Source organism: Lynx rufus, unplaced genomic scaffold (genome assembly GCF_022079265.1).
Source record: "Lynx rufus isolate CCGP_SWC_20201006 ecotype Redwood Valley unplaced genomic scaffold, mLynRuf1.p SCAF_5, whole genome shotgun sequence".
NCBI classification, from domain to species: domain Eukaryota; kingdom Metazoa; phylum Chordata; class Mammalia; order Carnivora; family Felidae; genus Lynx; species Lynx rufus.
This window is the reverse complement of record NW_025814867.1, coordinates 8132535-8274264: the sequence shown is the minus strand read 5'-3', so window position 1 is coordinate 8274264 and position 141730 is coordinate 8132535. Positions and strand designations below refer to the sequence as shown.

The 141730-nt window shown below is 47.2% G+C and overlaps 5 protein-coding genes and 1 long non-coding RNA gene across 10 annotated transcripts; 1 reads left to right on the top strand and 5 right to left on the bottom strand.

Moving 5' to 3' along the window:
• Positions 1 to 11277: 11277 nt before the first annotated feature.
• On the bottom strand, positions 11278 to 25082 carry LOC124526661 (zinc finger protein 621). 4 transcript variants are annotated; one of them, XM_047099772.1, is made up of 5 exons: positions 24428 to 25082; positions 24210 to 24295; positions 15235 to 15361; positions 14558 to 14662; positions 11278 to 13078 (listed from the first exon to the last, which is right to left on the bottom strand). In XM_047099772.1, exons 2-5 carry the CDS (start codon positions 24231 to 24233, stop codon positions 12018 to 12020), a joined length of 1317 nt encoding a protein of 438 aa, XP_046955728.1. In that variant the 5' UTR covers positions 24234 to 24295; positions 24428 to 25082; the 3' UTR covers positions 11278 to 12017. The 4 variants fall into 4 exon arrangements, with proteins under 4 accessions (XP_046955728.1, XP_046955726.1, XP_046955729.1 ...); XM_047099770.1 differs by having other exon boundaries at positions 24565 to 25082; XM_047099773.1 differs by having other exon boundaries at positions 24998 to 25028.
• Positions 25083 to 30755: 5673 nt separating this feature from the next.
• Positions 30756 to 42715, bottom strand: ZNF620 (zinc finger protein 620). Its single transcript, XM_047099783.1, has 4 exons — positions 42309 to 42715; positions 36099 to 36252; positions 35369 to 35482; positions 30756 to 33208 (listed from the first exon to the last, which is right to left on the bottom strand). The coding sequence occupies exons 1-4, from the start codon at positions 42330 to 42332 to the stop codon at positions 32202 to 32204; spliced, it is 1299 nt and encodes a 432-aa protein (XP_046955739.1). The 5' UTR covers positions 42333 to 42715; the 3' UTR covers positions 30756 to 32201.
• A 17455-nt stretch (positions 42716 to 60170) lies between these two features.
• Positions 60171 to 71400, bottom strand: ZNF619 (zinc finger protein 619). Its single transcript, XM_047099607.1, has 5 exons — positions 70805 to 71400; positions 70598 to 70675; positions 65698 to 65824; positions 64999 to 65115; positions 60171 to 61546 (listed from the first exon to the last, which is right to left on the bottom strand). The coding sequence occupies exons 2-5, from the start codon at positions 70619 to 70621 to the stop codon at positions 60171 to 60173; spliced, it is 1644 nt and encodes a 547-aa protein (XP_046955563.1). The 5' UTR covers positions 70622 to 70675; positions 70805 to 71400.
• A 4150-nt stretch (positions 71401 to 75550) lies between these two features.
• Positions 75551 to 79255, bottom strand: RPL14 (ribosomal protein L14). Its single transcript, XM_047099778.1, has 6 exons — positions 78955 to 79255; positions 78338 to 78439; positions 77808 to 77902; positions 76462 to 76561; positions 76314 to 76367; positions 75551 to 75881 (listed from the first exon to the last, which is right to left on the bottom strand). The coding sequence occupies exons 1-6, from the start codon at positions 78955 to 78957 to the stop codon at positions 75603 to 75605; spliced, it is 633 nt and encodes a 210-aa protein (XP_046955734.1). The 5' UTR covers positions 78958 to 79255; the 3' UTR covers positions 75551 to 75602.
• Positions 79256 to 80582: 1327 nt separating this feature from the next.
• LOC124526666 (uncharacterized) lies at positions 80583 to 84154 on the top strand. Its single transcript, XR_006965717.1, has 3 exons — positions 80583 to 81305; positions 82180 to 83197; positions 83541 to 84154. It is a non-coding gene; the product is annotated as an uncharacterized LOC124526666 (long non-coding RNA).
• Positions 84155 to 94605: 10451 nt separating this feature from the next.
• ENTPD3 (ectonucleoside triphosphate diphosphohydrolase 3) lies at positions 94606 to 132386 on the bottom strand. 2 transcript variants are annotated; one of them, XM_047099318.1, is made up of 11 exons: positions 132338 to 132386; positions 131339 to 131390; positions 125736 to 125863; positions 117945 to 118062; positions 111199 to 111349; positions 108449 to 108608; positions 107237 to 107470; positions 100541 to 100813; positions 100257 to 100367; positions 98486 to 98623; positions 94606 to 95912 (listed from the first exon to the last, which is right to left on the bottom strand). In XM_047099318.1, the coding sequence occupies exons 2-11, from the start codon at positions 131376 to 131378 to the stop codon at positions 95676 to 95678; spliced, it is 1590 nt and encodes a 529-aa protein (XP_046955274.1). In that variant the 5' UTR covers positions 131379 to 131390; positions 132338 to 132386; the 3' UTR covers positions 94606 to 95675. The 2 variants fall into 2 exon arrangements, with proteins under 2 accessions (XP_046955274.1, XP_046955275.1); XM_047099319.1 differs by lacking the exons at positions 117945 to 118062; positions 131339 to 131390; positions 132338 to 132386 and adding an exon at positions 127025 to 127207.
• Positions 132387 to 141730: the final 9344 nt, after the last annotated feature.

Sequence of the window (141730 nt, the reverse complement as noted above, 5' to 3'; positions counted from 1 at the left end):
AGCTGTTACACTAAACCCCGCCCAACTGGGCCAACCTCGCTCTTCAGGAACACAAATCTCTCCGCCTGCTTAGTTTATGGACTATAAAGCGCTTCCTAGTTTGACTTCTAGGGGAAAATGAAGTAAATTCAATCGTATTTCAGTCCGTTTGCTGGTCCATCTATTCAATTTTCTTTTATTTTCCTTTTTTTCTCTTTTTCATTTCTTTTCTCTTTCTTGAATACAGAAAAAATTTATTTTTATTTTCAATTTTTATTACAAACATTTTTCTATAATTTTTTTCTACCATATTTTTTACGCTTGTGTCAATTTTTTTTAATTCTATTTTACTTCCATCATTTCATTTTATTCTACTTGAGTGTATCCCTTCTTTCAAATTTTCAAATGATTTCTTTTTTTTCTTTCCCCTTTTTTCTCTAATCTATCAAACACCTTTCAACACCCAGGCCAAAACACACCTAGGATCTAGCATCATTTATTTCATTTTGTCTGTGTGTGTGTGTTTGTTTTTAATTTTTTAATTTTGATTTTTTAAATTATGATTTTTAATTTTAATTTGAATTTTTTGACCTCAATAATTCCTATTATCCCTTCAACATGACAAAACGAAGGAATTCACCCCAAAAGAAAGAGCAGGAAGAAACAACAGCCAGGGACTTAACCAACACAGATACAAGCAAGATGTCTGAACCACAATTTAGAATCATAATAAGAATACTAGCTAGAGTCGAAAATAGATTAGAATCCCTTTCTGTGCAGATAAAAGAAGTAAAAGCCAGTCAGGATGAAATAAAAAATGCTATAACTGAGCTGCAATCTCAAATGGATGCTGCAGCGACAAGGATGGATGAGGCAGACCAGAGAATGAGCGATATAGAGGACAAACTTATGGAGAATAATGAAGCAGAAAAATAGAGGGAAACTAAGGCAAAAGAGCACAATTTAAGAATTATAGAAATCGGTAACTCATTAAAAAGGAACAACATCAGAATGAAAGGGGTCCCAGAAGAGGAAGAGACAGAAAAAGGGGTGGAAGGGTTACATGAGCAAATCATAGTGGAAAACTTTCCTAACCTGGGGAAAGACACAGACATCAAAATCCAGGAAGCACGGAGAACTCCCATTAGATTCAACAAAAACCGACCATGAACAAGGCATATCATAGTCAAATTCACAAAATACTCAGGCAAGGAAAGAATCATGAAAGCAGCAAGGGGAAAAAGTCCTTAACATATAAGGATGTCTTACCATATAAGGATGGAGAACCATCTATCATGCTAATGGTCAACAAAAGAAAGCCAGAGTAGCCATACTTATTTCAGACAATCTAGACTTTAAAATAAAGACTCTAATAAGAAATGAAGAAGGGGTCATAATTAAGGGGTCTATCCACCAAGAAGACCTAACAATTGTAAACATTTATGTGCCAAATGTGAGAGCACCTAAATATATAAATCAATCACAAACATAAAGAAACTCATTGATAATAATACCATAATAGTAGGGGACTTCAACACTCCACTTACAGCAATAGACAGATCATCTAATCAAAAAATCAACCAGGAAACAATGGCTTTGATTGACACACTGGACCAGATGGACTTAACAGATATATTCAGAACATTTCATCCTAAAGCATCAGAATACACTTTCTTCTCCAGTGCACATGGAACATTCTCCAGAATAGACCACATACTGGGACACAAATCAGCCCTAAGAAGTACAAAAAGATCGAGATCATACTTGCGTATTTTCAGACCACAACACTATGAAACTCAAAATCAACCACAAGAAAACATTTGGAAAGGTAACAAAACTTGGAGACTAAAGAACAGCCTACTAAAGAATGAATGGGCTAACCAAGAAGTTAAAGAGGAAATTAAAAAGTACATGGAAGCCAATGAAAATGGTAACTCCACAGCCCTTTTAGGCCTTCCTAAAGAAGGAAGAGAGATCTCAGATACACAACCTAACCTTACACCTTAAAGATCTTGGAAAAGAACAGTAAATAAAACCCAATACCAGCAGAAGACAGGAAACAATAAAGATTAGAGCAGAAATCAATGGTATTGAAACCAAAAAGCAGTAGAACAGATCAATAAAACCAGAAGCTGGTTCTTTGAAAGAATTAACAAAATTGATAAACCACAAGCCAGTTTGATCAAAAAGAAAAAGGAAAAGACCCAAATAAATAAAATCAAGAATGAAAGAGGAGAGATCACAACCAACACAGCAGAAATACAAACAAGAAGAAGATATTATGAGCAATTATACACCAATAAGATGGGTAATCTGGAAGAAATGGAAAAATTCCTAGAAACGTATACACTACCAAAACTGAAATAGGAAGAAATAGAAAATTTGAACAGACCCATAACCAGTAAAGAAATCGAATTAGTAATCAAAAATCTGCCAAAAAACAAGAGTCCAGGGCCAGATGGCTTTCCAGGGGAATTCTACCAAACATTTAAGGAAGCATTAACACCCATTCTCTTGAAGCTGTTCCAAAAAATAGCAATGGAAGGAAAACTTCCAAACTCTTTCTGTGAAGCCAGCATTACCTTGATTCCAAAACCATACAGAGACCCCACTAAAAAGGAGAACTATAGGCCAATATCCCTGATGAACATGAATGCAAAAATCCTCAACAAGATATTAGCCAACCGGATCCAAAAATACATTAAAAAATTATTCACCACAACCAAGTGGGATTTATATCTGGGATGCAGGGCTGGTTCAATATCCACAAAACAATCAGTGTGATTCATCACATCAATAAAATAAAGGATGAAAACCATATGATCCTCTCAATAGATGCAGAGAAAGCATTTGACAAAATACAGCATCCTTTCTTGATAAAAGCCCTCAAGAAAATAGGGATAGAAGGCTCACACCTCGAGATCATAAAAGCCATATATGAAACACCCAACGCTAATCTCATCATCAATGGGGAAACACTGAGAGCTTTTCCCCTAAGGTCAGGAACAAGACAGGGATATCCACTTTCACCACTGTTATTCAACATAGTATTGGAAGTCTTATAGCTTCTGCAATCAAACGCAAAGAAATAAAAGGCATCCAAACCAGCCAGGAGGACATCAAACTTTCACTCTTCTCAGATGATATGATATTCTATATAGAAAGCCCAAAAGATTCCACCAAAAAACTGCTAGAACTGATTCATGAGTTCAGCAAAGTCACAGGATATAAAGTCAATGCACAGAAATCGGTTGCATTCCTATACACCAACAATGAAGCAACAGAAAGAAAAATCAAGGAATCAGTCCCATTTATAATTGCACCAAAAACCATACAATGCCTAGGAATAAATGTAACCAAAGAGGTGAAAAATCGATACACTGAAGACTATAGAAAACTTATGAAATAAAGTGAAGAAGACACAAAAAAAATGGAAAAAGATTCCATGCTCCTGAATAGGAAGAACAAATGTTAAAATGTCAATACTACCCAAAGCAATCTACATATTCAATGCAATCCCTATCAAAATAACACCAGCAGTCTTCACAGAGCTAGAATAAACAATCCTAAAATTTGTATAGAACCAGAAAAGACCCCGAATAGCCAAAGCAATCTTGAAAAAGACAAAGCAGGAAGCATCACAATCCCTGACTTCAAGCTGTACTACAAAGCTGTAATCATCAAGACAGAATGGTACTGGCACAAAAACAGACACTCAGATCAATGGAACAGAATAGAGAACCCGGAAATGGACCCACAAACGTATGGCCAACTAATCTTTGACAAAGCAGGAAAGAATATCCAATGAAATAAAGATAGTCTTTTCAGCAAGTGGTGCTGGGAAAACTGGACAGAGACATGCAGAGGAATGAACCTGGACCACTTTCTTACACCATACACAAAAATAAACTCAAAACGGATGAAAGACCTAAATGTAAGACAGGAAGCCATCAAAATCCTTGAGGAGAAAGCAGGCAAAAACCTCTTTGATCTTGGCCGCAGCAACTTCTTACTCAACATGTCTCCAGAGGCAAGGGAAACAAAAGCAAAAATGAACTACTGGGACCTCATCAAAATAAAAAGCTTCTGCACAGCAAAGGAAACAATCAGCAAAACTAAAACTCAACTGACAGAATGGGAGAGGATATTTGCAAATGACATATCAGATAAAGGGTTAGTATCCAAAATCTATAAAGAACTTATCAAACTCAACACCCAAAAAACAAATAATCCAGTGAAGAAATGGGCGAAAGACATGAATAGACACTTCTCCAAGGAAGACATCCAGATGGCCAACCAACACATGCTCAACATCACTCATCATCAGGGAAAAATGCTCATCAGGGAAAAAATCACTCATCATCAGGGAAATACAAATCAAAACCACAATGAGATACCACCTCACACCCGTCAGAATGGCTAACATTAACGAGTCAGGCAACAACAGATGTTGGCAAGGATGCAGAGAAAGAGGATCTCTTTTGCATTGTTGGTGGCAATGCAAACTGGTGCAGCCACTCTGGAAAACAGTATGGAGGTTCCTCAAAAAACTAAAAATAGAACTACACTACGAACCAGCAATTGCACTGCTGGGTATTTATCCAAGGGATACAGGTGTGCTGTTTTGAAGGGACATATGCACCCCCATGTTTATAGCAGCACTATCAATAATAGCCAAAGTATGGAAAGAGCCCAAATGTCCATCGATGGATGAATGGATAAAGAAGATGTATATATATAGATATACACACACACAATGGAGTATTACTCAGCAATCAAAAAGAATGAAATCTTGCCATTTGCAACTACGTGGATGGAACTGGAGGGGATTATGCTAAGCAAAGTTAGAGCAAGACAAAAATCATATGACTTCACTCATATGAGGACTTTAAGACACAGAACAGATGAACATGAGGGAAGGGAAGCAAAAATAATCTAAAAACAGGGAGGGGGACAAAACAGAGGAGACTCTTCAATATGGAGAACAAACAGAGGGTTACTGGAGGGGTTGTGGGAGGGGGGAATGGGCTAAATGGGTAAGGGGCACTAAGGAATCTACTCCTGAAATCATTGTTGCACTATATGCTAACTATATGGATGTAAATTTAAAAAAATAATAAATTAAAATTAAAAAATAAATTAACTAATTTTAAAATAAAGTGGACAATCTATTCAAATGATGGAGACACCTCAGTGTTTACAAAAAAACTAGGCATCTCGTTTATGGGGAGATAAGAAGACCTGAGAAGTACAAGGAAATTGCCCTATTCCCAGAACACAGCGCCTGTAAAGAGAATCGCCCTTCTCAGAAAAAGGCACAGTGTGGCTTCATATTTCTGCTGCCTATACTGTTAAGATTCATTATTTACACTTTTACAGTCTAATGGACATCACTCCTGCCATAATTAACCAATATGCTAGTAGTCACTGAAGAATAAATTATAATAAAACTTCTAAGACTGCCTGCAAAATGAGGGCAAGTAAAAAAAAAAAAAAATCTCTGCCACACCAGTAATTATTTGATACACTGAAATCTGCTACACTTGCGGCTGTTTTTCTTAGAAAGTTAACGTCAAGAGCTGAAACCGTGCATCAAAACATTTCATTTCTGTCCCCAACCACTGTGACCTTGAGAAAGGTCGTTTACCATCTCTGGAGTTTCCTGGTATACAAACCAGAGATAGGAAGTCTCTCATGCAATGTACTGTGCTTAAATATTAAGTGGCAAACCAGAAAAGTATCTATTTTTATCATTATTAACCTCCAAGGTATCCTTGTGGAGGCAGCAAAACGAAGTAGACTGAAACTTTTAGGCCAATTAAAATTTCCTGGAGCACCATAAATTCATTGTAATTAGCAAGTGGATCAGCAGAAATAAAATTGTACCACTGATTACGGATTCCTTTAAGGGTAAGACATGAGCCAATCTTGTAATTGGGCTCCATGTAATAAAACTGGCAATGCTTTCTTTAAGCAGTACATTCAAGCACCTAGCTTTTAACATTATGATTTTTAGATTAAAGCAAGTTACGTAACTTCTGGACAGTCACGAAGACACTGGTACTGGTCTACTTACAGGGAGATTGAGAGACCACCTTTTCTACGCTAAGAATCATTAAGTCAAGATATTCTAGAAAATATCGAACTTGTTTTGAGAAAAGAAAGAGGTGGCAACAGTGAAGGGTGGTGGGCAACTGGCGAGCAACATTTGGGATTGGGTTCCTGGAGTTTGGGACAAAACGAGAAAAGTAGTAAGAGAGAAATGAAGAAGGCAGGCGAGAGACGGAAATGTCTTGTATATTTTCTCAGCCTATGCCACTGATGCTTGCTCTCATTTGTCTATGATTTTATATTTTGCATGTGTATAATTTTGTATACGATGTGTATATTATAAAATAGTATATTGTTGGTTTAGATTTTTAATTTATGCAAATCATATCACAGTGTATCTATTTTTATACGATTTTTTGGGTTTTGCTTTGTTCTGTTTTCAATGATCGTTATATTTAATATCTAGAACAAAATCTCCCACTTTGCTCTTCAAAGTTGTCGGAACTATCCTTTGTTCTTTGGTCGCCTAAATATAAATTTTAGCATCAGTTTGTCAGGCACCGTACACAATCTTCCTTTGCAATTCTGGTTGAAATTGCTTTTAACTTTATAAATTCATTCGGCAAAAGTTGAAATCTTGACGGTACTGATCCTCCCCAGCCACGACTATGGTGACCCTTCAGTCATTTTGGCCGTCTTCTGGGCCTCTAGTGGGGGTATCTGATATTTTATGGCTGCCCCAAAATATTTTGAAAACCCTTTCCCCATTTTAGGACTTCTCCCCCTTGTAAACCTCACTTTCCCAGGTAGAATCCAAAAGGTATTTCCTGGAAGCCCTTGCTCCTCCGATGTACACATATAATCGACCTCAGTGGCAGGTACGCCCTTGAAGACAGAAGATGACGGTGCCCTGCAGTCTCCTACCAAAACGGTCGTGCGGGTACTTGCTTTTCTCCACCTCCTGGTGGTCCCGCTCTCCAGTGGGGTTAGGTGACATCCAGTCACAGACACCAGCAGCGGCTGGGTTCCCGCTGAACCACTGGGTGCTGCCATTGTCAGTTACTCTTCTCGGCTTCTGCCACTGTGGCATCCTCCCTTGGCTCCCTCTTGGAAATCCTGCACGTTAACCACTAATAGGTTAACAAATCTCTTTTCGCTTAACGCTAGTTGAGGGGGATCTGCAGTCAGCACCTGGACACAAGAGTTAGGAACCAGAAGCGGACTGCTGTGCGGGTGAACCTTAGAGGTGGACGTGCCTTAGCGGAAGTGATTGCGAATACGGTGGTGGAAGACCAGATGCCCCAAGCTGGAAAGGTGGCGCGCCAAGGTGGCCCCACGTGTCCTCGCGGGTCACCCAGGCTCCCTGGAGCTCACTGTTCTCCCGGCGGAGGGCAGAGATGACCAGCAGCTGGGCCCAAGGACGGAGAGGGACGCACCGCAGAATCCAGAAGACAGAAGCTCCAGAATAGTGGTCGAGGGAAGTGGGGGAGGGACGTGGACCCCAGAAATACCGTATGACGGTCAGGAAGCATCAAGGGCCTACTTGCAGTTACTGGCCACGAACTTTCGCGAAAACGATTGAGCATGGCAGTTTGCCCCGCTCACTTCTGGTAGTGAACGTGCAGGCACCAGGAAGGCAAACAAGCTGCGTTTGGTCACGGGTGGGGTTTTACCAAGTGCACACGGCTAAGCAAGAGGACGGGGAGTTCAGGGAGACTGTGAAGGAATGTCCTAACAGGTGAGCATGGAATTCAAGCTGGGCGAAGGAGAAAGGACAGGCACGAAGGAAGTGAAGGACAGTCCGCATCAGGATTCTTAAGGGAATACACCGGAAGGAGGTGGCACCGGCAGGGTATTTAAAGTGCTGAGGGCACCGTAAGATGTGCGTGTTCGGTAGCAACAAGGTCTAGGATCTGATCAGGGGAGGGGCTGAGGTAAAATGGAGGACCAGAAAGGAAAGGAGAGGGTGAGGTACTGGAAAGATCAGCTATTGCAATCACCGGGAATTAAGAATAATGTTGAACAGGGGCGCCTGGGTGGCTCAGTTAAGCGTCTGCCTCTTGATTTCGGCTCAGGCCGTGGTCTCACAGTTCATGCGATTGAGCCCCCACACCCCACACCAGGCTCCAAGCTGAGAACGAAGAGCCTGCTTGGGATTCTCTACCTCTCCCTCCCTCTCTCAAAATAAACTTGAAGAAAAAAAAGAAGAACATTGAAGAGAACGACAGCAGGCCAGCAGCTAAAAGCTTCCAGGAATAATGGCATGGGACCCAGAAGCCCAGCAGTACAGCCTGATGACATGAGATTCAAAGGTGGTTTTTAGGAGAGCAGAGGGGCGAAGAATGGCCTGGAACGGGCAAAGAGAAACAAAGAGGACCCAGGGTATCCGGTAGCAGCAGCGTCAAAGAAAAGGGGCCACCCTGTCGGGTTGGGGAAGCAGAATCCTCAAGGAACAGGCAGGTTTGGACCAGAGCACAAAGATACAAACAATGTTCTGAGATGCTGAGCGTACGGGACATTTTGCTACCAGTGGATGGGCCATTTCAGGGAACAGAGCAAAGGAAGGTTTTCAGGAGTTGAAGTAAGAGATGAAGACAACAGGGGGATGCACAGAGGCCTAGAGGACTAAATTTGCAAGACGCTGCGCTATCCTGGGAGTTCAGGGCTCCCAGCGGCGACTGAGGGAAGCCTGTGGTGCGTGCGGAGACAGCCCCCGGGCTCAGGACTAGAAGGCTGGGGAACCGGAGGTTGGGGTATGGGTCTGGAGTCCTTCCTCGTTCCTGCCAGGAGAGGCATGGAGGCCTGAGGCTGGGTAACCTTACTCCAAGTACCTGGTGCTCCCCCTTAACATGTGCTGATGAAGGCATGGAACCCTAGGCTTCAGTTCTGGGAAATCTTCCAGAAGCATTTCTTGTAGCATTTGTTTCTCTCTTCCTCTCTCTCTTAGCGCCTGTCAGGTCACCTACACCGCACCCCTCTTTGTGCTGCTTTCACCTCTTTTTGGCTATGCTTCCCTGGGTGATTTCCTTGACTGTATTTTCCAGTGCTTATTCTCAGTCTCATTTCTGGTATCAACGGTTAGTTTTCAAGAGGTCTTTTTCCATTCTCTGAATTTCCCTTTTTTGGAGCAAAAAGGTTTGCATCTGTTTCATAGATGCAAACCTCTTCTCCAAGCTTAGAATAAATTTGCTTCTTCCCACACAGTCTGTTCCAAGTGGGCTTTCTTTTTCCTTGCCCCGGCCTCTTTCACATCCTTGGCTATTTGTTTATATCTAAGAACGGAGCGATAAAAAGCTGGCTGGGGGGGCTGGGCACGGGGAACCTGGCTACGAAGCTCTATGTGTACAGCTGGAATGTCTAAAGAGCCCTTTCACTGAGGAATCGGATATGTCAGGATCATCGCTCTTTCCTCTCCCAAAGAAAGTTCTTCTGATTTCCAGCTGAGAAGGTACACAAGTCCAGTGGGCAGCATTCTGGATGGAAGCGGGGGCAGAAGGCTAGAAGGGAGGGAGAAGCATTTGACATTCGGCATCGTACCCATGACCTCCAAAACTGTTTTACTGCTCCAGAGAATAGAGGGATAGGGGCGACCTGAGAATCTTAGTGCTTTGTAAAGACTTAGCAAATTCTCCTGTTCTTGTAGCCCCACCAGCACCCTCCACCTCCACAGAAACGTGAATCTTCAATTCCCAAGTCGCCGTGGGAAATCTGCCACATAGGACGGCTGCTCGGCATCCCCCAGTGCGGCTGTTCAAAGTCACAACTCTTCACCCGCCTTCCAGCCTCCAAACTGTTGGCATCATATTTTCAACGTCCTTGTAAGTTTGTGCCTTTCCATTGTTAACCATTTACCGTTTTACTGGGGTTTCAGGAGGCCATGGATGCTAACACGTCCAGCTACCATTTTCACTAAAAACTCTGCTGTGGATTTGATCTTTGCCAACTTTGATTTGGGTTTTCTGGGTCTGTTTTTCTTGTCTTTAGTTTTTGCTTAATTTATTTCCCACCACCAAACACCATCCCCAGCTTTCTGAATTCAAGGCCTCAAACTCGTTTGCTAAAGAACGCATCCAAGCCTGCAAACACTGCTCTGAGCACCACCTTTTGTCACATCCCAGACCCTGTTGTATGCTGTTCTTACCATCGTTCAGTTCCTGATCGTTCCCAGCAGCCAGTCTGTGCTACCTTGAACCCAAGAGCTCCTTGGAGGGGAATTAACTTATAATACGAACATATTTCTTCATTACTTCAGCCAAGAAGCAAACAGCAAAAGGTAGCCAATGTCAACCCCTGCAAGCCTCTGGCAGGGGAGACTTCTAGAACGCCTCAGAGCCACCTCAGACATCTTTGCCTCTTTCTTTCTTTTTCTTTCTTTCTCTCTTTCTCTTTCTTTCTCTCTTTCTCTCCCTCTTTCTCTATTTCTCTTTCTTTCTTTCCCTCTTTCTCTCTCTCTCTCTTTCTTTCTCTCCCTACTGGCCACATTTCAGTTGCTTTTCTCTCTTCTTCTAAACCAACACCACCTGCCCTGCTTTTAGAGGTCTCTCTGTCTCTCTCTCGCAGATCCACTGTGAAATCAGGCAGTCTCCCCCAAACCCTGTATCAACATATCAACCTCCAAACAGCCCACAGCCATTTTCTGCTTAGAGCGTCTCTCTCAATGTATGTCTAGGCATCAGCTCAGATATCCAAAATTAGAACTTCTGGGAGTTAGGCTAGAAAATTACTCTTTTTACACCAGGTTATTCAGACACACGGTGAAGTTCAACAGCCACTAATTTAAAGGTTTTTCTGTTAACTGCTGTGGAGAAACATCTAGGTAGCAAGAGCAACAGAAAAGAATAAAATGTATGACTGCTTCCATCAATGTTTAAGGAGTTACTTTAAATTAATGCTGATAATGCAGGACTCAAATTCTTTCTCCAGAAATTGCTTCATACAGGCCTTTGCAGCGTTGTAAAAGATCGCCATCAAGGCCCAAACTAAGAGCAATCCAAAATCCTGCTTCACTGACCTATCACATAAGCCTAGCCACTGACCCATCACACAGCTCCCTCTATGTCTAAAAAATAGCTTTAGAGGCTTATTCAGATTTCCCCCAAGTTGGCTTTACACTGATGCTACTGCTTTCGTAATTCGTCAAATTCACATTTACAATTCATGCTATCTGGAGCACACAGAACGCAGGAGCCAAAGCCTGCAAACAGAAAACCAGAATGCCCACCAGGAAAAATGGACACAACACATGGAACGAAGACGAATACCTTGGTGTATATTTACTTAGGAAAAGTTAAAAAAAAAACATCTAGATCTCCAGAGCAAAACTACAGGGAAAAAAAACAAAACCGATTTGTGTTTAAAGACATGATTGCTCTCAGTCACATAAATGATCGCTATTACTGCATACACACTGTTGTTTTCCACTGGTTATTTCACATGACCTTTTGCACAGACACAGGAGACGCTCAATGACCCGCGCCGAGGGCAACATAACCTCGGTTCTGTTAATGGACCACCTTAGCCCGCTGAGCAATCTGCATTAATTTCTGAGTCCGCTGCTGGAAGCAGATCCCAGCGCTCTTCCCAGCCTGCCCCAAGTTCCTGGCAGCCTCCTGGCTTCCCCGGAGCTGCCTGGCTCCAATCACAATGACCTTGCCGGAGTCGGGGTCGGGGGCGGGGGCGGGGAAGGGGCTCTCTCCCAGATACTCTAATGCAACAAAGTGTCCTACCAGCACTTCCAACATCAGCACCCCCACAGTGCAGATCCAGCCATTACTGTGAAAGCCTGAGAGACCAGTGCAAAAGCCAAGCGGTTACACTTTCTACCGGAGGAAAAATCTACAAACATAGTCTTTCAATATATGTAGATTATAATGGAGTTTATGCCGAAACAACTGTAATGCATGTAAGCGGAGAAAAAAAATACAAACAAAACAAGCGAGGCTGAAGATGTGCTGGGCCTAAGAGCCTCAAGGGTGCCGAGATAAAGCTCAGGAGGGGTGTGGGGAAGGGGTCAGAATAACTGGGGAAGGCTTCACAGGGGGAGGAAGGCCCTGGAAGACACGCACTATTTGGACAGGTGAGGAAGGCATTCCGGATGCGGGCAGTAGCATGAACAAAGGCCCAGAGGTAGGGACGAGCACAGCATGTGGAAAGGTCAGTGAAGGCACGGCCACGGCTGGAGCAGAGCATGGGCCCTGGAGAGGAACAGCAGATAGGGCTGAAGAGGGGCACTGGGGACTCCTCAGGGATGGCCCAAGAACCTTGACGGCCTTCTTCTCCACAGGGTGCAATTTCTGGTGCTGAACAAAACTGCCATACCATTTGAACGCTTTCCCACACACCTTGCATGCATAGGGCTTCTCTCCGGTGTGGACCCTCTGATGCTGGATGGAAGCTATCTTCTGAGTGAAGGCCTTGCCACACTCCTTACACTGGTAGGGCTTCTCCCCTGTGTGAATCCTCTGGTGGACGATAAAGAGTGACCTGCAGCCGAAAGCTTTCCAACACTCTTTGCATTTATAGAGTTTCTCCCCAGTGTGCAATCTCTGATGCTGGAGATAGGCTGCGCTCCTGCGGAAGGCCTTTCCACACTCCTTGCACTCGTACGGCTTCTCTCCAGTGTGGATCCTCTGATGCTGTGTCAAGGCCGTGTTGGAACTCAAACCTTTGCCGCACTCCTTGCATTCGTAGGGCCCCTCTCCGATGTGGTTTTTCTCATGGACAATACAGTCATAGCTGGACTTAAAGGCTTTGCCGCATTCCTTACATTTGAAGGGCTTCTCCCCGGTGTGACTCATCTGGTGCCGAATCAGCTTTGAGTTGTACCTGAAGAGTTTCCCACATTCTTTACACTCATAGAACTTCATCCCCCCCCGAAGTATCAGATTCGGATTCAGGCTGAAAGTCTGCCATGTCGCCTTGCTTTTAAAGTCAAAGTGCTGGGAAACGTTTCTGAGAAGCCCTCCTCCTGGCATTCTGTGCCACTCCGCCTCTTCAGCGGCTTCCCGCTTTCCAGCCGGCTCTTCGTTCCTGATCCGGGACTCACCACCTGCCCAAAGAAACCACAGGTGTCCCTGGTTACCACACCGGAAGGGGAACAGGACGCAGGGCTCCCCGTGTTCTCTTGTGGAACGTGATTTTAAAAAATATTCTCACGAAATGGCTACAAGCACCCACACGGGAGGACAAGAGAGAAAAAGGAAAACAACAGTGTATGGCTGGAGAAGCGATGACCCTGGAAACGGACCAGGAAGTGCCTCCTGTGAGGAAGGCTGGAAAGTGGACTGAGGCAGGTGAAAGGGGCACGATGAGGGCTTCCAGAATGGACAGGAAGAAGGCAGCAGGTGGGAAAAGAGAGGAAACAGAATGGGAGAGGTAAGAGAGATCAGCAAGAAATGGAAATGTTTCAAAAGAGAAGGGGAGAGAGGGAGAGATGCCGAAGAGAGAAGGAAGTCAGGGCTCCCAGGGAGACACGACAGCAGCTCCCGCACGACCAGAGGGCCAGCAGGCTGCAAACCAAACTCAAAAACACTGGAGCTCAACGTCCCACCTGGAAGCCAGGAAGCCACCCTAAATTCCAAATACTGGCCCAGTGATTTTTAGATATTCCACATAATATTCTGGGACAAAAGACTCTTTCAGAAAGTGCACTGGGACACAAATTGAACTGGAGAGCTGTAGGCCACAGGGGCATTTCTGCTAGAAGAACCACTGTTTACAAAATCACAGCATAGATGAGAGAAGTGAGGCCTGGAAACTTCCTTCCAAAACACAGAAAATCCAAGTAATCGAGAACTCCCAGGACCAGCCAGCGGACTCAGGTAAATTTTAGTCTGTATGTGTTGGGTGGGGGTGTGTGGGTGTGGGTGTGGGTGTGTGTTGGGTGCAGTGGTTGGGAGAAGTCCTTGCCTTTCCCTCTACAGCTGTATGTGAGACAAATATAATGCAGACCTAACGATCATGACCTACACAAATTACAGGTGATTTAAATACTAAAAAGGAAAGTTAAGGCATTTTTTTTATCATTGCTGAAGGCCTAAAAACAGAAGTCACGGCTGTGGCACAAATAATTCAGTTTGACCCACAGAATCATACTTTCCTTAAAGTATGGCTGAAATCTACTTCTTGGCATAAAATTGGCATACAATTAAGTATTTCCATTGGTAAGTGAGAAAAGAAGTGGTTTAGGAGCTACTGGGTCACGGATTTTCGGTGGCAGGTCAGTGGCCATGCATTCCCAGGGACTGGTTTTCCCAGGTTGGGGCTGGAAACTGGGCAGAGGTCAGAGAGTGCGTGGAGTAGTGCCTTATAAAGAACAGGGAGCCATGTTCTCTGCTGCAGAAGAACCATCTCCAATAAACTGGGAAGGCAGGGGTGCCTGGTTGGCTCAGTCCGTGGAGCCTCTGACTCTTGATCCTAGGGTCATGAGTTTAAGTCCCATGCTGGGTGTGGAGCCTACTTAAAACAAATAAAAAATGTAAAATAAACTGGGAAGGCAAAACCCAAACTGCTAGGTTCTCTTACTCACCTGGACAGATGCCTCTCAAAACCTCTGCTTCCCAGGGATCTGGGCCCCATGGCGCTTCCCCTCTCTCCAGGTGGGAGACCAGAACAGGTTTGGGGAATGGAAATGCTACTCCAGCAAGAAAAAGGACAAACAAGTTGAGAGTCGAAGGGAGACTTCCAGAGTTTTCCTGAGATCTCTCTTGGCCCACCCTACAACAGGTTGGGGGGGGTGGGGGCAGGGGGAGGAAGAATGAAATGCCCAGTGAGCTACCCAGGGGTTCTGCGGAAGGGCTCCACACTGTGCTCCAAGGTAAGGCCGAGGAGACAGCAATTCTCCTCATGGAGAAACTGCAATCTCGCCCTGACCTAAACAAAGAGATGCCTTCAGGAAGAACACAGGTGCTGATATCCTGGGAGACTCCCCCATAGGCAGAAAACCAACATCCCCAGAACACCGGCAGCATGGAGGAACCAAGGGCTCACCTGGGACACAAGAGTCCCTTCGCTCAGGGCCCAGAACCACACCCTGCCCTGGGACATATAGGGAAGTCTGATTTCAACACGTGAGGGGACCAGGGATTTCTTCACCCGACATCTGCAGAAGCTCGTGACTGCAGAATTAACCTCAGGAGTTCAAAGCCCCAAAACATCAGAGGAAGATGTTGAAATATCACAAAGGACCACGGAGAGGGGCCTTACCCAGGGAAGCCATGTTCGTATAATTCTCCAGCATCACCTCCCGGTACAGGGCCCTCTGCATGGGGTCCAGGCTGGCCCACTGATTCTGGGTGAAGTACACGGCCACGTCCTCAAAGGTCACCGGCTCCTGAAACAACATGTCCCCGGTCAAGCTCTAAGTGGCAGAAGAGGGACCTGGGCTGCAGGGAGGCGGTGGACCTCCCAGGATCTGCAACTCTGAGCCGCATGGGAGGTCTGCTCCACCGAGAACAGCACCCGGCACCCCACAGGGGCAAGCCCTCAGCCACCGCTCCACTTCCAAAGGGAGCACCCCAACACTCTCCCCTCCGCACGGCTCTGGGGTCCAAACTGTCCTCCCAATCTCGCAGCCTAGCAGTGGGGGCTCCCCGCCTGCTTAGGGCATCAACCCCCACGTTCCTGACTCCGTCCCTCTGTACCTCCCACCCTCTTGTATCCACAATCCTGCCACCGGCTTCTGTACACACCGGCCCCTGCCGGCCGCTGCCACTCACCCTGTCTCCACCCACCCAAACAAGCTCAGCCCACTTTTGTTCCCTGCACCCAGCGTCTCCTCAGCCTTCCCTGCTGTCCCGACTAGTGCAGAGAAGAGGCACACCTTAAAGCTATTTCCAGCATGTTATATACCCCCTTGGCTGGTCAGAAAGCTCTCTCCAAGGCAACCTGCAGCCTGCCTGTTCCGGCCTCTTCTCTGAACCCCCCCCCCCCGACTCCAGAGAAGGTCGGCAGTGCCCCGTCTCTGAGAAAGATTCATCCCCCAGTCTCGAGCTCCGTCCCCATCTGCCAAGACGGCCGCTCTCTGCCTCCCCCTGCAGCCCCCGCCATCTCCCCAAGGATGAGGGGCATCAATTCTTGTTGATGAAGACCCTAGGCACCAGGCTCTTAGGTGGGTATTTTCAAAACATGTATTTCACTTCATCTGAAAACATCTATGTGAGGCAGGATTTATTAAGCCCATTTTCACATGATGAGACGAAGGCTGAGAAAGATTAATGACTCTACCCAACACCACACAGCCAGGAACTGGTTGAGCTGGGATTTCAGCCCAGATCGGACGGGGACGGTCAAACAGCAAACCTGGGCTCTTCCCACACACCGAGCTGCCTCCCGTACTGGGCTCACGAGCCTCCCCTAAAACACGGCTCACCCCCGCTCCTCAGCATTACTGGGTGCTGCCCCATCTTTGGAGAACAGCTTCTCAAACTCCTCACTCCCAACAGCGCCTGTCTACCCATCTCTACCATGCTCCCACCAAGCCACGGGGACTCCCTCCCCCAGTGTGGACGGAAGGGTCGGCTATTTCCAAACCCCGCACGCCACCCTGCGAGCCAGAGCCTCTGAATCTCCCATAGAGCCCGAGGGCCGTCCCTGATGGTGGCCACTGGCTCCTTTCTCTGCTTCCACAGTCGGGGTGTAGGGACCACAGAAACCAGACTCCCACGTTGGAGGAGGTTTCGTGACTTCTGTGCCCTCTCGCCTCGAATCCGCCTCCAGGGAGACACGCGGGACCCTATGCAGTCAGCTTTGCTCTTTCAGCCACCAAAAACAGGAACGCCTCCCCCGGGCGGCTCAGCGAAGCCCCTCTCTGTGCACCACCGTCTCTCCGGGCAGCAGCCTTGCACTGGCATCAGGGCCAGGGCCAGGGCGAAGGGAAGGAGCCCTCTTGGAGGAAGCGGGAGGAAACGCATCCCAAGGATGAATGCTGGCCCTCTTGCTTTGGTGGCCACTCTACGCTGGGTCCTTATGAGGGTGTCCTTTTAAAACAACCAGAAGGAGGGAACCTGGTTCAAAAGGAGACACTGAAAGAACAACAAATGTGGACATTCTTCAAAGCAAGAGCTGGCCTTTAAACTGGGCGAGGACGAGGTCCGAAGGGCCCCCCAAATCCAAGCCCCAAATCCCCCCACTAGGCAGAACCATGATGGCCTGAAGTAGTCACGCTCACCGAGGCGGGAAGGCCTCTGAGGACAGCAAGCACAGGCTCGCAGGTGAACCGAAGTTCACCTCCGCTTACGGCAAGTCAAACCTCACCTCCTAACGCCTCCAGGGCTGGTCCCACAACTTCCTCCTTCCAGCCTGGCACCACCAATCTCTTCCTCCCCCACTGTCCTCTCCAGCTCCTACCACATAATCTCAGGGTTCCAGAATATGGGGGGGGGGGGGAACCTGCCTAGAATTAGAGGAAAACATACTGCTTTAAGGTAGTTGGGTTACATATACGTTTTTTCTTCCTCCTGTGGATGGCCCCTATGTACCTCACCTTATTTTTCTCCACAGCCTTTCTCATCACCCAACAAACTATATTGTTCATGATCGATCCCTCTCCAGCAGAACGGAGGTCCATGAGGCAAGGACTCTGTTTTGCTCGTCACCGGCTCGCTAATACACAGCACAGTGCCTGCCTGGCAGATACTGGATGCTTAATATGAATTTGCTAAAAGAATTTCAAAAATGGTTTGACCGTAAATAAAATTTTTTAAACTTATGAAGAGGGTCAGGAAACAGCAGCAAATACCACCATAAGGAAAGTGCCAGAGCATTTCCTGTAAAGTGGACGGATACCTTACCATGAGCTGCCCACAAACTGCGAGATCGTGACCTGAGCCCAAGTTGGAGGCTTAAGCGACGGAGCCAACCAGGTGCCCCACAAATGGTAAATATTTAGAACTGACAAAATAACTCATTAAGTTATCTAGGGATAGGATAAGTAAACCAGAATCACTGGTTTTCCTAAATACCTTAGCAATTAGAAGATAAAATGGTGGGCAGCTGGCTGGCTCAGTCAGCGGAGCATGCAACTCTTGATCTCAGGGCTGTGAGTTCAAGCCCCGTGATGGATATACAGATTATTTAAAAATAAAATCCTTAGGAAAAAAAAAAAAAAGAAGATAAAACGGAAGAACATAAGATGCCACTCATATACAAATGGCTAAGATTAGACCTAACAAAAATGTGCAAGACCAAGATAAAGAGAACTGAAAGTAAATAAAGCAGAAACACTGTTTCCAAAGGGGAAGAATCAAATTTATGAACAAGTCAACTATGTCCAATAATTAATTAATTGGACAATTATGTCCAATTGTGCCTAGGAATTCAATAACATCCACTCCCCCACCAAAAAAAATCAATGACATCTGTGCAGAGAAAAGAGGTCATTTAAAGTCATCTGAGGGACACCTATCTGGCACAGTTCACAGAGCGTGTGACTCTTGACCTCAGGGCTATGAGTTCAAGCCCCATGCTGGGTGTAGAGCCTAATTTTAAAAATAATAAGAATAGGGGCACCTGGGTGGCTTGGTGAGTTGGGCATCCAACTTCGGCTCAGGTCATGATCTCCCGGTCCGTGGGTTCGGGCCCCGCATTGGGCTCTGTGCTGACAGCACGGAGCCTGGAGCCTGCTTCGGATTCTGTGTCTCCCTCTCTCTCTGCCCCTCCTCCTGTTCATTCTCTGTCTCTCTCTGTCTCTCAAAAATAAATAAATGTTAAAAAAAAATTTTTTTAATAATAATAAGAAGAATAAAGTCATCTGGAAAAGTAAATGTAGAAGACTACCCAAAACATTTTGAAGAAAAGAAGTTTCAAAAGAAAAGATGAGCAGGAATTAAACCTTACGTTAAAAAGCCAATACCTCAGATTTATGCTTCCTCTTTCGAAGCCAAACATTCATCAAAGAACAATTGAGTTAAACTATCACTGGTAAACAATTTTCAGCTTTTCTCAGTTGCACTGTAGGATGTACATAAGCAGTAAGTGTATTTAGGTTAATACAGTCAAATTCTATTCAATGTTGCTTTTTTACCACATTACACTGAACACTGGATACACATTTAAAGACGTGGTTTTTTCGGTAAAACTCAATAACTCAGAGCTGTGTCTACAGTTAAAAGGGAAGCATTTGGCATGTTTGTTAATTCTAGTTTCATTTAATGACTTCTCAGGCATGTAAATTTAAGTTTTTAAATTAATGGGGAAAATCTGAGATGCAGTACCGATACTTTTGGATTTCTGTCTTAGTGTTTATACGAAATTCTGAGACCTTGATTTAGATCTTTTATTGTACTGTGATTTCCTTTTCTTTTTTTTTCAAGTTTGTTTATTTATTTCGAGAGAGACAGCATGAGTGGGGGAGCGGGGGGCGTGGAGAGAGAGAGAGAGAGAGAGAGAGAGAGAGAGAGAGAGAGAGAATGAATCCCAAGCAGGCTCCACACTGTTAGTGCAGAGCCTGACACGGGGCTTGAACTCACAAAACTTTAAGATCATGACCTGAGCCCAAACCGAGAGTCGGACGCTTAACCAACTGAGCCACCCAGGCACCCAAATCTTCCTTTCAAACACTGAAAGAAAGGGGAACCTGAGTGGCTCAGTCGGTTAAGCGTCCGACTCTTGATTTCAGCTCAGGTCATGATCTCACGGTTCTTGGATTGAGCAGCGTGTCAGGCTCTGCCTTGACAAGTGTGAGCCTACTTGGGATTATCTCGCTCTCCCTCTGCCCCTCCCCAACTCACACACTCTCTCCTTCTCCCTCCCAAAATAGATAAACTTCAGAAAGATAAAAAAATGAAAGAAAAAATAGGGTAATACTATAAGAAAGTGAGGAAATAGGCCGACAGGAAGAAAACCGTTGAAAAGGCCAAAAGTATACAAACAGCTCTTAAATCTCAAAGGTTAACAAACAATCCCGTTACAAAATGTGCAAGAGACCAGAAGAGACACCTCGCAGAGATATACAGATGGCACAGAGGTATATGAAGAGATGCTCTACCTCATATGTCAACAGGAAAATGTGCATTAAAACACTGAGATACATTAGACACCTATAGCAACGGCCAAAATCTAGAACACTGAAAACACCAAATGCTGGAGAGGACGGGGAGCAAAAGGAACTCTCATCACGGCTGGTGGGAGTGCAAAATGGTGCAGACGCTTTGGAAGGCAGTTTGGCAGTTTCTTACAAAACTAAACATGCTCTTGCCATATGATCCAGCAATCATGGTCCTGGGGATCTTCCCAAATGAGTTGAAAGCTTCTATCTGCACACAGACATTTACAGCAGCTTTAGTCACAACTGTCAAAACTTGGAAGCAATCAAGATGTCCTTCAGTAAGCGAATGGATAAAACGTAGTACATCCAGACTATGGGATGTTATTCAGCACTAAAAAGAATAGTGCTATCAAGCCATGAAAAGTCATAGAAGAAACTTAAATGCATATAACGAAGTGAAAGAAACCAATCTGTGAAAGCTACATACTGTAGGATTCCAACTACATAACATTCTGGCAAAGACAAAACTATGGAGACAGTGAAAAGATCAATGGTTGCCAGGGAGATAGGGATGAACACGTACAGCACAGAGGATTCTTAGAACCTTGAAACTGCCCTGTATGATACTATAATGATGGATACATGTCATACATTTTTAACCCATGGCATGTTCTGCACCAAGAGTGAACCCTAATGTAAACTGTGGGCTTTGGGTGACTGTGATGTGTCAAGGTATGTTCATCATTGTAGCAGAAGTACCACTCTGGTGGGGCAATGTTGATTATGAGGAGGCTAAGAATAGCCAAAGCAATCCTGAGAAAGAAAAACAAAGCTGAAGTTATCACAATTCCAGATTTCAAGATACACTACAAAGTTGTAGTAATCAACACAGTATGGCACTGGCACAAAACAGACACACAGACCAATGGAGAATAGAGTCCAGAAATAAATCCACAGTTACATTAATTAATCTGTAACAAAGGAGGCAAGAGTATACAATGGTGAAAAGACAGTATCTTCAATGAATTCAGGCTGGATTAAAGACCTAAATGAGAGACCTGAAACCATAAAAGCCCTAGAAGAGAACACAGGCAGTAATTTCTCTGACATCAGCCACAGCAACATTTTTCTAGATGTGTCTTCTAAGGGAAACAAAAGCAAAAATAAACTACTGGGACTACACCAAAATAAAAAGCTTTTGCACAGCAAAGAAAACCATCAACAAAACAAAAAGACGACCTATTGAACGGGAGAAGATATTTACAAATGATATATCCATTAAAAGGTTAATATCCAAAATATATAAAGAACTTATACAACTCAACACCAAAAAAGAACAAAAAAAAAAAAAAATCTGATTAAAAAATGGGCAGAGGACCTGAATAGACATTTCTCCAAAGACCACCTACAGAGAGCCAACAGACACATGAAAAGATGCTCAACATTACTCATCAGGGGCGCCTGGTTGGCTCCCTCGGTTGAGCATCCAACTTCAGCTCAGGCCATGATCTCATGGTTCACGGGTTCAAGCCCCGCGTTGGGGTCTGTGCTGACAGTTCAGAGCCTGGAGCCTGCTTTGGATTCTGTGTCTCCCTCTCTCTCTGCCCCTCCCCTGTTCGTGCTTTGTCTCTCTCTCAAAAATAAATAAAAATTAAAAATTAAAAAACAAAAAACAAAAAACAAAAACATTACTCATCATCAGGATCTGCAAATCGAAACCACAATGAGATATCACCTTACATGTGTGAGAATGGCTAAAACCAAAAGGATAGGAAATAACAAGTGTTGGCGAGGATATGGAGAAAAAGGAACTCTTGTGCACTGGGTGCAGCCACTGTGGAAAACAATATGGAAGTTCCTCAAAAAATAAAAATAGAATACCATATGATCCAATAATTTCAGTACTGGGTATTTACCCAAAGGAAACAGTAACACTAATTCAAAAAAAAATTGGGGAACCCCTATGTTACGGCAGCATTATTTAAATAGCCACAATATGGAAGCAACCTAAGTGTCCATCAATAGACAAACAGATAAGGAAGATGTGAGAGACACACACACACGTACGCACACTGAAATATTATGCAGACATAAAAACAGATGAGATCGTGCCATCTGAAACAACATGAATGGAGACAGAGGGTATTATGCTAAGTGAAATAAATCAGACTGAGAAAGACAAATGCTATACGATTTCACTCATATGTGGAATCTAAAAAAATGATAAACAAAAAGAATCAGATCTATAAATACAGAGAACTAATGGTTGCAGAGGTGGGGAGTTGGACAAAATGGGTGAGGGGAGAGTGGGAGACACAGTCTTGCATTTATGGAATGAATAAGTCACAGGAATAAGAGATACAGCATAATGAATATAGTGAATGACATTGTAACAATGTTACATGGTGACAGATGGTAATTATGCTTGTGGTGGGGATAGCATAATGTATCAACTTGTCAAATCACTATGTTGTACACTTCAATTAAGGTGACACTGTGTGTCAATTTACACTCAAAAAAATTTCTTAAGGGAGCCTGGCTGGCTCAGTCAGTAGAGCATGCAACTCTTGATCTTGAGGTCACGAGTTTGAGCCCCACATTGGGGGCAGAGTTTACTTAAGCAATCAATCAATCTATCTATCGATCGATCTATATACATATTTAAAGATAACGAGCTATCCTATGCATCTATGGAGGCAAGGGGTATATAGAAACTCTCTGTGCTTTCCAGTCCATTTTACTATAAACCCAAAACTTCTCTAAAAATAAAGTCTATTTAAAAAAAAAAGACAATATTTATCTCTTATCTGGACTACAATATGTTGTTTTGTTTTTTTTTTTTTTAATTTTGAAAGAGAGAGAGACAGAGCATGAGCAGGGGAGGGGCAGAGAGAGAAAGGGAGAGAGAGAATCCCAAGCAGGCTCTGCACTATCAGGGCAGAGCCCGATGCAGGCTTGATCTCACAAACCAGGGGATCATGAGCTAAGCAGAAAACAAGAGTCGAATGCTTAACTGACCGAGCCACCCAGGCGTCCCAGACTACGGTATGCTTCTAACTGATTCATACCCTTCTACAACCAACTCACCAATAGTACTGGGGAAAAAAAAAAATTTTTTTAAATAATCAACATGGGGTTTTGAACTCACAACCCTGAAAATCAAGGGTTGCATGCTCAACCGACTGAGCCAGCCAACTGCCCCTGGAAAATCTTTTTAATAAATAAATCCAACCATCTCACCTACCCTGCTTAAAATCCTTTAGTGCCTTCCCACTGAACTCAGAATAAAAACCAAAGTCTTTACAGATGAGCCTACCTCTCCAGCCTCAGTGAACTACTTTCTCTGATCTCTCCCTGTTTCTAGAGTACACCCGGCTTTCTCCCGGACTTCAGGGCCTTTGCCATTCTTTTCTCCAGAAAGCTCCTCTTCAGCTGTCTCCTCAGTAGTTTCCAAAACTGTTTCCATCTCATCCTTGAGATCTCAACCTCATGTTACCTCCTCCATGAGGGCTTCCCTATTACCTTGAGAGGGAGCTTCTTTGGGGTTCCTCAAATTAGAAAAGGTAATTGCATAGGAATCACATGAAGAGCTTGTTACAACAGATTCCTGGCCCCACTCACCCTCCTCCCCAGTCTGATCCTGGGTCTAGGGCAGGGGCGTGAGAATTTGCGATTCTAATGACTTCCCAGGTGATGTAGACTACACTTTCGAAGCACCGTACTTTAGCAACATGTAATTACTGATTTAAAGACTGTCTATTTTGCCAGCAGTATCTTCTGAGAAAAGGAAACTTGTCTGTGTTATCCAATATTGTGCCCCTAGCATTTATAAAGTGCCTATGGAAGGAACAATGCTGGTTTCTCTGGGATACCTCTACGGTCTGTGGGACAATCTTTTCAATAGAGAATTTCTTGGATGTCAGCAGGCAAGTTTTACGTGCACCACATGACCTGGATTTCCACCTTCAGAGAGAACTTCTTAGCTTGGGTGCCTCTTTTCCCACTTAACCCTACACAATCCAAACTCATCACTCATACACAAAACTCTGATTTCCTCCACCACTATTTACAGCCAGAGCGGTGGAGATAAATTTAAGGAGGAAATCATAGCGTGGCCAAGTCGGACCTTCTCGGTCCCTTCCTGATTACCGGACAGCTAATGTGATTTCAAAAGACTGAAAGAAGGTCAGCTCACCTGAGGCCAAGTTGTTTGGTGCATGGCTGATGTCCCCTGGTTTCGAGCACTGTCTTCTTGATTTGGAAAAGCAAGAACCTTAGGAGCTAAGAGAAGAGCCATGAGTGCAATGGACCCTGTCCTGCAACACCCACAGCGGCCTATAGCCTTCCCAGTCTCATTTCCAGCACTGGTAGGAGACTCTATCAGACCCCCTTGTGGCCGATGGCCTCAACAACCTCATGAATTGCTCTGGTCCTCAGGACAATTCTCCATCTGCCTGCTCAGTCCATGAACGTTCCTGAGACCATTCACACGAAATGGACTGAGGGATCCAAGACGAATCCTATCCCTACGGTGTTCGGTCTGAACAAACCTAAAAGCGCGCTTACAGGAACCATGACGTTGCCCCTAAAGCGGAGCCGATGGAGAGGAGAAGGGACAGAGATGGCAAGATGCGGATTAACAGTAAAATAAATACTCGGTGTTCCAGTGGCTGATGATGACCGGAGACCCGACCGGGATCTCCGCCCAGGGAATCAGAGACCCCCAAACAGAAACGTCAGTAGAGGGCGCGGGAGGCTGTTGGGCCAAATTCTTTGGGACAGAAAAGAGGATCACGCTTCGGTGGGCAGGGGGCTGGACCAGGGCTCTAGAAGGCCGCGCAGCCACCTCGGGCGGCTTCTGCGAGGCCCGGACGCCGGAGTTCCGCATCAGGGAGCGGGGTGAGCCGACACCGGGCCCGACTTTAGGGGAGGGGGACGCTGACGAGCCGCCAGGAAAAGCGATTAAGCCGGGGCCGGGCGGACCTGGCACGTAGAACTCGCCGGAGCCCACGCTCTCCCCCTCGGAACACCGAAAAGCTGGCAGCTGCGAGCCGACGCGGAAGTGGGCGCGAGCTCCCAGGGCCGCTCTAGGCCTCGCGGAGGCAGCCCATCTCGGTGGTCTCCGCGGCCCGGCCCACGTGACTCGCCCCGCCCCGCCCCGCGGAAGAGGCGGAGCTGCGGGCTGGCAGCGGCCGGAGCGTTCTTTGCCTGGGTCTTATTCCCGCCGCAACTGCATTAACGTCCTCCTCGCTCGTGGGCCGCGCGGCTCCGGTGCCGCCTCTAGGCCCACGTGGGGTCCCAGTTAACGGAATGCCCGGCAGTTGTCGGCCGGCTTTACTCCGAGGCTCACCTGGGCTGTGATGGTATGGGGAGGCTGGCTCCGGGTGTCCCCTCTTAAAGGCCCAAGCTGGGCCGCCCTTAGGGAGACTGTGGTTTCCATCCGCCCGTTTAAAGCCCTCTCTCTTCCTGGGCCTGCACGTGTGGGGGTGCCTTTTAGGACAGACTCATTTAACTACCAAAATAATGGTGACTAAGGTTGCCAGGCATCCTCTGTATACAGGGCATGTCCTATATTAAATGATGTTCTTCTGTGTTGGCTTAAATGCCTTCTGCTTAGCTTCTCCAAATTTACCAACAAATCTGGAGTTTAGAGCTATTTTTATCACCCAGTAACTGGCACTTACATAATTTCAATGTAAACATTGGCTGAAAAAAAAAAAATCATACCTTCCACAAATAGTCTCTCCTGCAGGTTTGGCTTAGTGAAGTTAAAAGAATTGAGAATTAACAGATTAAAATTACGTTTTTCATATTCAAGTAATTACCGTTAATCTGCATAACTTTGGTTCAGTGCACATGCTCTGCAAATCATCCAATGACCGCCTCGCTTGGGTGGTTCCCTGTTGCTGCTGAAAGTTAGCAAATCAATGGCAGCCCAAGCTTCTAACCGTGAGCCAATCGGTGGCAAACACCCGTGAACGTTGGCCAATCAGTGCCCTTAATACAATGACCAAGCTTTTGAAGTCACTGGGTAGCCATACTCCGGTGACCCCTACGATTCCCAAAGTCAACAGACCTTTACTTTGATGTTTCTGTTGAACACATTTTCTGACACGCGCCGCCTCCCACTGCTAGGAAATAGAAGGATCCTGGATGTCTGGCTCTATCACAGGACCTTCCGCTCCTTTTGTTACCAAACCCAAGTTGGGCTGCCTGTTGTCTGGAGGAAAGGAATGTGAGCTTTTTTTCAGAAGGCCCGCAATCTGGGAAGAAGGCAGGCTTTTGTCCCCAAACCCAGGTTTCTGCCTGGCCCGGGGGGTCTTTAAGAGGTTTGGGGTAGTTAATCAGCGAAGGGAGTGCAGTGGCCTCTAGCATTTCTTGATCACGTGCTGACTTGAAGATGCCTGCTACAAACATTTTCAGTGCTCAAGGGTTGTGCGTGGGGGTCTGGTTCTTGTTTCACGATGCGCTGGAGTGCTCTATTCTTTCCGCAAAGGAGGGCAAGGTCTACAGATACAAAGGGAGGTTGGTAAAATCATTTGTGTGACCTAAAAAAAAATTGCTGGACTCCTCAGAAAGCCGAGGTGGCTTCAAACAGAGTTGCTGGCCTCTGGGGCCTGGGCACGTTTGGTTCTTCACTCCTCAGGGCCAGTGGTCTGCAAATCTCAAAGTAAATTAGCTCTGTTACAGGCCAAGGGCCTGAGGTCAGCAAGGAAGGAGTGTTAACTTGAAGCAAGTTAACCCTTAAGGCCGGCTGAGTGCTGTCACACTTCCACAGGAATTAGGCTGTTACTGACCAACTATAGCATCAGGAAGTGCCGTCCCGGAGAGTACAATAGGTATCTACCCCCCAAAACTCTGTGGCTGGAAGCCATACACAGTATTTCTCAAAGTCTCTGTGCACCAGGAATTCAGGAGTGGTTTGGCTGGAAGGTAACAGCTTGGGATCTCTCATAAAGTTCCATTCTGGGGTCACTTGGGGCTGCACTCACCTGAAAGCTTGACTGAGCCTGGAGGCTCTGCCTCCAAGATGACTCCCTTACGTGACTGGCAGATTCATACCGGCTCTTGGTATGAAGCTTCAGTCCCTTCCCACATAGGCTTCTGCACTCAGCTGGGTGTCCTCACCACATGGCTACAAGGTTCCACCTAAGGTACACAGTCCAAAAGGCCAAGGCCAGAGGCACCTGGCCAGCTCAGTCGGTGGATGGAGCACGCAACTCTTGATCTCAGGGTCGTAAGTTTGAGCCCCAACACTAGGTGTAGTGTTTGCTTAAAAATATATATATATAGTTTTAAATAAAATTAAAAATAAACAAGGCCAAGGCCAGCTAGTGTTATGACCTCACTTTGGAAGTCATCACCTCAATATACTACCAATACAGGCCAGTCATAATACATTATTAGATGAGATGCACAAGGGCATGGACGCAAGGATTAGAATCACTGGGGACCACATGGAGGCTGCCTAACCCTGAGATTTGGCCCATCAAAGAAACCACGTAGTTTACAAAACTTACGGTATTTTTATTGTAAAGCTTATGTACAACTGTTTTAAATTAATTAGGTTTCCAGGAACAATAGCACGAGGACTTCTATTTTCACACTGTCCCTTCTCTAAACCTACCAAAATGAACATCGACCATGAATCTAGAGATGGGTACACATATATAGGTGCATACACACGCGCGCGCGCACACACACACACACACACCCTACATCACAGACCCTTAAAAAGCATTAGCCAGTTACTACAATTGGATCTAGCTTGGGGCACTTGGGTGGCTCAGCCAGTTAGGCATCCAACTTCGGCTCAGGTCATGATCTCATGGTTCATGGGTTCGAGCCCTGCGTCAGGTTCTTTGCTGACAGCTCAGAGCCTGGATCCTGCTTTGGATTCTGTGTCTCCCTCTCTCAAAAATAAACATTAAAAAATTTAAAAAAAAATTAGATCTAGCTTGAACGGGGACAATATTGGACATGGAGTTCCTCTATCTGGTATTACAGTGTAGGGAGAATAATGAGGAAGCTTCGGTAGACCCAAATAAAAATCCCCAAGTTGTGAGAATAACTGGAATCCTGGGCAACCAGAGAAGAAAACTGGGAGCGAGCAACAGGGGTCCCATTCTTTCCCAGAACAGCCTTCCCAGAGGGACGGAGTACAGGCAGTGCTGACATGCCGGCAGCTAGGCAGCAAGGTGAACCCGGAGAGATGGGACACTTGGGCCCTTACAGCTACCAGGGAGTCTGCTCATGCCTCAGCAAAGTTAAAAGTCTGGAGCTGGATGTCCCTCCCCTGGCCAATGCCACAGGGACTGGTTCTACCTAAACACACTATCCCCAGCCACTAGCCAGAGCAATAAGGCAAGAAACAAAAGAAACCCAGAATTGGAAAAAAGCAAAATGGTTATTTATGAACATGATTTTCAATGTTAGAAAATCCTACAGAATTTTTTTTAAAAATGTTATCAGAATAACTGAGTCGTGCAGGGTGGCATGATACAAGGTCAAAACACAAAAATCAGTTACATCTCTCTATATCATCAATGAACATTTGGAAATTTACTATCGTAATAGCATCAAAAACTGATAGACAAATCTGAAAAAGGTGTGAAAACCTATATAGTAAAAATTACAAAACACTGCTGAAATAAAGATCCAAATAAATGGAGAGATTTACCACATTTTTGAGTCAAAAGACTATATAAAGATGAGAATTCTCCCCCACAATTGATTTATAGATTCCATACAATCTCAATCAAAATCCCAGGATATGTTTTGTAGAAACTGACAAACATTCTAAAATCCACGAAATGCAAAGGACCTAGAATGGCCAAAACAACTTTGGCAAAATACAAATAGGACTGACACTGTATGACTCTGACACTTAGAAAACCTACAGTAATAGGGGCACTTGGGTGGCTCAGTTAAGCATCCAACTCTTGATTTAGGCTTAGATTGTGATCCCAGGGTCATGAGATTGAGCCCTGCTTAAGGTTCTCTCCCTCTGCTCTCTCTCCCCTGCTCGTGCCACTGTCTTTCTAGAAAAAAAAATTTTTTTTTAATAAAAAAAATTTTTAAAGATAGAACTAAACATAAAACCTATGATGTTTCTATAAGGAAGGGCACCTGGGTGGCTCAGTTAAGCATCCAACTCTCGATTTCGGCTCATGTCAGGATCGCACAGTTTGCGGGATCAAGCCCTGCCCTGCACCATGCTCCATGATGACAGGAAGGAGCCTGCTTGGGATTATCTGTCTGTCTCTCTCTGCCCTTCACACACATACAGACACACACACACACGTTCTTTCCAAATAAATATATAAAACTTCTAGAAGGAAAATGGGGGGGGGAATCTTTGTAAACTTGGGTAAGGCAAAGATTTTTTAAATATGACACTAAAAGCATAATCCATAAAAGAACAAACTAATATATTGGACCTCATCAATATTAAACTCTTCTGCTCTTCAAAAGATTTAAGAGAATCAAAAGATAAGCCACATGCTGGGAGAAAACGTTTAGAAATCACATATCTGAAAAAGGACTTGTATCCACAATCTGTAAAGACCTTTCCTCTCCAAAAAAGATCTTCCAAAAATCAATAAAAACAACCCAGGGGTGCATGGGTGGCTCAGTCAGTTAAGCCTCTGACTCTTGATTTCGACTCAGGTCATGATCTCACATTCATGGGATTGAGCTCCAAGGCAGGCTCTGCACTGAGTGAGGAACCTGCCTGGGATTCTCTCTCTCCCTTTCTCTGCCCTTCCCCTGCTAACACTTTTTCTCTCCATCAAAATAAACAAACAAAAAAACAAAGAATTTTTGAGGGGCATCTGGATTAAGCGATTAAGCAATTAAGCATCCGACTCTTGATTTCAGCTCAGGTCATGATCTCAGGATTCGTGAGATTGAGCTCCACGTCAGGGTCTGTGTTGATAGCACAGAGCCTGCTTGGGATTCTCTCTCTTCCTCTCTGCTCCTCCCCTGCTTGGGTGCTCATTCTCTCTCAAAATAAATAAACGAAGAAAGAAAGAAAGGAAAGAAAGGAAAGAAAGGAAAGAAGGAAGGAAGGAAGGAAGGAAGGAAGGAAGGGAGAGAGGAAGGAAAGAAAAAAGAAAAGAAAAGAAAAGAAAAGAAAAAGAAAAGAAAAGAAAAGAAAAGAAAAGAAAAGAAAAGAAAAGAAAAGAAAAAGAAAACAACCCAATAATAAAAACACAAGCAAAAGATATGGACACTGGACCTAAGACATAATGGAAGGCAAATAAGCACATGTAAATATTAGAATAGCTAAATTATAGTTATATTAGAATAGCAAAATTAAAAAAAAAAAGGCACTACTGAGCATAGCCAAAGATGGACTGGAAATATAAGTCTCATACAATGCTGGCAGGGATATAAAATGATACATCTTCTTTGCACAACAGTTCTGAAGATGCTTAAAATGTAAATATATACTTACCTTATGACCCAGGCATTCCACTACTCTTACTTACCCAAGAGAAATAAAAGCATATGTCATTACAAAGACTTAAAACACAAATGTTCATAGCAGCTTTATTTATAATAACCCAAAACTGGAAACAGCCCAAATGGTGATCAAGAGATAAATGGACAAATTTTTGTATATCTATAGTGTAATACTGCCAGGAAGGAAGGAAGGAAGGAAGGAAGGAAGGAAGGAAGGGGGAGGGAGGGAGAGGGGGAGAGATAAAGAGGGAAAGAGAGAGGGAAAGAGAGACAGAAAAAGACAGAAAAGGAAAGAAAGAAAGAAAGAAAGAAAGAAAGAAAGAAAGAAAGAAAGAAAATAACCACTGATACAACACATATGCAACATGGGTGACTCAAGATAATTATGCTGAGTGAAAGACACCAGGCCAAAAGTAAGAGTACATACAATACGTTGTTTATATAAAATCCTAGAGAAGCAAAACTCATCCAAAGTGACAGCGGATCAGCAACTGCTGTGGAAGCTAGGAGAGGGGCATCAGCAATGTTTGGGGGGTTATGGCTGTTTATTATCCTGACTATGGTGACGGCTTCACTGGTGCACACGGACGGCAAAGCTCGGCAATGATATCATGATAATAAATAACACTTTTGTTCATTACGTTCAAGTCCTTGTTCTAAGCACTCCGACATGTATTAATGCAGTGAATCCTCAACACAAACCTCTGAGGTAGACTGTCAGCAGATTTTACTAAGGAAACTAGTTGGGTCTGTAACTTCACCAAGACTCCGAACAAAGCCGGCCCGTCTCGGTGTTGTTACCCACTACTCTGCTTCCCGCATCGGGTAAAGTCAAGCGGCTTGCAAAAGAGGGATGCTACAACAGAACACATGGACACCTCACCTTGTTTCCACACGTAACACAAAACAATGGTCACTTTTTCCATGATACAGAACAGCGATGAGATAGATGAGTTTATGATAAATAGGGCCTTGCATCTGACTCAAAGGGTACATACACCCCAACTTTTGCAAAGGCACAGGCTGCAACTGAGTAGTGACAAGTAACTGACGAGTAAGCAGTGTGGGTGGGCCTGCACCCGAGGTAGGTCTCTGAAAATGTGCACCCTACTAGGAATGTCCTCCACCGTGCACATGGTTCCACGGGGACAAGGGCCCTCTGTTTCTGAGTTTAGGGGACTCCTAATATAAAGACACTGACAGGGTGTCCATTTCTTTTCTGAGTGACCCCTTGTTTGCTGTCGCACACCTGAGAAGGGATGCATGGGACATAAACGTTCCAAATCTAAAAGGTCTGAAATACCTTATACCAAACTCACACTTGGGGATACTGAATTCTGGGTGGAAGTTATTTTCCCTTTGAATTTTGAAGGCCTACTCCGTGGTCCTCTAACTTTCAAGACTGCTGTTATGAAATCCAATGCATTCACATTCCCGGTCTTTTGTTTTCTCTAGAAACTTTTTGCCGTCTCCTCTTTAAGCCTGGACTCTTGATAATTCACAGTGGTGTTCTCTGATGGAGGTCCTCCCACACCTCCCTCATCCATCTCGCGGGACACTCAGTGACACCACTAACCCCGCGAGGTATCAGCCAGTTACCCGTCCTCGTACACTCGTGACTTAGCGGTTTGTTTCTTTTCTCGCTGTCAAGAGCGTACTGACGAAGAGCATGAGAGTGGGGAGAAACAAGGAGGCACGGCGCCCACAGCTGCGGACAGCCCTACTCTTGCACGGGTACCTTCTGCGTGTGTAGTTTCCGATGCAGGGTGAATCGCCCACACCAGCTGAAGGTTTTCCCACACACCTCGCACTCGTACGGTTTCTCACCAGTGTGAACCCGCTCATGCTGGACCAGGGTGATTTTCTGACTGAAGGCCTTCCCACACTCCTTACATTCGAAAGGCTTCTCCCCGGTGTGAATGCGCTGATGCTGAGTCAAGGCTGTGGGGGAACTCAATCGTTTCCCACACTCTTTACATTCGTAGTGTCTCTCCCCGGTGTGCACTCGCTGGTGGACGATAAAGCTGGAGCTACAACTGAAAGTCTTCCAACATTCATGACATTCATAGAGCTTCTCCCCCGTGTGGAACCTCTGGTGCTGGAGGAAGACGGAGCTGCTGATGAAGGCCTTGCCGCACTCCTTACATTCATAGGGCTTTTCTCCAGTGTGGATTCTCTGATGCTGAATCAAGGCCGTGTCCGAACTTAAGCCCTTCCCACATTCTTTACATTTAAATGGTTTCTTTCCAGTGTGAATTACCTGATGCCGAATAAGTAATGAGTTATATCTGAAGGCTTTTCCACATTCTTTGCATTTAAAAGACCTTTCGTCGGCGTGACATCCCTGAAAATCCGCCACTCGACTGAAATATCTGCCACATCTTCTACATTCGTATGATACCTGACCACCGGGAACAGTCTGATCTGTAGAGACTCGTGTGCTGACACTAACGTTTTCCCCAGACTTCTCACACTTCTCCCCGCTCTCCACGGCGTAGGCCTCGCGACAGCTGGTTGGCCCATCTGTGAAAGCTCTCCTCTTGGACTTTGTCTTCTTGGCTATGCAGTGACCAGGCTGCTGCTCTAGGCTGCAACCCAAGTCCAGGTGCTGGGGAACGTTCCCTGGTAGCCCTCCTAACGTCAGTCTGTGGGACTCCGTTTCTTCGGGAATGTGTTCCTTTGGGCTCGACTCTTCCTTCTCAGCTCTGGTCTCAGAGCTACAGAGCTCTGTATCACAAAACAAAAACAAAAACAAAAACACACAAGTGTCAGCCTCCGATACCGCAAAAAGAAACTACTTGTGCCGAAGGGGAAACGGGCCAAGTGGTTCTAATCTACCCTGTGTGGCCATTTTCTAACCTGCACACAAAATGGCTACCGAACATCAGCACACAGTGGAGTGCCACAGGCGAAACGAAGACTCCACGGGCGGAGGCAAGCGAGGCCGGGAGGCACTCCCATAAAGAGGACAAAGACTAGAGAACGGCAAAGACTGTGACCTAGCGGGCCAGGAAGACCAGTGGTGTTCTCCCAAGTGAACAGGTTAGGTCAGAGGGCAGACACAGAGAAGGGATGCCTAGAGACCCCGAGGTCAGAGGAAATTCAGCAGATCAAAGAAAGGACAGGCCAAGCACCTCAAACTGCAAAGGGTCCCGCAACGGAAATTCCTGAAGGGCTGCTCATCTTTTACAACACTGTCCATGTCCTAATCTTTGAGAAGAGAGTGGTCTCTGTCACCAAGTTGGCCCTAGCAAAGCAGCAGGCTCCCACGGTGCGACTGAGGGGACCGGGTCCGGCTAACCCCACGGCAGCTGGGAGGACGGGAGAGGTGGAGCCTTGCCTTTAAAACGGGCGAGTGCTGCGCATGTGAAGAACCCTTCTAAGGATGGACAGGACCTGGTGATGACTCTTGCGCTCTCCCTAAAATGCTGCATGGGCCGTATGTAGGGTTTAATACGACAGTAGGAACGTGAAATCCTAAAACCAACCAGACGGAGAAAACCAAAGGCTACTTTCCCTCTGCCGCCAAGGCCTTCTGCAGGCTAACATGGCCTTCAGCACTGGGCCAGGGCAAACTCGCGCGTCAAGAAGCCAACAGTTTAGAAAACACTGTTTACCCAGAGAGCCTGAAGTCCTGGGATCACACCCAAAGGGCACAACCTTAACACAAGGCTGAGGGCAGCTGGGGAGCTGGGCATTATTAATGGTCACTCCCTGTGAAGTCTGAAGAGCCCCCCAATGTTAATAGGCGGAGGAGGGGTGAAACGGAGTATCAGAGGCCAAAATATACGGTGTGTTGTTACTTTTAATTCCTGGGTCAACACCTTTCGAAATGAGGAAGTCGTCCACCGTTCTTCTGTAACAAGTTTTGCTTCGAGAGTTCAGCTATTAAAATAAAAGTCTTTCTAAGTGTAGGGAAGGTGACGTACTTCGGGTGGCCGCTGACGCAAGGGAAACGGGGGGGGGGGGAGTGTTGTGCTGATGTCCGCGTTCTTCCATTAGGAAAACGAATTCCCATTCCCATTAGGAAAACGAATTTTTCTTTATCTTCCAATAACTTTTTCAATTATACAATTCTGTTTTTTCTTTTTACTTACGTCGGTGTTTGGGAACCCGTAATTTCATTTTCCATAGAGGAGTGCCTGCTTGGCTCAGTCGGCGGAGCACACAACTGTTGCTCTTGGGGTCGCGAGTCTGAGCCCCAAGCTGGGTGCGGAGTTTACTTTAAAAACATGTGGGGCGCCTGGGTGGCTCAGTCCATTGAGCGCCTACCTCTTGGTTTCGGCTCAGGTCATGATCTCGCGGTTTGTGGCTTCAAGCCCCACACTGGGCTCTGTGCTGACAGTGCAAAGCCTGCTTGGGATTCTCTCTCCCTCTCTTCCGCCCCTCCCCTGCTGGCTCTCTCTCTCTCTCTCTCTCTCTCTCTCCTCTCTCGCAAAAATAAATAAACATTAAAAAAAACTTTTCCCATAGAAATAATATATCCTGAAGCTGCGGACGGCCAGATAGGCCGCAGAAGCCTATTTTCCCTCCAAGGTGGTTGACATTCTCGTCTCCGCAAAAACAAACTGGTGGAAAAGTTAACTGTTTCCATGAGACAAGACCCCAAAGGGCTGTCATGGTTCAACAGCTGCCGAGCCAGATGCTATCCCTTGGCAGGCGGTGAGGCGGAGAGGCAAAAACAAACACGCAAAGGCATCCCGCAGCCGTACCTTCCTTGGAAGAGACTGGCCCTTCGTCTGGCGGGGGGCGGCTACCACTGTGAACACAGAATCCCACGTAATGATTCCAGAGGAAAGAAAACAGTCGCGCAAGAGAAGAAACACTCTGCACACACTGAAATGGGAAAGTAAGCAAAATGGGCAGCTGGTAGGTTCTCAGGCTCACCTGGACAGACGCCTCCGAGGACTTCCCTGCCCGCAGGTTCCCAGGGTTCCGGGCCCCATGGCAGTTCCCCTCGCTCTAGCTGGGAGACCAGAACAGGTCTGGTGAATAGAAAAGCTGCCCGGGAGAAAGAAACAGGAACAAAAGGTGAAGGGAATCAGAGAGCAGCATCCCCTCCCGGCTGTCTTTACCTTTCTTCGTCCGCCGAGCCAGGGAGGGAAACGAAGAGAAGTCAGTCTACACCATCTCAGAGGACAGAAAATTCCCACAAAGGGGGGCAGAGTCCTGGAATAACTCTGTGCTGTGCTGACAGTGCAAAGCCTGCTTGGGATTCTCTCTCCCTCTCTTCCGCCCCTCCCCTGCTGGCTCTCTCTCTCTCTCTCTCTCTCTCCTCTCTCGCAAAAATAAATAAACATTAAAAAAAACTTTCCCCCCCACTCACATGAAGGAGTCCCAGATCTTCGTCAGAGAACTTGGAAGACAGAGGCCCAGGGGCCCTGCTGAGCTCTCCCTTCCCTCCATGCATGGGACAGAGCCCCTTCCCAGGGTCAGAGGGACAGTGGATTCCAAAACCTGAGAATCCGAAACTCTCCTCACCCACGAGCCTCCGGGAAAGCTCAGCCTTCGTAGCAACTGCCCGTGAGGGTCAGAGAGGCCGTGATGTCTAAGGAGGAAAGAAAGCAGACGCACAAAGGGCAGAGGGCGAAAACAGCAAGGAGAAGAGATGCCTTACCCAGGGAAGCCACATTTGCATAATTCTCCAGCATCACCTCCCGGTACAGGGCCCTCTGTGAAGGGTCCAGGATGACCCATTCGTTCTGCGTGAAGTACACGGCCACGTCCTCAAAGGTCACTGGCTCCTGAGACAGCAGGTTCCTGCTGAAGCCCTGTGTGAGGGCCGAGGAGCCTAAGTATCAGGGCAGAGACCCACGGGGTAGGTGGCATTGCCAAGGACAGCTCTCGGGGGCCCCCTCCCCCCCGCGGGGGGCAGCCGGGGGGCAGCCGGCGGCCAGCACTGCCCTCAGCCACAGGCCAGCCCAGGACTCCCTGCAGTCCTCCCCACCAACAGCCCTTCCTTCACCTGCTCACCTCTGTGCTGACTCTGCCGGGCCAGGGTCTACGTGCCTGTCGGCCCCTGCGGTTCCCTTCCAGGGGTTTTGCGTGTCCGTGCACAGGGGACAGCAGTATAAACACAGCCCATAGCACTTCACTCCCTCCCGAATCTCACTGAAGTGACAATAACACAACGGCCCAGCAGGAGAAGAGTCAGACAGACTAGGCGCATGAACAGAATTTCAGAAGGATGAATAGCAGCTAAATTAGAGGAGCAGAGAAAGCTGAACCTTAACCGCCAGCAGAGGGGGAAGCAAACAAAACCCAAGATGAGCTCAGGATTTTTAAAGTGTGCTCTGCTTTTTAAAACTTGATAACATATTCTATCCATTTAAAAACACCAGGGAGGAGTGAGGAGCCACAGAGTACTTAAGGCAGTAAATGAAAAATACCTACCCAGAGGCGTATCACTGAGCAGTCGCGGAAAAATGAGACCATTAAAGCAAAACAAAACAAAACAAAACAACCTAGGGGTGCCTGGGCGGTTCAGTCGGTTAAGGGTCCCACTTACAATTTCAGCTCAGGTCCTGATCTCGCGGTTCAGGAGTTTGAGCCCCGCACTGGGCTCCATGCGGACAGTGCAAAACCTGCCTGGGATTCTGTCTCCCTCTCTCTCTGCCCCTCCCCTGCTCGCTCTGTACCTCTCTCTTTCTCTCAAAATAAATAAACATTTAAAAAAAAAAGAAAAAAACTAAAGGCTTCCAGAGCAGGAAAAACAACACACACAAGAGGACTGGGGAGTCGAGATGGCAACAGACTACTCGGCGAAAACAAACAGGGAAACGTTTTCTTTTGTTTTAAGTCTTTGTTTATTTTTTAAATATATATTTTTTTAAGTAATCCCTACACCCAACGTGGGGCTTGAACTGACAACCCCAAGAGCAAGTCACACGCTCTACGGACTGAGCCAGCCGGGCGCCCCAAATGGGAAAACGTTTTTAAAAATGCTGAGTGAAAACGTCTGCTTCCCGTCCAGATGGAGTCAAAGGGATCGGGTTCATCCTGCCTAAACCGAGACAACACAAATTACGTCAAACAGGTTCCCAGGTTAGCGACATCTGATGGCAATGAAGGACAACATTCCCCAAGAGATGGGAGATAAAGAGGTGAGCCCTAAGATTCCTCAAGCTTGTCTTGGAAGGGTTTCCAGGCTGCATCACAGGGAGGGGAAACGAGGCAAAGCCCAGCAGCTTCCCTGGTAGATTCCGAGGAGACCAAGACTGTGGGAGTTTAGAGGACAGGACACCACGGAGAGAGCTGCACAGAGAAGCAAACCCAGGGGGGTTATGGGCAGGGGTTCCCCAGACTACTCAACGGAACAATGACCAGGGCCCTTTTCATCTGAAAAGACTGAAGGGCACAAAGCCTGGTGTTCACACAGGGCCAGTAAAAGTACCTATTTCCACTGGAAAAAATCCATAATTCATGGGCTATTGAATAGAGCTCTCAGGAAACTCTTGCCTCAGTCGTGGAGAATAATTATTTCTAAGGCCATGGACCGCTCCAGATCCTACTACCAAATCATAAAAATCAAGACCAAAAAGGATCAAATGTATTCCTAAGTAATTGAACTTTATTCCAGAAAACACTCAAGGGTATTTTGGGGGGGAGCACCTGGCAGGCTCAGTCAGCAGAGCATGTGACTCTTGATCTCAGGGTTGTAAGTTCGAGTGCCACATTGGGTGTAGAGATTACTTAAAAATAAAATCTTAAAAAAAAATTTTTTTTAAAGAATATTTTGGGGAAGTAAGGGCACCTGGGTGGTTCGGTCAGTTGAGTGTCCAACTTCAGCTCAGGTCATGGTCTCACAGTTTGTGGGTTCAAGCCCTGCATCGGGCTCTGTGCTGACAGCTCAGAGCCTGGAACCTGCTTCAGATTCTGTCTCTCGTTCTCTCTCTGCCCTTCCCCCACTCGTGCTCTGTCTCTCTGTATCTCTCAAAAATAAATAAAAGTAAAAAAAAAAAATTAAAAAAAAAGAAGGTGGGAAAAGAGGAGTAAAGGGAACAAAGAACAGATGGGACAATTAGAAAACAAATACGAAGATGACAGACTCAAATCCAACCACATCATAAATAATCTAAACATCCCAATAGGCAAACATTATAAAGTCAGCCTACTATACGCTGACTTTAAGAAATGCATATTACAAATAAAGACAGGAATACATTAAAAGCAAAAAGATGGGAAAAAATACACTAGCCAAAAAAAGCTGAAGTGGCTATATTAATTTAAGGTAATGTAGATTTCAGAGCAAAGAATAGTAAGAGAGAAAGACAGTCGTTCATAACCATAAAGGAATCAGGGCATCTAACGATCCTACATGCCGGGGCTCCTGGCTCGCTCAGTCCCGACAGCACGCGACTCTTGATCTCGGGGTTGTGACTTCAAGCCCCATGTTGGCTATAGAGACTACCTAAATAAATAAAACTTAAAAAACAAAAGCATAAACAAAAACCCCCACCATCCTACATGTTTACACAGTTAGCAACAGAGCGTCAAAATACATGAAGCAAAAAACTGATGACCCTGCAAGAGAAACAGACAAATCCATAATTGCAACTGGAAATTTCAATAACCCCTCTCAACGAGGACATAGCAAACATGAACAATACTATTATCCAACTTGACTTAACGGACATTTACAGAACGCCCCACCCACAACGGCAGAATACACATTCTTTCCAGGTGTCCAAGGAACCTTTTGTAAGGTAGACCATACTCTGGGCTATAAAGAAGAAATCAGAAGGATCAAGTCATACAAAGAGTGTTCACTAACCACAACAGAATTAAATTAGAAATAACAGAGGGGCGCCTGGGTGCCTCAGTCAGTTGAGCGTCCAACTTCAGCTCGGGTCATGATCTCACAGTTCAGTTTGTGAGTTCAAGCCCGTCCTAGGCTCTGTGCTGACAGCTCAGAGCCTGGAGCCTGCTTCGGATCCTGTGTCTCCCTCTCTCTCTGCCCCTCCCCTGCTCACCTCTGTCTCCCTCTCAAAAATAAATAAACATTAAAAATTTTTTAAAGCAATAAATAAATAAACTAGAAATAACAGAGACGCAAGGAAAATTGCCAAATATTTATGAACTACATAACACACGTCTAAATAACACATAGATCGAAGAATAAAACAAAGAACTCAGAAAGTATTCTGAGCTGAATGAAAATGAAAACACAATGTACCGAAATGAAGGATGGTGCTAACACAGTACTTAGGAAGAAATTTATAGTGTTAAATGCCTGTGTTACAAAATTTAAAAAGAAAAAAAGGTCTTGAGCCAGTGACCTTTAGAATCTAGAGAAAGGCGGGGCGCCTGGGTGGCGCAGTCGGTTAAGCGTCCGACTTCAGCCAGGTCACGATCTCGCGGTCCGGGAGTTCGAGCCCCGCGTCGGGCTCTGGGCTGATGGCTCAGAGCCTGGAGCCTGTTTCTGATACTGTGTCTCCCTCTCTCTCTGCCCCTCCCCCGTTCATGCTCTGTCTCTCTCTGTCCCAAAAATAAATACACGTTGGAAAAAAAAAAAAAAATCTAGAGAAAGGTGACCTTCACCTTTAGAATCGAGAGAAAAAACAAATTTAACACAAACTTAGCAGAACAAACAAAATAAAGATCCAAGTGGAAATCAGTGACATAAAACAGAAAAAGAGAGAAAATCAGCAAAACCAAAACTAGTTCTTTGTGAAGATCAATGCAACTTCTAAATCTCTGGTCAGATGAATCAGAAAAAAAAAGAGAAGAAATAAATTAGCAATATTAGTTATAAAAAAGGTGACCACTACAGATAATAAAAGGATAGTAATTATTATGAACAACTTTATGCCATCAATGTCCACAACGTAAAACGGACAAATTCCTTGAAAGACACAAATTACCAACACTCATTCAAGGAGAAACAGAATAGCCCTATATCTACAAAGGAACTGAAACTGTATTTAAAAGTTTTTTTGTAACATTTTATTTATTTTTGAGAGCGACAGAGACAGAATGCCAGCGGGTTAGGGGCAGAGAGAGAGGGAGACACAGAATCGGAAGCAGGCTCCAGGCTCTGAGCCGTCAGCACAGAGCCCGACGCGGGGCTTGAACTCACAAGCTGTGAGATCATTCCCTGAGCCCAAGTCGGACGCTCAACCGACGGAGCCACCCAGGCGCCCCCTGAAACTGTACTTTAAAACTTATCAGAAAGAAAACTCCACATCTAGATGATTTCACTGGTTACCAAACACATAAGGAAGAAATGTAATCAGTTCTATGCAAATTCTTCCAAAATACTGATAAGGATGAAATACTTCCCATTCTATGGGACAAGGACATTACAAGAAAAGAAAACTGAAGATCAATACCTCTTACAAACATAGAGGCAAAAATTCTACACAAAAATTTAACAAAATAGAATCCAAAATATAGTCAAAGAATAATACATCAAGACCAAGTAGTTTTTATCCAAGGAGTGCAAGGTTGGTTGAATATTTGAAAAAAAAAAAAATCAATGTAATTTGCCACATTAAGAAACTAAAACAGGAAAATCATATAATCCTCTAAACCAACATAGGAAAAGCATGTGTCAAAATTCAACATCCATTCCTGCAGCAAGCTAGGCATAGAAGAGAACTTTCTCAATCTGATAAAGGGCATTTACAGAAAACAAAACAAAACAAACCCTATGGTGAGGATCATTCTTAATAGTGAAATACTGAATGCTTTCACCCTAAGGTCAAGAATAAGACAAAGATGCCTGCTCTCACCACCTCTACTCAACATTGAAATGGAGGTTCTAGCTAGTGCAGTTAGGCAAGAAAAAGGAATAAAAGGTATCCAGACAGGAAAGAAAGAAAGACAATTGTCTTCATTTGTAGATGGCATGTCTATGTAAACATCCAGCAGAATCTACCAAAAAGTAATGACAATACTAGAATTACTTTATCCATGGAAGGACTTCAATTTGTGGACAGAGGTGAAAAGGGTCCTCACTGTATGCAATGATGCAAACTTCCCGTTTAATGAATTTCCACTTTTCAGCCTCGATTGCCAAACCTATCCCAATCAATCCCCTACACTTGTTTTTCCATCCTGATCATGTCTTCGTTTGGGCCTTCTCATCTGTCCGTCCCTCTCAACTCATCCTCCCCTGTCCAAACACACCCGATGGTGACAGATGCAAATGAAAGATACAAGCCTGCGAAACAGTAAGGAACCTTGGGAACAAGCCCCATGTGCACCTGTGAAAGTCCCCGCCGCCTGCGGGCTGTCAGCGCTTTTCTTGCAGAACTCCCTACCGGCTATTTTTACTTTGCTCGCAGAGCAAAGCACCAGCTAAGGAGCAAACCCAGCCAGGTCCACCCCCACCCCTCACCCCCCCAACCCCCAGTGCCGAACTTCCACGATTTTTCCCTCATTAGAATACTAAAAATCATGCCCAGGGGCCCAGATTCAACACGATCATTACGCACGCGATGCGTGAAGAAACATGACCTTGAAGTGCGCAGGTGCTAATAAATCCCTGCCTCTACATGCGTAGACAGCCCCCTCTTCCCACCGAAGTACCTTTAAAAAACTCTCCCAGACCTCTCCTCGGAGAGTCAGCCTGAGGATTCTTCCCTTTGTGCTGCTCTTCTGCGCTCGAGCATAAGCCCCAATAAAGCCTTTCTTGGGACTTTACATTCTGGGTCCCGTCTCGTTTCTACCCACGCTGGGTCCAAGGACCCCAGTCCCGAAACACCTGCACAACTCAGGCTCCGGATGCAGGCTGACAGCTGCTCTCTTGACATCAGAGGGTGGGAGGGCCGGTTACGGCAGGGGAGAGGGGGGAGCGACACAGGCGGAGAGGAGGCTCGCTCACCTGGTGCCACGTGATCTGGAGCATGGCTGGGGTCCCCGTTTCACACGCCCTCGGGGTTCGAGGTGAGACAGAAGAGAAAATAAAGGACGGGCAGGACAGCTGCTGCCGGGCACCCCGCAAACGCCGTCTGTCCGCCGGGGGCTCCCTGCGTCCTGGAACCCCCCTCACCACAGAGGCACAGGGATCGGAGAACCGAGCAGTGAAGAACTCCGCGGGGATGCGACCCCGTTAGCCCGTTCCCGGGACGCGGAGCCCAGGCGACCGCTGACGCCGCGCGCCCCGGACGCAGGGAACGCGCGAGAAGGCGGTCGGCCAGGGCTCCCGGGAAAGCTTAGGACCCGCGCCGCCGGAAGCGCGTAGGGCCGTTTCCCCTCCTCTCTAGGAAGCTGCAAACTTCCCGGTCTCCGTGGTTCCCCAGCCCGGCGGCCACCGCCACGGTCTCTACTCCGGGAAACGTCGAGCCAGAGTTACCGGCTCCAGGCTCGGGTCCTGCAGCGCCCCCTCGCGGCAGCTCCTCCGGAAGATGGCGTCTAGCCAGCTCGGGCCACAGACCAGTTGCACAGGCCACAGACGGGGCATCACCCAGGGTTCCTTGGCGTTTGCCACTCTGGCAGCCCTTCCAGCTATTGAAGGGACCATTGCTCCACCTGTGCCAAAGCCTGCCTGGGTTCTGTGGCTGCGCTGCAGTGGGGGGAAGAGTGGGACCCATCACTTCCAACAGCCAACTGGGTGTTGGTTGAGAGCATTGACTACCTAGGTCCACGAACCTGGCTGTACCACTTCTTAGCTGTGGGAGGAGCAGCAAATTTCTTTACCTGTTTCCTTATCTGCGAAATGGGTATGATAGTGATACCGACTTCAAAGGGCTTTTGAGGTTTAATAATTAAGTGAGTTAGTGGGTTGGCAAAGTAATTATAGTAGTTCCTGGCACACGGCAAGTGCTTGCGAGTTGTTTGGTTTTCTAATTGTGTTTTTGCTTTTGAAGATACAAGTGCTGCTGGGACTGCCAATATGTGGCACCGTTTAGGGAAACACCTATTAACATTTAGCCTTAGACCCCTTTCCCACCCTATCCCTGGATGTATGTTCCAGGCCCCGCCTGGAAACAGATTTCAGTTGATGGCTCAGCAGCCTTCCCTGTGAATACTGTGTCCCTCATATTAAGTTAAATGTTTTATATAGCTCGATCCCTGCCAGCCTTCAAAGACTTGTCAGGGTACCCCACTGCACAGATAGACCTGCCAAGGGGAGAGCCTCGTGATGGGTCTTCATTACATATTTGCAATCCAAGCAAATGTCTCCACCCTATCTCAAGAAGCTCTTCTTGGAGGCTGTCCGTGGGTTTTGTCAGTGGGTGAGTGGCCGAACCTGGTCTGTTTGGGACCCCAGGAGCCAGGTGATCTTCAGCCTTGGCTACATTCCCTGTTTTCCAAGATTAGAAGGAATGATTTGAGCATTCTGGAAGCTGAGCAAGGAGAGGAGCCTAGAGATTCAGTATGCATCCTTTGACAATCCCCGTTTTCTAGAACTGGGTGGATCATTCCTGCCCCTTCAGCTTTGCATGGTGTCCCTGAAAGAAGGGCATCTATGGTTCACCAGTTTGAGAAAACGCACTTCCAGATTTCTGCCTGGGGGGTGGGGGGAAGGAGAATCACATGGCTACATGGAATCAGGGAAAGGATCTGGGATCAGGCTGAGACAGGGAAACTAAAGAGACCCCGTGAAAGCTGCTTTTTCACTCCTTTTCCTGCTTCTATTCTTGTTACAACCTACATCCCTCCCTTATTGCAGGCATTATAGAACAATGTACGTCCTCCTTGTAAAGGTCAAGGATTTAATTTCTCTGGCGTCTTCCAACACAACAGATAACATCTAAGAACCAAGTGGAGTCATGTGAAAGTTTTCCAGGACCAATGACTCACCAAGACCCCTGGTCCCAGGGCGTAAGTGAATTAGGGAGGACACTTCAATACTGGTCTTTGTTCCTTGGATTACTAAGAAGACAGGTATACGAGACAGCTGTCTTCGATAAAAACGCCAGGCTCCAAGCAAAGCCAAGACTCATTTTCCTTCCCTTTCCTTTTGGAGTCACCCAGACACTCTGTATGTATCTATACTCTGTCTCTGTGGTCTTCAATAAACTCTGCTCTCATCTTGTCTTGGCTCACATTTGATTTCCATTCTGGGTGAAGCCAAGGACCCTCTTGGCTGGTCCCGTGGGACCCCTGCTGGGTCCTTGGACCCAGCCAGGCTGCATTAAGGACTTTTAAACAAGATCAGGGACAGCTGAGTGGCTCTGTCAGTTAAGCATCTGGCTTGATGTCAGTTAAGCGTTCGGCTCATGTCATGATCCCATGGTTCGTGAGTTCGAGCGCTGCATCAGGCTCTGCGCTGACAGCACGGAGGCTGCTTGGGAATTAGGTCTCCCTCTTTCTGCCCCTCCCCTGCTTGCTCGCTCGCTCTCTCTCTCTCTCTCAAAATAAATAAAAATAAACTTAAAAAAAAACACAAGAGCATCTTCCCTATGAGGGCAATGTGTTTAAAAACAAAAAGACTTAAGGCACTTATTGTAAGTCAAACTATCATACTATTAATCTCCGTGGGAAAGATTTGATACATTTCTAAGCTCTATTATAAATTATGCCAGAACACAAATTTTATTGAGATAAACACAATAATTTCAACATTTGATGTAACACAAAAAGGCATTCTTTTCATTAATAACTCTGCAAAATGGCTGTGTGAACATCTTCATTTAGCATTTTCTTAGGAAAGCGTTACATACAACATACTTAAGACTTTACAAGGAGCACCTGGGTGGCTCAGTCGGCTAAGTGTCTGACTTAGGCTCAGGTCATGATCTCACAGTTCGTGAGATGGAGCCCTGCGTTGGGCTCTCTGGAGCCTGCTTCACATTCTGTGTGCGTGTGTGTGTGTGTGTGTGTGTGTGTGTGTGTGTGTGTGTCTTTCTCCCTCTGCCCCTCCCCTACTTGTGGACCAGTCCTCCCTCTTTCTTTCAAAAATAAATAAACATAAAAAAATTTTTAAAAAGATTTTACAAAGCGTATGTAGAATATTTAATGTCCATTTATCTGAACATTTATACCAAAAAAAGTAAAGACAAAAGAAATCTGAAACTGATGGAAACGATGTCAAATTATCACTGCTATAAGCTAGCAAATGACAAATGCCCTGAGAAAGCTTCATGCAACATTTACATATGGTTAGGGAAGATTTAACTAGCGAAGTTTTACAAAATCCTATGGGAAATAAGGTAACCACAGAAAGCAGAAGGTGCAGCACAGCTCAGCAGAGCCTCACGGGGTCCTGGCATACCAGGTGAACTTGGTATATACCCAGTGTATCAGACAGATGCAGCTCAAGTTACACATAGAGGAGCCTCAAGTGGGTCCTTCTGTGTTGGAGGAACTCATCTTTTGTGAGCCATGCTTTCATACTCAAGGTAAGGTAATCAGAATTTACACACAAATGTGTGCACTTCTATGTCAAGGAATGTTTACACATTCTGGGCCCTTTTGGTCCCTGCAACACAGCCAGAATCTGTCAGGTGGCAATAATGATTGCAGTGCCCAGATGTCACCCAACAATATCTCTATCTCATTCCAGCAACTCAGAAAGACTTTTTCCCTATGCCATGTAAACAGTGCTCGCTGCAGAGCCAAATGGTATACAAAGATTATATTTCTTATATTGCACAACTTTTTCAAAATTCCTAGTTGCTTTTCTATTTTTCACTGCTTCGACTTTATGATAGCCTAGGTTTTCCACAAACCCTCCTTGGTATTGTTGCCTGGTGAACTGGGGAGACCCTGGGCCCTGGGGCCTTGACCCAGCCAGACCCGAAAGAGTTGCTGACAGTTCTTGGTCTTGTCATGAGAATGAATTCAAAGACAGACACACAGCACAGTAGACAAGTGACACAAGTGGAAAAGTTTATTAAAGCGAGAAGTACACTCAAGATATGAGAGTGGGCGAGAGAAAGAGAGAGAGGGAGAGTTGCATGCCCAGGGGATTCAGTTTCTATCTTTGATTGACAGTTGTTAACTAGGGGTGTAATATTCATTACCTGGGGAAGGAAGCAGTGTTTAGAGCTTTTTCTTCTAATTTGATCAGGAGTTTCCTGTCATGGCATCCGCCATCTTGGGTCTGTCTGGTTTGATCTGGCTTGTGGTGGAGTGGTGCCAGGACAGGCCTCTGACCTTCCCAATAGCTGGCCATGACTTCCTCAGGGCTGGCCTCCAAGTATCCTGTTAGAACCTAACTGCCCACTCTAACAGTATGAGGACACAAGTTTCCAGTCCTGCTGCACAACTGTCATAGTGAGTCTTCACAATTTCCCCACAGTGGACCCATGCTTTTCTGGACACTATGTCCTCCTCATTCTTCCTTCTGTCGCTGAGCACATGCTCCAATAATGATGTTTAGTCACATCTTCAGGGCCAGTTTATATACATGTATATTATACATTACATACATTATACATATATATACACACACATTTTATATACACACATTTTATATATATGTATGAATTCCCTGCTCCCTTTTATATCTGCCTGGCCTGGCTTTTATGGACTTGAACTTTCTTCTAAGGAAAGTCCTTTTCTTCCTGCTCAGTTAGCTTATCTTCTTTCATTTTGCTACCATTTACCCAATGTTCCTGTTCTGACTATAAGCTTAAATCCTATTTCCAAAATTAATTCCATTAGTCCTTGAGTACCTGAAAAAAATCATTTTCGTCAAGTGCTGAAGAGGCAATCATTTACATTTTTTTCTTATCTGTACAGTTTTTCTGTACAGTTTTTCTCTCCATCAAAGATGTTATCTTTCCCGTATAATATCTAACGCATTATTCTAGATGGGCTCTTACTCTGTTTTATCTTGTCATTGATAAAGAACCACTAACTCACTGCAGAATAGGTTTCTGAAATTTACTCCCACAATCAAGTTCTTTATAAATAAACCATCGGCCCACGAAGGACTAGTACAAACAATTCAAGGCACAGAGTCTCAGCCTTCCCAGTATTCCTGTCCCCATATGATGGGCCATGAGCAGGGCAAATTCCTGTCCACCAAACAGGACCCCAGAGATCCCATATTTTTCTCTCCTGCTCTAAATGGCTACAACACAATGGTTTTTCAGGGGTTCCTCTCTCCTACAGACTGTGAAAAAACATGGTGCGTCCCTAGCTTCCCTGGACCCCTACTTGCTGCACCAAAGATCCTCTCTATTTAAAAGTTTTCTTCCTGGGGCACCTGGGTGGCACAGTCAAGTGACCACCAACTCTTGGTCTCAGCTCAGGTCACAACCTCAGTTTGAGTTTGAGCCCTGCATGGGGCTCTGCGCTGACGGTGTAGGGCCTGCTTGGGATTCTGTCTCTCCTCTCTCTGAGCCTCCCCTGCTTGTGCTCTCTCTCTCTCTCTCTCAAAATAAATAAATAAATAAATAAACTTAAAAAAAAAAGTTTTCTTCCTAATCACTACAGGAAAACACAGCCAATAAATATAATTTCCAGAAATCAAAATCATTGTCTTTTTTCCTACAGTTTAATGGTTTTTCTTAGAGATGATCTGGGATTGACTCAAACTACATCTGGATGCACTAAGCTTGAATTTTGATTTTTCTCTTGAATTCTACCTATTGCATACCCATTATAAACAAATGGAAGAAAAGCCCCCTGTGTCCCCCTGTGAAGGTCATTAACAGGCTACATAGAAACCCAAAAAGAGAATTCACAGTAGATGCAGGGAAGTTTTCTCACCAAAATAGTCTTAAGTCCTTCCTAGAATGGGGTCCTTCCTGAGAAGGCACTGCTTCAAGGTAACAGTAGGGCTGAATTAGAAGGAGAAATGCTATATGGAAACTCTGTATAATTCGAGAAATTGGAATAGACTGACAAGAATAGGAAAGGCCACAAAATACTCTCTGGATTTTTAAAAAATCTTTCTTAATGGACTTCTTTCAAATGAAGAAAGCTAATTTCCATCCCAATTATGACCATGAATGCCTCAAAACGTTCGTTTAGTGACCTTACATGTTCTCATAGAAACAATGAATGATAATGTTACGTATGTTCCCCCAGGCTAGTTCACGGAAGACTATATTCCTCTAATTGTAATTAAAATACACCTTTGTGTTGAAAAGAGTAGAACATTAACATATCCCATTACATGAAAAAAACGTATGGGGGGGCAGAGGGGGGGAGGGTAACACAAATATGTGGCAGAATGTGCAGAACTCTCGCACGCATGCATCCCTGGGGACTGTCCTTTCCAGTTCAGGGCTGGTACTCCAGTGAGCCCTCGCCAAGTGTTCTACAACACTTCTGTTTGGTTTTTTGCTTTTAATGTTTTTATTTATTTTTGAGACAGACACAGACAGAGCATGAGCAGGGGAGGGGCAGAGAGAGAGAGGGAGACACAGAATCCAAAGCAGGCTCCGGGCCCTGAGCTGTCAGCACAGAGCGCAACGCGGGGCTCGAACTCACAGACCGCGAGATCATGACCTGAGCCGAAGTCAGACGCTCAACTGACTGAGCCACCCAGGAGCCCCACTACAACACTTCTGTTTAAGAGTGACCATTTTCGGGGTGCCTGGGTGGCTCAGTCAGTTAAGCGTCTGGCTTCGGCTCAGGTCATGATCTCATAGTTTGGGAGTTCGAGCCCCGCATCGAGCTCTGCACTAACAGTAGAGATCCTACTTGGGATTCTCTCTCTCCCTCTTTCTCTGCCCCTCCCCGCTCGTACTCTTTCTCTGTCTCGAAATAAACTTAAAAAAAAAAAAAAGAGTGACCATTTTCATCCCCCACAGCAGCCATTTGAGAAAGAAAACCCCTCTGGGTGATAAATGATTAAAACAAAGGGAGAGACTGAGTAGGGAGGGCAGCTCACAGGTCCTCCTACTCACCTGCACTGACATCTCTTAGGACCCTTCTGCCAGCCTGTGCCTAGAGATCTGGGCCTGTGGCACCTCTCCGTGCCCCCGCAGGGCTATCAGAACAGGAGGGGGCTGGGAATCAGACCCGACTCTGGAACTCCTTCTAGCCCCTCCTCTGCTTTTAGCAAGTGGAAAGGGGACTGACCACCCAGGAGAACAAGGTAGGTGGGCCTTGGGGAAAGAGAAGCCTTCTAAAGAAGGAGCCCAACAGGGGCACCTGGGTGGCGCAGTCAGTCGAGCACCCGACTGCAGCTCAGGTCATGATCTCGCAGTCTGCAAGTTCAAGTCTCGCATCAGCCTCTCTGCTGTCGGCGTGGAACCCTCTTTGGATCCTGTTCCCCTGTCTCTGCTCCTCCCCTGCTCACTGTCTCTGTCTCTCTCAAAATAAAGAAACTTTTAAAACAAGCAAGAGCCCAACTGTCTTACTAAGGAAGAAATGGAACTTATGGGGCCCTATCTGAGTGTGCGCTAAAATAGAGGAGTAGCGGTGGAGGACCAAGATGGTCCTCTCAAGAAAACAAGGATGAGGCTTCAGGAGGGCATCAGGAAACTTTTCACTTCCCATTTTTCCCAGAGCAGAGCCTCTAACTAGGGAGTTGGGGACGTCTGTTTTAATACTAAAGAGAACCAATGCGCCTAGGTGGCTCAGTCGGTTGGGCATCCGACTTCTGTTCAAGTCATGATCTCATGGTTTGTGGGTTTAAGCCCCATGTTGGGCTCTGTGCTGACAGCTCAGGGCCCGGAGCCTGCTTTGGATTCTGTGTCTCCCTCTCTCTCTGGCCCTCTTTGCTTGCACTCTGTCTCTCTCTCTCAAAAATAAAGAAACATTAAAACAACAACGGTAACAACTGAGGAGAGACACCTCAGCGCACAAGAGGAATGGAACCAGGAAACTCCAAAGTACAGAGACTGAGTCCTAGAGGAAAGAGAGGCCTTACCTAGAGAGGCTACGGTCCCATAAATCTCCAACATCAAATCTCAGGCAGGGGCTTCTGAGCAGGCATCAGGCTGGCCCATCGCTTCTGGATGAAGTACACAACCTTGTCCTTCAAGGTCACTGGTTCCTGAAACAAAAGCTTCCTACTCAAGCCCTGAGCTAGGCACAGAGGGAGGAATGAGCTGTCAAAATTGGATGGTCAGGGGCGCCTGGGTGGCTCAGTCAGTTGGGCGTCCGACTTCGTCTCAGGTCATGATCTCACAGTTCGTGAGTTCGAGCCCCGTGTTGGGCTCTGTGCTGACAGCTCAGAGCCTGGAGCTGCTTTGGATTCTGTGTCTCCCTCTCTCTCTGCCCCTCCCCTGCTCACACTCTGTCTGTCTGTCTGTCTCTCTCTCTCTCTCTCTCTCAAAAATAAACATTAAAAAAAAAATTTTAAAAAGAGAAAAATCAATACTATATTGGGGCACCTGGGTGGCTCAGTCAGTTGAGTGACTTTAGCTCTGGTCACGATCTCATGGTTCGTGAGTATGAGCCCTGCATTGCGCCCTCTGTTGCACAGGGCCCACTTCGGATCCTCTGTCCCTCTTTTTCACTGCCCCTCCCCCACCCATGCTCTGTCCCTCAAAAATAAATAAAACATTAAAAAAAAAAAGAAAAAGGAATACTATATCCCCCAAATCAATTAGAAACCAGACAAGAGCTATAGTTTACACACACACACACCCCTTCACTGAAGAACATAAAAGACCTGAACAAATGATTAAAAAAAAAAAATGTTCCTGAATTAGAAGCATTAATTTTATGAAACTGTCATTTCTCAAATTGATCCATAAATCGGGGCAATCCCAATGGAAATCATCTTTATTCCAAAGTCCTAAAGAATCTGGATTTTGATATATGAGACTCTTAAATATAGAGAACAAACAGAGGGCTGCTGGAGGGGCAGACTAAATGGGTAGTCTGGGGGGATGGGCTACATGGGTAAGGGGCATTACGAAATCTACTCCTGAAATCATTGTTACACTATATGCTAACTAACTTGGATGTAAATTAAACAATAAATAAATTACTTTTAAAAAAAGAATCTGGATTTCGAAATTTATATGGAGGAATAGATGAAAAGACCAGCTAAAAATATTCTGAGAAAATAAGAAAGGGAATTTGCTGGACCCAGATAGCAATACATCCTATAACAAGGGAGCAACCATCTCCGGAAGAGTCTCCTGCAATAGCCTAACTAGCCTCTTAAACCTCAACGGACTTTCTTTTTTTTTTTTTTAAGGTTTTATTTATTTTTAAGAGTCAGCATGAGCTGCGGAGGGGCAGAGAGAGAATCCCAAGCAGGCACCACACTGTCAGTGCAGAGCCTGATGCAGGGCTCGAACTCAGAAACCGTGAGATCATGACCTGAAGTCAAAGTGAAGAGTTAGAGGCTTAACTGACTGAGCCACGCAGGTGCCCCCAGGAGCCCAAGCAATCTCATAAAGTCTTCATGAAACACTCAAAAACCTTTCAATGGCCAACCGTTGCTCGTATGATGAAATCCAAAGTCTTTCCCATGAGCTAAGGTCCTACAGATCTGGCCTCTGTATTTCTACAACTTCAGCCAGCGCGACACTCTTCCTGGGCTCTGTGTCTGGTCACCTGCTTCCTTTCTCTCCTCCACACCAATCCAACTCTCTCCTACCTCACGGCTTCTGTGTCTGCTCTCCCACCAGCCTGACGGTCTCTCCCCTGGTCCTTCCTTTTCCATAGATCTCTGAGCAGACATCACCTGTTCAGTGAGACCTTCCTTTACAACTCTGGGTGCAGGAGGCCATGCCCAAGGACACAACATCAAAGCCACACAAGAAGTGGCTCGCCTCTCTCCCTCTGTCCCTTTCCTTCTCTGTCCTTCTCTTTTTCTCACCTCATCTCTAGCTACCCTGCCTCGCTCATTGCACTTAGGAAATACTCGCCTTCTTTCTGTTGCTTAAAAACTCAAATAGTTTGAGAGGTCACACCTTTGGACCCTGATGTTCCCTCTGCCTGGTTTGCTCCCTCACGCTATTCTGCTCAAATAGCATGGCCTTTCACTCAATGCACTATTGTCACTTTCTGTCCCCTTCCTTACCTTTCCATTTTAACGTGGATCGCTCCCTGATAGCATATTATATGTTCACAGATATGTTGTCTGTGTCCCCCAGTAGAACCTAGAGCTCCAAGAAGGCAGTTTTGGGGACCATTGGCACAAAGTAGGAACTCCATAAATGTTGGTTAAATGAATGAATCTATCAAAGTAAGAGCCCAGTCAGTACGTTATGTAACTATTAGTATTGTTCTCCTGGTACTCCCAAAGCCTATTGCATGGCATTGCACACAGGGTGCTCAGTATATATCTGGTGAATGAACAGAGAGGTCTTAACTTATGCTATTCTATGTAAACAATTTACACAGCGAATGTCATCCCCTAAAAGGGTTTTCCTGCCTGTTGGTAGATTCATTTGTTGAAAGTGACATGGATTATGGGGTGCCTGGTGCCTCGGTTGGTTAAACACTTAACCGGCTCAGGTCATGATCTCACGGTTCATGAGTTTGAGCCCGATGGGGCTCCCTGCTATCAGCACAGGGCCCACTTCAAATCCTCTTTCTCCTTCTCTCTCTGCCCCTTCCCAGCTCGCATGTGTGTGTGCCCTCAAAAATAAAAAATAAACGTTAAAAAAAAGTGATATGAATTTATAGCTCCCAGGAATTTCTACTGGCAGGTGCTCCCACCTTACACATCTAAATGGATCTTCTGAACATCATGTCCTCTCTCTAATCACAGATATTTCCCTGGATAATCTCATCTCACCTCAAACTGCTTTCCCCAAAGAAACACACCCTCCTGTGAACAGACACACATATACACCTTCCAGAACTACGTAGCAAGGGGAAAGCCAGGCCAGACCTAAGTACTGTACGGACTTCTCTGAGAGCTGATCCAAGAAAGCCTATCAGGATCACCTCTAAGACCACATTCTCTGGAGCATGGCTGCTGACTCCCAGCTTCCGGCACAGCTCTCTGCCTCTGGAAAAGGCAGAGCCTCAGATCTAAGACAGCAGAAGCCCTCCAAGTGAGACTGCCCCTATCTCGCAGCCCATAAGTGCACTGCTCGCCCATCTCTCCCCACCATCCCTGGACTCCTGGGCTCTTAGAACAATGACTGTCCTACCACTGCGGGGGAGCCTGGCCCCTACCCTCACCCACAGTGACAACTGCTCCTTTCAGTTTAGTTTTCCATCCACTTGCTGGCAAGGCTCAAGGCTTCTCAAAATTAACCGCTACACCCCACTCTCCAGAACCAAGTGCAGGAAAGTCCTGGCTCAAGTGACTACCTGGGTTGGAGGAGAAAATAGTTTTTACTGAACGTGTTCGGTGACCCTGACCCTTGACAAAGATTCTGTCCTTGACCAAACTCTAGCCAGGCTCCCCGAGCCCTTTCTCTACTAAGCCTATAAAGACCAACAAAAAATAGTCTCTAACAGCTCAAGGTCACATCCCAAGGATGACCCTAGCCCCTCTTGGACTGAGAAAATTTAAGGCTGCGAAAAGAACGTACTATTTGTTCCAGCCAACACTCGAAGATAGGGCCCCTGTCTCCCAGGCTCTGTGGGAGTGCTGGAACCAAACTTCTCTGAGCCGGGTGGGCAAGCCCTCATGGGCTCCACATGACATCCTTGACGCCATGCTAAGCCACCCCATCCCGCCCCCTCCGCCACCATTCTCCTTTTAAAAGGTCCGGTCACTTCCGTACCAAGGCCGAGTTCGAGTCACCCTGGGCTCTCTTCTCTCCTGCGGTAGTTATTACTGGTTAAAACCTGTCCGGCTTTGTTCATCTTTGACACCACGAGCAAGAGGCGCAGCCTCTGGACAGAAAGAAGGCAGAGGGCGCCTGGACCCAGAAGGGCTACAGGACGAAATGCAGGTGGCGGCGAGGCCACGGGTCAATGCAGGAAAAAGATGCTCAGGCGCGCAGCTGGGTGGCAGTGGGCGCTGACCGGGTCGGACCCCCGGGAAGCTGGAGACGCCAACACCCAGGCGCAACAGGGAACGGGCCGTGGCAGGTGCTCCCGAGGACGAAGGAGGCCCCTCCGCGGGCCGGGGCGCAGGTAAGGGACCTCCTCGGCCAGGCACTTCCAGGTCAAGGCTGGCCAGCCCAGACCACCGAGGGCCGAGGGGCCTCGTATCAGTGAATCGGCTCCCTGAGTCCCGCCGCGCCCGCACTCGAGCTCACCTGCCGCGGGGGGAGCGCGGGGTCTCCAGGAACCAGCGAGGAGCCCTCCTCCCCCTCTAGGAAGTCTGGACGTTTCCGTCCGTGTGGTGCGCGGGTCCTGGACGCCCCCCCCGCGCCCCGTTTGCACAGCGGCGCCCTCTCGCTGCAGGTGGCAGCGTTGCAGAGGTCTAGCGGCGGTCTTGAAGTCTCGTTGCCACCCCGCCTGCACAGGCCTCAGCGGCTGGCCACAGATGGGGCCGCAGCAAGGCCGGGAACGACCTTGCAAATGTTTGGGGGTCCCACGTGCAACTGTGATGGAAAAGCCAGACACTGCCCCGCAGTGTGCGTCATATGGGGCAACGGCCGTTTGAGTCTCTTAAGCCCTCACTATTTCTGGAACCCAGTCCAGGGTCTGCACCGGTGAAGATTAATGAACAGTGGGTAGTCGGTGCTCCGTCTCTGTTCCCGCTAACCTCTGAGGTCTTGTGAACAGGGCAAGACTTGATATGCTTGAGTACTAACCTGGGGAGAAGGCCAGAAACTAGAGAATTGGCCCGACCTCACACTTTAAACGCTGAGGACAGTCCATCCAGTTGCAATTTGCACTGGACTGGCCGGACTGCGGGAGGAGGTCCGCCCACACCATGCCCGATCTCTGTTACGGTAAAGGAGACAGGGAATGTACAGAACGTGATCTCTCCGAAGGTGCTACTTAGAAATCTCCGGTTCAGGGGACGAGGGCTGTGGCAGGGGCAGTTAAGGCAGGTGCAAGGGAGAACCTGCCAGAAGTCTATTCCTTGTGGAGGCCCGGCAGTGGTAGCTAAAGGAGAAACCGGGCAGCCACATTGCTTTTATCACCAGCCAGCTTCCATGTTGGAGTGGCTGTGGAAAGACAAGGAAAACCAACAACTACGACCAGAGTCGAACCAGACAAGAGCTCCAACCAGGGCACCAGGCTTGCGGTTGCTGAGTGGGCTACACACACTCCAGGCCCCAGAGGAAAAAGCCCACAGGCCGTAGCGATTCAGCCTCACTCAGCCCAGGGCCAGAAGTGCCTGTTGATCCCAAACGCACAGAGTGTAGGGAAACCAGAGGGGACCACAACCTCACTTCCTGTAACCCCACCAGCTCTTCCACCCCGAGACCAGCCAGTCACAAGCCATTCGCAAAAGATCTGAAGGGACGCCTGGGTGGCTCGGTCGGTCAAGCGTTGGACGTTGGCTCAGGTCACGTTATCAGGGTTTGTGAGCTCGAGCCCCGCGTCAGGCTCTGTGCTGACAGCTCCGAGCCTGGAGCCTGACTCTGGATTCTGTGTCTCCCCTTCTCTCTGTCCCTCTCCTGCTCTTGCTGTCGCTGTCTCCCCCTCTCTCTTGAAAATAAACACTTTTTAAAAATTTAAAAGAAAAAAAAAGATCTGAATGCACAGACTGCGAGTGCACTGTGAACCAAGAAACATTGACGGAGGATGATCAACACTTCCCATAAGGGGGCTGTCAAAGCTAAATTCCTAAAAGCTTCCAGGCATTGGGAAAAAAATATCCAGAAGCTTCTCCTCAGTTATCTTAGTTGCCGGGAGACCCGGAACAATGGAAACAAGAGAAAAGGTTGTGATCTCAGAAGGCAGCAAGCTATCTTTCTGGTGTCTGATTAGCCCAGTTAACTCCCCCTTACCAGAGTGGGACCCCAGCAGCCTCATCCACACTATGTGACCTAATCTCTTGGCCAGAGAAGAGTAGTGAACACACCTAAACTGGGCAAATCAGATTCTCTCTCCCAGGGATCTGTCACAGTCCGGCAAATTCTTTGGGTTACTCCCAGGATAGAGTTGTAAACATGAAGTCTGGGGCAACCTCTGCCGTGTGCCTGGGGATAGAGACAGCAGAGCTGAAGAGGGGAGAAGGGATCAGACGTGAAGAAAGAGTGGGGACTGCCTGTTGCTCCTGCTTGAGTTTTCCAGGGTCCAAATCTCCTGCTGCATATTCTTGCCTTTGGTGCCAGGATACATTTAGGAATCCTTATAATTAAGTGTACTTACACTAATTGAAATAAGTTTTTTTTTTTTTTTGAGAGGGAGAGAGAGAGCAGGGGAGGGACAGAGAGAGAGAGAGACAGAGAGAGAGAATCCCAAGCAGGCTCCACACTGTCAGTGCAGAGCCTGATGCGGGGCTTGAACTCACAAACCATGAGATCATGACCTGAGCCGAAATCAAGAGTCAGAGCCATCCAGGCGCTGCAGGTTTCTGTTAATTTTAAAGAGTCCTAAATAACATAGCCAACTCACTGATAAAGGTAAAAGTCTCAGAACTAAATGATTCAGGTAATACGACACCCATATCCCTTTCCTAAAGGAAGTGGGCAGTTCTCAGGCTCAAGTTAACATAATAAGTTTGGGGGGCAGGGGGAGTCAGTACGTTTAGACATAGTCAATTCACCTTCAGAGAAAACAAAACTCTTGGAAGAACCGTATGTTGGAATTTAAGTGATGTGAGTTTATTTTTACATATCTGTCCTTTCAGTGAGCTACACATGGCCCTTGTCAAAAAACAAGTACCTACCGGAGCACCTGGGTGGCTCAGTCGGTTAAGTGTTCGACTCTTTGATTTCAGCTCCGATCATCATCTCACGGTCTGTGAGACTGAGCCCTGTGTGGGGCTCAGCACAGAGTGTGGAGCCTGCTTGGCATTCTCTCTCTCTCTCTCTCTCTCTCTCTCTCTCTCTCTCTCTCTCTCTGCCCCTCCCCTACTCATGTGCTCACGCTCTCTCTCAAAAAAATAAATGAACTTAAAAAAAAAAACAAACACCGGGGCGCCTGGGTGGCGCAGTCGGTTAAGCGTCCGACTTCAGCCAGGTCACGATCTCGCGGTCTGTGAGTTCGAGCCCCGCGTCGGGCTCTGGGCTGATGGCTCAGAGCCTGGAGCCTGTTTCCGATTCTGTGTCTCCCTCTCTCTCTGCCCCTCCCCCGTTCATGCTCTGTCTCTCTCTGTCCCAAAAATAAATAAACATTGAAAAAAAAAAAATTTAAAAAAAAAAAAAAAACAAACACCAAGTAACTACTATTGGGGCGCCTGGCCGGCTTATTCAGAAGAGCACGCGACTCTTGATCTCAGGGTCGTGAGTTCAAGTCCCACGTTGGGTGTACAGGTTACTCGAAAATAAAATCTTAAAACAAAACAAGTGCCTACTAAGTGCCAGACAACCTGGCAACGCTGTTCCCAGCATTAAAAAGAATGGCACGTTATTCATCTTTTGGCCCCTAGTAAGTGCTATGGAAGCTGTATAGTAACATTTGTGCAACAATGGGGGAGACCCTACATGCCTGTGGAATTCATGAACAAGGGAAGAAACAGACGAGAGAATACCAGTCATCACCGTCAGAAACCCGTAACTCTATTAGCTGTGAGGAATCGAAAGTCATTTTTCAACCCAGAGCTGATACTGATTTTCCCTACACTCCTTGCTTTCTTCTCATCTTATAACGTCTATAATGTTACCTTCCACCCTTCCAAACTATATTTAGAAGTTATGTTTTTCTGAAATTTGGCTAGTTTTGAGGTCTCTCACCCCCACCCTTCCATGCTATAATCTTCCGAGAAGCCGTGAGGCCCTGTTTAATGGTGTTGGCGGGAAATAGAATGGATGTTATATATATATTACATTTACCATAAATTAAATATTAATAACATATATACTATAAATTAAATATATATAATTTTGTGTGTAGGAGAGAGAAATATGGCAAAGAAACCAGTAACTATCATTTTCCTACATTTTGACTGCTTTTCCTAATGGTGATTCTAGGTGAGGGATCTTTGCATATTCTGGAACCTCTGACTACAGCTGGGAAGATACGTTTGGTTTCTGCCTTTTCTTCTCCTGACTTCTGTGTATTGCACAAAAGAAGAAAATAAAGAAATATCTCCAACATCCCACAAACATTTAAATTTCTCCCTGTGCTGAGGGTGATGGAAATTTTCTTTATCTTGGTTACACAACTGTATTCATTTGTCAAAACTCACCAAACTGTATACTTGAAAAGGGTAAAGGCGGGGCGCCTGGGTGGCTCAGTCGGTTGGGCATCCTGCTTCAGCTCAGGTCATGATCTCACAGTCCATGAGTTCGAGCCCCACGTCGGGCTCTGTGCTGGCAGCTCAGAGGCTGGAGCCTGCTTCGGACTCTGTGTCTCCCTCTCTCTCTGCCCCTCCCCTGCTCATGCTCTGTCTCTCTCTGTCTCAAAAATAAATAAAAACATTTAAAGAAATTAAAATTTAAAAAAAAAAAGAAAAGGGTAAAGGCTATAAAGTATATCTCAATAAAACTAACCAAAACGGTGCTTTATGCTCTCCCTTGCAGACATCATTTTATGGTGTCATAGTAACAGTGTATATATCATTTACTTAGTGTCGTATTCCTGCTTAGTTAATTAAAGTACCTTTCCATGTTGCTACTGTCGTCCTGAAACAATGATTCTGAGAAGGACCATGCCACTAGACAGGAAGCATAGCCACACCGGTGGCATCATACCATCTGGTAACATTTGCGTCCATAAACCCTTCTTGGTGCTCTCAAAATAGTTCATTACAAAATTAACTTAAAACCAAAAACTCAGATTGTACCACAGAGGATGTGGAGTAGGTGTGAGAACACATCAGAGTATGTGTATGGTTAGGAATAAACTCTCCTTTGAGGCAGGAGCTACAGCAGGTCAGGGTTAGGTCTCTCTCCTTCCCTCTGAGGCTCCACACTGTGTTGCCAACAAGTTCACTCCAGGTATAACTGAGAGATGGCTACACCCAGGCATCTGCTCTCAATGCACAGGCCCTAGCCACTTTCCGTACCTACGTATTTGAGTGGGCACTGAAGAAAAGAAAAAAAAAAAAAAAAAAAAAGATGTGGCTAGGGACAGAAAAGGAACCCAACAGAAAAGCCACATCCCCTTCCAATCAAGTCTAGGAAGGTAATTTTACATTATTGCCATCAATGCTGACTCATCACTTCCTATTCTTTTTACTGGTTATCTCCTCGGTCTATTGCTTAGTTACACAGCATCCTCATAATGGTCATTATCAAGGTAACAAAAAGTCCCAGGCTCAGATGCCACACAGTGAGCCTTGCTACTTCCCCACCAAATGGCCCTCAATTCCTGAAAGCAATCACTGCATACCTCCTTCGATTACCTCCCGTGGGCTTTGCATCCCACCCCCTTTTTTTAATGTTTATTTTTGAGGGAGGGAGGGAGGGAGAGAGAGAGAACGAGTGGGGGAGGGGCAGAGAGGAGGGGCGACAGAGGATCCGAAGCAGGCTCTGTGCTGATAGCAGAGAGCCCTACGCGGGGCTGGAACAGAGATCATGACCTGAGCCCAAGTCCCATGCTTAACCTACCGAGCCATCCAGGTGCCCCTCCCCAATTTCTTGAACTACAGCAGGCCATGTCATTGGCATGCCACGCCCCTAAAGCCCCCAGATCTTCTGTAAACTCCTCCAAATCCAGTAGAGAAGGCAGGTGCAGACCGAGGCTACCGGCCCATCCCGAACAGCACAAGGGACAGCTGCCACCATTTCCTACCCAGGGGACGGAAGCGGGGAATCCAACACGGTCCTTCAGGGTGAGACCAGACGTGGAACTGGGAAAGCAACGACGACTCACACGAGCCCAGGAGAGCAACGACAGAGACGCGGGGCCGGGGCAACAGGACTCTGGGCGGGCGGGCGGGCGGTGGAGGGCGTGAGGGAGCTCACCGGGCGTGGGGCGAGGGGTTCGGGCTCGCGGGGGAAGTGAGGTCCCGAAGGCCGTGCGCTACTCGCCCGGGCGAAGGGCCGGCCGCCGCGGCCCGGGGGCGCAGCGCGAAGCCAGGCGCGGGCGGGGGCCGCGGCGCGGGGTGTGGGGCAGGCGGGGCGGCCCCCGGCAGGGCGGGGGCGGGTAGAGCCGGGCGGCGGGGCCCGGGCCCCGGCGCCGCCCCCCGGCGCGCGTGCAGCTTGCGGTGCTGGACGAAGCTGGCGCTCCACTTGAAGGCTTTGCCGCACGCGGCGCACTCGTAGGGCCTCTCGCCGGTGTGCAGCCGCCGGTGCTGGACCAGCGTGACCTTCTGGCTGAAGGCCTTGCCGCACTCCTGGCAGCCGTAGGGCCTCTCCCCGGTGTGCACCCGCCGGTGCACGGCAAAGCGCGAGCTGCAGCTGAAGGTCTTCCAGCACTCGGTGCACTTGAACAGCTTCTCGCCCGTGTGCAGCCGCCGGTGCTGGAGGAAGGCGGAGCTGCGGCCGAAGGCCTTCCCGCACTCCTCGCACGCGTACGGCTTCTCCCCGGTGTGGGTTCGCTGGTGCTGGCCGAGCACCGACGCGGAGCTGAAGCTCTTCCCGCACGCCTGGCACTCGTAGGGCTTCTCCCCGGTGTGGATTCGCTCGTGCACGAGGCGGTCGTAGCTGCACCGGAAAGCCTTGCCGCAGGCCTCGCACTGGAAGGGCTTCTCCCCCGTGTGGACCCGCCGGTGGCGGCGGAGTTTGGAGTTGTAGCTGAAGGTTTTCCCGCAGTCCTGACACTCGTAGGGCTTGTCGCCGCCGTGCAGTTTCCGATGCTGCCGGAGGTGGGAATTCTGGCCGAAGGCCTGCCCGCACTCCTGGCACGAGTAAGGCCTCTCCCCGGTGTGGCTCTTCTGGTGCCGGGCCAGTTTGGAGCTGTACCTGAAGGCCTTCCCGCACTCCTTGCATCCGAAGGGCCTGTCGTCCGTGTGGACGCTCTGCTGCCGCTGCAGGTCTGAAGGCAGGCCGAAACACCGGCCGCGCTCGCCGCACGCGTAAACCGCCGGTCCCCGGCGCAGGCCCGGCTTCGTCAGGACACGGGCACCGGCGCTTCCCTGCGGTGTGCTGGCTGGCTCCTCCCTTTCCCTGGTGGAGGGTCTGTACCCCTGCACCAGCCAGCCCGTGAAACCCCCTCCGTGTGAGCCCGTGTCCGCCCCCAGGTCACACAGCGGTGGCTCCTCCAAGCTGGCTTTAAGGTGAGGCTGCTGGGGACCGTCCGGGAGCAGCCCCTCCACCGCCGGTCTCTGGGCCGCCGATGCTCCAGAAACGTCCGGCCTTGGGGTTTGCTCCTCCTTCGCAGTCTTGTTTTTACCACCTGGCATGAGAAAAAAAGGAAACAGAGGAGGCACTTACTAAGGCTACAAGGGGAAAGGGATTAGGCGGTAATAGTATTGTTGGGAGACAGACAGGGCTACCCGAGGATGCCCCGAAGGGAGAGAAAAGTCCCGGGGGCGGAGAAGGCGAGCCAGGGCATTTGGACAAGAAAAGCCGCGCACGCGGGCGGCAGAAGCTATCCACCCAGAGGAGTGAAGAATAACGGGAGCGGGGTGGAGAAGGTGCTGGAAGGGGAAGCGGTGAAGAAAGAGGGAGCTGACGGGGAGAAGGAGATCTCTAAGCTGGAGAAGAGAGCTGGGTGAGCAACCCCAGGCCACCCAGGGCCCGGGGCTGGGAGTCGCAGCGTGCAACAGTGGACCCCAAGGCCCAGGCGTGGGATGGGGCCTGACCAAATGCTCCAAACCGTTCTGTGACCTTTAAAGAGGATTCTGTCCTAAGCCTGGCTGGAGAGAAAACAATGGGCCATACTGCCGATCATGAAGGGTCCACAGGAGGACCATGATTTCAAAACCCACACCGTGTACTCTGAGACACTTACCTCTGAAAGGAAAAGGGTGTAGATTTTATGTTAAAAAAAAAAAAAAGAGTGATGCAGGTATGACAGATTTTATACTATTTTGGTCTATTTAAGTCTAATATAGTCCAGACTAATTTTTTTTTTTTTTTACGTTTTTATTTTATTTTTGAGAGAGAGACAGCGTGCGAGCAGGGGAGGTGCAGAGAGAGGGGGAGACACAGAACCCGAAGAGGGCTCCAGGCTCCAAGCTGTCAGCACGGGGCCCGACATGGGCCTCGAACTCACCCACTGTGAAATCAGGACCTGAGCTGAAGTCAGATGCTTAACCGACTGAGCCACCCAGGTGCCCCCAGACTAATTTGTTTTTAAAGGAGTCTTCTCTATTAGAATAACTAGGGGTTTTTTTTACAACTATGTAATTTTTCAAATCTTTTAAATTAAGTAATTAATTAATATATTTCAAGTAATCTCTACATGCAACATGGGGCTCAAACTCATGACCCTGAGATCAAGAGTCACATGCTCAGGGTGCCTGGATGGCTCAGTTGGTTAAGTTTCCAGTTCTTGAGTTTGGCTCAGGTCATGATCTCCAGCCCCACATCAGGCTCTGCACTAGCAGCTCAAAGCCTGCTTACGATTCTCCCCCTCTTTCTGTCGCTCCCCTGCTCACACTCTGTCTCTCTCAAAATAAATAAATAAACTTAAAAAAAAAAAAGAGAGTCACATGATCTACCAACTGAGGCAGGCACCCCCCACCCCAACTTCCAGGGTAATTTTTAAATGCTAAGCACAACTCAATGATGACATGCAACCCAGAGTTTAAATGATATGGTTTGAGGGGCACCTGGGTGGCTAAGTCAGTTAAGCATCTTTTTTTTTTTTAACATTTATTTTTTGAGAGACAGAGAGAGACCACAAGTGGAGGAGGGGCAGAGAGAGAGAGAGAATGGGACACAGAATCCAAAGCAGGCTCCAGGTTCCGAGCTGTCAGCACAGAGCCCGACGTGGGGCCTGAACTCACGAGCGGTGAGATCATCACCTGAGCGGAAGTCAGATGCCCAACCGACTAAGCCACCCAGGCGCCCCTCTGACTTTTTTTTTTAAGTTTATTTATTTATTTTGAGAGAAGGAGTGCAGGGAAGGGGCAGAGAGAGAGAGAGAGAGAGGACAGAGATGGAGAGACAATCCCAAGGAGGCTCTGCACCGCCAGCATAGAGCCCAATACGGGGTTCAATTCCATGACCATGAAGTCATGACCTGAGCCGAAATCAAGGGTCAGTTGGGGAACCAGGCGCCCCAAGCATCCGACTCTTGATTTTGGCTCAGGTCATGACTTCATGGTCATGGAATTGAACCCCGCGTATTGGGCTCTATGCTGGCGGTGCAGAGCCTGCTTGGGATTCTCTCTGTCCTTCTCTCTCTGCCCCTCCCCTGCTTGTGCTCTCTCACTCGCTCTCTTCTCTCTCTCAAAATAAATACATAAGCTTTAAAAAAAAAAAAAGATACGGTTTGAGATTCTCAAGGGCAGTAGTCTTGAAGGTGTGGTCCCTGGACCACCATCACCTGGGAACCTGTCAGTAATACGAATTCCTGCCCCCCCCCCCCCCCCGGTCCTGCTGAATCAGAACCTCTAGAGCTGGTCTCCAGCAAGTCCACACTCTAACAAGCCCTGCATGAGATTCGGATGCTCACTGGAGTTTGAAACCACTGATCCAGGAGCTAAAAAGGCAGGGGGAGGCTGTTCCTGTAATTGTTTTACGCCGCACTGTACATAAGGAAGTCTCTAGACGCCCGTGGCTACTTAGATTTAATTAAAACGGAGCCAAGTTTAAAATTCGGTTCCTCATTCGCACTCACCACACTCCAAGTGCTGATGAGGATAAGGGCTACCAGATTGGGTAGAGCAGACGCAGAACATTTCTGTTCCACGGTGTTCTATCTGACCGTGCTGGGTTAAAGCCGCTGGCAGGCTAGACAGACGACGTGTAGCTGTGGCAGAGGGAAACACTGAGCCGCAGGCAGACCGCTGGGAGGGGTTTCCAATCAAGACGACGGCACGTGCTGAGTCAACCCAAAGGCCCCGACGAAGGCCGAAGTGGGGCTGAATCAGGAAGGGGCACTTGGTTTATGAGACTTGGAATAGCACACGGGATGGAGGGAGTTTGCGAACAGGGCCAACTGAGTGAGAGAGGCTGAACACCCAATCTCTGGATGGTTCTCATGGTATCTTTCAAAAAGGGATGGGGCGCCTGGGTGGCGCAGTCGGTTAAGCGTCCGACTTCAGCCAGGTCACGATCTCGCGGTCCGTGAGTTCGAGCCCCGCGTCGGGCTCTGGGCTGATGGCTCGGAGCCTGGAGCCTGTTTCCGATTCTGTGTCTCCCTCTCTCTCTGCCCCTCCCCCGTTCATGCTCTGTCTCTCTCTGTCCCAAAAATAAATAAACGTTGAAAAAAAAAAAAAAAAAAAAAAAAAAAAAAAAAAGGGAAACCATTCATTCCCAATAAATACACAGGCTTTCTTTCGACAGCTAATCTGTAGGGTTTAGGAGTTCCTAATCATTCTATTCTCATGTACAGTTTCGTACACACTCATACCTACAACGTTCTTATAGAAACAAGTTCTTACTGTATTGCATTTATGTTCCTAAATTGACCCCTCCCCCCCAAAAGCCTATTTTCACCGCATATTTTTGAAACCCTGTGGCTTTACAAGGAAAAATAACAGCAAATGAAATGTTTGGACAGGTCTTTTCGAGTTTGGGGCTGAAGGCTAGCAAGGGGCACTTTTCTGAATGAGAGTGACCGTTGCCACGCCCACAAGAGCTGGTATGACAGAAGCCAAACCTTCTTCCTGTTGAATCATTAACGGACGGGAGGAGGCCAAGCAGAAGAGGACAGTGGCAGGCTCTCCTGCTTACCTGTGCGGACATCTCCCGGGGCCTCTCCCCCCGTGGGTGTCCAGGGATCCAGGCCCCGCGGTGCCTCTCCTCGCTCCAGCCGGAGTATCAGCTCTGGTTTGGGGAATGGAAATGCTCCTGAAGGAGAAGGAGAAGGAACAGGAAGCTGAGGAGAGACCCTGCTGACCCTTCTCAGTCCACCTTCTGCTTTGTCAGGTGAAAAAGTCCCAGGACACCAAGGGAGGTCAGTGTTGAGACAACCTTGAGATCTAAGGGACGCTCAAATTGTTCTGCTCAGGGGTGGGGGTGGGGGTGGGGGTCTTACTCTGGCTCCATCGGAGAGGACAGAAAGCTCTGTCGTTACAGCGTGTACAGGGGGTCCTACGAGACTGTCACACAGGGGAGACGGGGCCCAGGACTCCAGGGCACTGGAAGAGTGGAGCAATGAAAATGGGGCCACCAGGAACCTTCTCAGCTGTCTGCGCCCAGAGCAAAAACCCCTTTCAGGAGAGTCCCCACCAGGACACAGGGAAGAGGCAAGTCCTGCTGAAAACCAAAGTGATCCCAGATCGCTCTCCATTAGCTACTCCCGAAACTAGGGATTAGGGAGCTCGGCTCACGGAAGCATCAGTCCTGGGGGTATGGGAGACCCCAGATCCACCAAGGAGGAAGCCAAGGGCCTTGAGGGCAGAGCTGGTTCAGACGGAAGGGAGGACTTACCCAAGGAAGTTATATTTGCATAATTCTCCAGCATCACCTCCCGGTACAAGGCCCTCTGCACGGGGTCCAGGCTAGTCCATTGATTCCGGGTGAAGTACACGGCCACGTCCTCAAAGGTCACTGGCTCCTGAAACAACAGGCCCCCGCTCAAGCCCTGTGTGAGGGTCCAGGAGGGGCCTGAGCTCCGGGGTAGCCCTGATTCTACTGGAGTCCAGGGCTCTGAGCCCCATGTACTTGTTCATGCACAGTACCTGCTTGCTGGCAAGGAGCTCCACAACAGCACCCCAGCCAGGGACAGCCCTCAGCACATTTTCAATGTGCAACCGCTGGGGCCCCAATCCAAGCACACCCTCCAGCACCTGATGCTGCCTGCCTGGTGGTCACATCAACCCCACGTCTGGTTCCATGAGATGGGTCAATCTTCCCGGCATGTTTTCTAAAATGACCATAGCAGGCCATCTGTCTTTTACCCTGACTCCATCCATCCTGGAGCCCCTATTAGGCCCTCCACTCGGGTTCTCTCTGGTCTTTCCCAGTCATGTCTTTGTGTGGACAGAGGAACAATTCCAAGGGCACAGAGAGTTCCCTTCACTCTGGTGGTTCTCCCTCCTTCTGCCATCTTGCCTTACTGTCTCTTGAAGGCAATGTGCAGTGTTATCTCCTCCTCTCCTAACATACCTGACTCCAGAGACAGGCCGCCAGTCTCCATCCCTGAGCAGGGACCTGCTTCCAGATCACCCAAGCTCTGTCCGACCTGGCAACACTGTCCTCTGCACCAGGTGCGTCTCGCTGTGTCCCCTGGGGCCATTTCCACCTTCTCCGGGGAGAGGGAAACCTTCACAGGTTGTTCAGGCCTTTGTGCCTTATCCTCGGTCAACTACTTTTACATCAATTCACTCAATCGTCAGAACGCATGTATGAAGGAAGAGTTATTCTCTATCGCAGATGATGGGAATCAGTGATATTAAGCACTTGGAAATAGACAAAAGGGGGCCCTCTTTCTTTGAGCACTTAATACAAGGTTGAATAAGGAGGCAAACATTTCAAAATGAACTGACCACTTATACAAAAGAGTGGCACTATAATGTCTCTTCCTTGACTTACGCTCTACTCTGCCCCAGTCTGTCACGTCAACAACCTCTCTGCGTGTAGCATCTGCTGGGTGGGAGACAGAGCTCATAAGTACCACAGGATTGCAGCCATCGTGGTGAAGATTGGTTCGGACCAGAATTGTTAATGGATGCTAAATCTAGGAGGAAATTTTGACGATGAACAGGATAGTTGCGTGATCTCAAACGTCGCCCCATAGATTTCTTATTAGTTGCAAGGGAAAGATAATTATCTATACGCTGAAGAAACCAGGTATCGCCTTGACCAGAAAGTTTAAATGTGGCTAGTGTGACTGAGGAACTGAATTTCTCATTTGAATCAGTTGAATTTTATTTTATTTTATTTTTTTAACATTTATTTATTTTTGAGACAGAGAGAGACAGAGCATGAACAGGGGAGGGCCAGAGAGAGAGGGAGACACAGAATCTGAAGCAGGCTCCAGGCTCCGAGCCATCAGCCCAGAGCCCGACGCGGGGCTCGAACTCACGGACCGCGAGATCGTGACCTGAGTTGAAGTCGGGTGCTTAACCGACTGAGCCACCCAGGTGCCCCGAATTTTATTTTTATCTATTTATTTATTTTAAATATTTATTCATTTTCAGAGAGAGAGTGCACGCGAGCAAGGAAGGGGCAGAGAGAGAGAGGAAGAGAGAGAATCCTAAGCAGGCTCCGCACTGTCAGCACAGAGCCCAACTCCGGGCTTGATTCCATGAAACGTGAGATCATGACCTGAGCTGAAATCAAGAGTTGGATGCTTGGGGCGCCTGGGTGGCGCAGTTGGTTAAGCGTCCGACTTCAGCCAGGTCACGATCTCACGGTCCGTGAGTTCGAGCCCTGCGTCGGGCTCTGGGCTGATGGCTCAGAGCCTGGAGCCTGTTTCCAATTCTGTGTCTCCCTCTCTCTCTGCCCCTCCCCCGTTCATGCTCTGTCTCTCTCTGTCCCAAAAATAAATAAACGTTGAAAAAAAAAATTAAAAAAAAAAAAAAAGAGTTGGATGCTTAACCGACTGAGCCGCCCAGGCACCCCTCATTTAAAAAGTGTTTTTAATTGTTTTTATTCTTTTTTTCATTTTGTTTTTGGAGAGACACTGAGACAGAGCGTGAGCAGGGGAGGAGCAAAGAGAGAGGGAGACACAGAACCCAAAGCAGGCTCCAGGCTCTGAGCTGTCCGCACAGAGCCCGACATGCGGCTTGAACCCGTGAACCATGAGATCATGACCTGAGCCGAAATCGAACGCCCAAGCGCCTGAGCCACCCATGTGCACCCCTCATTTTAATTAACCTAAACAGGCACACTGACCCCAAACGTAACTAACCTCCTGTCTTCATCTCCTTCAGAGTCAACACCTGGGAACGTGGCCCTGACCTTCTTTCCTCACATCATGCTTCTACCCCTCCACACCTCTGGGACCCCTCTCTAACGGTCAGCGCATTCTTTCTTCCTTTGTTTCCGACAGCACTCGGCTTCTCAGCATCCCGTTCCGTCTCTGATCGCTCTGCTTCTGTCCCTTGCTAGCACTTACTCCTTCTTCAAGATGAAGCGGGGCTGGTGATTCCCCGACACGGGAAGTAGGTCCCGAGGCGGCACAGCACCGTGCAAACAGCACAGGCTTCGGAGCCGCGCTTCTCAATGGGGAAGTGCCCGCCACGGGAGATATGGCACTGCGTGTCTGGAGACGGTTCTTGTTGTTCCGACCATGGCGTGGCGTGGGTGCTGCGGGCACCTCGTGGGTAGTAGAGGCCGGGGATTCTGCCCATCATCCTGCAATGCACAGGCCAGCTCCCCACGACGCAGAATTATCTGGCCCAAGATGTCAATAGCGCTGAGGTTGACACACTGGCTCTAGAGCCAGACTCCCTGGCTTCCAATCTCACCTCTGCAAGCCATCAGCCGTGTGACCCTGGAGGAGATACTCAAATTTTTTTTTGCCTCGGTTTTCCCGCAAGGCTCCTGTAAGAGGGGAGTGAGTTAATATGTGTAAAGGACTGAAATATCATCTGGCAAATGGCATTACAGAAACCTGAGCATTTACAACAACTACAGGTGAGATTAGGGGAACATCTCTCATGGAGCCTGTAGATAAGACTGGCAGTTGTCTAAACGTGTGTGTGTGTGTGTGTGTGTGTGTGAGAGAGAGAGAGAGAGAGAGAGAGAGAGAGAGAGAGAGAGAGAGAGTCTGTTTTTTCCCCTCTCTTTCTTTTTTTATAATGGAATCTTTAATTTCACCTGGGGCTGCTCCCTGCTCCGGCAACTATAAGGGAGGCCAGTGAAAAACACAAGTATAAAAACTAGTGGGAACTCTCGGGGAAGGTTCCTGAAAGAGCACAAACTGCTGAGCGGGTTGCCTTTTTTGTCATCTCTTCTATCTGGAACTCACACATGACAGCTGGAGATCAAGCAGCCACTTTGGACCACGAAGCAGCCTTGAGCACAAAAGCCAGTACTAGGATGATGAAGCGGAAACAGATAAAGAGCCTGGGTGTGTGACAATAGTACCACTGTCACAAAATCCCTGGACTGCCTCCCTCCAACTTCTTTTGCGTGGGAGAGAAGCCTCTATCTCGTTTAAGCCGCTGTCACTTAGGGTTTCCTTACTGGAACCCAACCCTGAGTGACTACTGTGCACCACGTAAAGCACCAAGAGAGAAGAGACTGCCCCCCACAGATGCTTAAACATTTCCTGACTTGGAACTGATTTTGGCTCACGTGCTGACACTGAAGTAGAACCGAAGAAGATGGCCAGTGCCCCCCAGAAAAAGAGCCACGCACACATTATTCTTATTATTCTAATGACACGACCCATCCATGACATGAGACACCCAGCTTTCACATTACGTGATCTAGGATGCTGGAGAAAACTTGGATGCAATCATCCTCTAGGGCCAAGAACACCCTGGAAGGAGAACAGCTTCTGCATGAATTTATGCCAACCAAGGATTCAGGCTCTCCTAGAGGTTAAGCTGGAGGCAAATGGGCTGGAGACACTGGCTTCAGCGCCACACTCAGCATTCCTCCAAGAATCCACCTCCCTGGTCAATCCACACCCTCCACAGGCTCCCAGCAGTGGTTTCACTGTACCCGGACTTTGCGATGGGCACGGCAAACTCCCCCTGTGGGAGCACCTGTTTAAACACAGGAGGTGGCCTTCCTCTGTATGGTGGGATGTGCACGAGCACGCCCCAAATTTTAACTTGCGCATTCGTTCCCCAGGTATTGTACAAATGTAGATTCTGATCCAGGAGATCTGGGTTGGCGCCTGAGACGGAGCCTTTCTGGCATGCCCCTTGGTAGCTGCTCATCTGTGAACCGTATTTGCAAGCTCCATATTTGCATGGATGCAGATTCTCACTTTCTAGGAGAATTTCTTTTTTTTTTTTTTTTAACGCGAATTTATTTTTGAGAGAGAGGGGAGGGGCAGAGAGAGAGGAGGCACAGAATCCAAAGCAGGCTCCAGGCTCTGAGCTGTCAGCACAGAGCCTGATGTGGGGTTGAACTCCCGAACCGTGAGATCATGACCTGAGCCGAAGTCCAGTGCTCAAGCGACTGAGCCACCCAGGGGCCCCTCTAGGAGAATTTCTTGTCTGGTGCCTCCCTCTTTCCCAACCAACTTGATCCTCCCAAGTTTACCTGCTCACCCTCATCACCTCCCCTGCCACATCCTCTTCTGCCCTACTCAACTGATGGATGCAAAGCTAAGCATGGGACTAACCAGGTCAGGCTACTTACTGTTCCTGTAGTGACTGTTCTTATCTATTCTGGATGTGGAAAGCTGGAAGAAAGCTCAGCTCACCTGGGACCACAGAGTCTGGAGCATGGCTGATGACCCCTGGCTTCATGCACTGCCCTCTCTGTTTGGAAAAGCAAACACCTGCGGAGCTAAGAGAGAGAATCACAATGAGGCTGACCACGCCTTGTTCCCCACCTCTTCCCCCTCAGTCTCCATGCCTCTCTCATTGGAAACGATATTTCCAGGACACTCTGGGCATTCTCAACGCACCTCCTCCAGTGGTTCGTGGGGTGCTGAATCTGCTTCCTGTATAAATTCGACAAAGCTGCCTGGCGAGGCTGAAGATTCCTCGAAAGAATGTCTGAGAAGCGAGAGTCAAGAGCTGCCGTGGATTTGTGGCTTTCAAGAAAAATCCCTGGCCCACGATGAATGAATTACCAGTAAGTTTGTACCGAATGATTCTAGCGATGGTGGCAAGATCCCAAATGCGCATTGAGAGAAAAGGTAGGATAACCGGGCCCTGGACCAACCACGGGCTGCACGGCAAAATCCAAGTGGTGATCTGGCCCCCGGGGAAAGGGGGCGCCGCTCAACGTCCCAGGGGGCGATGCTGACCGGAGACCCGACGCGAATCTGAACACTCCACCGCGGGAAGTGGGCGACCCCACGCGTCACCGCCCCCCACCCCGGGTACCGCGAGCCGGGGGACGTCAGGCCAGCTCTTCGGGGCAGGAGGGTTGGTGGCGCCTCGGCGGGCAAGGGCCCCTTGGGCGATGTCTGTGGGCCCTGACGCCCGAGCCTCGGGACAGGGGCTGGGGGCGGGACACCGCACGGCGCGGGGCCGCCGCAGACCCGGCCGCCCCCGCCGACCGCCGCCGAGGCGGAAGCGCGGGCGGAGGCGTTCCCCAGCGCAGCGCCGCTCTAGGACGGCCGGAGGCTGGTCTTCTCCATGGTCCCGAGCCAGACCCGCCACCCGCGCGCCCGGGTGCCGGCTGTCCTCCCGCCCGGGCTCCGCGGCTCCGCGGCTCCGCGCCGCAGCGGGCGACCAGCTCCTCGGGGACGCCGAGTCCGCACCGCACTCCGCGTGGGTCTGCGAGCGGGTTGTGACGCCTGCCGGCAGTAATTAACCTCCTACTGAATTCCTGGCCCCATTCTCCGCCCATCGGCTACGGGACTGCGCCCTGAGACCTCCAAGCCCGGCTCTGACTGTCCCCGTTCTGATCCCGGCGCCACCACCTATATCCACTGTAGGGCCTGTGCGAGGTACTGAAACTCTGTGCCTCCGTTTCTCAATTGAGAATGGCAGTAGTTTCGAACTCATAAACTCAGCGCATTGAGTGTGTCAACTCATGCAACTTCTGGTTCTCACCGTAAGTCAGAGTAAGCGCTTGCACTGTTGTTGATGGCATTATTAGTATTCCTGCCTATTGTTGCCACTTTTCCTAGAACACACGCCCATATCTCTCCAGTCCAGATAGAATAATAGTCACAGCAGCAGGGCTTCCTATCGGCCAGGCATTACGCAGGTAGTTTTGAGCTGGAGTTCTGTGTATCAACCTGCCTACCGTTTCTTTCTACTTGGCTAATCCACAAGCACCTAAAATTCAAAACGTTCCAGACTGATCTTGTCATCCTTCCCTCACCCTCCTGTCCCACCTTCCAGGGGTGCCCTGTCCCTTTCGCCCCACAGACTGCACTGTAACCGAACTAAGATGAGTTCATTCCTTGGTGAGTTACAGGTAGAGCCTATACCAGGTGGGTTTGTCACACAAAGGAAACTTTATTTGCGGCAAAAAAGGAGATTACGGGGAAGAACTTTTCACACATTGGATTGGCAAATTGTACGATATCAGGAATTCAAGATTGTCAGGCAGGAATGCCTGCGTTCACTCTTGATAGAAGTCAAAATTGACAGAGCAAGTCTGAATTGGTAGAACCTCCAGAAGAGTGATTAAAAAACACTTGCATGGGGCGCCTGGGTGGCTCAGTCGGTTGAGCGGCCGATTTCGGCTCAGGTCATGATCTCACGGTCGGTGAGTTCGAGCCCCGCGTCGGGCTCTGTGCTGACAGCTCAGAGCCTGGAGCCTGTTTAAGATTCTGTGTCTCCCTCTCTCTTTCCTCCTCCCCTGTTCATGCTCTGTCTCTCTCTGTCTCAAAAATAAATAAACGTTAAAAAAAAATTTTTTTTAATAAAAAACACTTGCATTCTTCAACTCCGCAAGCGCACTGACTGGTAATGTGCCCCAAATAAACAATGACATGTACAGAAGGACGTGCGTACAAGGATAGTCACGGAAGTACTATTTATAACAGAAAAAAATTGGCACCATTCTTAAGGTCTATCAATAGAGATCAAATAAACCTCCGCAATGAACTTCAATAGGTCACACGAACATTCACACCAGGAACTATTATGCAGAAGATAACTAGGTAGATTAATAGGGGCTGAGTAGATAAGATCTCCAGACGTATGAAGGGAAAAAACTTGCAGAATATGCAGTGTAAGATCCGTGTTTGAAACATGAAAACTAGATCATGTAGATTATATAAATGCATGGAAAATGTCTGCAAGGACATACACAGTGGTTCCTTTGCAAGATACCATAGTTGTTAGTGGAGATAATCAAAGGGCCCTTTCAATTCTAATGTAAATGTATTAATGATGTAATGTATTCATGGTTTATTCTGGACACACACACACACACAATTCAGCTAGCTGGCGGACCTACAGGTAACCTTAATAACTTGGGCACTAAAAGATACACAGAATTTCATCCAAGAGCTGAGAGGTAAAGAAACATGTGAATTAGAGAAAATAGAACTCAAGACAAATTCCCGTGGGTTGTCACAGTTGGGAGATGCTAACTGCCTAGAAACTGGAGGCTGTAGGGGGCAGAGGCTCTCTGAAAAGCCAACTATCCAACTGCCTTACTTTACCTAGAGGACCGGGTTACGTCTGTCTCATTTGATCCTTGCCACGGTGTTGTATAAAGCAGGTTATCAGGGTCCCTGTTTTTCAGATGAGGCTCATGGGAAGTACAAGAACGGGCTAGGGCTGCATGACAGGATTTAAACTTGGATCAGACTCTGAAATCAATATTCTCTCCGAATGCCATCCTCCCTGATAAGGTAACTGGACAAGTGTGCAATTCTCTATCATCAGAGTGGACTATTATGTACCTGTGTATTTTAGTAACTTCCTGATCTCCCCTTCCATCCTGCTCTCCCTCTCGCTCTCTTCCTCTGGAGTCTGGACTAGGCTGCCAGATGGATTTTCCCAAGGATTACAACCTAGCTAAAAAATCTTTATTATTTGCACACCTCCCGCCCCCCCGCTCCCCATTGTACTTTCCTACCCCTTTTCAAGTGCCTTATACCTCAGTCACTTCCCTGCAGTTTCCCTAGACTGAATTTCCAAGTTCTGCTGTTCCCTATTGCACCCTTTTCTAGGTGCAGCTCAAAACTGCCTCCACCCTGAAGCGTTCTCAACCTCTCAACCTTAAACTCATCCTCTGAGCACCTCATGGATTGGAGGTGAAGGGCCATCCAAATCAAGGTCTATCTGACAGAAGCACTCTCCCCTCTCCTCCATGGACAATTTCAAACCTGCATTCTCTGCAAATCTACATTCCCTCATCCCTTTCTGCGCATGTCACCTTGTTTTCAAACTCCAGAGAAATTCAGAGATCAGAGACACCCTTGATTTCCTGACAGCAAAACTACAAATTTAGCTCCTAAATCCACTTTCTTTTTCCTCTTCAAAGGATGTATAACTTCTTAATCCCTCCTCCTTTAGGCTCCATTCTGTCTTTTCTCAAAAACCGATTCCTTTCCAACTAGCTGCTTTTCCAGAAGCATCCAAACGTGTCCATCGCTCCAACTACAAAATCAAAACCTCCAAGCTCTATGTAACATTTCTTCACTCACTGCCCTCTCCCTCTCACGTTGACAATCCCAATGTTCTGTGGTTTCCACATGCCCCTCCTGGTTTCCCACCTCTGATCATTCCTTCCCAATCTTTCTGTATTTGTCTCCTTCCCGAGGGCATCTTGAGTGACTGCTTACATACCCACGAACCCCAAACCTGTCCTTAAGAGACGTGTCATAACTACCACCGCTCCTATGAACCAGTCACTGGGCTGTCCAATCACCATTTACTTCCCTACTCCATGAAGCACACCGCATAGGAGGAAACTGGGCTTGAGGATAAGCAACATGCCTGAACCACAAAGCACTTAAGCGACAGAGCCAGGATCCGAATGCAGGTTGTCAGCATCCTTTATCTGCCAGACTATCCGGTTAAGTCTGTGTAGTACCCGTCCTGTGAATAACCTTGCTCCAGCTTTTTCTTCCACAGGCAATGAGCCCAGTACAAACCAGAAAACCTTAGCAATTTGGCTCTTACTTTCCTTCCAGCCCAATCCATGAAGGCCTCCTATGGCACTACAGCTACTTGGTTTGTACCAGTCAAGGTGAGGAATACTGCCACATCTGTACCACACCTTTGACCTTCCCGGTAAACGTTCCCTTAAGATTCAGTCCAACGTGACCTAAATCTGAGGGATCACTCCACTGGAAAACACTCAATGGCCTGTGGCACTCCTCATGGATCAAACGCTAACCTGCCATTTTGTTCTGGGGTCTTTAGCCAGTCCACCGCATTCTTGACTTTCCTGCCACCCTTCTCCTTATACCAGCTTTCTTTCAGGTTCCAGCTGAAGATCCCCACTTACCTAGATAACTCCCCACCCCTCAGGAAAGGACAGGTAACCCTAAACTGCCTGTACTTCCCTTATCTACTCTGCACCATTTGCCTATTAATATCACCAAACAAAGAAGAGTTTTGTCCTCATTAATCCCAGCGAGGCTCCAAAGCCAGCTTTTGGTTAGAAAATGATAGGGAACCAGAGAAACTTTAACCGTCACCCCTTAAATGGTAACATTAACAATCCTATCAATCTGCGCCATAATCCTGACCTGGCAACAGACTTTATGTCACAGATCAAGTACACTTGCCAGCGTGTCAAAAAGAACCTTTATTACGGATTTATAATAGCCTCTTATGCTTTTATGCTTTCTTGCCCGATGCCTTCGGAGCAGGTGCTTTCTGGGCTGGAGCTTTCTGACCCTTCTGAGCCTTTGGAGGTGCTGCCTTCTGGCCTGCAGCTTTTGGGGCAGGAACCTTCTGGGCTGGAGCCTTCTTGCCCGCAGCGGCCATCTTTTTTGCTGGAACTTTTGCAGCAGCTGCTGCAGCAGCACCCTTAGCAGCAGGTGCTTTTTTGGGAGAAGCTTTCAGGAGAGCTGCTTTCTGTAGCTTCCTAACTTCAAGCTTGATTATTCTGTTCCTCTGAAAAATTCCAACATAAATTATTTACCACATACGCACACAAAAACCTATTTTTTCCATCCTGTATGTATAGAATGTATACGCACAGAAAATAAGCCTTATGTCTAAGACCCCTATGAATTCAACTTTGGTCTACCAAGCTTGGGCAATCTGAATTACCGACTTTAGGGTTTGAATATAAAAATCTTGGGCGCCTGGGTGGCCCAGTCGGTTAAGCATCCGACTTCGGCTCAGGTCATGATCTCCCGGTTTGGGAGTCTGAGCTCCGCACTGGGCTCTGTGCTGACAGCTCAGAGCCTGGAGTCTGCTTTGGATTGTGTCTCCCCCTCTCTCTGCCCCTCCCATGCTCATGCTCTGTCTCTCAATAATAATAAATAAATGTTAAAAAAAAAAATTAGAATATAAAAATCTTAGAACAATTTTAAAACTTACCATTTTCTTTGCCTTCATGACTTTGTAACGATCAAAATCTGTCATCTTGGCTTTCTGTGAAAAAGGAAGTAAATATATGATCGCTCATACCACCTACCACTCCTCCATAAAAGAAAAGGTCACAATTCAAGTCACCCTAAGTCATTACCCTTTCTCTGGCTTCAATCTTCTTGGCCCATCTTGTGGCTGCCCATTTCGTATTGATATCTGCCTTCTGCCAGGCTTGTCGAACATATTTCTGGCGAGCACTAGAAAGAGCCAAGACCAGAATAAGGAATCAACTTTGAAGCCACACAGACCCAAAGACAGCTCTGAGCCTTCTGAAAGCACAATTTATACCCTGTTAAGTTAAACAGCATAAGCAAAACAAGCCAAAAGCACCCTTCCCACTCATTCATCACACTTCCAGCCATAGTTGTCTCCAAAGACCACATACCACTTGGCACACTAGGTCTTTTACTCACTTGAATGTTGTCCACTAAACCAGGATGTCCTATTTATTTTTAAAGTAAGCTCTAGTTCAACATGGGGCTTGGGCTCACAACTCCCAAATCAAGAGGTCCCATGCTCTACTGAGCCAGCCAGGCACCCCTCAAACATACAATTTTTATAATAATAGTAATAAAAAAAGCAAACCAATCTTTCTGGATATAAAACTACCTCTGATCTTGTATATACCATCACTCTGGTGCAGTGGATGTATAGAAAGCAATTTCCTTTTCATAAAGAATGAGATAAAGCTAATCCTTAGGCCTAATGTTTATTCTGTACAATAATGCTTAAAGATAGACGGCCAAACAACAAAAAAATCTAATTATAATAATTTTGAAGTTTTGTTCAAATACTTGAAGTATCAAAACCCTGCATGCTTAATAAACCAGCAGTACACGTGACAGCACACGTTCCATGCAATCAACCGTCACTGCAGTCGAAATAACTTTAGAGTAACACGTCACAGTGTTTTAACTTCCATAATCTATATCACGTCAAGAAAAAAAAAATCACTATTGATATCTTCTATTTCCTATAAGTAGCTGGAAACAGAATCGCTTTAGTGGCTGTCAAAAAGAAATGATGTAGGTTAAATACATAATAATTGACACATACTAAAAGCTGAACTAATGACAGCTAGTACTGGAAGAAACAAAAATTAGTTTTTGCTTTTTAAGCTAAAGGTGACTACAATGTCTGGGAGACCAGAATTCCCCAGGGTGGTATTTGTCGTGTAAATCCTGAAAGGAAGCAAGAAAAACATGGCAAACCTGGATAAAGACAAAGCCAGAGAACTAGCAGGGTGGAAAAAAAATAAGAAAGGAAACAACGGCCATTCCTTTCTATACTGAAAACCCCTCTTCTAAATTGTTCTTTCTCTTCAACACTGTATGCTACATTCTCAAGAAAACAAAATGGCAAAATGTTTTCTGAATTAGATGAAGCAAACTTTTACTAGTATAAACAAAGTTGGGAGAGTGGTGTTGACTGGCATATAGTTACCTGTGAGGAAACTTGAGGATGAAGTCAGTGAGCTGCATGCATTTGAAAGGCATCGCCTGCCTCCTTACCTGAGTGCAAGGTCCATCAACCAAAGCCTAGAACACAGAAGATCAAATACCTCAGTGCAAAACATAGTAGTACCCCAAACAAGGATTCGCAAACTTTGATCACTTAGTTCATGGTTCTCAAATACCAAAAGCATACAAGGGCTTTCCGTGTGCCTGGCTTTGTTCTACACTCACTTTACGCATAGAAACTCCTCTAAACCTCACCAACTGTTTCAGCCCACAGTCAGTCAAAAGGTCTGGCCAGTTTAAGTGGCAGAGTAATACTCAAACCCAAGAACATCTGGCCAATTCAAGCCTGTGCATGAAACCCCCCACTTGGCACTGCGTGTTTCTCAATGGTAAATTAAAGCTACAACCTGTCCCATTCCTAGCTCAAGAGGGCCATTGGGAAAATTACCATTGCCATCATACTGCAGATCAGTCACTGGCATGTGAAGTTGTGCTGCTTTTCCTTACACTTACCCTGTTTTGATCAATAACATCTACAATCGCTACCAGCTTCCCGGCATGAGGCCCAAAGGAGACGTAGGCCACCCGGCCAACCTCCACGAAACGCCTGAACACCTAAAATCGAGGGGGAGGGAGATGGACAGACTTACTGAAATTGAAAATACTCGTCAGTTTATAAGGCTTTGCAATCCAAAAGCAATAGAAGTACAGCAAAAAAGAACGTTTGGGGAACACGCCCAAGTGCCATAAGATGATCTGATGAATGGACAAAACACGCAGAGGCGGCGGCGCCAAAGTCCGGTTCCCGCGGGCTGGAGCTCCAAGCACATGGGGTCTGCACAGCCCTAGGCCGGCTGGGCCCCGGCAGACCCCGGGCCGCTCCAGCTTTCCAGCTCTGGCGGCTACCGCGCGCACGCGAGGCCCAGGCGTGCCAGGCCTGCAAGGCCTTCCACGCGCTCTTCGACCGGGCGCCTCGGCAGCTCCGAAACTCCGTGCCCCACCCGCCTCGGGACCCTCACCCCAGGCTACCTAAGTCCCGCTGGACATCGTCCCACGCCTTCCTTCCCCCTCCGAGGCGGAGGTGGAGCGGCATGGCCGCCACACCCGGAGGCCGCAACAGCAATACTCACCATGTTGGCGGCGTTCAGCGAGAAGGAAGAAGGGCCGCCCGACCGGGCGGATGTGTAGAAGGCCGCCCCGCCCCTGCGATTAACGAGCCGCCGACGCGAGCACTGATTGGTTAGGGTCGTACGTGCATACGCGCACGCATGCTCACTGGGAAGACATGGCGGAGCTGGTTCGAGCCTTGTTACATTTTGGCTGACCGGAGCAGTGGTGTATGGTGAGGCAGCTTGGTTAGTGGCGGGACGGTCATCTAGTAGGACTTGAGAATGAAGAAGAGCACAGAAGCTGTGACTTTCATTATAATTGTGTCCTCATTCCATCTGACTTCTTTTAACGTTCTTCCATTTTTCTTCGTTTCTCCTGACTACCCCGGATTTTTGTCTAAATGTTGTTACTCATGGCTTAGTACTCGTTTTGTTTTCTTTTGTTTTCCTCTAAGTGATCCCAGCAATTCTGTTACCTTTTGTTTTATTTGTTTTTTTTTTAAGTAGGCTCCATGGTGGAGCTTAGATTCACAATCCTGAGATCAAGAGGCACATGCTTTACTGACTGAGCCAGCCAGGTGTCCCTTAACCTTTTATTTTAAAGTAATTCAGGCTAAACAGGAAAGTTGCAAAACAGTACAAATAATTCCCCAAACAGCTTCACTTACGTTCCCCAAATGTTAACATTATATGTTTGCTTTACTGTTCTGTCATTTACTTCTAAACCCATTTGAGAGGATGTTAGACATGATGTACCTATTAGACATGATGTACTATTTCCTAAAAGACGAAGACATTATCTTAATCAGTGCAATAATCAAACTTAGGAAAATAATATTAAGTCTATCGTTTATTCTGCAGTCCTTATTAAAGTGTTACCAGTCGTCCCACTTATGTCCTTTAGAGCAAATAAATTTTTTTTTTCCTGGTTCATGATCTAATGGAGGATCACAAGTTGGACGCTGTCACGTTTAGTGTTTTAAAATCTGTAATAGTTCTAAGCCTGTCTTTCATAATACGTTTTAATTTACAGGCCAGGGGCGCCTGGGTGACTCAGTCAGTCGAACTTCAGACTCTGATTTCGGCTCAGGTCATGATCTCATGTTGGTGGGATCAAACCCAGCTTCAGGCTGTGCACTTCCACCGCAGAGCCTGCTTGGGATTCTCTCCTCTCTCTCTCTCTCTCTCTCTCTCTCTCTCTCTGCCCCTCCCCACCCTCTCTCGAGCACTCGCAGCGCCCCCCCCCCCCCAAGCAAATACATCAACATTTTAAAAAAAGGTCTTCAGGGGCACCTGGGTGGCTCAGTCAGTCAGTCAGTTAAGCATCCAACTCTTGGTTTTGGTCCAGGTCATGATCTCACAGTTCTCAAGTTGGAGCCCCACATCAGGCTCTGTGCTGACAGTATGGAGTCTGCTTGGAATTTTCTCTCTCCTCTCTCTGCTCCTCCCCAACTCTCATATGCTCTCTCTCACTCTCTCACTCTCTCAAAATAAATACACTTTATTATTTTATTTTTATTTACATTTAAGTTAGTTAACATACAGTGTAGTCTTGGCTTCAGGAGTAGAACCCAGTGATTCATCTCTTACATGACACCCAGTGCTCATCCTTCCTTAAAGTGCCCTTCTTAATGCCCATCATCCATTTAACCCATCCTCCCCCAACCCCCTCAAAATAAATAAATTAAAAAAAAAATCTTTAAAATACAGGCTAGTTGTTTTGGAGAAGGTCTCTCAATATGGACTTGGAGTCAGATTCCGATTATGCATTTTTGGCAGAAATGCTGTGCCACTTGATGCAGAATGTCAGAATACATGCATAAGCTATCTCTTTGTCTAAATATGCAGTGTTACCTTTCATTGCTGGATTAAGGTGATCATTGTACTGGCGATTCCCAAATATCTTTCAGTCCTTTCCTCTAAACTCTATGCCAGTATCTTCCAGGACTGCTCTACCAGCCTCCTAAGTGACCTGCTTTCTCCATTGCCTCCCTTAATCTATTCTCTGCTCATCAGTCAGAGGGATCTTTAAAAAAAAAAAAAAATTAAGATTATATCACTTCGTTGTTAAAACACTAGTATTTAAAATAAAACCTAAACTCCTTACTCTAGCCTACGAGGTCCCGCATCATATGCGCCTATATTCAAACACACCTGTGCCAACCCTCCTTTCCCATCTTCATTGTGTTTCAGCTGCGCTGGTCTTAACAGGCCAAGTTCTCTCCTGGGCTACGAGTTTTGCACACAGTGGCCCCCTGCCAGGGATGCTCTTCCCTCTGTTCCCACTCACTGCATGGCAGTGCCAACTCATCTCCTGTATTTCTTTCTAAATAGTTCTTCTGAGAGACTTAACCTATCACATAAAAAGACAGGTGAGTGCCCTTCCTCTTTTTCTAGCTCAATTTTATGTTTTCCTCAGAACCATTATCACAATTGCAATTGTTGACTTATTTTTCTGTCCGTGTAGGTTGTAGTTTTGCACCAGGTGCGATGAGTTCCATGAGAGCAGGACTTTGGCCATTTTTTTCTTTGTACAGTAGGCTCAATAAATGGGTAGTGAATGAATTAGTCTTTAGGCCTTGGTAATTTGCTTTATAATTTACAAAGCAAAAGGCATGAGTAAGAAAGTTCATAGCACATTTTTTGTTAGTAGCCCCAAACTGGAAACTATTGAAAGGTCATAAATAAGAGAATGGATCAAAGTTGCTAGCAATGGACAGCAACTACAAGAACAATATGGATGAATTTACATATGACACCAAGTGAAATAAGATGGATACAAAGAGCGTATGGTATATGATTTAATTTATATAAAATTCAAAATAGTCAACAGGCAATCTATTGTTGTCGGAAGTAATGATCATGTTTACCCTTGGTGCGGGCAGTAGTGACTGGGGATGGGGTGGGGAAGAGAGGCTTCTGAGCTGTGGGTGATGTTTCTTCATCTGGGTGTTGGTTACACCAGTGTGTTCAGCTTGTGAAAACTCAAATCTTATGACTTGTGCATTTATTTTCCCCAAATGTATGTTCCCTGGCTGTACACCTAGAGAATCTGATTTGCGGGCCTAGCGAGGGGTAAGAACCTGCATTTAAAAACAAGCTCCCCAACGGGTGCACTGAAACACGCCTGGAGAAACACTTTAGTTTTCTCTACAATTACTGAATTATTTCCCTAATTTCATTATCTGATTATGTCACTCCTGTTTAAAGTGCTTCCAATGTTTCTTTTTATCCCCTATTCTGCAGGATGAAGTCCAAACTCCCTAGCCTGGCATTCACGGCCTCCCACAATCTCACCCCAACCCCTTCCTAGCTTCTTCCCTCTGGCAATTCTGCGTCCGTCACCCCAAATCCCGTTGTAGCTACAAGTCTGGCGGCCATTCATGCAGCTGTGCCCCCTCTTCCTGGAATAGGATCCCCACTCTCCCTTAAGAACGACAGCACGTCCTTAAAGAAGCATCTCAATGAGTAGGGAAAGGGTTAACAGTAGGCAGGGATACATAAGGTACCCTCCAGAGGTAGATTGCAGCGGCCGTCCTACTCCTTGCGTCCACCGTGCCCCCAGCCCCTGGCTGCAGATGCGAGTGGGAGGCTATAACTGCGGACGGGTTTTGGGGGGGGGGGGATAAACGATTCCAGACCTGCCCATGCTAGGTGCCATGAATAGACTTTCACAGGCTTTTATCCAGTTCCTGATAAGGTCCCAATAAAAAGTCAGAGACAAAAGTCCTTGGCGGCAACCCAGCTGGGACCCCTCTCCCTCTCAAGAGCTTGGTACTTTCGCTCAATAAATTCTATCGCTTTGCTCAACTCTCTGCTGTCCGGGAGATTCTTTCTTCTACTCTGTGAGACAAGGACCAGGGTCTCTCTCACCCACCTGTAACGTCAAGATCCCTTCCCAAGCAACCCCAAGGCGGTTTTCAGATTTCTTCGAAGCTCCATTAGAATGCGTAGGCAACTCTCCAAGCAAACTTTGTGTACCTCGCCGGGTCACGAGCGTCCTAGGAGGAGGAAGGAGATCTTTAACAGCCGAGACTTCAGAAAGCAAATTACCAAATCAAACACACGGGCGGGGTGGCTGGCCACGCCCCTTCCGGGACACCTAACAGGTTCGTCCAATCACCGGGAGGAAGGGCAACTCCTGGACCACGCCAGGGATGCGCTCAGTAGTTCCTTTGGCTCCTCCCTGCGGGGCCACGCCCCCGCCGTACGCCGTCCTGACCGTCCAATCACCGAGAGGAAGGGCGCACCGCAACCCGCACCGGTAACCCACGTGGCAGTCCGCGGGCACACTTAGCTGGTGTTTCGCGTGGGATGTGTGGGAAGCTATGTCCGCTTCAAGCTGCGCCTTGCGCTTGCTTGTGGGAAGAGGTCAATGTGAGGGGCAGGGCAGGCGCCCTTCGGGTGCCTGCAGGGGAGCACCGAGCATGGGAGTAGCGCTTGGTCCCAGCTTCGGCTGGGAGACGCGGGGGACGGCAGCAGCACGCCGACTTCCCCTTAGAGTCCCTGCGGGTGTCGGCACGGCCAGCTGTCCACCTGTAACCAGCTGCTCCCCAGAGTGCTTGTCAGCTTCAGCTGAGTAGGTGTGTCTCGTTTGTTTCTTTCAGTCACGGGGGATGGAAGCGTCAGTTTAGCCAAGTTTGTCGATGTCCCCAAAGAGAAATCTAAGCCTGTTCAAGATGTGAACCAAAAGCTACCCAGAACCGGGTAACCTTTCCGAGATGTGAACCGATCCCAGTTACGATCAAACCGGCACGGTAGTCATGTGTATGCCTGCCTGGCATAATATATTTAGGAGTGAAAAAAAAAAAAAAAAGCGCACGTTACAACTGTTATCAAAATTTTCATGTTAGGAGCCCCGAAGCTGAGCAAGACAGTATCTCAGCCCAATCAACCAAAACCCACCGGGAATAAACCTGTAGTCCTACAAAATCAGGTATGTTGATTCATTGTAATGAGGGAGACTGCACACCACAAACATCATGGGGCATTTAACCAAATAAAGTTACAGGACTGGAGGGAGATGTGAAGTTTAGATGAATGGCAATGGAACACTGTTTTGATAGACTCAAAGCAAAGCAGGACTGTGTAAAGGGAACAATATCAGTCCTAGACAGCAAAATGGACCCAAGGTCCTGTTTCTTTGAGAGTGTTGTCCAGAAACCCCTTTTCTGCGGCTTTGCACCTGGATGGCAAATTGAAGCTATTTCATTCTTACTGATAAAACTTCAAACACCGAAGTTTCTGAGAGTCTTTGATTTTAGAGAACAAAGTTTCTCCGTAAGTAAGAAAGCAGCAATCAGTCAAAGAAGGTTATTGGGGCTCCCAGCTGGCTCAGTTGGTTAAGCATCCGACTTTGCCTCAGGTTGTGATCTCACTGTTCTGGTGTTGGAGCCCCTCATGGGGCTCTTTGCTGACAGCTGGGAGCCTGGAGACTGCTTTGGATTCTGTGTCTCCTCTCTCTGCCTCTCCCCTGCTCAAGCTCTGTCTCTGTCTCTCTCAAAAAAATAAACATTAAAAACAAGGTTATTATGACACTTTATGGATGTAGCATTGGTTGCAGAAATATTGTTTCTTTTTAACTTTATAGCTGTCTTTTTTTTTTTTTTTTTTTTTTTTTTAAAGTAGTCTCCGTGCCCAGTGTGAAGTCCAGCATGGGGCTTAAACTCGCAGGCCTGAGATCGAGAACTGAGCTGGGATCAACAGTCGGACACTTAACCAACTGAGCCATCCAGGCACCCCTAGCTGTCTTTATTTGTATCTGGTTTTTCTGCCCGAAGGAAGAGCCATGCAGGTTTTACTTCCTCACTCAGAGCTAATTTTTTTTTTTTTTTTGGATTGTGATCGAGGAAGGGTCAGAGAGAAGGCGGGGGATAGAGGATCTGAAGCGGGCTCTCTGAGAGCCCAACTCAGGGCTCAAACTCACAAACCATGACATCATGACCTGGTCTGAAGCTGGACGCTTAACTGACTGCACCACCCAGGCTCCCCAGTCAGAGCTGATTTTTACTTCACAGAAATGCTGATGATAGCTATAGGAGGAAAGAACTTTGAAGGTTTTTATCAATGGGGAAGTTTTAGATCTTTTATGTTGTAAAGCAGGAGGTACACTCACAAACCACATATTCTGGGATGAGAAAGATGTCCATAAGGAGGAAGACAATGGCCTATTAAATCCCGGGGACCGGAGTAAGAGCAAATGAAGGTTATTTTAGCAACCCATTGGTTGCTCACTTCCAGCTTCAAGTTCCCTAAGAGATGATGGACTCTGGAACGGGTCGGACTCTTGGGCTGTAGCACCCAGCTCCTTCAGCAATACAGGCTTGTCCAATACTCCAAAGGCCTGGATCGGGTATTTTGTGGTCTGTTTTTTGTATTTAGCAACCAAAGAGGTAGTGTTGGTTTCTGTGCTTTTCAAAGACTGGTCCAAGAAAATGCTTGGGAAATGTAGCAGATCTAAGGAACACGGCAAGGCCACAGCAAAGGTGGAGGCTTCTGTTGCCTTTGCGTATAAGAAGCTGTTGACAGAAAGAAGTTGTCATGCCCTAAAGTAGATCATTAAACTCTTTGTTCTCGGTGGAAGACAGAATATTCCACTGCATGGAGGGCTCACTAACACCAAGATTATATAGGCATTCTCATATTATATTACAGAACTGGACCCAATGTTAAAGGAAGATGTTACCTGTGCACTCTGGAAACTGCTGAACAAATGCAGAGTGAACTGGTCAAGCTAATAGGCCCCTAAATCCAGAACAAGTTCCAGGAACAGGTAAAAGCAGCTACATTCCTCAGTGTAATCATAGATGGGAGCACCAGTATCTCTTTCAAAGGAAGTCTCCCCTTCTTGCTGTGCTATTTTCACCAGGGTGCAGAAGTTAAGGTGGAACTTTGTTAAGATCAAATTGATTTTGTAGAGGCTGTTGACATGACTGAGAGTCCCCTGCAGACGACAGCAGTCTGGGGTTTATCAGAGGAACTCCTGTGGGGTTTCATTTGCCCGAGGGTGATCATCCCATCAATGGCCAGCTGGCGACGGTTTGTGACAGCTCTCCCACGGTCTTTTTCTTGACCTCTAAGATGAGGGAGATGGTTTCGCTATTATTTGGTCCTGTGCAGTGGAACCAGTTACCAAGGTTCTAGATACTGTGGGCAAAGTCACGGATGGCTAAAGGCATTCTCGGAGCACTTCACCACTAGGCTGGGTCTGCAGCAGGCATTCCTGAATGAGTAGGGGGAATCCCTGGGAGGAGGAGGAGGAGGAGGAGGAGGAGGAGGAGGAGGAGGAGGGAGAGAGAAGCATCAGAGAAAATGCCAGCTGGGGCAGACTGAGCATCTGAGCCTTTTCACAGCTAAGTGTACAATCACCATCAAAGTTTCTTCGGAAATAGGCACCTACAGGGGTGCTGAAAGACCTTTTTTATTCTTTTTTTAAATGTTTACTTATTTTTGAGAGAGAGCACAGCGCAGGGGCCGGGGGGGGGGGGGAAGGCAGAGAAAGAGGGAGACACAGGATCCGAAGCAGGCTCTGTGCTGACAGCAGAGAGCCCGATGCAGGGCTCACACTCCCGAACTGTCAGGTCACAACCTGAGCCGAAGTCTGTGGGGTCAAGACCTGAGCCGGACTGAGCCCCCCAGGCGGTCCAAGACTTTTTTTTTTTTATTCTATCAGCACGTTCAACTTTACGGCGATGACACTGTGTGTCGAGTACATCCTTTCATGTACCGAGTCCTTGCCTCGGGACATTCGGCAGGCCGATAGCGCACGTAACATTTGGGCCTCATTTCCTACCCCTGTATCAGTACAGCTGTCTCTAGCCTGGCCGCTATGCCCCTTCATGTACACCCCGCAGCAGAAGAGAATCTGAACCTTACAAGGCACTCTGGCAGGGAGCAAAGGCTTGCCTGGGTTGGCTCTGACATGAATTCCTCAGGACAGCCGCTAGGCATCCGGTCTTGGATGACTTTGACGCGTACACACACACAGACAAGAGTGGTTGGGATGCTGTCTGAGTTGCTGAGCTTATAACTGGTACTTGGAACTTGGCCCAGGGGAAATGCACCTGCTGAACATAATTTTGGGTTTTGCTATTTGATTTATATGATTGTTTTTAAAAGGCTTTCCAGTGTAATGCATCTTGTACTAGAGGAGGTGAACCTTGTGAACCTTTAATGCAGTCAGGTTGAGGGACAATTTCATAAGAGGCAAGCAGGGGTGCTCAATATATTTAAATCTTAATCACTGTGGTTCAGTAAAGAAATTAGAATTCATGAGGAGTTCTTAAAGGCAAGTGGCTTTGTACATTTTCTTTCCCTGCTATTATTGGATTAAAACTTTGCAGAGAGGAGCGCCCGGGTGGCTCAGTTGGTTGAGCATCTGACTCTTGATTTTGGCTCAGGTCATGATCTCAAAGTTCATGGGTTTGAGCCCTGGATTGGGCCCTGCGCTGATAATGCAGAGCCTGCTTGGGATTCTCTCTGTCTTTCTCTGCCCTCCCCTGTGCATGCTCTCTCTCTCAATAAATAAATAAACATTAAAAAAAACTTTGCAGAGAAATTCTGGGTAGAAACCCAAGTACACTTTTTTTTTTTTTTTTTGAGACAGAGGGAGAGAGAGAGAGACTGCATGTGACTGGGAGAGGGGCAGAGAGAGGGAGACAGAATCCCAAGCAGGCTCTGCACCACCATCACAGAGCCTGATGCAAGGCTGGAACTCACAAACCTCGAGATCATGACCCGAGCCTAACGCTCAACCAACTGAGCCACCCTGGCGCCCCGCACACTTTTCTTTCTAAGCAACAATGTCTACTATAGAATCATTAGTACAGCCAAGGAATCCTCTTAAGGACCCGAGGCAAGGGAAAGGGAGGGAAAGGGGACCTGCAGAGAGTGAAAAAAGACGTACTTGATGAGGAGCGTGCCTGGGCACCTGGCAGAGCAGCAGTGTGGTTTGCGGGAAGAAACACGGGCTGTTGAGTCAGCCCTGGGTTCACATATCCCGTGTCCCTCTCTGGCTGTGTGACGTTGGTTGCGTTACTCAACCTTTTAATCTCCTTTCCTGTCTGAAATCAAGGTGTTTTGTTGTTGTTGTTGTTGTTGTTGTTGTTCTTTATAAATAGACTCCACACCCAATCTGGGGCTTGCACTCATGACCCTGAGATTACGAGTCCCTCTACCAACTGAGGCAGCCAGGTGCCCCTGAAATCGAGGTTTAAAAGCTCTCTGGGGGCACCTGGGTGGCTCAGTCAGTTAAGCGTCCGACTTCAGCTCAGGTCATGATCTCACGGTCCGTGAGTTCGAGCCCCGCATGGGGCTCTGTGCTGATGGCTCAGAGCCTGGAGCCTGCTTTGGATTCTGTGTCTCCCTCTCTCTCTGCTCCTCCCCCACTCGTGCTCTGTCTCTTTCCGTCTCTCAAAAATGAATAAACATTAAAACAAATTTTAAAAAGAAAGAAAAAAAAATCTCTCCGCATTTCCCTAAACATTGCTGGTAGTTTGAATTGGGATAGAAGTTGTGACAAATATCTTGTAAATTATAAGTTTGTATATGTGGTTAACTACCGTGGTGCTAAGAGATTTGTAGTGAGACTGTCATTCATTGATCCACTTATTTAGCAAACTAGCACATACACATAATGATTATAGCTCTCATTTGTTGATTACACAGCGCCAAGCCCTGTGCTAAGTAAGGCCCAGTGGTCAATAAGACAGCCTCTGCCCTCAAAGACCTGTAGCCTGGGACAGCTCTTCTCTCATGAAACTGCCCTCTCGCAGCTCAGTGCTGCAGGCTGGGATGAGTTAACCGGGCAGGACTGGGCTCCATAGCCTGGGGCAGCCTCTTTCTCAGAAGAGTTGGATCTGGTTTGTTCTCACCTCTGTGCTCCTTTGGGAACAGGGGAGGGCTCTTCCTCTGGGGGCGCCGACGGAGCTCTGGAAGAATGGTACAGAAGCAGCACCCTCCGTGATGGCTGTGTTGGAACCCACTGATGCTCCTTTATTGCCTGTAGAATGAGTTTGCCTCAGGAAGGTCGGGCTGTCTGCTTGGGGAAAGGGTGGCGGAGATGTAGGAAGTTTGTACGGAGAGCTGGGGGGTTGGTTGGGATCCCAGGGCGAGGTTGATGCTCCTGCACCAGTGGACAGAGTCATTTCTGAACGAGTAAAGGGACAGAGAAGATAGAATGGCCTTTAGCTCCAGGAAAAGTACTTATGGTGTCTTAGCTGGCTTGAGACTTGATACTTCAATGCTTTGGGTTTCTTTATCCTACTGTATCTCCTCACTGATGTTCCCAGGAGGTGGGGAAATGACAGGGAGGTGATGGTCAACTTTATGTGTGAACTTTGCTAGGCTACAGACCCTCATTATTTATTAATCCAGGCGTTGCTAATGAAGGTTTGCAGATGTGAGTAAAGCCCATAATCAGAGTTTTTAAGTGAAGGAGGTTATTCTAGATAATCTTGGTGAGCCTGACTAAATCAGTTGAAAGACCTTAAGAGCAGAGCCAGACCTCCCTGAGCAAGAAGAAATTCCGCGTGTAATCTTTGCACGTGCTATGTCCTGCACTTAGAATGACCTTTCACCAGGTGTTCAGATGGCTGACTACTTGTGGACGAAAGCGTTAGCTCAGGCCCTCGGGTTCCGGCCCGCCCTTCCTGACAGCCTGCCCCGTGGATTTCAGACTTACCTTCAGCCCCCGTGATCACACAAGCCAATTTCTTGGAAAAACTGTACCTTGACGTGTATCTCCTACTGGTCCTCTTTCTCTGCCTAAACCCTGACTGATCTACGAGATATATCATTCATTTCATCTGGAAATAGTTCAGCAAGTATCTAAATGGGAAGGATTCTTGAGACATACCCACAAATTCACTATCTCACCTAAACAAAAGTGCAGAGCAGTTTCCTGATATCAAACGTTCAGAACTCCAATCGTCACATTCTTTTATAATACTAAAAATATTTTTGAACGAGTGATTTTTTTCAGCATCTTTAGGGAGAGAAAAAGCAAACACCGTCTTGGAAGGGTTTTCTCTGTGGCTCCAGCAGAGGGCCTCAGGTCTCATGTGTTTCCAAAGGAAAGAAGTTGGTCTGGCTTCTATAACCTCAGTCACGCCGCAGCCCAGCCCTTAGCACAGAGTAGACTTTTGGAAAATTTATGATGAATGAATGAATGAATGAATGAATGAATGAATGAATAAGTGGGCGAAACAAATACTTTTTAAACTTGAATTCATTGGCTATCCTCTTGGCTATGTGCTAAATTTTCTCTTTTCTTATAACCATCCCATGAGGTATAGGTATTATCCTTATTTTATATATGAAGGAATCAAGGCTCAAAGAAGTTTAAAGGCTTTATGAAGATCATAGAGGTAGAAAATCTTTGAGTTAACCTAGATTTACAATTTTTATTTTTTTAATGTCATGTAAGACAATAGAAAGTATATAAACGGCTGATGAGGCACCTGGGTGGCTCAGTCGGTTGAGTGTCTGACTCTTTATTTTGGCTCAGGTCATGATCCCAGGGTCATGGGACTGAGCCCTGAGTCGGACTCTGTGCTGAGCATGGAGCCTGCTTACGATCCTCTCTCTCTTCCTCTGCCCCTCTCCCCAGCTCATGCTCTCTCTAAAATTAAGTAAATAAATAAGTAAATAAATGTATACAAATGGTTGAATAAAGGTAATACGTGTAACCACTAGCCAGTTATAGAACATCACCGTCACCCCAGAAGTCCCATTGTTATGGGCCAAATGTTTGTATCCCCCAATATTCAGATATTGAAGCCCTAACCCCAACCATGATGGCATTTGAAAATGCCTTTAAGAGGTAATGCCTTGAATACCTAAGAGGTAATGCCTTTAATGCCTAAAATGCCTAAAATACCTTTCAGAGGTAATTAGGGTTAGATGAGGCTATGAGGGTGGGGCCCTCGTGATGGGATTGGTGCCCTTAAAATAAAAGATACCAGAGAGCTCAGTGTCTTTCTCCCCCCAACACAAGCACAGAGGAAAGGCCAAGTTTAGCCTCAGTAAGAAGATGGGCTGTCTACGAGCCAGAAAGTGGGCTCTCACCAGGAACTGAATTAGAAGGCACTTTGGTCTTGGGCTTCCTGGCTTCCAGAACTGTGAGAAAATAAATGTGTATTGTTTAAGCTACCTAGTCTCTGGTATTTTGTTATGGCGGCCCTAGCAGACTAAGACACTCATTTATCCCCTTCCAAAGTTAAGAGTAATAATTTCCTTGATTTCCTTGAGAGTTACCTCACGTGTTTGTGTTTGTCTGCTTTTGAACTTTGTATAAATGGAATTATACTATATATGTATTTTTTTTGTGACTTGCTTTTTACCCTCAAAGTTATCTTAGCAAGATCCATCCGTATATTTGCAGTTCTTTTGTTTCCATGCTTTATGGTATTTTCTAGTACAGATACATCACAATATACCCTTCCATTTTATGCAATAGGCATCTTGGCCGCTGGTAAAAACATTCCTAGGCATGTAGCCTGGTGTACATTAGAACACGTATGTCTAAGGTATATACCTTGCACTAGAATTTTTGGGTCATTCAGTACGCATATTTTCAACTTTAATAGACAATACCGGAATGGTTGCATTAAATCACATCCCCACCAGCCGTGCCTGAGAGTTCCAGTTGTTCTCCACTCACCAACATTTAGTGTTGTCAGAGTTTTTAATGTTGTCAAACGATGGGTGTATTGTGTTAATTCATGGGAGTTTGTTTTAATGTTTATTTATTTATTTTGACAGAGAGAGAGGGAGAGAGAATGCGTGGGGAGGGGCAGAGAGAGAGGAGAGAAAGAATCCCAAGCAGGTTCTGCCCTGTCAGCACAGAGCCCAACTCAGGCTTGATCTCACTGATCTCACAAACCTTGAGATCATGACCCGAGCCGAAATCAAGAGTTGGACGCTCAACTAACTGAGCCACCCAGGTGCCCCAGTTCATCATAGGTTTAATTTGCGTTGCCCTGATCTGTGCATGAGGTTGAGCACCTTTTCATATTTATTGGACAGTTAGATTTCTCCTTTTGTAAAATGGCTTTTCAAGCCTTTTGCCCATTCAGGAAAATTGGATCATTTGCCTTTTTCTCAGTGAAATTTAGGAATTGTCCATGAAATTTGGAAACTGGTCCTTTATCAGTTATATATGTTGCAAATAACTCCTTCCACTCTGTGGCTTGTCTTTTCACTTTTACAATGGCGTTTTTTGAGGGACAGAATTTCTTAATTTTAATGTGATCAAATGTATACATATCCTCTTATGGTTAATGCATTTTGTATAATGCTAAATAAACCCTTCACTTACTCAAGATCTTAAGAATTTTCTCCTCCTTTCTGTTCTAAAACCTTTGTAAGTCAACCTTTCACACTTGGGTCTTTAGCCAGCCTGCAAATAATTTTTGAAAATGGTATGAAGAAAGGGTCGAATTTCCTTTCTTCTGCATGTGGAAATCCAATTGTCTCACATCTTTTTCACTGCTCTGCCATGACACCTCTGTCATAAGTCAAGTGTCTGTACGTGAATGAGTACGTTGGACTACAACATTCTAAAGTCAGACTCCTATCTGCCATGTGACGCTGCCTTTCCCTGTGAACGGGAAATGTGACAGAAATAATGGGTTTTAGATTCAACCAGTATCTCAACTCAGTCTCCACCTCCCAAAACACTTACTAGCTGCGTGATGTTGGATGTTATTTTACCTCTGAGCCCATGCCTTTCCTACATGGTTATTCTAAAGAGTAGACACAATTTGTGATACCTCATCACTTTCAAATACATTTGGGGGCCCCTGGGTGGCTCAGTCGGTTAAGCGTCCGACTTTGGCTCAGGTCATGATCTCGCGGTCCGTGAGTTCGAGCCCCACATCGGGCTCCGTGCTGACAGCTCAGAGCCTGGAGCCTGTTTCAGATTCTGTGTCTCCCTCTCCCTCTCTGCCCCTCCCCCACTCACGCTCTGTCTCTGAGAAATGAATAAACCTTTAAAAAATTTTTTTAAAAAGTACATTTGAAATTTTCACTTGTTTTGGTTGGAGTCTTGGGGCCTGGTTTCTGTAGTATTAATTTTCTATTGCCGTGTCACGAATTTCCATAAACATAGTAGCCTCAAGCCACACCTATGTATTACCTCCCGGTTCCATATGTCAAAAGTCACCTGGGTTCTCCTCTTAGGGCCCTCAAAAGGCTGAAATCGATGTGTCAATCTGGTGGAACTCTTAACTGGAAGTTCGGGGGAAATATCTAATTTCTAACACTATCTGTCTAATTTCTATCTAATATCTAAAACTTCCAAGTCTATGCAGTTGCCGGTGGAACAGTTACTTGGAGTTGTAGGCCTGAGGCCCCTGCTTTCCTGCAGGCTGTCAGCCAAGGGTTGCTGTTAGTTTCCAGAGGCTGCTCTCGGGTTCTCTCACACCTGACCTCCTCTGTCTTCATGTCAGCAACAGCACATCAAATCCTCCTCCCGCTTTGAATCTCTCTGACTTCTGGAGCAAATCCCCTGCCTTTAAAGAGTTCATGTGAGGAGAAAACGCCTACCTGGATAATCTCTCCGTTTTTAGGTTAACTGATTAGTGATTACATCTGCAAATCCCTTTGCCAGGTAACGACGTAATCTCCGGAGTACCACCAGAGGGCAAGGTGATGGGGGCCATGTTAGGCTTCTGCTTACCACAGTTCTTACTAGATAGGTTGTTCCCTGTACTGCAGATTTCATGATGGTCAATCTGGTAAGAATTCTTTGATACATGTCAGAAAGCCCAAAACACCTCATCAGCGTGTTCCAAAGCCAGAAACATTGCTTTCATGAAACCTTGGCCCTCTTCCCTGCACAGACAGATCTGGTTTTTTCTTGCAAAATCTTGGTGATTTGGATGCTATTTTCATCTGATATCTCTAAACTTTATTGTCCACCCTTCAGTCGTTTATGGAAATGACATCAATCAACAAATATGTTGAGTATAGTACATCCTTGGCACGTATCTAAATCCAAGCTCACGCCTGGCAAGGTGTTAGGCCCATCGTAAGTGTTTTTTGGATGTCTGTTGAATGAAGGAGTGAGTGATAAAGGGTGGGATTTGCCGTTCCGTAGCCTACTGTCTATTTTAGAAATAAGCCATGTGCACACACAAGATCAAGAATATAAACATTTACCTAACTAGTTTTTAAAAGGTGATCCAGGAGATAGATCACGTGTGTGTGTGTGTGTGTGTGTGTGTGTGTGTGTGTGTGTGTGTAGAGAAAGCTTTGTGGAAGAAGCCGAGCTAGAATTAGGCCTTGAGAAATATGCATTATTTGGACAGTTGGGGAGATGAACCACAGGCCAGGTGGGGAGAATTGTGTGAGCAAAGGAGCACTTTAGGAAGGGAGCAGCCATTCTGGGTAGGCGTCACGAACTGAGTGACAGGTTCTAACTTCCCCACTTTTGAGTGTCAAATAAGGTACAGAAATGTGTGACTCAGATATCTCAAGGAGCCAACGGCTTTTATCAAAGGGAAGCACTTTGACTTCTCGGGAATGAAGGTGACATTAATGCATAATTTTCTTAGCTCAGGAAAGTCTATTCTTAAGAAAATTTTCCTCATTTTAAGAACTTCCTCTCATAAATGCCACCTTGGGTCCTTAGGAGAAAACAAAATACTGTTTGCAAGGTCACACACACGCTGCCAATAAAGAGTCCTTTATTCCACATGCAGCTAACAAACAACAATCTGGAATAACGTTGATTTTCAGTTTGTAGCCACTTGCTGGATTCTTTCTCATCCTCTATCGGAAGGAGATGTCCCTGCAGTCTCCTCTTCTTTCCCCAAAGTGAAGAAGGATGATGCTATTGCACAGAGGCCTGCCATCTAGGAAGGCGGTAAGCAAGGGGATCTTGGGACAGCGGCAAGTACCCGTGCCGGAATGGCATATTGTACCATACACACCATGACCCACTGAGAAAACAGCCCGAAGCGAAAGCCTAGCAAAGGCAAAAAGATCTGGAACATGGTAGCCTTGCTAGGAGTAAATGTTTTATAGGAGGACACAGCAACGTGAAGGGGAGGTGAGGATGAAGACACACACAGGCTGCAGTCTACCAACCGGAGCCCTGAATGGGACTCCCACTGCAGTATCCTGGGAGACTTTCTGTGCATCTCTGTCCTTTGGGTTCCGCCTGAATGACAGGGCCTGGCCATGGCCACTGTCCTTGGGGGAATGGAGTCTTCTCCCCCAGATGCTATTATGCTAGTAGACTGAGGGAGCTCAATGCTTATGGGATTGCTAAGTTTTGGTTAAGAATCAACGGGAGGAAACCATAAAGCGACATATCTGACTGTGTCAAATGCTTCATGGGTGCCTGCCAGCTTCCAAACTTGCCGGGAGGAATATGGCGTTTCTGTGGAAGGAGAAATGCAAACTGAGCCCTGAGGTCAATTCTTCAACATTAAACTGTCATAGTCTCAATTCACTGTTCCTCTAGGGCACTTGGAATAAAGAGCCTGACTTTGATGGCCTGTCTCTCCTCTGTTCCCCAGTAGGTCAACAAGTGCGTGGTAGGGTCTTTGGAGGAATAAACAGTTGAGAGACTCCCCAAGAGGTGCTTTGGCATAAATTAGTTATCGGAGAGGCACGTAACCTAGGTATTTGACTTTAGTCGCATTTCCCGAAGATGGACATTTCGCCCGCGTTGTCTGTTGCTACCCAGGCTGGTTCCGGGCAGCCCTCAGGCTCCAGGAGCTGCTTCAAGAGGCTCACTCAGAATCCACTGTGTGGTCGAAGGCATGCTGGGAGCGCCTCTGCTTCCCGGATGAAGCGCACAGGTACACGAGGAACGCCAGACACAGCAAGGCCACTGCCGTGAAGAAGGCGAGGGTGCCCACAAAGGCAGGTGGGTCCATGGGCAGGCGGATCAGGGGGCTTTCGGCTGGGATCTGGTTGGTCAGGCTAAGCATGTAGCCCAAAGACCAGGCTATGCTGCTGTTCCCCACCTGTATGATAGAAAGATGGCTTCGTTCTCAGGACGGGGCTCGAGGCAGAAGTTACACACATACACCACTGTCATCCTCGTGAACCACCCACCCGAAGCTGTGACCTAGGGTCAGGGGACTTGCCCAAGTTCAGACACTGCAGAGACTGGGCTAGAACGCAGGTCACTGAGACCACAAAGGCTCAGGGCCCTACCCTCTCTGCACCGTGGAGAAAAGCCGTCAGAACCCTCCCAGCCTCGTCACAGCCAAGTGGAATGTCGGCACAGTTAATAACAGCAAGAGTTTTTCTCCTGTTGGGTCCACAAGTGTCTGTGGCTAAAGAAAGAGGGTAATGAGCAGCTTACATAAATCTAGAACCAGTTTCTAAGCCCAGGGGGTCAGTTTAAATGCACAGCACAGAGTCTGGCCATTTCTTACGTTAGTTCCATCAGTTTTCATTTCCATGTCTTCAGGCTGTTTTATTAGATACAAAAAAAGTCTAGAATTTACAGTCTTCAGAATGGACTCTGTATCATTATGTTGGAATCCTCTGTATCTTGAATGATCCTCTTAAAGACTATTTGGTCAGGTATTACAGAGCTCCACTGAAATTTGAAACAGTCAGTTCCACCCCTTTTCTTGGGGTAGTGTTTGCCTGATAGTTAAAACTTTTTAACTTTTAATCTTTCCATGTCCTTATGCTTAACGCCTAAGGGTTTTTCTTACAAACAACATATGCTTGATTTTTAAAAATCTGATCTGACGATATCTGTCTTTTAACCGGTAGGTTTAGTCCATTTATAATTATTTTGGTTATTGATATATTTGGGCTTCCGTCTAATGTCTTAGTTTTAAATTTTCAATCAGTGCTATTTTCCTATATTTATTTTTTCCATTCTTGCCTTAAAAATGTTACATATATAAAGGCCTCCTTTACAAGATGAGCATGTTATGACCCCTTACCCTGCTCCCTTCACACTGGATATTAGCTATACTTGAATTTTGGGTTGTTATGGATGGTTTCTTCTCTTTTACTTTTCTTTTAAAAAAATTTTTTTTTCAACGTTTATTTATTTTTGGGACAGAGAGAGACAGAGCATGAACGGGGGAGGGGCAGAGAGAGAGGGAGACACAGAATTGGAAACAGGCTCCAGGCTCTGAGCCATCAGCCCAGAGCCTGACGCGGGGCTCGAACTCACGGACCGCAAGATCGTGACCTGGCTGAAGTCGGACGCTTAACCGACTGCGCCACCCAGGCGCCCCTTTTTTTTAAAAATTTTTTTTTTTCAACGTTTATTTATTTTTGGGACAGAGAGAGACAGAGCATGAACGGGGGAAGGGCAGAGAGAGAGGGAGACACAGAATCGGAAACAGTCTTTTACTTTTCTTTGATGTAAGTTTTCTTTTTTAAAAAAAACTTAAAGGCACCATATCACTTATTCTGACTGCCTATATTTTTATAACATCCTCCTGGATTTATTTCTCTTCGTATTTATTTCCTCCACAAATATTTTGGATGTCTTTGTGTGGCAAATCTTCTAAGTCTTTTTTATGCCTTTACATTTGAATGCTAATTTAACGATATATAAACTTCTTTATGAATAAAGGAAAGGGACTTGAAAGCTGGGATTCTGTATCCATCCAAACTGGTGTTCAAGAGGAAGTCACTTTCCGTTCTCTCAATGTACTTTCCTGCTAATTAGATTCATTACAAGCAAAGCTTAGAGAGTGCATGCCATCAACAGTCCCTGTGTCTCCAGACAGCCTCATCTTTTGCGGGATGACTCAATTTTCTTTATGTAAAAGTAGACAATCACAGGCCTCATGCTGGGTATTGATTGGTTTATCCTAATTATTGCTAAAGCTGATATTGAACATACTGGCTTCTGGCTTTATATCAGCTATTCCTGAAATGAGAATATTTTCCCCAAACCTGAACATAGTGCTGCGTGGACATGTCCGCAAGGCTGAGTCCTGCCTGGAAACAAGGCCCGGAGGGTGACAGACCGAACAGTCACCTAGTAGCAGCTATGACTGCAGCTTCAGACCATCCCTGGACGCTTGACGTACACACAGTGACCTCAGGCACATTCCAAGAGAAATTCTTCCTTACTGCTGCTACGAATCCCTAATACTCTCCGTTACCCTGACATCTGTGTAAAATGGAGAGCAGCTAATTACTATCCTCTTTAAAAATTACCGTTATGTTTAAAGTTTCTTTTCAGTATGAAAGGTCTAATCCTTAACATATTTATTTATACACTTGCCAAACATTTAAGTAAACACTTTCTAGGTTCTCAGTCCCGTGCTGAATGGTAGGAGTATGAAAAGAATGAAACAAGTCCTGCGCTCGCGGAGCTCAGGGTCCGTGGGCACCTGGCCTCTGACCGCTGCCTCGTCTGGAAGGGTCTCCAGCGACACCTCCTCTGAGTTCTCCGCTGTCGTTTCTTTGGTCACGAGGGACCGAAGTCTCCTCAGCTTCCCTTCAGCAAACTGAAACCACCCCTCCCCCTGTAAATTCTACATTTCTTTCGCACGTCTACACACAAAGCTTTTGAGAGCGAGGGGAGGAAACAACCCGTGCCTTGACTTACTTCTTTTTTAAAATATATTTGGGGCCAGGTCTCCTCGGTGAATCTGTATCCATTCACCAGCAAGTGGTAGATATAGTGGGCGGAGAAGCAGTAGGAGCGGGCATACACCTCGTCAAACCTGGGCAGCAGCAGCGGGAGCTGAAAAGGAGGTTCCATACAGATGAGGCAGGCATGCTTGGAAAAGGCATGCTCCAGAACACCGCGTTTTATTTTATTTTATTTTTTTTCAACGTTTATTTATTTTTGGGACAGAGAGAGACAGAGCATGAACGGGGGAGGGGCAGAGAGAGAGGGAGACACAGAATCGGAAACAGGCTCCAGGCTCTGAGCCATCAGCCCAGAGCCTGACGTGGGGCTCGAACTCACGGACCGCGAGATCGTGACCTGGCTGAAGTTGGACGCTTAACCGACTGCGCCACCCAGGCGCCCCGAACACCGCGTTTTAAAGAACCTCACCACCTAGAACCTCATAAGACAATCACCACGAAATCATCGAATTGGGTCCTATCGTACAGCATCACGCGATAACCACCTCTAAGTTTACCGAGTGCTGCGTCTGTTACCGCACGCTGTTCTCACCATCGTGTCTGTGGCTGGAACGTTAATCCACAATGCAGGTGTGAGGTGGGTTCCCTTATTACCCCATTTTATGGATGTGGGGAAGGTAGAATGGCATGAAATCCAAATTCGGAACACACACGTGCTCACAAATGGAACATACTCGGATCTACTCCGTGTTTTGTACTGATGTTGCCCTTTTCTCTTTATTTGTTAATTAATTAATTAATTAATTAATGTATTTATTTTAATTAAAAAAGATTTTTTTTTAACGTTGGTTTATTTTATTTTATTTTTTTAATTTTTTTTTCAACGTTTATTTATTTTTGGGACAGAGAGAGACAGAGCATGAACGGGGGAGGGGCAGAGAGAGAAGGAGACACAGAATCGGAAACAGGCTCCAGGCTCTGAGCCATCAGCCCAGAGCCTGACGCGGGGCTCGAACTCACAGACCGTGAGATCGTGACCTGGCTGAAGTCGGACGCTCAACCGACTGCGCCACCCAGGCGCCCCAACGTTGGTTTATTTTTGAGAGACAGAGCATGAACGGGGGAGGGGCAGAGAGAGAGGGAGACCCAGAATCGGAAGCAGGCTCCGGGCTCCGAGCTGCCACCACAGAGCCCGACGCGGGGCTCGAACTCACTATCAGTGAGATCATGACCTGAACTGAAGTCGGACACTCAGCAGACTGAGCCACCCGGGCGCCCCTCTCTTTCCTTTTTTTTAATGCTTATTTATTTATTTTTGAGAGAGAGACTGAGCGAGTAGGGGAGGGACAGAGAGGGGGGATAGGCAATCTGAAGCAGGCTCTGCGGAGCTTGAGAATCTGTGCTGTCAGCAGCAGAGCCTAACGCAGGGCTCGAACTCGTGAACCGTGGGATCACGACCTGAGCCAAAACCCAGAGTCTGGCGCTTAACCGACGGAGCCACCCGGGCACCCTGCCCTTTTCTCTTTATTTATTTATTTTTAATTTTTTTTTTTTTTAGCGTTTATTTATTTTTGAGACAGGGAGAGACAGAGCATGAACGGGGGAGGGGTAGACAGAGAGGGAGACACAGAATCCGAAACAGGCTCCAGGCGCTGAGCCATCAGCACAGAGCCCGACGCGGGGCTCGAACTCACGGACCGCGAGATCGTGACCTGGCTGAAGTCGGACGCCTAACCGACTGCGCCACCCAGGCGCCCCATGCCCTTTTCTCTTTAAATACTCACCTGGCTCCAGCTCTCTGAGCAGAAATCCCAGCTGCTTGAGTTGAAGGCACTGAGGGAGAAGCTCCCTGAGAGATTGAAAGCGCTGGCTGTGTAGTAGAACCCAGCAAATGCCTGGGAGGACGTAACACAGAAGGAAGTTAGTTCTCAGAATGGGACACACCATGGAGCTTTCAGGCTAGGGGAATAAGAGAGGGGGAAGCAGGTGAACAGAAGAGAAACAGAAAGGTGAGAAGTAAATACTCACTGGGGGAAAAAGGACACTTTTGGGCGGGTTTTGCTCTTACCACAAATGTCCCTTTAACTTTTGGCTGATAGACCCCATCAAAGGAACAGGCTTCCTGGTCACGGCAAGCTGTGAAGTCAAACAGGGAAGCCACCTTTTCCCTACACAGCGATGGGTCCCCGGTTCCTCCAACAGTGATGATGTCGTCAGGGTTGTAACTGACAGGCCTCAGGTCTGCTGTGCACAGGCTGTCAAATATGTAGCCCCCGGTGAAGGTGGTGAGATAATTCCGAGGGTAGCAGGGGTTGATGAGATTGGTTTTGGTGGGAGAATCCTGCAGGTACAAGAGTGAGGTGTCAGAAACCACTTTTTGGTGGGGGGGGGGTGGGGGGGCAAGTGCTCCCCTCTTGCAAAGTCTCACTATTGTTACCCTCCAGTGCCAAGAGAGAAATGGATGAAAACATGCCGTTCTGGGTCAGCCCGTGCCTGAAGGCAACTCCCAGGTTGCCTCGATACGTCCAGTGGGTGTGGGTGAACAGTTAGCCCTGCACCAGCCACCACGCTGGGCTCTCGCTCACGTTACCGGACCCACCCCCCACGACAGTCCTGTGAAGCAGGTTTTAGGAAATCCATTTTGAGGAGAACACGAGACATGTTGAGATTAATTGATCATTTTGAATAGAATATTATCTATCCACCTGACAAAATGACCGAGAAGTTTGCAAATAAGTATATTGTGAAAATGAGAGCTCCCTCCCCACCATGTCTAGCCACGAGATCGCCTCCTTAGAAGTAACCACTCTTGCCAGTTTTTGCGATTTCCTACCGGAGATTTTGTGTATACTTCTTGTACGCATACACAAATATCTTTTCTTCTCCTCCCTCTTCCTTCTTCTAAAAACTGTAAGTGGTAGTACTCTATACACAGTTACACCCTTTGCTTTTCTTACTGAAAAATGTATCTTCAGATCTTTCCGTTCACTGTACATATAGAATGGCCTCTTCTTTTTAGTAGCTACATAGCCCTCCGCTGTACAAATCAACTACAGTTTATTTAAGGTATCTCCTCTATGTGAACATTTAGATGGTTTCCAATCATTCTGCCATTATAAACAATGCTGCAACAAATATCCTTATTCATAAAAATCTTTGATCCACTTGTAATTTATTTGGCATAAGGACTGTTGTAGAGACCTGACTTTACTTTTTCCAAATGACTATCCAATATTTTACTTACTGGTGAAAAATGCTCCGTTTTATCTTATGCTAAATTCCAAAATGTGTAGGGTCCTATTTATGGACTCTCTTTTCTAAGGAATTGTATTTGAACTTTGCCCAATTTTCAAAACCACTCATTTTGACTCAGTCACATTTTGGCTTCAGACAATATTTATTCCAACTCCTTTAACTTACTGATGAGGAAATTGAGGTACGTATCAAGGTAATGCAATCATTTAACAAAGGTCAGTGACAGGACTGCACACAAAATCCTACAGAAGTCCAACACTCATCCAGTATAACTCTAATGAGTGTCCTCCAGAAAGATCTTACTATGACTGAATCTGTGAAGGCAACAAATAGGTTCCTCTTTGCTTCAATGGTATGAAAAAAAATCCATGATTTCCAAAAATTGTTATGTGTAATTTGTAACACGTCGCACCAGGGTCACCCTGTGGTGGAAATACTATTTTAAAGGGAAAAAGAAAAGAAAAGAAACTAATACCTGGTTATTTAATTTCCCCCTCCAAATCTGACATGCTTTTAAGATAGTTAAAATAAAATACATTATTTCTGGCGTGGCCTGGACAAGAAGCAAGATATAAATTGTTTCTGGCTTGGAACATAGAAGCAGCTCAGGAAAGATGATTTCTGTGCTCTTTTTGGAGTTTGAATTATTTGTTATGCCTTCTTTAAATATAATTTGCCAATAGGCCAAGCTGTTCAGCCCTCAACATGGAACAAATCTCGCCTGAACTTAGTATTTGCAGGACATTGGCACTAAAGGGTCAACCATTAGGCTTGAGAGCAAAAAAGGCCACTGGAAAACTATAGCATAACTTGATCTCAGGGTAAATCCTATCAAAAGTGGAAAGACAATGATAGGAACTATTCTTAATAGTGATAGAAACTATTAAAAAACACATAGGAAACTAATTTAAAAGGAAGGTACGGGACCTATAGTGAAAACGATAAGTTTTATTGAAGGATGCAAACCAAGAACTAAATAATTGGAACACTATTTTGTAATTCTACACAGAAATTCCTAATATTAATAAGCCAGTATTTTACCAAATTAATTTGCAGTCAATGCAACTGCAATCATAATCTCAATGGAAAAAAGGTTCCTCTTTGTTGCTACTTTGAACGATTTTGAAGTTTAAAATAAATGCCTCAGAGTAGAAAAACAAACTTCTGCAACTAGAATAACATGATACTGGCTCAAGAATGGAAAAACGGGTGAATATAATAGGGAATTCAGAAGCAGATCCTCATTATCCAAGGACTTAAAATTCTCAGATTGCAAAAGGTCATCACAACATTGTTGGTGGGAATCTGGATGGTTTTGTGTTGGAAGATTGCCTGTTTATCCACTTATATGAGAAATATACCTATCCTTCGATTCTATCCTCTAGAAGTAAAATCAGTAGTTCATAAGGTTACGTGCACAAGAAGGTTTACGGTGTTATTGTTGCTGCAGCAAAACAGGACACAGCCTGTTGTCCACCAGGATTGGGATGGTTGACAAATTGTGAAATCTTAAAGGATCAAAAAAACAAGTTAGATATTGATCTGGAAAGTCTAGAATAACAATGTATCAAGCTGTGAACAGTGAAGACATTAGGTGACTAGCATTGGAAAGTCATTTTTACTTCAATGCGTTTTTTGCATGCTTTGACATTTTCACAATAAAAATGCACTTTCTGGGGCGCCTGGGTGGTGCAGTCGGTTAAACGTCCGACTTCAGCCAGGTCACTTTCTCGCGGTCTGTGAGTTCGACCCCCGCGTCAGGCTCTGGGCTGATGGCTCAGAGCCTGGAGCCTGTTTCTGATTCTGTGTCTCCCTCTCTCTCTGCCCCTCCCCCGCTCATGCTCTGTCTCTCTCTGTCCCAAAAATAAATAAACGTTGAAAAATGCACTTTCTTTTATAAGAAAATGACCTATCTCGTTTTTCTTTTTAAATAATGGTGCTTGGAATATTATGCGTCCATAAAAATAATAAGTTCAGAGGCTACTGAGCAACACAGGCAATTGCTCATGATATACTGTCAGGTAAAAGAAAAAGCTGGAGGAGCGCCTGGTGGCTCAGTCGGTTAAGCGTCTGACCCGATTTCGGCCCAGGTCATGATCTCATGGTTTGTGAGATCAAGCCCCGTGTCGGGCTCTGTGCTGACAGTGTGGAGCCTGCTTGGGATTCTCTCTCCCTCTCTGCCCCTCCCCTGCTCATGCTCGCTCTCTCTCTCTCTCTCAAAATAAATATATAAACATTAGAAAACAAAAAAAAGGCTAGATATGAAACTATATATAGCATATGAAGCCAAATTTGTAAATATACATATTCATGCATGAAAAAAAAAACTGGAAGAAAATGCAACAGTATGTTTATGGTGGTTAATTCTAGGGTTCTTTGGTTTTATTATTTATATTTTTGTGTGTCTGTGTCTGCATTTTCTAATTTTTTTTCACTGAACATGTTTTACTTTAAAAATAGAAGAGGGGCGCCTGGGTGGCTCAGTCAGTTAAGCGGCCGACTTCGGCTCAGGTCATGATCTCACGGTCCGTGAGTTCGAGCCCCGCGTCGGGCTCTGTGCTGACAGCTCAGAGCCTGAAGCCTGTTTCAGATTCTGTGTCTCCCTCTCTCTGCCCCTCCCCCGTTCATGCTCTGCCTCTCTCTGTCTCAAAAATAAATAAACGTTAAAAAAATTTTTTTTCAAAACAGAAGAAAAAGTCTTAAAGAGGGGAAGAAAGAAAGTGAATGCGTGTCCTTAGCATCTAAAAATGCTGTCACCCTGGGGCAACTGGAGGCTTGTTCATATGAAAACAGGCTGCAAAGTATGGCTCCAGGTACCATCCACACCAGACTGGGACACATGAGGAAACCAGATCCAGACCTGGTGGAATTTACTCAGCCAGTGTTCATGATGTAATAATCTTTGTGAACCTTCTAAGCCGGGGCTTGGCAACATGTATTTGGCACATGAAAGTACTGGCCAGGCAGGTCGGGACGTGCATCTGTGGGTGATCGTCAGCACACTTGGATCCTTTCCGTCACCTGAGTCAGAAGGCTTTGCGGGCAGAGCCACCTTCTCAGGCATCCAGAGGCTACCAGGCAAGTTGGACAGCTGCCCCTGTCCCTCTGAACTGACTGTCCACATTCGAGGGTGGGATCGCCCACCTCTGCCCCCAGGCCGGGCTCACACCTTGAGACCTACGTTCTCAAACCCAAGTGAGACCTCAGACAGGTGGAGTATTGGCTTCTCTACTGTAGGTTCTTGGATACGTGGATAACCATTCTTTTTTTTAATTTTTTTATTATTTTTGAGAGGAGGGGAGGGACGGGGGGGCGGGGAGAGAGAATCCCAAGCAGGCTCTGCGTTGTCAGCACAGAGCTGGACGGACATGGGGCTCGATCTCACAAACCATGAGATCATGACCTAAGCCAAAATCAAGAGTCAGATGCTGAACTGCCTGAGCCACCCAGGTACCCCGACATAGATAATCATTTTTTTTTTTTAATTTTTAATGTTTATTTATTTTTGAGAAAGAGAGAATGAGCAGGGGGAGGGGCAGAGAGAGAAGGAGACACAGAATCCGAAGCAGGCTCCAGGCTCTGAGCTGTCGGCATGGAACCCGATGCAGGGCTCGAACCCACGAGCAGCGAGATCATGACCTGAGCCGAAGTGGGACGTTCAACCGACTGAGCCACCCAGGCGCCCCAATAATCACTCTTTAATAAACTTTGTAAAAATAAACACATGCACACATTTTCCTCAGGGCCAGTCGAATTTAAGAGGTTAGCTTCTCTGACCTTCACTCCCTCTGGGAAAAGGATGATTTCACCTGCCCCCTCTCCTGTTTCGAGTTCAGAGGAGCCCCCTGCCCTCTGCCCCCACTAGGGTCAGAACTGGAGGGAGAGGCATTAAGCATTGCCAGAAATAAAAGGAGATGGAGAAAAGAGGTGTTTCCAGAGTTTCTCTCCTGGACAGAAGAGCATGTTGGCTGAAGTACGTTAGCAAGCGATCAGGGATGAGTAGAGGTCATGGAGACCTTGCTAGGGAGGATCGATCCGGTTCCCTGTGGGGCTCCCTTTGGCCAAGTGGGGGTGGTGTGAGTCTGGGGTGGGCACTGGGTCTCCCGAGCCCCAAGGGCTGCCTGCAGGGTCCCCCACTCTGTCCTCCCCAGGCAGTGTGCAGCCTCTCCCAACAAGCCATGTCACAGGCATGTGTACCGGGGCTCCAGCCTTTCCTGCGAGGCTCAAAGTTTTGGGGAGCGGCCGGATCCAGAGGTGAATTCTCACGCACATCCCTGCATGACTACTCAGTAAATGCAGGGGTCTGAAGATGTCAGTTTTGCCGATGGCACTTTGCTGAGCCAGCCCATTGTTCCCTCAGGCTAGTGGCTGGGGGGGGGGGTACTGCTTCCTTCCTCAGCTGCCCAAGTAGGAGGGAGGGGTGGGGATTAACCAATGGTGCTGTGTCCACTATGTTCACAGGCTGACCCAGCCCTTGTCCCCTGCCCCTGGGTCTCACCAGAAGCCAGGATCTGTGGCCTATGGCTGGCCTCATGCCCCTCTAGGTGGTCAAAGTCCCTTTCTTTCATTTTCGTTTTCCCTGCTCAGCCACGCATGGTTGAGACTGATGTCCCCCGAGCACTGGAATTTGGGGTCTAGGGTATCCCTGGAGTCAGTGCTGACTGACACACACACCACGCCAACACTGAGTTTATATTAACGATAACCTCGGGGCGCCTGGGTGGCTCCGTCGGTTGGGCGTCCGACTTCGGCTCAGGTCATGATCTCACCATCCGTGGGTTCGAGCCCCGCGTCGTCAGGCTCTGTGCCGACAGCTCGGAGCCTGGAGCCCGCTTCCGATTCTGTGTCTCCCTCTCTCTCTCTGCCCCTCCCCCGCTCAAGCTCTGTCTCTGTCTCTCTCAAGAAAATAAACATTAAAAAAATAATAATTATATATTAATGACAAGCTTCCAGTTGGTGCCTGAAGAAGCCGTCTGGGCCAAGGGACAGTTACTGTATCAATTACTGACCAATGTGATGGCATTCAGTTACTCCCAAATCCCACCATAAAAGGGCATCAAACCTACCTAATGTAGGCCCATCTAAAAGGAGGCCGCACCCGGGGAGGGCTCAGTCCTCTCCCCTGTCAGCAAGTATTTCTCTTGGGACCACTTTCATTATCTTGTCAGCACTCGGGGGAGTCACAAGACTCTCAGGTCTATTTAGCTGTTGGTTTAAAGCCGCTCGTGTCCGTAAAGGGATCCCAGGTCTTGAATCATTTGCCAAACATCTGGTGCCCTGTAATTTCCCTAGACTTCGGACTCAAATACACTGGAAGTGGTCAGTACAACACAGAGAGCGGGCGAGCAAGCTCGGACCCCCGTGAGTGAACTGGCAAACTGGTCTTGTTTCCGATCCCATCCGAAGATGGATGGGCAGACCCCAGAAGGCGCCCTCCCCTCCAGACCCCCAAAGGAACGCCTGCTGCCCGCCCCTCCCCTTCCCCTCCCCACCCCCCCCGCTCAGGTACCTGAAGAAGTATGGCCAGAAACCTCTTCTCAGCCTCATTGCGGCCGTAGCACTGGAAGCTATGTGTGTAGAGCGAGTACACGTAGCCGTAGAGGGACACTTTCATGATATGGCTGCTGTTCATCCCCACCTTGTCTCCGGCCGCGAAGGATATTTGGGTAGAGGCACCACCTAAATCCAGGGCACCTGTGGTCTCCACTCCGTTTGGATGCACCCACATATGCCACAGGTTCTTCTGCACGGTGGGGAAAGGAAACAAGAGAGAAGGCCAGAGGCACCATCTCTGTTTGCCCGGGACTCTCCACCCAAGGCCCAGCTCTTTTTGCTAAGAAGTCTGACATGAGCATCTGGAGGCCGAAACGCTCTTTTATTTCAAGGGTGGCGAACTCAAATGCTTCCAGGGGCTAGACAGGCAACGTAAACGAATGAGGTAGGTTAGGTGGGGACGACAGGGAAGGTTAGGTGGGGGACTGTGGCAAACCGGGGACCGCGCGAGCCACGTTCTGTTCCGGTCTAGCCACACTCTTCCGGTTGGTTATTGCCAACGTGAGCCCACTGGGACCAGTGCTTCCAGCTTTTGCAGGTTGTGGGGGTCAGGGAAAGCTAGAAATGCGGATCTGTATGTGACGTTTCTTTGTGTGTGTGGGTGTGACATTTCTAAAATATGAACTGCTGGCAATTAACTAAAATTTAAGAATATATTTGAGGGGGAACAAGATAGGTGTTGGGCTGGATAAGGCTCACGTCCTCTGAAACATGGTGATTGTCCCTTGGGGTCGGCTTTCCTTTGCGCAAGGGGCAGGGCAGGGTAAGGGACCCGGGGACACAGGACGGTTTGGGAAGCAGACTGCCCGAGGGCTCTGGAAGTTCCAGAGGGCTGTGGAGCTTCTTAGAAGAGTCATTCTCCAGCTACCCTTCAAAAAACCCACAGCCTTTAGATTTAGATCCCCCCACCTCCAATTTCTTATCAGCTAGTAAAGTGATGCTATTCCCTCTCCCCTGTGCATTTGGTCCTATTTACGATGCAGTGTTTTTGCCCCAGCTCTATGTGTATTTTCTTAGCTATTGTCTCATAGTTGTTTCCTCAATGCAGTATATGCTAGGGATGACACAGGACAGATGCCCCTGTCAGCATGCACCTCTGCTTAAGTGACCACCCACAGGGGACGGGGTAGATAGCAAAATTAAAAACCATGCATTTGTTTTCACACACCTCCAGGAAATTTCCCATTAAATAGTTGGCTGTAATCCATCCATATATCCCTTCCTCTTGCCCAGAAATGATTTGAGCACCCCTAAAATCAAAGGGCTGGGACTTGAAGTAGTTTTGGATGCTGGCAAGGACTTCATTAGCTGCTGTTTCATTCTGTAACCTATGCAAGGCACAGAACACAAAAGGCTGAGTGCCTGGACAAGAGAGTCTTCAAATAATCTCACTCAGGTGAAAAGGCAAACCTCCCCACCCCTCCGCTGGCAGGGATGATTTTCCAGATGTGTGCAAAACTGGCAACCTTTCGCAAGTCAAAACCTCCCAGGCAACCAAGGCAGATGCCCTTGTTACCTGTCACACCGCCAAGCAAACAGCTTTACGTAAAAACACCCCTTGTTCTCTCCTCCCCTACCTGTTCCTGCCTCGTTCGCTAGCAACCAGCTGACCAAAAGGGCCTTCTGCTTAATCACCACTGCTCTGTCTCAGATCAGCACAGGCAAGGGGGTTGGTGAAGGCATAGGGGTGGCATAAGGAATCCGCTGGGGGCATCATACAGGAGCCCTCGTCAGGCCAGAAGGAAGGGGGATCTTTAGGAGGAGGGGGGGAAGAAAGAGGGTGAGGCGTTCAGCAGTCGCTGCTTTGCTCTCAGGGAAGGCTTCATCATGAGGGTATATAACGGCTATCATGGCCGTCAGTGGATTGGAATCCATCAGTGCGCTGACCCACGGGAAAGTGGAAACATAGTATTCTAATATCACCCATGACGGGGCTTTATACTATTGTTCACTGGCTGTCATTTTACCTTATGGAAGCACATTCACTTGGGAGGGTATCTCCCCTTTCATCACGGGGTTAAGAAAACCGGGGCACTGGCTCACTATTGGCTCAAGGAGGAGAAAGAGCCACGCCACAAGCTGAGGTCCATTCTAATTCAGCCACAAGTGATCACTGTTTGGAAAGTAATCCAAGAGTCTTCCTAGTTTTATCAGTTCCCCTCCCAGAGGATTCTCATTAAATGCTTTTTTTTTTTTTTTTTAATAGTTGACTTTTCCCTCAATGGAAACATCAGCTAGATCCTCAGAAGGAATGGATTACCATCAGAAAGTTTTACAAGGAGGAGTTAATATTTAATTTATTCAAATGGGACATTCACTGTTTTCCCAAGTGGCGAACGTCCTATTCCATGGTTTTTGTCAGGGGCTATAAGTCACAGAGTCTTCTAATTATTCCTCACTGAGAGGAGTGGGAGAAAAAGCAACTAAGAGAAAGTCGGATGCTTTGTTTCCATAAAAAAGGAAAAGGCAGAAGGAAGGCATTTCTGTATCCTTTCTTTCAGGTAAACGCAATCATTTTGAAACACCCTGGAGATTCCAAGCAGGGCAAAGAAATGCAACTTCTTCCCACGTTCTGTTCGGTCAACGAGGATAGAGGGATAGAAACAAGGAGAGGAAAACCTCAAGGAACAGGCCCAATCCAACCGAGGGTGCTTCGTGATTTCTCTTAATCATCATGTTAAAGTGGCTCTGTTGGTTTGTTTCTGTGTATCTTCTTTATGCCCACACATATAATTTTATGTTACTGGCACCACAGACAAAGTGGCTTTGAAGCAATATGAGTGTCATCTTTGGGGGATAAAGCCTTATTTTCAAAGTTCAGAGCAGGCTTTACCCTGGGTAGATTTAAGTTTGATTTTTAAAAAAAAAAAAACTATTTTTCTTGGGGCGCCTGGGTGGCTCAGTCACTTGAGTGTCTGGGTCTTAATTTCAGCTCAGGTCATGATCTCAAGGTTCGTGAGTTTGAGCCCCACATCAGGCTCTGTGCTGACCGTGCAGAGCCTACTTGAGATTCTCTGTCTCCCTCTCTCTCTCTCTCTCTCTCTCTGCCGTTCCCCTGTGAGCTTGCTCTCTCTCTCTCTCAAAAATAAATAGACATTAAAGAAAAAGAAATATATTCTCTTAAAAAATAAAAATAAAAACTATTTTTCCTTTATTTCAAGGTCAAGGAGCTACAATAATGGGGGAAAAAAAGAGAGATCGAAAGGGCACTTGAACACAGTGCAACTGGGCTAAAAGTCATGGCTACAAATCTAGAAGGAACTGCTAAATTGAATGAAATGAGCTGTTTGTTTCCTAATAGCTGCAAAGGCTTTGCCTGAGGTGAAGTGCAGAAATTCCACTAATTTTTTTTAGAGGGAGGAGAGGGGCAGAGAATCCTAAGCAGACTCCACATCAGTGTGGAGCCTGACATGGGGCTCGATCTCACAACCGTGAGATCGTGAGCGGAGCTGAAATCAAGAGTCGGACGCTTAACTGACGGAACCACCCAGGCGCCCCAGTGAAAAACCACTCTTGTAAAGCAGATTGCAGCGAGATCGTGTACGTGAGTAGACGCCACGTAACTGTGGGTCGCACTCAGGATCGCTGCTAGCACACCGGGGTCAGAAGACCAGGCATCCAAAACAGTTTTTACTTTTCTAAAAAACTAGAGGTATACCCCATGGGATTTCATGTCACCTGCCTTTTTTTCCCCAGAGTTCTCGGGAAAATCACCAAGGTGGAGGGAATCCCTTTTAGAGCAGTCTCTTTCTGGGTATTAAAATAAAGACTAAAAGCGTCCCAACTTTTAAATTTATGGCAGAATATGGGCTTCTTTCTTTCGGATTTGTCCCCAGGCAGAGAGTTACATTCTTGGCAAGGCTCAACACATTCTTGATTTCGGTCAGATGGGCTCCGTGGGGCCACCCCAGCCCTTACCTCAGCAAGCGCATCCCCGCCGTGGCCCCCAGGTAAATGCGGGTGGATCTATGGAGGTGGGCTGGAATCTGCCCCTGGACTTTTTGCATGCAGTCCTCAAAGGCTTTGGGCACATCTTGGGGGTTTTTCCCATAGCTGGAGATCCCAGAGCCTGAGGAGCAAGCAGTCAGCACTTCTTAGCATTCCCAGGAACCAACAAGAGTACTACAACTTCGAAATAAACACCAAATCGGCTTTGGGAAGCAGTGGGTTCGAGTGGGGGGGTTGAAAACAGGTGGAGGTGCTAAGTCCCGTGCGGTCACACTGAAGTGTCAACTCCCCAAATACAGAAGGAAGGAATTACAAAAGTGAAAACATGAAACAGGATCTGCTTAAGAAAAAGGTCTCATTACGGAAATTTCAAACATCAACAGAAGTAGGGAAGAAGGTATAATGGACCCCCTTGTACCCACCTCCCAGCTCTCACAATGATCACCTCTGGTGTCGTCTGTTCTCTCTCCCCACAGAACGAACTGCAGAGATGGTATTATTTCATTCTTTTTTTTTTTTTAAATGTTTATTTATTTTTGAGACAGAGAGAGACAGAGCATGAACGGGGGAGGGGCAGAGAGAGAGGGAGACACAGAATCGGAAGCAGGCTCCAGGCTCCGAGCCATCAGCCCAGAGCCCGACGCGGGGCTTGAACTCACGGACCGCGAGGTCGTGACCTGAGCTGAAGTCGGACACTTAACCGACTGAGCCACCCAGGCGCCCCTCATTTCATTCTTGAAATACTTCACTATGTTTCACTAAAATATACAAATAATTCTTCTTCTTCTTCTTTTTGTTCAGCAATAATCGTATCTGCTTTTTGCCCCTCTAGTCTCCTTTCACACGACCTGCCTTTTGGAAAGTGTACTTGTGTTTTGGTTTGTTTAAAGATTTTATTTAAAAAAATGTTAATGTGTATTTGTTTTTGAGGGAGAGACAGAGCATCAGTGGGGGAAGGACAGAGAGAGAGGGAGACACAGAATCTGAACGAGGGGCCAGGCTCTGAGCTGTCAGCTGTCAAACTCGGGAACAGAGAGGTCACGACCCGAGCCAATGTCAGATGCTCAACTGACTGAGCTACCCAGGCGCCCCTAAAGATTTCATTTTTAAGTGATCTCTACATACAACGCAGGGCTCGAACCTACAACTCCAAGATCAAGAGCCACATGCTCCACTGACTGAGCCAGCCAGGTGCTCTAGTAAATTCACTTCTTCACAGAATTTCCACCCAATGGGTTTTGAGACACAGTAAAAGGTGGGACAGGAAAAATGAAACAAAAATTCAAATCTATTCCATGTGTTCAAACAGAGGGGAAAAAAGGAATCTTGTCATGATTTATCTTCAGGAAACGTTGTGGCATAACTATATGTAATTTAAGATGTTATCCTAAACATTAAATATGAAAGAATACCAAAAAGTCCACGTTTATCAATGTCAACAAGAAATAACACAGCTAGAGAGACCTATAACTCAAACAAACCCATGACAGGGTTCCTCAGCTTGGTCAGAAATCTCCATGAAGCTGAAATGAACGATCACAGAAAGAATTGAAAGTAGGGTTAGGCAAGAATTCTTTTAAGAATTCTTTTAAAAGAATTCTTTTAGGCAGCGTGAGCACCTGCCTGCTATTACGCCTGTAGAAACGAACAGAACCAAATTCTAGTTAAGGTGCCCGTTTTCTCCATATTCATCTTTTCCCTCCCTCTCCCCCTCCCCCCACCTCTCTCTTTTTCTCTCCCAGTTTGTTTGAATTAGAGTCCAAATAAATTCCATCCCTTCCAGTTGGCTTGTGTGTCTCTTGAGTCTCTCTTTTTTAAAAGATTATTTATTTATTTTGAGAGAGAGAGAGAGAGAGAGCGTGCACGCATGCACAAGTGGAGGAGGGGAAGAGAGAGAGAGAGGGAGAGAGAGAGAATCCCAAGCAGGCTCTGCACAGCCAGGGCACAGCCCCATGCAGGGCTCAAACCCATGAACCCCGAGATCATGACCTGAGCCGCAATCAGACGCTTAACCGACCGAGCCGCCCAGGCGCCCCTATTTTTTATTTACTTTTAAATAAGCTCTGTGCCCAATGTGGGGCTTGAACTCATGACCCCAAGATCAAGAGTCAGATGCTCCACCGACTGAGCCAGCCCGGTGCCCCTGTATATTTCAGTTTGGAATCCCCAGCAAGAACAGTTACCGGCAAACAGTTGGCAGTCAATACATATTTGTGAGATAAATGAATCAATCAATCAGTCAATGAGATTTTCAAACCAGTATGAAACTCTATACTAAGAGGATCATGCAGTTCAATCTAGACCAGCCAGAGCTGGTCTCTGGAAAGGGACTGGTTAGGAACCTTGCTGGAATGTCAAAACTTGGGGTATCTGAGCATGTCACCTGAGACCTATTTGCATAAGGTCCCATAAGCCTCCTAGAGGGAAGACGGGATTGGGCTCATGGGATCCTGGGATTCACAACCCTAAGAAAGGAGGGCTGGAACTGCTATTCCAATCTGGAGAAAGGCGGCTGGACAGATGACACAAACCTTACTCGAGGATATGTACCCAAGCAAAGGATGCTTTCAAAACTGTAATGGCCAGGTCCCCAAAGCAACTCCTTAAGGCATTTCAATGGAGGAGATGGCTACACTTAGGCCCCAGTAGAGTTCAAGCACTGGTTTAAAGAGAACACGTGAATGTCCTTTGTGGGAGGAGACAGCAGCAGGCTTGAGAACCGCACACCGGGAAAGACAGGAGGGGCGTGTAGGGGACCGGTGCCCTCCAGGGAATGGCTTTACGACAAACAGCCAGAGCTTCAGACACCAGCATGGGGACCAGCAGCTAAGGCAGCACCCGGTGAACTCAGGAAAACAGCGGCAAGTGAGGAGTGATGATACTCACCAGGTCCCTCCTCGCCCACAAGAAAGAAATCTCCAAGAGCCTGGTTATCTGGGAGACACTGCAGGGCAAGCAAGCGTTCACCACCCCCTCAGACTGGCCAAGGCAGGGGAGCCCTGGGAAATTTGCAACTGGGAAACCAGAAACCCAAATTATCCTTGGACATGCCACGTGTCTTCAAGGCGATGGCACTTGCCAAACTTCAACTCTGTATTTTGCGATTTAGTTTGTGGTCTTCTGGTCATTTGGAGTATATATATGGATCCCCGAGGCTACTACGATCAAAGGGAAGACTCATTTATGGATATGATGTGGGCTCCATGACCCTGCCCCTCCCCTAAATCACATCCTGGGTGGCCAAGGGCCCCTCCCATGAAGGTCACATCTACCCCTATAGCCAGAAGATCATCAGGACTGACTTGGCTGAATTGCTCTCCGGGTCTAAAGACAGATCTGGACAGACTAACTTCGTGGCAAGAAAATCCAGGAGCTCTAAACCGTGCCATGAATAATAATCGCTAACACTTACTAAGTGCTTACCGCGTGCCACGCATTTGTTACCTGCTTTACACATATCACGTCACTAAATCTTCAAATGATTCCCAGGGGATGGGCATTACTATTCTCATGCTTCGTATTTTAGAGATGAAGAGGTCAAAACTCAGAGAGGTCAGAAACATCCCAGAGCTCACACAGGAGGGATGAGGTGACGTCTTAACGACTACCCTACACGACCCTCTCTTTTCTGGAAGTGGCTGGTCTCACCTTTCAAAATGAACATCCTGCTGCCGTCTTTCACGCTTGAAGGGGAGGAGATGGCTCAGAAGTGAGGACAGCAGAGAGGGGATCTCCGGCTGAGCTCCGAGCAAGGCCGTGGCCACCCGTGTCTTGTGGATAACAACGCAATCGGTACTCAGAAAACATCCGAGTGCCCTGTTGTGAGAGAGGCCAGCCAGACGCCCCTTCAAATTAAGGCTTAGGGTCTCCGCTGTCAGCTCCTTCATGGTTTGCCTTAGCTGCAGACAGCTGCCTTGCTCAACGTCTTGCTCTTCCCAGGATGCCGCCATCCAACAACTGAGGGCAACGGGGGTGTCACAGCCTAGCCAACTTGGGCCACGCAAGATAACTGATCACCCGGAGCTCCGTCAGGCCCATGTGGCAGTATGACTTCTCTTTCTGGCCAGTCCTCCTTCTCCCTTCCCCCACAGGTATGGATCTCTCACAATCACCTTGCATCCCAAACTCTGTCTCAATATCCGCTCATCGACAACCTAACCTGGACACCTAGGTACCAGGGTAGGTGAGCTCCTGGCTGCCCTCCATTGAAAGGCAGATGATCAGAATTCGCCCTGTTATTCAAAGATCTCTGTTAGTCTCCCTGTGGGAAAGGCTAATTCTGCTTCCCAGCTTTTTCAATGCCATGACCCCAGAGATGATTATCTTTGGGCAGATCATGGAGGCAAATGAAGGAGGCTGCTTGGGGCCGGGGGAACCTGTCCAGGGTCTCTAACCTGTTGTCCGTGGGCTGAGGGTATACCTCAGTAACACATTCAGGATGTGTTAACATCCTGGTCAGGAAGCTCCAGGCCAAGTCAGAGATCATGATGCTCTGAAGAGGGTGGTTTTTAGAAAGGCACACACATAAGGGATGGATCACTGGGTTCTACCCCTGAAACCAATGCTACACTGTGTTTGAATGTAAATAAGTAATTTATTTAAACAATAAGTTATTTAAATAAATACATTTAAAAGAATAAAAAGGCACACACACACTAACTGGGGTTGGTTATGTGTACCAAAGACTTAATTGTGGGGTACGTGAGGCTCAGTCGGTTAAGTGTCTGACTCTGGGTTTCAGCTCAAGTCATGATCTCACGGTTTGTGGGTTCGAGCCCCACACTGGGCTCTGCACTGACAGTGTGGAGCCTGCTCAGGATTCTCTGTCTCCCTCTCTCCCTGCCCCTCCCCCCACTCGTTCTCTCTTTCTCCCCCCCCTTCTCAAAAATAAATAAACCTTAAATATAAAAGACAAGATTATAAAACTTTCACTGAAGGATATCTTTATGATCTCAGGCTAAAGGATTTCTTAAATACGCAAGAGCAAAACCATAAAAGAGAAGACTGATAATTGTGCCTACATAAAAAGAACTCCTATTCACCAAAAGACACAATGAAGAGACTTAAAAAGACAAATCATTAGCTGTGAGGAAATAGGAGAACAACATAATAATAATGCTAGCTGGGCACTCATATTCACAATATGTATAAAGAACTCCGGGGGCGCCTGGGTGGCTCAGTCGGTTAAGTGACCGACTTTAGCTCAGGTCATGGTCTCACGGTTCATGGCTTTGAGCCCCACGACGGGCTCTGTGCTGACAGCTCAGAGCCTGGATCCCGCTTTGGATTCTGTGTCTCCCTTTCTCTACGCCCCTCCCCCACTCATGCTCTGTCTCTCTCAAAATAAATAAACCTTAAAAAAAAAAAGAACCCCAATGAGTAATGAGAAAAAGTCAAGAATAGGAATTTCACGAAACCAGAAATGATCATGTGACATATAAATATAAAATACATAAGCATATTTATAACTTATAATGTTATAAGTAAATTAAAATATAAATATACTCAACCTTATCGCTTCCATAATCATGGAAACACAAATGCCCATCAACAGGGAAGAACGTATGAGCTTCCTCTCCTCCCTATTAACACACATGGATCTTAAAAACCCGACGTCCGTAAACGAAGCAAATTACAGAATCAATGTTGACTCCATTTATGTGTATACATGTTTGATCCCGCTTTCAAAAGCAGGAAAAACTAAACGCATAAGGATGAAACTGTAAGAAGGACAAAGGAAACAGTGAATGTAAAATTCAGGCTATGTTGTGGAGGGTCATTAAAGATGCCGAGAATGTTCTGTCTCAAGGGTGGGCATCTCTCAGGCCAAATCCAGTTCATCACCTTTTTTTTTTTTTTTTGTACAGCCCATGGGCTAAGACCGTTTTCACAATTTTAAATACTAGGGAAAAAATTAAAAGAATATGTTGTGACACTTGAAAATTATATGAAATTCAAAATTTCAGGGTCTATAAATCAAGCTTTACTGGACCCGAGCCATGGCCGTCTGGTTATGCCTTGTCCATCCATCTCTACCACCGCCAACCCCCACCCTGACATACACGGCCAATTAGAATACAATTCCCCTACTGGAATACAATTTTCCACGACTCCCTCATGTTTCTGCATGTCCTAGGAGCAGAAGCCCCGACTGCCTTTGCTTCGGATTATACTTTCAAGGCTCAGAAGATAGAGACAGTGTTTTCCCCCCAGATCAAGAGGCAGGCATTATAAATGTCTCAGATTCCCTAATCTCGGGGTTCCTCTTCTGTAATACGACCCACCGTGCGAGCAGATACTATCTGGCCCTCCTTACATCACCTGGTGCAAAGTGAAACTCAGAGAACCAGCACAAGAAAATGCTGATACTCTGCCTACCGCTAGTACTATGAGTAAGAAACCATCCTTTGTTCTGACCCAGGAGACTTGTGCCTTCCGTCAGCATTCAAGCAAGTGTGGCAGGGTAAAATCTCACACCACGCACCGCCATGTTTTAGACATGAGAAAACTGAAGCCCAGAGGAAGGGGGTGACTGGCCCAAGGTCACTGCATGGATGGGGAGTGCCACTACCATTGGATGACATATGTTCCTGACGCCCAGTGCAGTGCTCATTCCTGCCTCCAGACAGCTTCTTGGGATCCCTCCAGGCCTCCGAAGGCCCTTAGGACTCTCCCTTGCTTCCCTTTGGGCCTCCTGCACACAGTCCGGGCCTTACCTTTCACACTACACTTGAAGGTTTGACTGACCACTCCAGTATTATTCTCCTTCTCCGCTGGCCACTGATAGACGTAGACGGTGGTTCTGGAAGACCCGGCATCGAGCACGATTCCGTACTGAACAAAAGGGGGAAGGGAGAGTCAGAAATGGGCTGGGCCTCTCTGAGGACTCTTCTCCAATGGGCCACCGAGAACCCCGAATACTCTCCAGAGGGTAACCCATACTGCTTCATTTGGGGAGGGGCTGACCAAGGGGAAAAACCGAGTTTCTCCAAACCAACTTTGTCTCCTTGGGCTGTGGGGAAGGGGGTGGGGGTGGGGTGGGTCAGGTGTTCTGGGGCATGGTTCTCACTCTTGGCCCACATTAGAATCACTTGGGGAGTTTTGGAAACTCCCAGGGCCAAGGCCACATCCCAGACCCATTAAATCAGAATCTCCGGGAGCGGACCCAGGCATTGCAGTTTCTAAAGCTCCCTTGGTGATTCCAATATGCAGCCAAGGTTGAAAATTAATACTCCGAGGGTCTTGTTCCCTGATTCTTCCTCTTCCAGACCTCTGAGGTGGGGGGACAGAAGCCACCTGGGCCTCAGGAGGGAAATGAAAATAGTCAGTCGCCTGCTGCCCTCTGTTCTTCAAACTTCCAGGCCAATAAGCCTGAAGTAAATATAGGAAGTTCTCACAAGGGTGACACACGTCAATACCTGCACTGGCCTGCAGAATGAAGGTATTCACAATTCAGGAGAAAAACCCCAAAATGCCAACTAACGTTGACATACTGTCCCCCTTTGGTAACACGGTACATGGACAGACAGGGGGGTCTGCTAGGGCAGTGCCAGGACTAGCTGTGCTCAGGAGAGCAGGCTAGGAGTCCTGGACCATGTCCCCACCTTGAGGCAGGCACCAGGAAGCTTCCTCCCCTGAGGGTGTGGCCCAGCCCAGGCCCTGGACCAAGCCTGAGCAGGAAAGGGCATGCGTTAGCAGCCTACGGGGATTGGAATGAGTAATGCTGACCTAGGTCAGTATGTGCGTGGGCCCGGAGTCAGCCCAGGGCAGTGGAGGCTTCTGGAGCTTTTCTCCAATTCCACTGCTGTTGGGTTAAGCCAGCTGGTCTCAGGGAGGAAGATGAATTTGGGTTCTGGAAGCAGGTCGAACTCAGACGGATGCTTGCTTGCTTTGCGACCCTAGGCAGCAAGAGGCCTAACGTCTCTGGGTTTCCTCATGGGCAGACAACTTAACTTGCAGAAGTAAACAGGCCCTATGCCTAACACTCATGGCTGCTCAATAAACACAGGTGATATGGAAAGATCAACAAAGCAAAATAAACAAAACCACAAAGACCAGAGGAAAGAGAAGTAAATAACACCCCTCAAATCCCACTATTGTTATAACACCTTGCTATACATCTTTTCTAACGGCCGCCTGTGCATACAGCTACATATATGAAAATGCGGTCAGACATATGTTTTCAATTCAACCCAGGATTATAGTGTACGTAGACCTTTCCAACGCTCTGTTCTTACATAAAAAGTATATCATGTACATCTCTCGCCGCCAATAAAAATACTGATATCGCTTTCAATACATTCCCCACCTCTTCCGTGAGATGTACAATAATCCATTTAACCAATTCCCTGACGCTAGCCATTTGGGAGGGCTCCAGCTTTCTACTATCAACAAACGCTTGTTTCATTTGAAACAAGGGGACCGAATAAAAACGGGTGGCCCTAGCTCCTCAATCGCAGCTTTCCCATTATATTGAGACGGAACATCCTGCGTCCGTCGGTACTTGAACTTAGACACCCTCCTAATCTCAGCCTTCAGTCTGACGAATGCTGACGGGGATCCTGACATGACACCCCCCGGGGGAACAAGGAAGGCATTGTTCACAGCCTGCTTACCCGGAGATTAACGCACAGGTGGCACTGAAGGAAACCGGGCACTCAAGCGATCTGAGCCTCCCTACCAGTCCGCTTTCTCTCCTCCCTCCTGCTGCCGACCCCCCACCAGCCCAGCACCGGCCCCTGGCCCCTCCACACCGGGTCCTGACTACAGGAGGGAGCACACGTGAGCAACCACTCCGCAGGGTCCCCACCCTTCCCAGATCTTCTGGATCCCAGCTCTTCACAAAGAGTGCGTTTTCCCTGTGAAGGAGGCTTGGGGCTGCTGTGCCAAGCTCAGGAAGGAGGAAGAAGGGCCATTTTCACGTTCATCGTCATCCCAGCTGGCATCCAATTTTCACCAAGGTGGGAGCAGCTGGCCCTCCCCTCGGGCACCTGCCGGATGTGCTGACAGGGACCAGCCCTGAGCCCGGGGCTACTCCTGAGGACCAGGTATCCACCCCACCACTGTTCGCTGACGTTTTCCGAAGTGGAAAAGTTGGTCTTTTTGAGAGCTCCCTTACCTAAATCAGCGGAACTCAATGTGGTTTGATGGAGTGGGTGGGATGGGGACTGATTTCATTCAGTTCAGCTGGGCAGTGAGTAACCCCCTGTCCAACGCAGTGTCAGAAAGGAACGTGGCTTGAATGTAGAACTGAAGACACACTCAGTGGGTTAACCAAAAGGAAACAGTCTTCCGTGAGAACCCCATGATCCAAAACTTAAGGGATGTGTGAGCTTCTAACAAAAGCAAAAGTCGTAAGAACAGTTTTCTTAGATTTGTTATTAGCACTGTCATCATCATCCATGGCCATCACCATCATCATCCCTCTTGGCATAATAAGACGGATCCTAGCAGTAATACACATTTGTGGAGCACTTCTAATATGCCAGGCATTGCCCGAAGTGCTTTAGTGTTGCATCTACAACGGCAGGTGTGGTCATCCTTCCCACTTGACATATGGGAAAACTGAGGCTCACAGAGGTAAAGCATTGCCCACCGTCACAGACTTGGGCCCGAGCTTGGTTCTAACTGGCCATCGGACCTCTACACACAGCCCCCATGCTTTCACTGAATTCCAAGGAAACCAGGTCTAACAGGGTTGACTGTTTAGTAATGAGGTGCCTAGGGTGCCTCGGTAGCGAGTCGGTCGAGCACCCAATTTTGGCCCAGGTCCTGATCTCACAGTCTGTGAGTTCGGGCCCCGCATTGGACTCTCTGCCGTCAGCTCGGAGCCTGCTTCAGATCCTCTTCCCCCTCCCCCCACTCTCTGCCCCTCTCCCACTCACATGCACACACTCTCTCTCTCTCTGTCTCTCAAAAAAAAAGATGCCTGGTGCGTAGAGCAGACTTTCTTTGTTCAGACAAAAAGTCCCTCAAAAGCAAGCTTGTAGCTAAGTAGTATGCAGATCTGACTATACAGAGGAGGTGGACCAATGTGATGAAGAAGCCACATCTGTCTGGAAAGGAAGAAACTAATTATCCAACTTTCGCTCTCTAAGGGGTAACCAGGGAGGGCCACAAGGCACCAGAGATCCCGGCTGATGACTGATAACCAATGAGGGTTACAAGGGAATGTTTTTTTGTTTGTTTGCTTGTTTTTGAGAGACAGACCGAGAATGCAAGTGGTGAAGGACAGAGAGAGAGGGAGAGAGAGAATCCCAAGCGGATTCTGCACTGTCAGCACAGAGCCCAAGGCGGGGCTCACACCCACGCGGCATGAGATCGTGACCTGAGCCAAAATCAAGAGTCTGGACGCTTAACCGACTGAGTCACACAGGTGCCCCTACAAAGGAATGGTCTTAGCACAGCCTGGTCTCGTGGTTGTGCTTTGGAGAATAACGGCCAAGCACGGGAGTGTGACTCAATACGGGGATCTCATGTGACCTGAGCGGGACTACGTAGGCCCCTCCTGGACACTGATGTCCTGTGGCTGCAAGGGGCAGTGGCAATGGGGTACTGATCATACTGGACTGAGAAACTCCAGGGCTTCTAGACAGTTGTGATTGGGGCTGGGGAGGGAGAAGTCTCGAGAGGAAGAGATTGGACTTCATGAGAAGGAAGCAGGTGGGGGGCTGAGTAAAAAATAGAAATGATGCCACCATGTTTACTCTTCAGGCTGGTGGAGCAGGTTGGACCAGCAACAACGAAAATGGCACTGGGGACGCGTTGACCCTTGACTGAGTTTTGATACTTCTCCTCTTAAACTCCGATAGACCAGGGTTAGGTAAGCCAAGGTTGCATGTAATAGCCAGCTATCATGACCTTTCATTAGGGTCTTAAGGAAAATTCCAGCCCACCCCCACCCCCCACAGGCCATTGTGGAGCCGGCTCTCGTAACCAACTGTCATCTTTACACAGAGGCAAAACAACGTTCAAGGTTATGAAAACACAAACATAACAACGTAAAAGCCCTTGAATTCATTCAGCTTCACTTCCACAACTGCCCTTCCCACCCCTGGCACACACCGAAGAGCCAAACACAAGAGGCTTGTCCTCAACCTGAGAAGGGCTGCAGGTGGAATGTTCTTTCAAGTGGCCGTTCTGCTCCCGGTACCCCCGGCTCAGAACATCTGTCTTTTCTCACATTTAATCCACCCAGCTAAGCAGAATGAGTCCTCTGAGTCAACATTCCAAGGTGATACAACTTCTTGTCCCCTGCAACTGTGACTGGGGCCTGGCAGCGCGATTCTGAGCAGATTACAGATCCCCTCTTTGAACGAACTGTCTGCTAATTGGTGAGCGTGGTTCTTCTGGTCCTTCTAAACCCTCGTTCGAGGCCCTGTTTTCTGTTCTCTTTTGTTTCTTAGGTCCCACGTCTGCTATTTCCAGTGCGTGCAACTGTGAGAAGCGATCCACCCTTTCTGCTCCTCCGTTCTCACCCGTGAGTAATCATATCCACGTGGAATAGTCATGGAGGGTTCCCTGCCCACACTGCTCAGGCCTTACCGCTGTGCTGTCCAACCATGCGCTTTCCACGCATCTAAAGGCTTTCTCTAGTGGCCGAGCCCACCTGAGCGTGCAGCGTGCCAGAAATACGAGGGGTTAGTGTCTCCCAGGGAGCAGCCACTCCGCCAATGACTAGTGGAAGCTGGTCGTGTAAGTATGTCCTTGAGTGGGATACCTGTGAAGCAGGTGTTCCAGATGCCCTTTGGTAGAGGACTCACCTGGGGATGAGTTTTACACTGGCTCCCAGACTGAGAGTCCTCCCCAGGACTGAGCCCCCACTGCCCACAGTGGTAACCTGCTGGGTGGCAGGCCCTCCAGGGGCTGCCTTCCCTCCAGTCTCACCTCCCACCCCCTACCTGTGTTTCCTCGGGTCATTCCCAGATGGTCTGCTTTTACTCACATCTTTGATCAGGGGAACCCACCTGACCCAGGAGCCTGAGACATATGTGCTCCTCTCTTTCAATGGTAGCCTCCTTACTGCCCTGGGGTCTACTTTTCTCTACTCAGTTTACTCTTCTAGTCTTTTAATCCCTCCACGCCCCTCCAGTATGAACAGAGGACTTACCTCTTACCTCCTAAAACAAGTGAAAGCTAGCGGCTGTCAACTGCCTTAACCAACCCATCCCAAACTTCTGCAGGGCCTGAGGGAAAATTTTTTAAATGAAGACTTTTACTCTCCCTCCAAACTTCCACCCGTCCTCACCCCACACCCCTGGCCAATCCACAGAGCAAAGAGCCTCACGCACCTGTATGCTGACTACAGAAGGTGGGACAGCTCCGACCCCATATCCACGCTCTGTCTACACTTCCTGCAAATGGCTGCCCCTTTGCCACCCCTCAGATCACTGGTGAGGTCGGTCCTCAGGAGGAGGTCCACACAGACCCTGGCTTCTGGAGTCTCAGGCACCACAGCACATTCTAGAAGGGGACGCATGACTCTGGGTGGGCACATTCCCTTGAGCCATGGAGAGAGATAAACCTGGAATACAGCTAGAGCTGGTTCCTCTGAAATATGGGGTGTAAGAGTGGTTCCTGGGGTTTAAGAGTGGCATTAGTCTTGCCCCCAATTGGGGGGTACTTCCATCCCCCCGTTCAGCAAGCCTTCCTGCATCTGCGCCCACCCTCCCCCACCCATCCCTCCTGTGCAAAGGAGGATAAGTTCTCTAGTCAAGGTCAGTAGCTCCTCCTGGGTCCCTCATTCTGAACTTAGGATCAGGGAGAGGAGGGAGGTAGTGAAGAAAGCCCTGGCCTTGGGAACAGGAGGGACAAGGTTTTAGTTCCCATCCTGCCACCCACTGGCCAGACCCATGGTTCCTCACTTGCAAAGTGGGGGTGACAATGCTTGCTTTGTCCCCCTGCTATCGCTGCCGCAAGGGTTACACGAGATAATTCAGGGAAAAGTGCTCACCAAGCTGAAAAGTTTACAAAGCATAAGGAGATGGTGATACTCCTGGTTGCAATCCTGATTTTATGCAGTTTAGAGAAGAAGACCGTGCCCCGAGGTTGGGAAAATGGCTTCTCTTGGCCTTGGCTGTTGTCTTTAGACAACCAGATAATTTGTTTTTCTCTCGTCACTGAGGTTTTTTTTTTTTTTCTTCATGTTATTCATGGGGGCCTGAGATTTTTTTAAGTTTATTTATTTTGAGAGAGAGAGAGAGAGAGAGAGAGAGAGAATGAGCAGGGGAGAGGCAGAGAGAATCCCAAGCAGGCTTCATGCTGTCAGCGCAGAGCCCAACTCGGGGCTTGATCTCATGAACCGAGAGATCATGACCTGAGCTGAAATCAAGAGTCGGGTGCTTAACCGAATGAGCCACCCAGGCGCCCCTAGAGTCGGGGGGGGGGCTGAGATTCTTAAGTAAAATGTCTTATAAAAGAACCAAATGCCATCATCTAAAGGAGTTTTAATTTAATCCTTCAGAAAAGCAGCCTCAGAACGGTGGGTCTAACTCACCCACACAGCCGAGGCAATATTAGTTTCTTTTTTATCTCATAAAAATTAAAAAAACTTCTATTTCAAATACAGCCTTTGAATAGTCACTAAGAGCAGGAAGATGTAGACAGGATTCTTGAGGTCAAGGGTAAAGGCTAAATGAGGTTCAAATAACGGTTGGTTTTCTTGGCTCCTATGGCCCTATAGCTAAGAAGGGTTTGTACATTTTTAAAGAGTCATAGGAGACAAACAAACAAAAAAAAGATACGTGACAGAGACTATAATGACCTTTAAAGTCTAAATATGTAGTACTTAGCTCTTTACAGAAAAATTTTGCCAACCTCTACCCAAAATGACTGAAGGACTCTTTTCCCCTTCGTCTGACAGTCTTGCACAGGATCACCTCCCATCACCCTTACATCCAAGGCTGGGGTGATGTATATGGTTCTCAGACTGTCGGACATCATTTGAGAGGTCATTTGGGCACTTATCAAAAGGGCTAAGAGTAGCCTCTGAAACTGAGCACGGGTCCTGAGTAATTTTTCAAGGGGAAGAGTCAGAGGGATCATGGCACACTTTTAGACTCAAGAGAGGTTGCACAAATACAGCTCAAGGGGACCTTTTCAAGTCATTGATGTCTTGTTTACCAGGTCAGGCCAGAAGAGGAGGCTGGGTCTCCCTGTCTTCACTCATGGTCAGGGTTGTGTGGTCTTGGGAAATGTACAAGCTGCTAGATCTCTGGCAGCCTTCTGGAATCCTTGGCTACAAGGTCTAGCTTGGGCTCCAACAGTCAGGAGTCAAAGCAAGGCCACACGGTCCTTGGAGAAGGGTCACCATTATCAATCTGTAGTGTCAAACAGCACAAAGCTGGTATGTCCAGAGCTTCTCCCCTGGGTCTTATGTCAAGGATCCTTGGGTTCTTCCTTGGGTCTTCCCCCACGGGAGATGGGGTAAAGGGTTTTTTTCTAACTCATGGCCTTAGAATACCTGATGTCATAGCCCATCCCTTCAGTGCCAATCCCTTCACACTTACCTTCAGTCCTGGAAGGAGGACCTCTTTCTGGTGAAACTGGATGAGTGTGATGGTCACAAGCACCACAACACTCAAAATCAAGACCACCAAGGCGATGATGGCTGGGGTTCGGGAGAGGGCCTTGAGGCCTAAAATGGAAAGACCCAGAAGACACATGAGGGGAAAGTAGGAACAAGGCACTGGCCTTCTTTGTAGAATCCAAGGACTGGGTGCACGACTGCATGCCTACAGCACTTCCTCTGGCTTTAGTAAGGCCGAGACTTTTTAAGGCGGAGGAGTGATTGGGCTCCAAAGCCCATTTATCTTTTCTCCAGAGAGGGAACTAAAACGCCATTTGCAGAGAAGGTGTGCGTGCGTGGTTTAGTTTCCTGGTATCTCCCGAAACATGTTATGCATATTATCGGTCAGCCCTGAGATGCTTTACAATAACATTTACTTCAATGTAGATGAAAAAATATGGGTTTTCTATTAATGCCAGTGGTATAATATCTCATTTAAAAATAACATCAGACAAAGAGAAATGAATACTACGCTTCAGATATAGTCAATGATTATCAGGCTCAGTACTCAGTGACATACTGTCAAGGAAACAGTAACATGTATGAATTTCTGAAATATTTGAGTTTCCAGTAAGACGTCAACCTCAGCCATTTTTCCTGTGTCTGCAGGGAAGGTATAGGGTCTCCCCTACATTCACAAACAAAGAATCACTAGACCCACGCGTTCACTCCCAAAGGGGTCATGTCATCTCTGGTACCCGTAGTTTAATCACAACATGGAAACTATACTCATTTAAAAGCAAAACAAAACAAAACAAAACAAAACAAAAAGAAGAAGCATATGAATCATCTTCATCTAAATACATAGCCTCTGAATAAAGATAATTATATCTGTATTGTATAAAGGTACATGATTACCATAATGGACTGATGATTAACTAATATTGCTTAACTAGATCACTTAAAAAATGTTTTTAATGCTTTATTTGTTTTTGAGGCAGATCGTGAGCTGGGCAGGGGCGGGGGGGGGGGGGGAGACACAAAATCCAAAGCCAGCTCCAGCACAGAGCCTGACGCGGGGCTCGAACCCACAAACCATGAGATCATAACCTGAGCTGAAATTGGATGCTTAACCAACTGAGCCAACCAGGCGCCCCACTTAACTAGATCATGTTGAGCACATATTTACTTGGGTCGTAAGAAACCAGCAGGGGCTAACGGAAATTTCATAAATGCAGTAGCAACAGATTTTTTTTTTTTTTAAAGAAAGAAACAAATACTGTTCCGTACCGAAATGATTCCATTCACGTGAAGTTCTAAAACAGGCAGGTGACTAGGATGAGAACAGTGACAGTCCAGAGGGCTGGGGCAGGGGTTCCCGGGAAGGAACACAGGAGCACTGTCTGGGGTAATAGAAATGCCCCATATCTTCACAGAATTGTGGAGTATATAGGTGTGTGCCTTTGTCAAAATTCATCAAAACTTTCAAAGTCCTTTGAGGAAAATGTGAAAATTAAAGTAACCAGCTCCACACTTTACACACTGTATGTTAGCCAATTTGACAATAAGTTATATTAAATAAATAAATAAATAAATAAACAAACAAACAAACAAACAAACCCCTCTGGGGGGAAATTAAAAAAAAAAGTTTAAGAAAAATAAAATAAAAGACTGACAGAATTCCCCAGGGCAGAAAATAAATAAATAAATAAACAAACAAACAAACAAACAAACAAATAAAGTAAACCACTCCTTAGGTATAATTTCCCTTAAAAAATTTTTTTTTCAATAAATTGCCCCATCCTGGGGTGCCTGGGAGGCTCAATCGGTTTGATTCTTGATTTTGGCTCAGGTCATGATCTCACGGTTCATGGGTTTGAACCCTGCATCAGGCTCTGTGCTGACAATGTGGAGTCTGCTTGGGATTCTCTCTCTCTCTCTCTCTCTCTCTCTCTCTCTCTCTCTCTCTCCCCCCCCCTCTCTCTCTCTCTCCCTCTCCCCTGCTCATGTTCTTTCTCTCTCTCAAAATAAATAAATAAACATGACAAAAATTAAAAAAAGAAATTGTCCCGTCCTAAAAACATCCCCTTTTGGAAGACAAGGGTACCCAATATAGGGGCACAACTTAAGATCTATCCATTTCACTGTATATAAATTATACTTAATTTTTTTAAACATAAAAAGGCATTCAGTTAAAATATTGATTTGGGGATGCAAGCTGGTGCAGCCACTCTGGAAACCAGTATGGAGGTTCCTCAAAAAATTAAAAAAAGAACAACCCTACGACCCAGCAATTGCACTATTAGGCATTTATCCATGGGATACAGCTGTGCTGTTTCAAAGGGACACATGCACCCCCATGTTGATAGCAGCACTATCAACAATAGCCAAAGGATGGAAAGAGCCCAAATGTCCATCGATGGATGAAAAGATAAAGAAGATGTGGCATATATATACAATGGAGTATTACTCAGCGATCAGAATGAAATCTTGCCATTTGCAACTACGTGGATGGAACTAGAGCGTATTATGCTAAGCGAAATTAGTCAGAGAAAGACAAATATCATATGACTTCACATATATGAGGACTTTAAGAGACAACATAGATGAACATAAGGGAAGGGAAGCAAAAATAATATAAAAACAGGGAGGGGGACAAAACATAAGAGACTCTTAAATATGGAGAACAAACAGGGGGTTACTGGAGGGGTTGTGGGAGGGGGGATGGGCTAAATGGGTCAGGGACATTAAGGAATCCACTCCTGAAATCATTGTTGCACTATATGCTAACCAATTTGGATGTAAATTAAAAAAAAATAAAATTAAAAAAAACATTCACTAAATAATAGTCTTGGTAAAACTACTATGACATAAATGTAAATGGTGATACGCAATTGGCTGAAATATGATAAACACTAGCATCACAGAAGGATCACTGGATTCAGATAATCCCAATATGTCTCTTATCAATTGGGCATTCTGTTTATTTATTTATTTCATTTTAATTTTTTTTTAACATTGTCAAGTTAGCTAACATACAGTGTATACAGTGTGCTCTTGGTTTTGGGGGTAGAGTCCCGTGATTCATCGCTACATACAACACCCAGTGCTCATCCCAACAAGTGCCGTCCTCAATGCCCATCCCCCATTGTCCCCTCTCCCTGACCCCCCAACAACCCTCAGTTTGTTCTCTGTATTTAAGAGTCTTTTGTGGTTTGCCTCCCTCCCTCTCTGTTTGTAACTATTTTTACCCCTTCCCATCCCCCGTGGTCTTCTGTTAAGTTTCTCAAGTTCCCCACGAGTGAAAATATATGGTATCTGTCGTTCTCTAACTGACTTATTTCACTTAGCATAACACCCTCCAGTTGCATCCATGTTGTTGCAAATGGCCAGATTTCATTCTTTCTCATTGCCAAGCAGTATTCCATTGTATATATAAACCACATCTTCTTTATCCATCCATGTGTTGATAGACATTTGGGCTCTTTCTGTAATCTGGCTATTGTTGAAAGTGCTGCTGTAAACATCACCAACTGGGCATTTAAACGTAGATGAATTAATCGGGGCACCTGGGTGGCTCAGTCGGTTAAGCATCCAACTTTGGTTCACGTCATGATCTCACGGTTCCTGGGTTCGAGCCTCGTGTGGAGATCTGTGCTGACAGCTGGAGGCTGCTTCGGATTCTGTGTCTCCCTCTCTCTCTGCCCCTCCCCTGTCCGTGCTCTGTCTCTCTCTGTCTCTCAAAAATAAATAACCATTAAAAAAAATAAATGTAGATGAATTAAAATAAAATTAAAAACTCAGTTCCTCTGTCTCACTAGCTACATTTCAAGTGTTCTATAGCCACGTGTGTTCCTATTCTAGAACATTTACTTTTAGATCATATAACCTAGGCTTTGCTTCTTCGTTGTTTCTAGGAGACATTTTTCTGGAAAGAAAAAAGGTCATGTGTATAAAACTATATAGAATTAGGTTCGGTCTCAATATCCGATTATATCACAGTACTGAGTAGCTGGCAAGGCCAGTCACGTGGTGCGTCTCTGTAGCTCAGAACAGCCAACTCTTCTCGCCCATTCTGATTTCCCTGAGGTACAGACACTTCCTTTTACTAAAGATGGCCACCCAACACCCTAATTCTCCTACCTTGTCACTGGGAGTGTAAACCCGCACACCATCAATGGAGAGTGGTTTGTCAATGTTTATCAAAGTTCCAAAGGTGTGTGCCGTCTGACTTGCAATCCCACTTCTGGGAATTTATGCCACGGAACTAGCCCCGTGTATGCAAAACGACTTATACCTAAAGTTACTCACTGCAGAATTGTATGTGACAGCAACTGGAGGGAGGCCAGCCACCGTGAGGTTGACCTTCAGAGCCTCTAAATGGGTCCCAGATCAGTTTTCTGTGATTCCAGATAAAAGTACGTGAACTAGCCAGAAACCGGTTTATCCGCAGACGTAAGAGTCTGATCAACATTTAAAGAATATGTCACATGTCAGTGTCAGTTTTACAGGTTTAAGGCACTTTCCGCCCCCCTAACAAGACACGGGAGAACTTTAATTTGCTAAATTAAACAGTGTAACAAGTTAGCCTGATGTGTGGTGTTACAGTATATGTGTTAAAATTTCAAAGCATTTTGGGGGAAAACCTGGAAATCAAAGTAAACTAGCTCTTTAGGTACAATTTCCTTCTACAGAAAAAGACTTGTATAAACTGCTTCTACTATCCGAAAATCATACCCTTTTGGAAGACAAGAATGCCCAGTCTCGGGACACAACTAAGGATTATCTGTCCAGGGCAGGGAGGGGGGGGTGATATGTGAGCAGTGGCTGACCACACTGGACTCCCCAGTCCTTCGCCTCAGCAGTTTTCAGGTAAAAAGCTATGATTACCCTTAAGCAGACCTTTGCCCCAGCAGAAAAGCGCATCACAAAGCAAAATGGACCAGACCAGGTCTCATTCATTTAGGGGATACAGCCCAGAGCTGTGCTGTCATTAGGAGTGAACAAACCCCGTAATTACAAGGTGTCTACCTGAGAGTAGAGAGGCCAGACCCTTCTGGGCTTCTACACGAACAACCGCAAAACATACTCCAGAGGCAGGCAGGCAGGGCAAGCTTGGAAGCGGGTGTGTGAGAGTTCTGCACACGTGCCTCTGGTGTCAGGGGTAACAACGCTGACCTGGGGTGGGGTGGGGAGCGCCGGGTGCCGTAGGTGCTGTGCCAGCAGCAACACTTGGGTGGAAGTAGAGGACTGACCTGAGGACCTCGCAACTCATCACAACATCAACAATACTCTGAGGCAAACCTTCACACACAGGTTGGTAAGGGAAACCACAAAGGGCCAAATTAGTGGATTACGCAACCCGGAAACACCATTTAAGCAAAACATGCACGTTACGTTAGTCCTCGTTTTGTGTAACTTTGATGGAAAGCCTTACTTCTACCTGAGGCATGCCTGGTGGTGAAAGCCTGGCGAGCAACTGAGGCTCGAACCAAAGACCTTAAAGTCACTGGCAGGGGACAGACAGGCGTTAAAACACTGGGGGCTGAAGCGGGGATTGTGCCTTGTCAATATCACACTCGCTGCCTGTTCGGAGATACTAACCTGCTTGCTCACAGGGTTGGCGGGTCAGCAGAGTGAACATCTTTCCTCCCAACTGTAGGTGAGAGAACACAGAATGACAGTGTGTCCGTGGACCCTGACTTCAGTTCCCCAAACGTGCAGCGTCAAACCCAATTTGGGGGCGCCACTAAAGAACATCTGTCCGGGGGGCGGGAGGGGGATGATGTGGAAGCCACGCAGCTGCCTCTTAATCCTGTTTTTCAGATAAAAAGGCTATGATTACCTTTAGCAAAGGAATCTCACTGGTCCCAGCAGAAAAGCCCATCACAAAGCAAAACCCGCTTTCCAACCCACTTCACTTCTTCCAAATCAAAACCTTCCGGGGGACACATGCACCTAAGATCTTCGGCCCCAGACCCAAAGCTCGGCTGAAATTCTAGCGTCCCCTCCGCGGACGCGAGGAAAAGAACGGGTCTGCCCAAATTTTAAACTGAAAATCTTCAGAGAAGAAGTCAATCACTTCCCGCAGATTTTTCCACCTGTGCACACCGCCCTGGGCAGAACGAATCTTCCACCTACCGGTAACATTCACAGGGCTGAGGCAGGGCTCTCCAACTCACAGCAGCAGGGCGGGTTGCTGGGGGGGTCGGCGACCCGTGAACTTGGAGTCGCCCCTGGAAGCCCCGGGAGGTTTATTTTTAGCTGCCGGCTGGAACCAGCCGCAAGGGGATCCAGGGCCCCCCGGATCCAGCGCCCCAGGATCTGGGAGGCCCCGCTCTGGGACTGCGTCTCCGCGCAGCCAGGCTCTCTGCGCGCCGGCGCATCTCCGGGCCCACAGATGCGCTCGGGGAAGACGCGGCCACCTCTCCCCGCTTGGCACGGACCCCTCCCCGCCGCCCGAAGGTTGGGGCGCGCGTCCTTCGGTCCCTCCCTCCCTGCCTCTGCGGAATCCGATTTCGCCTCCTTCCCTCCCAGCGCCCAGCGCCACGAAGCTTCCAGCGCCTCCCTTGGCGGCGGGGGCGCGGGGTCCCCGGTCCTCACCTGCGCGCGGACGCTCGGCGGAGGGCGAGCTGCGCTGCCGCAGTGGCCGCCGGCCGCCAGCTCGCGGGAGGCGCTGCGGCGGCGGGGGAGGCGGGGGAGGCGGGGCTGCGCGGGGCGGGGGCGGGGCCGCCGCGGCCCGGCGCCGCCCCCTCGGCGGGGTCAAGGCCCAGCACCTTCCCTACGCTTCTTCCAGTGCCCTCCGTCCCCGCCCCTCCAGCGCTACCTGGAGAAGGTGAGGAGGGTGTCGACTGCCCGACTCCCTCTTCCATCAACGTCAAGGCCAAGAACTCTTGGACCTCTCTTTGGGTTTCCTCCACCCTCACCCCAAGCCCAAGTGGAGGGGGAGTGGGGCCGCGGAAAGCTCCTCGCGGGTGCGCACAGGTGAGCCCTGTGCCCCATCTCTCCGTGCAGCGGAAGCCGGTAAACACCCGTAGTGTTGAGCGTGAGGCCAGCAGGCACCCTGGTCCCTGAGTCACTTGGGCCAGGAGAGGAAAGTAATACAGAGACGTTTCCTGGCATGTATTTTAGAAGAACTAGGGTGACCCTGCCCAAGGACCCCCTCACTGGTTACTCAGCAATGCTCTACCCCACCGCAGTTCATTTCTTCCTTTCTTATCTATCTATCTATTTTTTTCTACCTCATTTTATATGGGTATCATTAGATTATGATTCAGGGCAAGCTCTTCCTGGAAGAGGCCAAACAGGACAAACATGCAGCGATTCAAATGTCCCAGGAGTCTGTTTTTAATGCATCAGCAGGCAGACTTTTGGCTCTACTCAGCGACCTCAAGGACTCTTGTTATGATCCAGCGAAAGGGTCAAGTGGGCTTCTGTTTGACCACCCCTCCTAGTGGCTCCAGACTATCCGGAAGGAAGAGCTAAGGTCTGGGCTGTGTCTGCCTGTTCTCCTGGAGAGCTAGACCCTATGTGCCACTAGTTTCCTGTCCTGTGCAGATGGGGCCAAACCCACTATTATGGGGCCCTTTAGAGAAGAATGCCCTTATTTGAGACCTCTGAGCCCAGAGACAAGGGCTCCAAGCTAGGCATGTGTATTTGTGTGTGTGTGTGTGTGTGTGTGTGAGCATCAGTCACTCTGAGTTGTTTGAAATGGGCCCTTCTGGGAGATTTGTAGAGGGTCTGCGAGGAGGATGTCAGACAATCAGTGAATGCTTGTTGAATTCCAAGACTCACTTTCTTTGAAAGCTTTGTGCCAATGAGAGACAAGACACACGGCTCAGAGCTGATCTCTGCACCCGGGGGCCGTAAACCCACAAACAGCTGCTGATGCTGCACTGACACCCGAGGTCAGTGACTTTGGGCTATGGAGTGAATGCCTGACCTTAAGATCCTCAGTGATTCCCCAGGAGCTGAGAGAAGGTTCCCGGGCCTAAGGGGCTTTGAAATGCAGTTGGTGCTCGTTCTAAAGATAACAGAGACCCATCCACGTTGCCAGCTTTCCTCTTTGCTTCCCTCAATTTAGAGGCTTTGGAAATGTGAGCACCAGCCTCCTTTGAGGGCCCAATGGTCTCCTTTATTTTCCAAATGTCCTTGGAAACTCTGCTCCTGGCACTGTCTCAAATTCCTTTGCAGGTCCCAAACTACTCCTAGTCATTCAGAGGCACTTCTCCACCAACCTTCCATGTGTAAGAACATACACACACACACACACACACACACACACGCACACACACACACTTCCCCATCAACCCTCCACAGGTACATACACATTCATACATATGTAAACCGTTATGGGTTTTCCTGATTATAAAGTAATACAGATATGCACTACCAGATATCAAACCATAACATAAAGCTACAGTAATTAAAACAGGTGGTTTGGGGGGGCGCCTGGGTGGCGCAGTCGGTTAAGCGTCCGACTTCAGCCAGGTCACGATCTCGCGGTCCGTGAGTTCGAGCCCCGCGTCGGGCTCTGGGCTGATGGCTCAGAGCCTGGAGCCTGTTTCCGATTCTGTGTCTCCCTCTCTCTCTGCCCCTCCCCCGTTCATGCTCTGTCTCTCTCTGTCCCAAAAATAAATAAACGTTGAAAAAAAATTTAAAAAAAAAATAAATAAATAAAACAGGTGCTTTGGGTACAAGAATATATCAAGAGATCTAAAGAACAAAAGAGATAGGCTGATATCAGGTTAATGGCCTACGGGATTGAGTTTAACATAAAGAGGGGATTGAAAGATGCCATTTCTCAACTGAATTGAGAAAAAAAAATCCCAATTACTCATCACAGACAAAACTAGATTTTAGTCAGATTAAAGGTTTAAATGTAAAAAAGGATTTACTATCCTAAGAAAATATAAGAGAACATTTTTGTGATCCTTGGAAAGGAACAGCGTCCTCCAGCATGAAACCAAAGCAGGAAGACAAAGTCAACAATCTTGCAAAAAACAAAAACCAAAAAACAACCCCCCCCCAAAAAAAAAACGTGAAACAACTGCATGGAAAAAGACATCTTTTTTTTTAATTTTTTTTCAACGTTTATTTATTTTTGGGACAGAGAGAGGCAGAGCATGAACGGGGGAGGGGCAGAGAGAGAGGGAGACACAGAATCGGAAACAGGCTCCAGGCTCCGAGCCGTCAGCCCAGAGCCTGACGCGGGGCTCGAACTCCCGGACCGCGAGATCGTGACCTGGCTGAAGTCGGACGCTTAATCGACTGCGCCACCCAGGCGCCCCGAAAAAGACATCTTAAAAGAGAAAAGAGGGGCACCGGAGTGGCTCAGTCGGTTAACCATCTGGCTCTTGATTTTGGCTCAAGTCATGATCTCACGGTTGTGAGCTCAGTTAAAAAAAAAAAATTGTGTAGCAATATAGAAGAATGTGACAGCAAAGCGTGAAAAATCAAAATATATAATGAGGTCATACCCATCTAGAAAAATAGGAGTATCTAGAAAAGGAAAATGGACAAATGACGTACACTGGCCAATTCACAAAAGAAGTATAAGTGGCCAGTAAACGTGGCAAAGATGCTTAATCTCATTACTTACCCCAAAATTGCCATTTAAAATTTTGACATCTTTGGGGCATCTGGGTGGGTCAGTCATTTGAACGTCTGACTCTTGATTTCAACTGAGGTCAAGATCCCAGGGTCGTGGGATTGAGCCCCATGTGGGGCTCTGCACCGAGCATGGAGACCGCTTGGGATTCTCTCTCTCCCTCTCTCTCTCTCTCTGCCTTTCTCCCTCTCCCCCGCTTACACACACACACTCTCTCTCTCTAAAAAGAAAAAACAAAAACAAAAAAACAAAAAAACCCTTGACATCTTTAAACAAGATTTTTCTTGACTCATCAGTTTAGCAAAGCTTTAAAAAACCTCTTAGGTGCTCTGTGTTGGAGAAGGTGTGGGGGAAACACTTCTTGAAGTTTCTGGGAGGTGACATGCCCTAGTTTTCTTCCCGCCTCCCCAGATGCTCTCTAGATGCTTTTTGCTGGTTTGTGCTCCTCTCCCAAGAGTTTCTCAAGACTCTGCCCCGGGCCCTCTTTCTTCCAAACCCTGTACCCCCTTTCTCGGTAATCTCATCCATGCCCGTGGCTCCCGTTTTATTCACAGAAGCCTCTTTTTTTAAAGCTTATTCATTTATCTTGAGAGAGAGAGAGCGCGTGCGGGAGAGTAGTGGAGGGGCAGAGAGAGAGGGAGAGAGAGGATCCCGAGCAGGCTCCTCACTCTCAGCACAGAGCCCAGCGCTGGGCTCGAACTCACAAACCTTGAGATCGTGACCTGAGGTGAAATCAAGTCAGTCGCTCAGTCGCTCCACCAAGGCGCACCGAAGCCTCTTCAACGCACGTGTCCTGCTCAGGCTTTTCCCCTTGAGCCGTGGACCCAGAGAATGGCCTGTCTGATTTCTTCTGGATGTCTCAGGGGCGTCTCAGTTTTGTCGGGCTCCAGCCGAGCGCCTCATCCTCCCCCAGCAAACCGTCAACTTCTCCTGCGTGTCTTGTCTCAGTGGATGGTAGCCTCACTCATTCGAGTGAGCAAGCCAGAAAGCGGAGGGTTCCCTTTGCTAATCGTTCCCTCTTCCCTCATCATCAACCAGTCACCGAGCACGGCTGACTTTCCCCTCCTAATTCTGTCCGCAGTGTGCGCCCCGTCTCCACCGCCACCACAGTCGGAGCCAGGGGTTCTCAGTCTAGGCACGATTTATATTTCCGGCCAGGTAGTTCTTTGTTGCGGGAACAATCGTGTGTACTATAGGGTGTTTATTTAGTAGCATCCCTGACCCTTAGCTGCTAAATGCCAGTGACACCCTCATGCACGGTGTGACTATCGAAAACGTTTCTAGAGATTGCCAGGTGTCTTCCGAGGGGGCAACATGTCCCTGGTTGAGAACCTCTGGCCTGAGCCAGCATTCTCTTTCTCCTGGATGTTGGCAACGGTCCCACCTAGTTCTCGGTGTCTACTTTCTCCCCTTCAGATCCATTTTTCTCACTACCACCGGCTTCATCTCGTCAAAACACAAATCTCGCCGTGTCGGCGCCTCCTTAACAATCGCTCCTGTGCTGTCCATTCCTCAGTCGATGCAGGTTTCAATCCTTAATGTGACCTAGAAGGCCTTGCACTGACTGGTGCCTGCTTCCCTCTCCAATCTCTTTGAGCCACATCTTTCTTCCCACTTTATACCCGGAGGGCATAGCAGCCTTCTTTCAGTTTTTCAAATATGCCACAGGGCCTTTGCACGTAATTTCCTTGGCCTGTGGTGTCTGCCCCTTCTTCCACCCTTCCTTAATTCGTGCTTGTGTGTGCTTTCATTCTCAGCTCAGAATTTCATTCATAGCCCCCGAGACTCCCCAGTCTGGGTCACACATCCAGCATGGGTCAGGCCCTCCATGACATGTGTCCTCGGCAGGCATTCCTTTCCTCCAGTTAGTGTTTCATTGTGATAATTGTCAGGTGAGTGGCACCTGTGGCCTAACAGCAGGGACAGGAGTCCCAGGATGTCAAACCACTGCCTAGTTTGCAGGTGTCGAGGTTGCCGGGAAAGACATGACTCACGCGGGCCCTGGGCGGAAGGACACTTCACTCACGTAGAGAAGAGACAGCAAGATCGGCTTCAATAGCCGTGTTTGTCTCCTACGCACGGCCAGCGGGTCTTGACCTCACAGCCCACTCGGGGAGATGGTCCGCACGCACCCCCTTTGCACTGCAGGCCGAGGACCCCATGCCCTCCGCCTTGGGGTCTGAAATCCAGAAAGCTGAAGTCAGGCCCGAGGGCCTTTGACCATGCTTAAATAGAACAAAGAACTACGTCTGTTCAAACGTGGGGTGGGAAAAGATATTCCAGAGCCCAGAGCTATACCCAGCACAGGTCATAAGGGCTCTTTATCACTTTGTAAGGGAATGTTCCAGGCCCAGGGCCGCCCTCCGATGCAGGAGCCTAGAAGCTGCACGTGACTGCCTTTCCCAATGGTGATTTCAGATTCATTTGTTTCTGCCCACTAGACAGTGAACTCCACGCACGGAGAAACCGTGCTATTCTTACCCACCATTGTGTTCTTAATGTCTAGCACACTGCACCTGCTGAGCACTGAATAAACGTGTTGAATGAACAGGACGCTCTCTTACAAATTAAGGATATTAACCCTGTGACTCTCCGACGGGACAAACACTTGCCCCTAGCTTTCTATTTAAGACTCAATGTTTTTTCCTTCCCCTCCCCCGTGGTCTTGTGTTAAGTTTCTCAGGATCCACAAAAGAGTGAAAATATACGGTATCTGTCTTTCTCTGCCTGACTTATTTCACTTAACATAATACCCTCCAGGTCCATCCGCGTTGCTACAAAAGGCCAAATTTCATTCTTTCTCATTGCCACTTGGTATAAAAAAAGGTTAGAGAGGGAGGGAGCCAAAACATAAGAGACTCTTAAAAACTGAGAACAAACTGAGGGTGGATGGGGGGTGGGAGGGAGGGGAGGGTGGGTGATGGGCATTGAGGAGGGCACCTGTTGGGATGAGCACTGGGTGTTGTATGGAAACCAATGTGACAATTAATTTCATACTAAAAAAATTTTTTTTTAATTTAAAAAAGACTCAACGTTTTTATGGGTGACTGCTGTATGTTGAGGATTTGTAGTATCTGAGGTGAACAGAGCATATCTAATTGAAGACAGCAGATAGCTAACAAGGATATAGACCAGAGGGAAAACCAGGTTATCCGAGAGAGTGCTAGAGTACTATTGGGGAAATCTGGCTTCTAGTCTCAACTCTGCTAAATTACCGGCAGATACACGTCCCTGGACACATCTCTAGGTTTCTAAGCTCTTCAATGTTATGATCTGTGAAATGAAGGCACTGGGTGGCATCATACTATCTATGGTTCCATTGTTTTTGAAAGCTCAAGGCTAGGGATATACATCATTAGCACACTGGGAAGGGCTGGAGTTTGGAGACTAGAGGCGACCAAGGGTAAAGATCTGAGTGGAGTCTCAAGGTGGAAGTCATGTTGCCAGAGATCACGAAGAATGCACGAGGCGGATGTGAAGCAGGTGTGTGTGTGTGTGTGTGTGTGTGTGTGTCCATGTGCCCCCGACAACCCAAATTCCTGTCCCCCTCCAAAGCAGTCCTCACCTCTACCATTTGAGCCAAACTTAAGTTCTACTGAAATTCATTACCTCGTTTTCCCTGATGTTCTTTTGTTGATTTAGCAAATTTAATAAAGCACGAGGAGCATGTATTCTCTGAATTTACGACGTTGGTCACATCTGTACCACTTTCGTAGGTGAAGGGCCATGGACAAAGATCATTTCTACTGCGGTGGAATCAGCAACAGAATCAATAGGGGATAGAGAGATCGATAGATCAATCAATCGATTGTGTGGTTGTGGAGGTTGAGAAGTGCCAGGATCCGCACTGGACAAGCTGAAAACCCAGGAGAGCCAATGGTGTATTTCTAGCCTGAATCAAAGGCCTGAGAACCAGGAAAGCCGATGCTGTGAGTTTCAATTTGAGTCCAAGTCTGGAGACCGGAGGAAACCAAGTCCTAGCTCCAAAACAGGCACAGCGAGTTTGCCTTTCTCTGTTAAGCCAGATATCTGAGCACGGGATGATACAGTCAGGTTGACATATAAAATTAACTCTTCTGAAATCCAATTGCCTTTTCTTGCATGTCGATCCTGGCCCCAGATCCACGTCTTGCCTGGGCGGTGTCACATAGGCAAGCCATTCTTTGCAACAGAAGTTCTGGGCCGGGAAAAGCTTTGTCCCAACCTGCTTCTGTGGAGACGTTCAGGAAGACTGACGGATGTGCTTTGTGGCAATGGCTCAAGAGTCCCATCTAGAAAGGAGAAAAGGCAAATCTGGAACAAGATCAGTGAAATTAAAAAGTGAGACCATTGTGCACTTCCGGGCCATTCTTGCCCTTTAGTAGGGGCTCCCTGCACGTTTCCATCCTTCTGGACCTGCCCCCCGGGCCAGACCCCACTGGAATGCAGCTGGGTTTGATGCAACAGCTTCTATCCCCCTTGATCCTCCATTCCTTCCTTCTTTCTTTCTTTTTTTCTTTTTTTAATATTTATTTATTTTAGAGAGAGAGAGAGAGAGTACAAGTGAGGGAGGGGCAGAGAGAGAGACACACACACAGAACCCAAAGCAGGCTCCAGGCTCTGAGCTGTCAGCACAGAGCCCGACGCGGGGCTCAAACTCACGAATGGCGAGATCATGACCTGAGTCAAAGTCAGACCATGAACCGACTGAGCCCCCCGGGGACCGGGATCCTTCCTTCTTTCTAACCTCATAAGCCCACTTACTGGACCAGCCCAGTATATCCCACTTCACTGCTGCTTCCCACGCCAGTTCCATTTTCCATTCATTTAACAAATTAGACTTGGTGGCCTCTGTATTCCAGGCACTGTGCTAGGGGCTGGGGCTGGGCAGGAAATGAGTCAGATGGGGTTGTAGGGCTGAGCTTCCCCTCTGTCCTTCACACCCTCATTCCAGCCCCGCTATCATTGGATCAGACTGCTACAGCCTTCAGACATCTTCCCTCCTCTTCCCACTCTTAGCCGTCTTATTTTTCACTTTTCTTTTTCCTTGGGGCCTTGGACCCCTTTGCCAGTCCAGTGAACCTTATGAACATTCTCAGAATCATTTTTTTAAATGTATAAAAAAATTCTGAAACACAGAATTACAAAGGAAACCTTCATATTAAAATGCATTTTTGAAATGTTTTAAAAATCAAATTTGAGATGTAATATATATGTGTGTTTAAAATTTTTTTTTAAATGTTTATTTCTGAGACAGAGAGAGAGAGCGTGATTAGGCAGGGGGCAGAGAGGGAGACACAGAATCCAAAGCAGGCTCCAGGCTCTGAGCTGTCAGCACAGAACCTGCTCTGGGGCTCGAACCCACAAACCAGGAGATCATGACCTGAGCCAAAGTCAGATGCTTAACCTACTGAGCCACCCAGGTGCCCCTCTGTGTGTTTTTTAAATCAATTTACTAAGTAATGAGATCCAGCAGCAGATCTAAAGCCTACTCTAATTTCCAAGGGTGATGACTAGAAGGGTATTTAAAGAAATCTACCGCAACTATAATGTGATAGGAAAATATCTGCGGTTTCTGTTAGGGCCAAAGTCACAGTTCCTGCCCATAGCACTGTGTTTTGTTGACTACACTTAATGGAAGGAAACGTCCCATTTCCTGAAAACAAAGATAAATCCCCCCCCACCAGGCAAGGACACAAGCCCCCTGACTTCTGTCTGTGGACCTCAGGTTAAGAAACCTCCAGAGTGATCTTGTAGCAGAAGTGTGGGTTTCCTGCTCAAAATCTTTTGATGATTCATTCACTCAACAGTGAGCTCTCACTGCCTGCTAAAGTAAGTCCAAATTCAGCCCGGCATTCAGAGATTTGCTTCTAGCAATTAATTTCTTTTCTAACTTGAAAAATTATGTAAATGGTATTGTATATGGCTCTTCTCTTCGGCCAACCTGCCTTTCCCAGTCAAGAGTTTTTTTTTCCCCAGAGACTTACCCGTCATCTATAGATTTAGTTGCAAGTAAGCTGTATACTATTTTATTAAACAAATAAAGCACAGTTCACTCATGATTTTCCACAGTTAATGGATATTTGCCTTGTTATCATTTCGCATTGTCTGTGAATGATGTATTGAATTTATTATTGCTATTTTTAAGTGAATAAAAATTTTTTAAATTTGAATACAGTGAATATTGGTAGCTAAAATCCACGAAAATAAAAGCCGTTTGGGGTCCTGAGAACTGTTCTAGGCCAATTCTGCCCGCGCCACAGATCGGCACATACTCAGCCCTTTCTTAGGATGGGGCCCTGTCTGTGCCCAGGACCAGGTGGGCATGGGCGGACCTGGCCAAAACCTTTCGGGTGGACTGAGATCTAGAAACAAGTTTGGGGTGCCTGGGTGGCTCAGTCAGTTAA

Coding starts and splice junctions, on each gene's coding strand:
- ZNF619 (XM_047099607.1), bottom strand. CDS start 70,621: ATGCTCCAGACTCTGTGGTCCCAG. Junction 65,116..65,697: donor TGCAAATATAACTTCCTTGG/GTAAGTCCTCCC, acceptor CTTCTCCTTCAG/GAGCATTTCCATTCCCCAAA. Junction 61,547..64,998: donor CCCGGGAGATGTCCGCACAG/GTAAGCAGGAGA, acceptor TTCTCATGCCAG/GTGGTAAAAACAAGACTGCG.
- ZNF620 (XM_047099783.1), bottom strand. CDS start 42,332: ATGCTCCAGATCACGTGGCACCAG. Junction 36,253..42,308: donor TCCAGATCACGTGGCACCAG/GTGAGCGAGCCT, acceptor GCCCTCACACAG/GGCTTCAGCAGGAACCTGCT. Junction 35,483..36,098: donor TGCAAATGTGGCTTCCCTGG/GTAAGGCATCTC, acceptor TCTCCCGGGCAG/CTTTTCTATTCACCAGACCT.
- RPL14 (XM_047099778.1), bottom strand. Junction 77,903..78,337: donor ATGTTATTGATCAAAACAGG/GTAAGTGTAAGG, acceptor TCTGTGTTCTAG/GCTTTGGTTGATGGACCTTG. Junction 75,882..76,313: donor TCATGAAGGCAAAGAAAATG/GTAAGTTTTAAA, acceptor GGAATTTTTCAG/AGGAACAGAATAATCAAGCT.
- LOC124526661 (XM_047099770.1), bottom strand. CDS start 24,589: ATGGTTCCTGTAAGCGCGCTTTTAG. Junction 24,296..24,564: donor TCCTGTAAGCGCGCTTTTAG/GTTTGTTCAGAC, acceptor CTCTTCTCTTAG/CTCCTAAGGTTCTTGCTTTT. Junction 14,663..15,234: donor TACGAACATGGCTTCCCTGG/GTAAGGCCCCTC, acceptor TTGCTGGAGTAG/CATTTCCATTCCCCAAACCT.
- ENTPD3 (XM_047099318.1), bottom strand. CDS start 131,378: ATGTTCACTCTGCTGACCCGCCAACCCTGTGAGCAAGCAG. Junction 118,063..125,735: donor TCCTCCTTCCAGGACTGAAG/GTAAGTGTGAAG, acceptor CCTTTTGTTCAG/TACGGAATCGTGCTCGATGC. Junction 108,609..111,198: donor GCGGGGATGCGCTTGCTGAG/GTAAGGGCTGGG, acceptor TGCCTTGCATAG/GTTACAGAATGAAACAGCAG.